The sequence below is a fragment of the Hypanus sabinus genome, unplaced genomic scaffold (assembly GCF_030144855.1).
Source record: "Hypanus sabinus isolate sHypSab1 unplaced genomic scaffold, sHypSab1.hap1 scaffold_358, whole genome shotgun sequence".
Classification (NCBI taxonomy): Eukaryota; Metazoa; Chordata; class Chondrichthyes; order Myliobatiformes; family Dasyatidae; genus Hypanus; species Hypanus sabinus.
This window is the reverse complement of record NW_026781256.1, coordinates 3,725-112,282: the sequence shown is the minus strand read 5'-3', so window position 1 is coordinate 112,282 and position 108,558 is coordinate 3,725. Positions and strand designations below refer to the sequence as shown.

The window sequence follows — 108,558 nt, the reverse complement described above, 5'->3', positions numbered from 1 at the left end:
CCCAACCCCTCTCTTACGGGACGTCCACAAATACCCCAACTGCTGAATTAGGGAACGTCCACAAATACCCCAACCCCTGGATTAGGGGACGTCCACAACTACCCCAACCCCTCTATTACGGGACGTCCACAAATACCCAAATCTCTCTCTGAGGGAACGTCCACAAATACCCCAATCCCTGAATGAGGGATCGTCCACAAATTTCCCAATCCTGGAATGAGGGAACGTCCACAAGTTCCCCAATCCCTGAATGTGGGAACGTCCACAAATACCCCAATCCCTGAATGAGGGAATGTCCACAAATTCCATCCCGCTCCCCCCTCAGTGGAGTGCCTGCATTTTCCCTTCCACTGTCTGGAAGCGTCACCGTGATGTTATCCCTGTGAGAGAGCGTCCCCGTTTTCCTCCCCTCACAGTGAGAGGACACCTCTCTCCCTGAGCCTGCGACCATCTCCCCTCGGTTAGGGATCGCCTCTGAATTCCTCTCACCTCCAGTCGTGCCTGCCATACAGGTTGGTGAAGATACGGTCCTCATCCTTCAGCGGGCCGTAAATGGTCTTGGCAGGAGCCTCTTGTGATAGGAGGGAGGGGCACCGTCGTCAGCGAGATCCCACCCTCCGACAACTGTGACCGGTGCGGGGAGTCGAGTGAAGGGGGGGGGACCTCGGGGTACGAGGGTGGGACATGCACCATGAACGGTGGGGGTGCCGAGGGACAGGGGGACCTCTGCGTACGAGGGTCGGACACGCACAGTGAACGGTGGGGAGTGTCGAGGGACGGGGGGACCTCGGCGTACGAGGGTAGGACACACACCGTGAACTGTGGGGAGTTTCGAGGGACGGGGGGACATCGGCGTACGAGGGTAGGACACACACCGTGAACGGTGGGGAGTGTCGAGGGACGGGGGGACATCGGCGTACGAGGGTAGGACTAGCACCGTGAACGGTGGGGAGTGTCGAGGGTCGGGGTGACATCGGCGTACGAGAGTAGGACACACACCGTGAACGGTGGGGAGTGTTGAGGGACGGGGTGTCATCGGCGTACGAGGGTAGGACACGCACCGTGAACGGTGGGGAGTGTCGAGGGACGGGGGACATCGGTGTACGAGGGTAGGACAGGCACCGCGAACGGTGGGGAGTGTCGAGGGACAGGGGGACCTCGGCGTACGAGGGTAGGACTAGCACCGTGAACGGTGGGGAGTGTAGAGTGACAGGGGGATCTCGGCGTACAAGGGTAGGACACGCACCGTGAACGGTTGGGAGTGTCGAGGGATGGGGGACCTCGGCGTACGAGGGTAGGACACACACCGTGAACGGTGGGGAGTGTCGAGGGACAGGGGGACCTCAGCGTACGAGGGTGGGACACACACCGTGAACGGTGGGGAGTGTCGGGGGACAGGGGGACACATGTAAAGGACTGTCTGGGGCCCTGAACGGAGGTGAGCGGGCAGGCGAGGTCCCGGAGGACTGATGGATGATTCGCCGGTAAGGAAGGGGACCGGGATCATCCTGGGAACTAGAGAATGGCGACTGCCCCATCAGCAGCCGGACAGAATTCTCAGCAATAGGATTTATGGGCACTTGGAAACCCTTGGCCTAATTGTGGACTGCCAGCTTGGCTCTGTGCGGAGCAAGTCAGGAAAATGATTCGGGGATTGTGAGGAATCGCAAAAGGTCGGTTTGCAGGGGCAGCAGGCTATCAAGAAGGAAAATAGGACGCTGGCCTTCGTTGCTGGAGGGGTCGAATTCAAGAGCAGGGAGGTCATGCTGTAACTATACAGGGTACTGGTGAGGCCGCACCGGGAGTACTGTGTGCAGTTCCGGTCTCCGTACTTGAGGAAGGATATACTGGCTTTGGAGGCAGTGCAGAGGAGGTTCACCGGGCTGATTCCAGGGATGAAGGTGTTAACCTATGAGGAGAAATTGAGTCGCCTGGGACTGTACTCTCTGGAGTTCAGAAGAATGAGAGGGGATCTTATAGAAACAGACAAAATTTTGAAAGGGACAGATAAGATAGATGTAGGAAAGTTGTTTCCATTGGTGGGTGAGACTCGAACTAGGGGTCATTGCCTCAAGGTTCAGGGGAGAAGATTTAGGACGGAGATGGGGAGAAACTGTTTTTCCCAGAGAGTTGTGAATCTGTGGAATTCTCTGCCCAGGGAAGCAGCTGAGGCTTCCTCATTAAATATACTTAAGAAACAGTTAGGTAGGTTTTTACACAGCAAAGTAATTAAGGGTTCTGGGGAAAAGGCAGGTCGATGGAGCTGAGTTTACGGACAGATCGGCCATCATCTCATTGAATGACTGAACAGGATCGATGGGCCGGATGGCCTACTCCTGCCCCTATTTCTTATGTTATGTTCTTAAATCAATTACAGTGTATTGGATAGATTAAAAATCCGTGCAAAAAGCAGAAATAATATATTTATTAAAAAGCGAGGTAGTGGCCAAGGGTTCAGTGTCCATTTCGGAATCGGATGGCAGAGGGGAGGAAGCTGTTCCTGAATCACTGAGTGTGTGTCTTCAGGCTCCTGTACCCCCTCCCTGATGGTAACAGAGAGAAAAGGGCATGCCCTGGGTGCTGGGGATCCTTAATAACAGACGCCGCCTCTCTGAGACACCGCTCCCTGAGGATGTCCTGGGTACTTTGTAGGCTTGGACCCAAGATGGAGCTCTTCACTCATTTCCGACTCTCTGCTCCATCTCTGTCCGCCTCTTCCTCTCTATCGCTTCACCCCATGTCCCTTAAATTCCACTTCCTCCCCCTTGACTCCACTCACTCATTTCCGACTGTCCCCTCCCTCTCCCTGGCCTCCTCTGCATCCCAATCCCCTTCACGCAATCTCCCGCCGTCTTCCCCAACTGCTTACTCATTTCCCACTCTCCCCTCCCTATCCCCCTCACCCCATTTCCCTCAAATCTCACCTCCTCCCTCTCTCCTCCACTTCTTACTCACTTCGCACTCTCCCCTTCCCTTCCCGACGAGGGGAGAGTGTTCATCCGCTGGAGGGGGCAAATAGCGGGAGGGGGGTTGAGGGAATGACAGAGTGTCTGGGGGCACATTGGCTGGGGCTCCCCCTCTCCCGTCTTGTTCCAGAACGAACAAACCCATTTCGAATGGCTCCCAGCCTCCTCCTTGCCCTCCCGGGGGTCCTCGGCCGTCCGGCGCCCCATCGAGAAGGAACCGGGGGGGGGGGCGGGTGTTTGTCAGGATTCCCATCCCCTCCCTGTGCTCCCCACCCAGTGACAATCACCCCCACCCTCCCCGCAATTCCTCACCACCTCCAGACCTCACCCGCTCACTCCTCCGTCTCTCCCCCCGGCCAACCTCTCTCTTTCTCCTCAGTCTCTCTCTTCCCTCCCCAAGTCTCCTTGACCCTCTCTCAATCGGTGCAGGAGTAGGCCATTCGGCCCTTCTAGCCAGCACCACCATTCTCTGTGATCATGGCTGATCATCCACAATCAGTACCCCGTTCCTGCCCTCTCCCCATATCCCTTAACCCCGCTATCTATAAGAGCTCTATCGAACTCTCTCTTGAAAGCATCCAGAGACTTGGCCTCCACTGCCTTCTGGAGCACAGCATTCCACATATCCACCACTCTCTGGGTGAAAAAGTTTTTCCTCAACTCAGTTCTAAACGGTATGGTGAAGGAACCATGTGTGACGGGTGAGGTGGAAAATCTAGAAAGATGGAAGAAAGCAGCATACATAAAGTTTAGGAAGCAAGGATCACATGGGTCTTTTGAGGAATATAGGGTAGCAAGAAAGGAGTTTAAAAATGGGCTGAGAAGAGCAAGAAGGCGGCATGAGAAGTTCTTGGCGAGAAAAAGTCCTTGGTAAAGGAAAATCCCAAGGCATTCCTCAATTATGTGAAGAATAAAAGGATGACAGGAGAGGAGGTAGGACCGATTAGAGATAAAGATGGGAAGATGTGCCTGGAGGCTGTGGAAGTCAGCGAGCTCCTCAATGAATACTTCTTTTCGGTATTTACCACTGAGAGGGAACTTGATGACGGTGAGGACAATATGAGTGACGTTAATGTTCTGGAGTATGTTGATATTAAGGGAGAGGAGGTGTTGGAGTTGTTAAAATACATTAGGATGGATAAGTCCCCGGGGCCTGACAGATTCTTAAAGTTAGGATCGATGGGAATTTAGAGAATCATGGTCTGATCAGGGACAGCCAGCATGGCTTTGTGAAGGGCAGAACGTGTCTAACAAGCCTCATAGAGTTCTTTGAAGAGGTGACCAGGCATATAGAGGAGGGTGGTGCAGTGAATGTAATCTACATGGATTTTAGTAAGGCATTTGACAAGGTTCCTCACTGTCGGCTTATTCAGACAGTCAGATGGCATGGGATCCAGGGAAGTTTGGCCAGTTGGATTCAAAATTGTCTTGCCTGCAGAAGGCAGAGGGTCGTGGTGGAGGGAGTACATTCGGATTGGAGGGTTGTGACTAGTGGTGTCCCACAAGGATCTGTTCTGGTACCTCTATTTTTCGTGATTTTTATTAACGACCTGGTTGCGGGGGTAGAAGAGTGGGTTGGCAAGTTCACAGACGACACAAAGGTTGTTGGTGTTGTAGATAGTGTAGAGGATTGTCGAAGATTGCAGAGAGTCATTGATAGGATGCAGAAGTGGGCTGAGAAGTGGCAGATGGAGTTCAACCCGGAGAAGTGTGAGGTGGTACACTTCCGAAGGCCAAACTCCAAGGCAGAGTACAAAGTAAATGGTAGGATACTTGGTAGTGTGGAGGAGCAGAGGGATCTGAGGGTACATGTCCACAGATCCCTGAAAGTTGACGCAGGTTGAAAGGGTAGTTAAGAAAGCTTATGTGCTGTGAGCTTTCATAAGCCGAGGGATAGAGTTTAAGTGACGTGATGTAATGATGCAGCTCTATAAAAGTCTGGTTAGGCTACACTTGGAGTACTGTGTCCAGTTCTGATCGCCTCAATATAGGAAGGATGTAGAAGCATTGGAAAGTGTACAGAGGACATTTATCAGGATTCTGCCTGGTTTAGAGAGTATGGACTGTGATCAGTGAATAAGGGAGCATGGGCTTTACTCTTTGGAGAGAAGGAGGATGAGAGGAGACATGATAGAGGAGTACAAGATATTAAGAGGAATAGACAGAGTGGACAGCCAGCGCCTCTTCCCCAGGGCACCACTGCTCAGTACAAGAGGACGTGGCTTTAAGTTAAGGGGAGGGAAGTTCAAGGGGGATATTAGAGGAAGGTCTTTTACTCAGATAGTGGTTGTTGCGTGGAATGCACTGCCTGAGTCAGTGGTGGAGGCAGTTACTCAAGGGAAATTTAAGAACCTGCTGGACGGTTATATGGAGGAATTTAAGGTGTTGGGTTATATGGAGCGCAGGGTTCAGGTGTCGACAGAACATTCGGATCAGTACTGTGTCTGGTTCTGTTCGCCTCAATATAATAAGAATGTGGAGGCATTTGAAAGGGTACAGAGGTGATTTATCAGGATGCTTCCTCGTTTACAGAGTATGGATTATGACCAGAGATGAAGGGAGCTAGGGCTTTACTCTTTGTAGAGAAGGAGGATGAGAGGAGACATGATAGATGTGTACAAGATATTAAGAGGAAAAGATGGAGTGCATCGCCAACGCCTCTTCCCCAGGGCACCACCTGTCGGCACAAGAGGACATGGTGTTACATACTCGTGACACATGACAGTGGTGCCCTTGTCATGTGACTGGGGTTGAAGCTGTACTGGACTTGAGGTGATGGTCTTGTGATGGTGGAATGATGTCATTTTCCCGCCAGTAGAGATCATGTGATGGGTTTTTTACAGGTTATAAAAGGTAGACCCCACCCTGTGAGGAGGGGCAGTTCGTGGCTGGATTTGCCAAGTTGACTTCATGCCACTGCGTGTTTGAAGTGATGACGCAGTTTAGTTGAAGGATGAAGTTTTTATTTAATGCCTAAAGTTTAAAAGGTTAATGCCAACAGGTTCTTTATGATTCTGTTAGTTTGAGAATTAGAGGAGAGTGAAGATTCAAGGTTGGAAGTTAAAGATCGAGGAGAATCGCTTTCTACGGTGAAACGGGGGCGACCTTTGATCCTTATTTGGAAGGATTTCGTTGACTATCTTCGTGCTAATCCCTAGGTTTACCTAGAAAGGATTGAAGGTAGTGGAGAAGGAAAGGTCAGTGCCTATAAGCCGTTCTGTTTCGTAAATTCTTCGTGGGAAGTTCGACGTCGGGGATCGAAGGAAGCGACGTGAAAGAGAATTTAAATCGTCCTGTAAAGTCTCTCCTTTTAAATGGACTGTGAGCATATTGAACTTTTGGCAATATCACTTTAAAGAACTGTTTTGGAATATCACTTTAAAGAACTGTTTTGGAATATCACTTTACGAACTGTTTGAACAGCCGCTCAGCAGCTGTTTCCGGTTACGGTAGTGTTTGTTTACTTTTGGGGGGTTTGTTTTCGGTGTTTAATAAACGTGTTGTTTGTTATAAGAAACCCTTGCCGAACTCATATATTTATTGTTGCCTGAATACGTAACAATGGCTTTAAAGTAAGGGGAGGGAAGTTCAAGGGGGATATTAGAGGAAGGTTTTTTACTCTGAGTGTGGTTCGTGCGTGGAATGCACTGCTTGAGTCAGTGGTGGAGGCAGATAGACGAGGGAAATTTAAGAAACTGCTGGATAGTTATATCGAGGAATTTAAGGTAGGGGGTTATATGGGAGTTAGTGTTTACGGGTCGATGCACCATTGTGGGCCGAAGGGCCTGTACTGTCCTGAACGATGTTCTGTTCTATGTTCTACATTTTTTTTTATTTCGTTCGGGTAGATTCGGATCTCCAGCCCACGGTTTATCAAGCATCCAGACCTTCAATATAATGAAAAACATCCTTACTTCCACTGGCCACCGAGAGGAGTTCCAAGCAATTTCAATCTACCAGAACAAAACAGAAGAAACAGATATATATCGATGTATTCAATCGAAGTAACATGTTTTGAAAATCGTGCAGGCTAATGCTGTACAGCACTCGCATGAAACGTTTATTGCTGATTCTTGGACCGTTCTGAATCTTGATATAAGGTGTGGAAAAATCCCAACATGTAAACATAACCTCAGGGAAACAAACACAAGCATGGCGAGAAGAAGTTTATCACTGAGCTATTGAGCTCTTGATCACTGATACAACCCGCTGACAATCGTCTGGTTGGAAATGAGAAGACGAAAACATATTAACAATGTTCTATTTCCTTGTGTTTTCCAACCAGGGACAGTGTGTAGTTGATCTGCTTTTCGGTAATGCGACATAGCTGGTGACGGAAGTTTATGCAGGGGAATACCTTGCATCTGGTGTTCACAATAGCAACAGTTTCAAAGATGATATGCGAAAAAATGGAGTTAAGGCCCATGGATTTCGATCCTAATTTGGGGAAAAGCCAGATTTTGTAGGATCAGAATGGACCAGGGAAGTGTGGAATGGGATTTGCATTTCCTAACAAAGGTCGGTAGGTGAATCGTCTTCAAAGGTGACAATTTGAGAGTCGGTGCAGAACAGGCATGTGCATTTTGCTTCAGTCTTCCCGATGGAAGACACCGAACGTTTGGTGCGGGTTTCGGGTGACTGGGGTCATGAAATGTCTGAGATGACCATTACTAGATGGAGGATTCTTTGGAAACGGAAGGGTCTGAGAGTAGGTAATTAACCTGGACCAGATGGTGTCTACCACAGGGCTCCGATGTGAGTCGCTGACGAGATCGTGGAGGCATTAGTCATGCTCTTTCAAGAATCAGGACGGTCTGGAATGTTTCCGGAAATCTGGAAAATTGCAAATGTCACTTCACACGTCAAGAATGGACAGAATCAGAAGAAAGTAAACTATAGGCTGGGACGAGTGAATGCCGGAAATAAATAAAAACACAAAATGCTGGAAGAATTCAGCAGGCCAGACAGTATCTATGGGAGGAGGTAGTGACGACCCTGAAGAAGGGTTTCGGCCCGAAACGTCGTCACTACCTCCTCCCATAATTGCCGTCTGGCCTGCTGAGTTCTGCCGGCATTTTGTGTTTTTATTTATAGGACATTTAATTTGTCCTCAGTGTTCGGAGAGATGTTGGAGTCGATTATTGAGGATGAGGTCTCAGAGTACTTGGAGTCACGTGATCTGATAGGCTACAGTCAACAAGGTTTCCTCAAGGGAAAATCCTGTCTGATAATCTGCTGGAGTTGTTTCAACAAATAACAAACAGGACAGACAAAGGAGAACCGTCGATGTTGTGTACATGGGTTTGCTCCTCCAAGTCTCTCTGACTATGGGGTGGTCTGTAATACAACCCCATTAATGTGGTCATACCTTTCCTGTTCCTCAGCTCCACCCTTATGGCCTCGGTAGACAAGCCCTGTAATCTGTCCTACTTGAGTACTGTTGTAATATTTTCCCTGACAATCAATGTCATACGCCCAACCCACCATCTTCATTCCTCTGCCTCTATCACTTCTGAAGCATCTAAACCCTGGAAAATTAAGCTACCAGTCCTGCCCCTCCTGTAGCCATGTTTGACTAATGGCTATAATGTTGTAATTTCATGTGTCAATCAATGCTCTCAGCTCGTCTGCCTTCTCTACAATACTCCTCTCATTGTAAAATAAATACCTCCGATGATTATTACCACCACACACAACCCTTCCAATTGAAGCTTTGCATGAACTGAAACTCTGCCCCCTGAACCAGTTCCTCAGCCACGTGTTTATCCTCCAGAGAATCCAACTCTTAGACTCACTGGCACGTGGCACAGGTAACAATCCTGAGATTGCCACCCTCGAGGTCCTGCTTTTTAACTTCCTACCAAGCTCTCTATACACACTCTTCAGGACCTCCTCACTCTTTCTTCCTTCGTCATTGGTACCAATGTGTACCACGACATCTGGCTGATCCCCCTCCCACCTCAGAATGCTGTGCAGGCGATCAGAGACATCCCTGACCATGGCACCCGGGAGGCAACAAACCATCCGGGAGTCTCTGTCGGGTCCACAGAACCTCCTGTCCGTACCTCTAATTATCGAGTCCCCGACCACTACCGCTCTCCCTTCCCCCCTCGCTTCTGCACTGCAGAACAAGACTCAGTACCAGAGATCCGGCTTCCGCAGCTTTTCCCAGTTAACTCATGGCCCCAACAGTATCCAAATTGGTATACTTGCTGTTGAGGCGAATGGACACAGGGGAGCCCTGCACCGCCTGCCCTTTCCCCTTCCCTCGCCTGACGGTAACCATTGGCGTAACTACCTCCCTCATTCTCCCGAATGATCCGGAAGTCATCCAGCTTCTGCTCCAGGTCCCTACGAGCTGAAGCTGGACTAACTTCTTGCAGGTGTCGTTGTCTCTCCCACATCCTGCAAGAGGAGCATTCCAACATCCAGCTTGGCATTCTCTCCACTCTTAGCGAACAGAGCAAAACTTACCGGAACCCACCCTGGCCTCTGTCAAAGCTTGTTGAGCTCAAGACGTCCCACTCTGCTCCCTCTCACGCCGCTGCCCGCTGTATACAGTGGTCGCCTGTTTAGACCTTTGGAGCTCTACTGTCTGACGTCACGCGCCTGCGCAGACCAGCGTTTTTCCCCCCGAGCGGTGAATAAAAATGGTTTTTGTACGAGATTCCTTACTGCTTCACTATCAGCCTGCCGGTCCGATTTAGACAAAAAAACGTTTAAGTTGAAGTTCTAGTTTAAAATCTCCCCAGCAGCTGTAGCAAACCTCCCCATCAGTATATTGGTTCCACTGGGCTCAAGTAAAACCCGTCCTTTTTGTACATGTCACACCTGCCCCAAAGTGGTCCCAATGACCCAGAAACTTGAATCCCCGCTCCCTGCTCCAATCCCTTAGCCACGCATTTATCCTCCATCTTATCCGATTCCTATACTCACTGTCGAGTGGCACAGGCTGTAATCCTGACATTACTACACATGAGGACCTGCTTCACAACTTCCTTCTTTACTCCCTGTAGTCTGCTTTCAGGACCGCTTCCCTTTTCCTACCTATGTTGTCGGTACGCAATATGTACCACGACATCTGGTTGTTGGAGCCTGGCCAGGTGACTGACCGCTCACTGGATGAACAGTCCTGGAACAGGGTCCAAGTGACAAAGGTGGCTTTGTGTCAAAGTGTACGAAGATATTTTGCGAGGGATGTAGTGCTCAGAAAGCAATGCGATTGCAGTCGAACTTAGACAAATTAGAGGAACGTGCAAAAAAATGTCCGATGGTATACAGTGTTGTGAAATGTTTGATAATACAGTCGGGTAAAAGGAAGAAAAGCGCAGACCTTGATCTAAATGGGAACAACGCTCAAACGCCAGAGGTGCAAAGGGACTTCGGTGTCCTCGTGCCAGACTCCCAGAAGGTCAGGTTACGGGTTGAGTCTGTGATAACGAAGACAAATGCAATTTTGGAATTTATTTCAAGGATATTGGAACATAAAAGCAAGGAAATAATGCTGAGCTTTTATGAGACACAAGTCAGGCCGCATTTAGAGTACTGCTATCAGTTTCGGGCCCCATATCTCAGGAGTGTGCTGTCATTGCAGAGAGAAGAGATGAGGTTTACGAGGGTAATTCGGGGAATGAATGGGGTTAAGATATGAGGAACGATTGCCAGCTTTGAGTCTGCACAGTGGAATTTAGAAGAATGTGGGAAGGGGAGACAGATTGCAACTTACTAAATGATGAAAGGAGCAGGTAAGGTGGATGTGAAGAGGCTGTTTCCTCTTGTGGGAACATCAAGAACTAGAAGTCACAGCCTCAGAACTGCTGAAGGATCTCGGCCTGGAACGTCGACTGTACTCTTTTCCGGAGTTGCTGCCTGGCCTGCTGAGTTCCTCCAGCACTCCGTGTGTGCTCCCTGGATTTCCAGCGTCGGCCAGTTTTCTCTTGTTTGAGAAAACACCACAACCTGAAACAGATGGAAGAATGAAGAGGAAATGAACAGATTACAAAACAGAGTCGGTTAGCGATGCTCTACGGGCAAGGATACAACAGCACTCGCAGACAAATATCTCCGGAATAGCAGCAGGTCCGCTGGTGTTTTATCACATTGAGCATTAATGGTATCTCGGGTGTGTGGTCGGGTGTAGTTGCACTGCTAATGTCACCGCTCCACTACGGGAGACATAACGGAGGGTTCAAACACACAGTCCATTTGTTTGCAACTCAGGAACATGAAGGGTGCAATTACGCTGAGGGGTTTGTACTACCCAACCCCTAACAACCACTGGGATATTGACCTTCAGATTCAGGAAATGTGTAAAATAATGGCGTTGAGTCGGGGTGGGGGGTGTTTCTATTTCCCCAATATAAGCTAGTGGCTTCTTAATGTAAGGAGATCAGACAGGGCTGAATTGATTAAGCGTATGCAGGAGAGTTTCTGAAATCAACATGCTGACGGTCCAACGGGATGAGAGGCCGTACTGGACCTCATGCCAGGTAAAGAGCTTGTCCAGGTGCCTCAAATGTCAATAGACAATAGGTGCAGAAGTAGACCATTCGGCCCCTCGAGTCTGCACCGCCATTCTGAGATCATGGCTGATCATTCACTATCAATACCCAGTCTCTGCCTTGTCCCCATATCCCTTGATTCCCCTATCCATCAGATATCTATCCAGCTCCTTCTTGAAAACCTCCAGAGAATTGGCCTCCACCGTCTTCCGAGGCAGTGCATTCCACACCTCCACAACCCTCTGGGAGAAGAAGCTCTTCCTCAACTCTGTTTTAAATAACTGACCTCTTATTCTCAATCCATGCGGTACTGGACTCTCCCAACATCTGGAACATATTTCCTGCCTCAATCCTATCAAATCCTTTAATTATCTTAAACGTTTCAATCAGATCCCCTCTCAATCTCCTCAATTCCAGCGTGTACAAACCCAATCTCTCCAATCTCTCTGCGTAAGACAGCCCTGCCATCCCAGGAATCAACCTAGTGAATCTACGCTGCACTTCCTCAATTGCCAGAATGTCCTTCCTTAAACCTGGAGACCAAAACTGTACACAATATTCCAGGTGTGGTCTCACCAGGGCCCTGTACAAATGCAAAAGGACATCCTTGCTCTTGTATTCAATTCCCCTTGTAACAAGGCCAACATTCCATTTGCCCTCTTCACTGCCTGCTGCACTTGCTCATTCACCTTCATTGACTGGTGAACTAGGACTCCTAGGTCTCTTTGCATTTCTCCCTTACCTAACTCGACACCGTTCAGACAATAAAGATGGCTAAGTCAACTGGACCAGGTGGACTACATCCAGAGTCCTGAGACAGATTGCTGAAGAGCTTTGGTCGTCATCTTTCAAGAATCACTTCCCCCGGGCATGGTCCAGAAGGACTGTTAAATCGCAAAGGTCACTCGAGTATTTAAAAAAGGGAGGAAGGCAAAAGAAAGGAACCTGTCGGCCACTTCATCGAAACTCAGTTGGTGGGAAAGCATTGGAGTCTATGATTCTGGTTGAGATTTCGAGGTACTTAGAGACAAATGCTGAAATAAGTCAAAGTCAGCATGGTTTCTGTGATGGAAAATATTGCCTGGCAGATCTCGCCTGACCTGATAGACCCTGGAAAATTTCCAAAGTAACACATGTTCTGCACAACATTGTGGGCCAAAAGGCCAGAATTGTGCTGTAGTTTTTTTTATGCTTCTCATTAACGCTAGGTAGGTAAATCAGCTAGATTTCAGGTTTCACGCGTTCAGATTTTCACCACTTCACTCTCAGTCGGGGTCAGGTTCCTGCAGAGACCCCAGTCAGCTCTCGGCGGTCCAAGGGAACAGATTGCATCAGATTTGCCTGAGACAGATGGGAGAACAAAGAGGAAGTGAGCTGATTACACAGCAGTGTCGGGAAAAACAGATGACGGGTAATGTTTCAACACTCTCAGACTGTGGAGTAGGAAGCGTGCAATGAGACTGACAGGAGCCCCGAACAGCCTTCGGGACATTGAGGAACAGATAGACAATCAGATTAAGGAAATCTGTAAATATAAGGGTGTTGTTGACAGGGCAGGGAGGAGCTTGCCCTGGAGGGTTAGAGGGGCACTCTGTCGGGGATGACGGTAGACAGAATAGTTCACAATTGCCGGATAGACATCTCCCACAGAAGGAAATGCTCCGAAATGACAGGGTTAGGCAACTGTGGCTGACAGAGGAAGTGAAAGACTGCACAAAAGTCAAGGAAAGGGTGTATAGTGCACAGACGTCTGTGGGAAGTTGGATGATTGGGAACTTTTCCAAAGCAAATAAAAGGCAACTGAAAAGACATAAGATAAGAAAAGACGAAACACGAAGGCTGACTAGCCAATAATATAAAGCATAATGCTAAAGGTGTTTTTGCTCAGTGACGTAAAGGGCTAAAAGGAGGTGGAAGTTGATACTGGGCCACTGAAATGGCGTTGGTGGGCTAATTATAAAATAAGTCAAAGTCAGCATGGTTTCTGTGAAGGAAAATCTTGCCTGACAGATCTGTTCGAGTTCTTCGAGGAAGTAACAAGCAGTATGGACAAACGAGAGGCAGTGGATGTCATTTACTTGGAGATTTCAGAAGGCATTTGATAAGGTGTCACACATGAGGCTGCTGAAGAAGATAAAATCCTATGGCATTGCAAGAAGGATAGTGGCGTACTAGAGGAATGCCTGTCAGGCAGGAATTAAAGTGGCCTTTTCCGGTTGGCTGCCAGTGTTCCTCAGGGGTTTGTTTTGGGCTCGCTACTTTTGACATTGTTTGTCAATGATTTCGATCGGAATTGATGGTTTTGTGTCAGGGTTTACTAGGATAGGTTGAGGGGTAACTAGTGCTCAGGAAGCAATGCGATTGCAGGAAAACTTAAACAATTTGGATGAACGGGCATAAAAGTGTCAGATGTAATGTAGTGCTTGGAAATGTCTGATAGTAACAGGAGCAATGGTGCAGACTATTATGTAAATTGGAAGAAAGCTCAAACATCAGAATTGCAAAGGAAGTTGGGAGTCCTCGTGCAAGACGCCAGAAGATTAATTTACAAGTTGTGTCTGTGATAACGAAGGCAAATGCAATGTTGGCATTTATTTCAAGGGGAATAGAATATAACAGCAAGGAGATAATGCTGAGCTTTTGTAAGGCACTAGTCAGGTCGCACGTGGAGTATTGTCAACAGTTTCGGGACCCATGTCTCAGAAGGGATGTGTTGTCATTGGAGACAGTCCACAGTAGGTTCATGCGGATTATTCCGGAAATTAAGGGGTTAACGTATGAGGAGTAGCCGGTACTAATTTCCATGCTTGCAGCTTTCCTATAATACTGTGGTCTCTTAACTTGTTAAACGGCCTCGTGTGGCTCCTTGCCAACGGCCTTCTGAAACCCAGGGGCACAGTACCCACCGACTTTCACTTGTCCAGCGTGTTTGCTATTTCTACAAATATTCCCAACAAATTTCTCAGGCAAGATTTTCCCTCGAGGAAGCCACGTTGACTGCGGCCTATTTTATCATGTGCCTCCAGGTCAACCGAACCGACATCCTGCACAATCGACTCCAACATCTTCCCAGCCACCATGCTACCATACATATTCTCGCCTCTCTTTTATTACTTTATAACTCGGAAGAAATGTGTTGCTACCTTCTTTTATGCAATTAGCTAGTTTATAATTGCATTCCATCTATTCGTTCTTTTTGACTTTTAGGAACACGAATGCGTCTAATGGCGACTCCTTTGCTTCTATCTTCGGAAACAGCTCTATTTATATCTCTGATATCTCTTTCTTTTTTCCTTGACCAGTTTCTTTAGAAGACCCCGACCTGGAGTTACACGATGACTTTGATTCCTTGCGGGGCCTCACGACCGGCCGCTTCTCGACATGCCAAGGGTGCGGCCTGGAAGACGAGTGCGCCTTCGGTGTGCCGGAATTTCCTGGCTCTGGAGACGGCCAGATTCCAGGCCGGTGACGCCGCCTGCTGGGTCGAGGAACACGAAAGATCGTCAGCAGCGAGCAGGCTGCTGGCTGTGCACCCTGGGACCCGAGCTCGGAAAAAACAAAACGACGCAACAGACTTTTAACACCACAGATTGGCGAGCTGCTTTGTTGATTCTCCCCTCTCGCTGGGAAACCGAGATATCACTTTCTCCCTTGTTCGTGAGAGAGAGAGAGCCTGTGGTATGTCGAATACCGGGTGAAAGGGTAGTCTTAGAAGAACATAGAACATAGAATAGTACAGCACATTACAGGCCCTTCGGCCCACAATGCTGTGCCGACGCACAAACCCTGCCTCCCATATAACCCCCGACCTTAAATTCCTCCATATACCTGTCTAGTAGTCTCTTAAACTTCACTAGAGTATCTGCCTCCACCACTGACTCAGGCAGTGCATTCCACACCAACCAATAAAAAACCTTCCTCTAATATCCCCCTTCAACTTCCCACAACTTACCTTAAAGCCATGTCCTCCTGTATTCAGCAGTTGTGCCCTGGAGAAGAGGCGCTGGCTGTCCACTCTGTCTATTCCTCTTAATATCTTTTACACCTGTATCATGTCTCCTCTCATCCTCCATCTCTCCAAAGAGTAAAGCCCTAGCTCCCCTAATCTCTGATCATAATCCAGACTCTCTAAACCAGGCAGCATCCTGGTAAATCTCCTCTGTACCTTTTCCAATCCCTCTGCTATCTAGTCCGGTTCCATACACATTTTTTGAGGATGTGACTAAGCACATTGACGAAGGAAGAGCAATAGATGTAGTGTATATGAATTTCAGCAAGGCATTTGATAAGGAACCCCATGCAAGGCTTATTGGGAGAGTAAGGAGGCATGGGATCCAAGGGAACATTGTTTTATAGATCCAGAACTAACTTTCCCACAGAAAGCAAAGAGTGGTTCTAGACGGATCACAATCTGCATTGAAGTCGGGCTCCAGAGGTGTACCTCAGGGATCTGTTCTAGAACCCTTACTCTCCGTATAGTACTAATGGGTAAGACTCTTGGCAGTGTGGAGGATCCGAGGGATCTTGGGTTCGAGTCCATAGGACACTCAAAGCTGCTACGCAGGATGACTCTGTGATTAAGAAGGCATACGGTGCATTGGCCTTTGTCAATCATGGGATTGTGTTTTGGAGCCGAGAGGTAATTTTGCAACTTTAAGAGGACCCTGGTCAGACCCCTCTTGGAGAACTGTGCTCAGTTCTGGTCGCCGTGCAACAGGACGGGTGTGGAGAGCATAGAGAGGGCGCAGAGAAGATTTAACAAGGATGTTGCCTGGATTGGGGATCATGCCTTATGAGAATAGATTAAATGAGCTCGGCCACTTCTCCTTGGAGCGACGGGGGATGAGAGGTGACCTGATAGAGGTGTATAAGATAATGAGAGGCATTGATCCTGTGTATAGTCAGAGGCTTTTTTCCCAGGGGTGAAATTGCCAGCACGAGAGAACATAGTTTTAAGCTTCTTGGAAGTAGGTACAGAAGATGTAGGGATATTCTCATCGCAAAGTACAAGACGTATGCTAAAGGGGGATATCTCGACCATAGCTGACAAGAGAAGTTAAAGCCAACATTTAGCCAAAGTGTAATCATAAAAGTAGTGAAAATTTAGAGGATTGTGAAGGTTTGAGAAACCAACCGAAGAAGGGAAAAGCGGAATATGAAGCTAGCCAATAATATTAAAGAGGACACCGAAAGTTTCTTCAGATATATAAAACATAAAAATGAGGCTGCAACACATATTGGACTGCTAAAATAACGTGAGGGAGATGTGATGGGGACAAGGAAATGGCGGAAAAATCTGAATAGTTATTTTGCGTCAATGTTAACTGCAGAACAGTCTGCTGTAAGTTCGAGAGTGTCAGGAGGAAGAAGAATGTGAAGTTGCCATTACCAGGGAGAGGGTACTTGGGACATTGAACGGTCACCAGGCAAGAAGATAGACATCCCAGTGTTCTGAAAGTGGAGGTGGAAGAGATGTTGGAGGCATTAATAATGCTATTTCAAGAATCAATTGATCCTGGCATGTTCGTGTTGGAATAGAAAATTACAAATGTTACTCCACTCTTCCAGAGGGGAGGGAGGTAGAAGGAAGAAAATTACAGGCCAGTTAGTCTGACCACAGTGTTTGGACTTGGTTGCGAAGTAGATGGTTTCAGTGTACCCGGAGGAACATGATGTAATAGGTCGCTGACAGCACGGTTTCCTTGGGGGAAAATTTTGCCTGACATATCTGTTGGAATTATTTGAAGAAATAACAAGCATATTAGAGACTGGGGAATCGGTGGATGTTGTTTAGTCAAATCAAGTCATGTCGCTTTTTATTGTCGTTTCGACCATAAGCTGCTGGTACAGTACACAGTGAAAACGAAACAACGTTCCTCCAGGACCCTGGTGTTACATGAAACAACACAAAACTACACTAGACTATGTGAGACAGCACAAGGCTACACCAGACTACGTAAAGCAACATAAAAGCTGCACCAGACTACAGATCTACACAGGACTACACAAAGTGCACAAAACAGTGCAGGGCAGTACAATAATTAATAAACAAGACAATAGGCACAGTAGAGGACAAATTTCAATATAATAATAAATGCTGAAGGTGTCAGGCCAGGCTCTGGGTATTGAGGAGTCTGACGGCTTGGGGGAAGAAACTATTACATAGTCTGGTTGTGAGAGCCCGAATGCTTCAGTACCTTTTCCCAGACGGCAGGAGGGAGAAGAGTTTGTATGAGGGGTGCGTGGGGTCCTTCATGATGCTGTTTGCTTTGCGGATGCAGCTTGTGGTGTAAATCTCCGTGATGGCGGGAAGAGAGACCACAATGGTCTTCTCAGCTGACCTCACTATCCGCTGCAGGGTCTTGCGATCAGAGACGGTGCAATTTCCGAACCAGGCAGTGGTGCAGCTGCTCAGGATGCTCCCTACACAACCCCTGAAGAATGTGATAAGGATGGGGGTTGGAAGATGGACTTTCCTCAGCCTTCGCAAAAAGTAGAGACGCTGCTGGACTTTCTTTGCTGTGGAGCTGGTGCTTAACAAGTTAAGACCTGATGATATTACAGGAAAGATACTGGCATGGAAAAAACATTGGCTGTTTGCGGAGTCAAGGGATATGGGGAGAAGGCAGCAACGGGGTACTGATTGTATATGATCAGCCATGATCACAGTGAATGGCGGTGCTGGCTAGAAGGGCCGAATGGCCTACACCTGCACCTATTGTCTATTGTCTATTGATTGGCAGTCAAAGAGTGGGAAGTAAGGGAACTTTTTTTGGTTGGCTCCCGGTGACTAGTGCTGTTCCACAGGGGTCTGTGCTGTGACTGATTCTTTTTACGTTATATGTTAATGATTTGGATGATGGAATCGATAGCTTTTTTGCAAACTTTACAGAGTCATAGAGATAAACGACATACAGTCATGCCCTTCGGCCCATCTAGTCCATTCACAGCTGGATCATAAACTTCCAGAAGCCTCCTGTCCACTCCTGCTCGCAGTTCATTCCACACTCTCACGACCTTCTGAGTGAAGACTTTCCCCCTCATGTTCCCCTTAAACTTCTCACCCTTCACCCTTGATCCTTGATCTCTGCTTGCAGTCTCACCCAACCACCGTGGATAAAGCCAGTAAACCTCTATCAAATCCCCTCTCAATCTTCTACCTTCTAAATAGTGCAGTCCTACCTCATTCAATGTTTCCTGAAAACCCGGGTCCAAGTCAAACCCCACTTGGAGTAATGTGCTCAGTTCTGGTCACCTCACTACTGGAAGGAGGTGGAAGCCGTAGAATGGGTGCAGAGGAGATTTACAAGGGTGTTGCCTGGATTGGGGAGCAGGCCTTATGAGAATAGATTGAGTGAACTCGGCCTTTTCTCCTCGGAGCGACGGGGGATGAGAGGTGACCTGATAGAGGTGTATAAGATGATGAGAGGCAATGATCGTGTGGATAGTCAGAGGCTTTTTCCCCAGGGTTGAAATGGTTAACACAAAAAGGCAGTTTCAAGGTGCTTGGAAGTCGGTACAGAGGAGATGTCAGGGGTAAGTTTTTTACTCAGAGAGTGGTGAGTGCGTGGAATGGGCTACCGGCATCGGTGGTGGAGACAGATACGATAGGGTCTTTTAAGAGGCTTTTAGATAGGTACATGGAGCACAGTTAAATAGAAGGCTATAGGTAAGCCTGGCCGAATTCTGGGGAGATATAGGGCACAATTTTTGGGCCGAATGGCCTGTATTGCGCTGTAGGTTTTCTATATTTCTATGTTTCGATGTTTCTATAGCTGAGCGGGGGAGGGAGCTGTCGGGGAGGGGCCGGGTCTTTAAAAGCAGCCCTGACAGGTAGCGAGACAGCGAGTGAGAGAGAGAGAGAGAGAGAGAGAGAGAGAGAGAGAGAGAGAGAGAGAGAGAGAGAGAGAGAGAGAGAGAGAGAGAGAGAGAGAGAGAGAGAGAGAGAGAGAGAGAGAGAGAGAGAGAGAGAGAGAGAGAGAGAGAGAGAGAGAATCAGCGAACGAACGGGTGCAATAGAAACAGAGATGGCTCTAGTGTGGACAGGTGAACAGACGGCCACGTCAAACGTCCAGAAGATCGCAAATGCGGTGAGTTCCAAAATCTTTCAGAACCCTTAAACTACCCTCCTCGGGTACATATGTGCGAGAGAAGGGTAGAGATGTAAAGTATGGAAAAGGCAGTGGAAGACCATTTGCAGAAGGGAGAGGAGAGGATTTAGTAAAGGACAGGGAGGATAATGGTGACAGCAACAGGACAGAGGCTGGATGAAGGAGGAGAGTGCGGGAAAGGTGTGAGGGGGCTATATATGGGAGAGGATAGGGGAGGGCGTCGGTACCGGGGAGGGGAGGGAGGTAGAGGGAGACGGAGGGGTTGTTGGGAAGGGAGGGGGACGAAAGTGGGAAGGAAGGAGGAGGAGGAGGGTTTGGATTAGGCTGCAGGAGGAAAGTTGGAGAAGGAAACGGAATGCGAGGGGCAGGAACAGTAGGAGAAAGGGAGGTGGAAGGAGGAAGAGCCAGGAGTGGAGAGAGCGAGAAATAGCAAGTATAGTGCATGGAGTAAAATTAGATATAACATATAGAGAAGCTTTGAGCAAAGAGAAGCAAAATAAAGGATGTACAATTAGTAAGGTTGAAGGGCTAAAGTGTGTGTACTTCAATGCAAGAAGCTTCAGGAACAAAGGTGATGAACTGAGAGCTTGGATACGTACATGGAATTATGATGTAGTGGCCATTACGGAGACTTGGCTGCAACCAGGGCAGGAATGGATTCTCAGCCAGGAGTAGAGAGAGGGAGAAATAGCAAAAGGGGGGAATAGCGAGATAATTGGAGACGAGAGAGAGAGAGAGAGAGAGAGAGAGAGAGAGAGAGAGAGAGAGAGAGACAGACGGACGGGGAGGGAGAGGAACGGGATAGATCAGGGGAAGTAGGGAGAGGTGGGAGGGTGGAGAAAGAATAGTGTGAGATGGGAGAGAGAGAGAGACAGGGATACGGAGAGAAAGAGCAGGGAAAATAGAGAAAAGCGAGAGATAGAGTGCGAGTCCAGAAAGGGGAGGGAGGGCAGGGGAATTTTCGAGCGCGTAGAGGGAAGGAGAAGGAAAGAGCGGGAAGTGGAGAGAGAGAGACGAATGAAAGTTGTGAGTTCCAGCAGGCGAATTGGAGAGAAGGTAGACGGATAGATATGGGGAGTGGGGAAGAGCGAGAGCGAGACGGGAAAAGTGTGAGGAAGAGCAGGGACTGTGGAATGAGGTAGCAGAGAGTGAGACGAAGGAGGTGTTGGCAAGGGCAGGGAAAGTGGAGAAAGATCAGTGACGGAGCGAACCGAAAGAGGAAAGAGGAAATGCCAGGATAGGGTAAAGAGTATTGAGGCACACAGAAAGGGGGATAAGAGCAGTGGAGGAGGAGAGGGGGTAAGAGGGAGACGGTGAGTGTGGGTGAAAGAGCCGGGGAAGCGGAGAGAGGGGGGAAGAGAGTGACGGATTGAGGATGAAATGACAGTTTGGAGAGAGTCGAGGGAGAGTGAGGATTAAGGGTTCGATGTGAAAAGCGTGCGTCGGAGCGAACAAAAGCGGGGAAATGGAGAGAGGGGTGAGAGAGAAAAAATGATACCGCCACTCGGTTCCAGACACCCTTCCTCGTCCCGCTCTGCCCTCTCCGGGAGATTCAGATGTCTGTGTTGTTCCTACCCAGGTGAAATCCGATGTGGAGAATCACATCAGCCACACAGTGGTTACATACATAGCGAAAAAGTATCGTGAACAGGACCAGTCTGCCATCCTGGGAAAATTTTACCTGATCAAGGACGAGAAGGGGGCAGGGCTGGGACGGGAATGGAGTCTGGGAGGGGTGGGAGGGGAAATGAGACTGGGAGGGTGTGGGAGAGGAATGGAGACCAGGAGGGGTGGGAGGGGAATGGAGACCGGGAGAGGGTGGGAGGGAAATGGAGACCTGGAGGGGTGGGAGGGGAATAGAGACAGGGAGGGGGGGGAGAGAAATGGAAATCGGGAGGGGTGGGAGGGAAATGGAGACCGGGAGGGATGGGAGGGGAATAGAGACAGGGAGGGGGGAGAGAAATGGAAATCGGGAGGGGTGGGAGGGAAATGGAGACCGGGAGAGGGTGGGAGGGAAATGGAGACCGGGAGGGATGTGAGGGGAATAGAGACAGGGAGGGGGGAGAGAAATGGAAATCGGGAAGGGTGGGAGGGAATTGGAGACCGGGAGAGGGTGGGAGGGAAATGGAGACCGGGAGGTGGTGTGATTGGAACAGAGACAGGGAAGGGGGAGAGAAATGGAAATCGGGAGGGGTGGGAGGGGAATGGAGTCCGGGAGAGGGTGGGAGGGAAATGGAGACCGGGAGGGGTGGGAGGGGAATGGAGACCGGGAGAGGGTGGGAGGGAAATGGAGACCGGGAGGGGTGGGAGGGAAATGGAGACCGGGAGGTGGTGTGAGTGGAACAGAGACAGGGAGGGGGTGAGAAATGGAGATCGGGAGGGGTGGGAGGGGAATGGAGTCCGGGAGGGGGTGGGAGGGAAATGGAGACCGGGAGGTGGTGTGATTGGAACAGAGACAGGGAAGGGGGAGAGAAATGGAAATCGGGAGGGGTGGGAGGGGAATGGAGACCGGGAGGAGTGGGAGGGGAATGGAGACCGGCAGGGGGTGGGAGGGGAATGGAGACCGGGAGGGGGTGGGAGGGGAATGGAGACCGGCAGGGGGTGGGAGGGGAATGGAGACCGGCAGGGGGTGGGAGGGGAATGGAGACCGGGAGGGGGTGGGAGGGGAATGGAGACCGGGAGGGGTGGGAGGGAAATGGAGACAGGGATGTGATGTGTGGGGAATAGAGACAGCGGGGGGGGGAGAGAAATGGAGACCGGGAGGGGGTGGGAGGGGAATGGAGACCGGGAGGGGTGGGAGGGGAATGGAGACCGGCAGGGGGTGGGAGGGGAATGGAGACCGGCAGGGGGTGGGAGGGGAATGGAGACCGGGAGGGGGTGGGAGTGGAATGGAGACCGGGAGGGGTGGGAGGGAAATGGAGACAGGGATGTGATGTGAGGGTAATAGAGACAGGGAGGGGGGAGAGAAATGGAGACCGGGAGGGGGTGGGAGGGGAATGGAGACCGGGAGGGGTGGGAGGGGAGAGGTGTACGGGAGGTTAGGGTTAACAAAGACGGGAAGAGTGCAAGGCTGGGAGTGTAAATGGAGACCAGGATGGCTTGGCGGGGAGAGGTGTAGTGGAGGTGATCGAATGGGGTAAGTCTGTAGGGTGGAAGGGGGCGACAGAGACGGAGAGGTGTGTAGGGAAGAGTGGAAGTGCCGCAGAGGGGTGTAGGGGAGGGAGAGGGTGATGGAGACAGGGATGGATGTATGGGGGAGGGGCGATGGAGACGGGGGTGCAGGGGAGAGAGTGGTGATAGAGTCGGGGTGTGTAGGGGAGGAGGGGCGATGGAGACGGAGGGTGTAGGGGAGGGAGGGTTGACGCAGACGGGGAGCGGTGTAGGGGAGGGAGAGGTTGATGGAGACAGGCAGGGATGTAGTCAAGGAAGGTGGTGACGGGGACAGGGAGGGGTGTAGGGGAGGGAGGGAGTGACGGAGACGGGGAGGGGTGTAGGGGAGGGATGGGGTGACTGAGACTGGGAGGGGGTAGGGGAAGGAGGGGTGATAGAGAAGGGGTGGGGTTGTAGGCGAGGGAGGGGTGATGGAGACAGGGAGTTGTGTAGCGGACCGAGGGACGATGGAGACGTGGGAGACGTGGTGCGATGGAGACGGGGAGGAGATCAGCGAGGGATGAAGTGGCGGGGATGTGGAGGGAGGGCTGGCGAGAGCGCGGATCACGGAGGTGGCAGTGGGAAGGAGGGGTTAGCGGACGGGACTCCCATGACTAACCGAGTGACCCTCCCCACAGATTGATATTGACACCAACAACTTCGTCCACGTGGAGGTGTTCGTTCCCAATAACTACCCGGGCTCTCAGCCAGTTCTGCTGTCGGTTGTGGAAAACATCAAGATGAGCGATCCGCTGGATCCCTTGGTCTGAGAAACGAGAGTTTCCTGACCGATGCCAACCCATCGCTGTGCTTGCGGCCCACCCCTCGGGAATATTCCCCTCCCTCCCCAACTCACCGACACGTCCCGCGCTCCCGGAATACCAGCAGACCCACCTCTCCAGCTCGCTGAGGCTACCTGTTCGACGCACAAGCTTTTCGCCAATAAAACGCATTGATCCGTTTGGTCGTCTGGTCGTCTTTAACAATCCCCTCTTTCTGATGCTTGGGGCGGGGGCAACGCTGCGGGGCAGTTAGTGCGGATGTGTGAGGGAGAGGGGGAGCTGGACGTATGCGGGCCGCTGAACTACAGTCTGACGGAGATCCAATCGGACGGATGCGGTCACGGAGACAAGGGGAGGGGGCGCGGTTCGAGGTGGCGTGTGGAGGGGAATCTGCGAGGTGTGGATGGTGTCAGTGGGATGACAGGGCGGGGTGTGTGAGGTGGGCGGGATGAGAGGAAATAGAGGGCGGGGTTCGTTGGAGGACGGTGTGCGTTAGGGACGAGGGGCGGGGTTTGCGGGAGGAGAGGTCGGGCTCAGTGGAGAGAGGGGGCGAGGGGAGAGAGCGGTTCGTGTTGTACAATCTGCGGCAGGGAGCGCGTAAGAGGGACACTTTTCAATCGGGGCGGCGATGGAGATTTTCAAAGGCAGAGTTTCGGGGCAATTCACGAAGAAGAGCTCCGACCAGCGACCAGCCGGCCTCTGGGATTGGTTAGCTGGAGCAAGTTAAAGGAAGGCTGTGCCAAGCGCGGCGGCGGTCGTTTGCGTGGTTTTAGGTACACGCAACCCTGGGGAGAGTACCTGTTACATGCTCGCAACCCTGTAAAACTATCAGCAGCAATAGGACGCACTTTATTTTGCGGTTAACAGTCACTATTTTATTAGTAACTACTGAATATAGTAAAATAACCAGGTAATCAAAGGTTAGCAGCATTATGCGGACATAGGAGTACAGATAAAGTTCGCCAAACAAAGACAAGCTCAGCTGGTAATAGTTACAGTCTGACGATGGGATGTTAGAAAGTTCGGTTCAGTTCCAATGCAGAGCTGATTCTGTTGTGTTGAGGGAGATATTTGTAACCCAAGGCGAAACCCACGACAGGGGGAACGCCAGTAAACAGGTGTCGTCGATCTTCCCGCTGTCCTGCGAATCCTCGCACGCAGCTTCACCAACAGTAGCTGATCAAAGGGGGACCCGAGTTCAACCCGGGGAAGTGTGAGGTGTGCACTTCGGAAGGACAAACTCCAAGGCAGAGTGCAAAGTAAATGGCGGGCTACCAGGTAGTGTGGAGAAGCGGCAGGGGACATGTCCACAGATCCCTGAAAGTTACCTCCCAGGTAGACAGGGTAGTTAAGAAAGCTTATGGAGTGTTGGCAATGGAACAACTTTGTTACTGTCGGTTCGTTGCTCTATTATCAAGAAATATAACCCAAGCATTCCAACTAAACAGAGCATTACCTCAGCAGTTACCCACAAAAAAAAACACTTTATTATAACCCTGCAGAGAAGCCATTTTATATATGCAGTTAATAATGAGGACCCTACCATCGTTTACCCCTCCCCGTGCTACACGTTCCTCACCCTCACCCGCGGAGGCATTCCCACGCCACTCCGCATTATTCTTTTTGGAGTGGCTTTTGACTGTCAATTTCTGACGGCAGTTTTGAGTCACTTATGAGTTCTTGTTCCGCTTGGCCGTTCTTGATTGGAGTTCCGACCGAGTCTTTAGTTCTGCCCGTTGCGCTGAGGTAACGGGAACCACGCTTCCTGATGTCAGTATTTCACGTCCGGGAACAACAGCCCACTCCAGCCATCGGAATTGCCTTTCCAATCATTGAGGGACCATCAGCTTTGCAGAATCAAATCTCTGGCAGAAGAAGAAACTGCCATAGGTTTGGTCCGCAACCCTGGGAGAATCTGTGATGCGGCGTCAAAGGACGGGTTGATGCTGCCCCCTAGTATTCGTTCAGGGAGAGAGCAAGTGATATTGCGTTAGACTGTAGATTTCTGCAACATACATAGACACAGGGTCTTAGACTATATTTTCCTGTGTGACTTCCATCATGTGTTTATCGTTAACATCTCGGATAAATAGTTTATTTGTAGCAGCGAAACTTAATTCAGGTGCAGACAATGACAGTTTTGATGTTTGAAACACTTTCAGTTCTTCATTTACAGCCACAGAGTCGGCTGAGCACTGAAAGTCTCTCAGGAGATTGCCAATCATCTAGCCAATTGCTGTTAGAACTGCCACCACTGGTGTTAGCTTGTTAATACATTGATTGACAATAGTTTCACCTTCAATCCTGGGCGTGTTCTCTCTCTTGGTCTGTATTCAAGCAAGCTGTGTCACGTTTGTTAGTCTTATTGTATTATCGCTGTCCTCCTCACCTGACGCGCTAGGGGTCGCTGTAGTGCCCTCGTCATGTCTGGACTGCAATTCCTCTGAGTTCGGATGGTGTCACTGTCTCGGGAGACTGCCCAAGTGTGGGCTGAAATAATTCGGAATTTCGGACGGGACCGGCGACGGTGCGGTGGAGGGGGCGGGGTCGGGTGATTCCCAGGCTGGAGCTTCAAAGTGGCGTCACTATAAGCGTCACCGGCAGGACCCCGCCCCTTTGAAGTCCCTGCTCAGTTTTCTTTTCACAATCATTCAGTTTGCTTCGGAGCTCCGCACAGTTCACTTCGATTGAATTGTAATCATAATGTTTGTCTTTTGCTCGTTCGGTGAATGCAGCGACCTGCTCTCTGGGCTCTGTACTGGCTCAATGCTGCTGGTTCTGCAGCGCGTCGCGGGCTTTTGCGCTCCTTTCCCAACCGATCAGTAAACGTCTGTACTCGCCTTTTCATCTGCCCACTGTTGATGAAACTGACCTCACGGTCTTATCTCCAAATTACATATTCCCGGTTTTCACTCACCCTCAGGAATTCTCTGGATTTCAGCCTATTCTTAATAACCTTACAATGGCGGCATTTCTGTCTGATGCTTTCATTAATTTTTATAAAACTGAGACGATGGTTAGACGGGGTTCTTTTTTTTCAATCTTTTTCCGAAAAATATGTATTCCATTTTTATGTACTACGATCAGATTTTCTTTTTCTTCAGCTTTATTGATTGTCTACATATTAATCTGTTGATGTTTTGTAACATTTTACAGCTGTAGAAGATCATGTACCAATGAAAAGATTCTAAAAATGAAAATGATTTATTCAGGTGGGAGCTCTTAGTACGTTTCACAGATTTGGTTATTGTTTTAATTCGATCTTATTTTTAACTACTTTTATTACGTTTACCGCGATCTCGTACTCAGATAGGATCTATGGGCATTTAGAGTATCATGGTCTGATCAGGGACAGTCAGCATGGCTTTGTGAAGGGCAGATCGTGTCGAACAAGCCTGATAGAGTTCTTTGAGGAGGTGACCAGGCATAAAGATGAGGATAGTGCAGTGGATGTGATCTATTTGGATTTTAATAAGGAATTTGACAAGGTTCCACTCGTGAGGCTTATTCAGAAAGTCAGAAGGCCATGGGATCCAGGGAAGTTTGGCCAGGTGGATTCAGTGGTGTCCCGCAAGGATCTGTTCTGGGACCTCTACTTTTTGTGATTTTTATTAACGACCTGGATGTGGGGGTAGAAGGGTGGGCTGGCAATTTGCAGACGGCACAAATGTTGGTGTTGTTGTAGATAGTGTAGAGGATTGTCGAAGATTGCAGAGAGACATTGATAGGATGCAGAAGTGGGCTGAGAAGTGGCAGATGGAGTTCAACCCGGGAAAGTGTGAGGTGGTACACTTTGGAAGAACAAACTCCAAGGCAGAGTAAAAAAAAAATGGCAGGATACTTGGTAGTTTGGAGGAGCAGAGGGATCTGGGTGTACATGTCCACAGATCACTGAAAGTTGCCTCACAGGTAGATAGAGTAGTTAAGAAAGCTTATGGGGTGTTAGCTTTCATAAGTCGAGGGATAGAGTTTAGATGACGCGGTGTAATGATGCAGCTGTCTTAAACTCTGGTTACGCTACACTTGGAGTACTGTTTCGAGTTCTGATTGCCTCGCTATAGGAAGGATGTGGAAGCATTGGAAAGGGGACTTAACAAGATGCTGCCTTGTTTGGTGTATGGATTAACAAGATGCTGCCTTGTTTGGTGTATGGATTATGATCAGAGATGAAGGGAGCTAGGACTTTATTCTTTGGAGAGAAGGCGGATGAGCGGAGACATGACAGAGGTGTAGAAGATATTACGAGGAAGAGACAGAGTGGACAGCCAGCACCTCTTCCCCAGGGCACCACTGCTCAGTACAAGAGAATATGGCTTTAAGGTAAGGGGAGGGAAGTTCAAGGGGGATATTAGAGGCATGTTTTTCACTCAGTGTGTGTTTGGTGCGTGGAATGCACTGCCTGAGTCACTGGTGGAGGCAGATACACTAGTGAAGTTTAAGAGAATACTAGACAGGTATATGGAGGAATTTAAAGTGGGGGGTGGTTATATGGGAGGCAGGGTTTGAGGGTCGGCACAACACTGTGGGCCGAAGGGTCTGTAATGTGCTGTACTATTCTATGTTTTATGTTCTAGTAACCTACCAACCGTTGGGAGAACGACGCGGTCGCCGGGGAACGTACATGCTCCTTGCAATCAGCGGTCGGAGTTGAACCCGTGTTGGTTGTGTAGTAAAGAAGCTGTGAAAACCACCGATTCTCACAGGTTATTTCAAATGAGGAAGGCAATTATTATCGCCCGTTTCAAGTCCTTAGATTGTCACAGTCACCCTAACCGACCATGCCAAAGTGTATTCTAACGGCAGATGATGCTTTTAATCCAAATCTCTTTCTTTTCTTTTGTAATTTATTTTTTTATTGAAGTTCATCATCAAACATGTCCATAAGATGTATTTCAGACATTGTACATTTATATCATATAATCATATATATCACAAATCTCCACATTGTATTATCTGAGGTATACACTTATGGAAAAGAGTGGAAAGAAAAAACTAGAAAAATGAAAACAAAACTTCATACAAGTATGGAATAATCTTTTTTTTATACAATATGTTCATTAATGTGTGAGAATATAATCAGTCATATGAGGCATTATGTAGTTAAACCGTTTTTCCCAGTATGAATCAAATTGTTCCAGCTTATAATTAACAGGTGCTGTTATCTTCTTCATTTTGGAAATGTCCATTGTAATTTCCATCCATGTATTTAAAGTTAGGCTCTCCTGTGCTAACCATTTCCTAGTAAAAGTCTTTTTACCAGCCACCTAAAGGATATTCATTAAGTATTTATCTCTTTTCAAACATTCTTGAGGTATATACCCAAAATATATGGTCTTACTCTCTAAGGGTATTAAAGATGTCTTGTAGGGCATTGTGTATTCCCCTCCAATAGTCTTTGATATCAGGGCTGTCCCAAAAAATATGATAATGATTTGCATTTTGATTTCCACAATTTCTCCAGCAAACAGGGAGGTTACAATCATAATGGGAGTTCTGAGAATGTGTAATAACATATCTTAATTAAATAAGATATCAAGTTTTTCCATCCGAACTCCCTCCATTTCTGTGAACTGATACACTTCCATTGATATCTCCATATTATTGTCCATTCTTCCTCAGATATAATTATCCCTCCTCCCTTCTCCCATTTTGTTTTAATGTATGAAGTCGAATGTGTGTTAACATTTGACAAATCCTTATACATGCATGAAATGATTCTACTCCCGTTATCTGAATTATACCCCGCGATGTGCGGCCCTCAGAATGCCCCTATTGCCCCTTCGCTATCTTCTTTTCAAAAATCCCTCCAGCTGAGCAGAGTTCACCATCTCCTCTCTGTCTGTGGCATGTATAAATATACACATTGTTTTCCCAGTAAGTATTTTGTGCTCGAGATAGCGTGAAGCGTATCACTGATGGTCAGTGGGGAAATTATCCGTCTTGATTCAGTCCATCTCACTGCACAGATCAAATCCAGCTGCCTTTTCCAGCATCTATCTTTATTCATTCCTGATCTCGGTGTCTAACTTTGTTCATTCCCGATTTATTAGGAGGATGAGTTGTGCCAGGTGTCGGCAGCGGTTTGCGAATGCAAGGCGGGGGTGGGGTGAGACATCGGGATGGGGTATTGCTTTAGAATTGTCTACGTGTCCGAGGATACGTGGCGCGGGGAGGTTTTGTAGTCCGTGGGGTGTTGCTGAGGGTCAGAGGGTATTTGGTTCGCTGGTTTGCTGGCCGTACTGGAGCTTGCAATTGAGAATTGTTTTGTGTGGTGGTGTTTGGGATTATAGATAGGGTTAAAGCGTCAGTACGTGGGCAGCGGCGGAATTATCCGTTTTGTCTTTGTCGACCTGTTCAGTGGAAATTCAGTGCCATCGCACCACTCCACACTGGAATGCTCCACACCTTCATTCACGTGTTTGATTAATCGTTTGTCTTTCTGGGAATGTCTGTTTCTGCATATCGTATCTGTGTGGGTGAAGTTTTCCTGAACCTCAACGCCCTGGCACAAGACCAGTCCGCTAATTGCTCACCTGGGCTAAAGTCCTCATTCCCGACAGTGTTTGCAGAACTTAAAAGACAGCCGACACCCGCCGACAGTGTGGTTAAGAACGGATCCTTCTCTTTATCAGTCGATGCGTTGAGTTCAAAGGTCAGAAAGTAATGTTGCACCTTCAGAAAAATTGAGTTTGGCCGCAACTGGAGAAAATTCGGTCCCCTTGTGCTGACGATTTTCTGAATGGAGTGAAGATATTTTAAACAAAATACTGAGGTGCAAACGGACTTTGGAGTCCTTTTGCGGGATTCCCAAAAGGTCAATTTGCAGGCGGATGAAGGCAAATGTGATGTTAGCATTCATGACAAGATGTCCAGGATATGAAAGCAAGGATGTAAAGTTGAAAACTTATAACATTTTTAAAATCTTTCTTGGTATTTGTCATTATTAATCATTGATCTTATGAAGTGTGTGAGGGCTGGCATTTGTTGTCATAGGCTTGTGGAGGGCGAGAAGTAAATTGAATTGACTTTATTACCCTGATCCTTCACATACTGTGGTGTAAAAATCTTCACGTTACGTTTCCGTCTAAATGTGCAATGTGCAATTTGTAGTAATTTATAATAAATAGTATGCACCATGAGATTGGGACGGGTTATTGTTTTAGAATTGTGTATGTCTCGAAATGCCCACATCTTTCTGCAAACTGCTTCAACGGTGCCTGATTTTCTTGGAATCGACGTTCATCATTAACCTATCTGTTCTGCGTCGGTGCAGATCCTGGCATCGGTTGTGTTCCGCATTTCCAGCCTATCTTTAAACTTCTCATTCCTTGTTGTCCCATTTCTTTCGTGCTAAATAGTTTTAATCATTCAGGCGAAGAACACTACTGAATAGAAATGGTTCATTTGGCTCAGCTAGACCGTGACGAAGAACCATGGCTCGGAATTATGCCGGGGTTAACGTTTTAATCATCCCTCTTGTGCCTGTCGATCTCATGAATGGAAGTTCAGTGTAACTGCAGCCTGGCCCACGCTCCGGTCAACCTGTTTCAAACGAATGTGTTTTTCTTGGAAATTATGTTGGTAATTAACTTTTCCTTGAGGTGTGTGACTCAGCCCAAAGACCACACTCCCTCTCTGAGGTGTGGGGCCCGAAACTGTTGACAATACTCCAAGGGCGGCCTGACTAATGTCTCATGAAGGTTCAGCGTTACCTCCGGGCTCTGACCTTCTGTTCCACTTGAAATCAATGCCAACATTTCATTTGCCTGCTTCACCACAGACTCAGCCCGTGAATTAACCCTCTGCGAGTCTGGCACGAGGACTCCGAAGACGGTTTGTACCTGTGATGCAGGCCCCCGCCGCTTTGAAGTCCCTGCTTAGTTTTCTTTTCATAATCATTCAGTTTGCTTCGGAGCTCCGCACAGTTCACTTCGATTGAATTGTAATCATAATGTTTGTCTTTTGCTCGTTCGGTGAATGCAGCGACCTGCTCTCTGGGCTCTGTACTGGCTCAATGCTGCTGGTTTTGCAGCGCGTCGTGGGCTTTTGCGTTTCTTTCCCAACCGATCAGTAAACGTCTGTACTCGCCTTTTCATCTGCCCACTGTTGATGAAACTGACCTCACGGTCTTATCTCCAAATTACATATTCCCGGTTTTCACTCACCCTCAGGAATTCTCTGGATTTCAGCCTATTCTCAATCACCTTACAATGGCGGCATTTCTGTCTGATGCTTTCATTAATTTTATAAAACTGAGACGATGGCGAGACGGGGTTCTTTTTTTCAATCTTTTTCCGAAATGTATATATTCCATTTTTATATACTACGATCAGCTTTTATTTTTCTTCAGCTTTATTAATTGTATACATATTAATCTGTTGATGTTTTGTAACATTTTACAGCTGTAGAAGATCATGTACCAATGAAAAGATTCTAAAAATGAAAATGATTTATTCAGGTGGGAGCTCTTAGTACGTTTCACAGATTTGGTTATTGTTTTAATTGGATCGTATTTTTAACTACTTTTATGACGTTTACCGCGATCTCGTAATGTTAATAGCTTGCAACCGAAGTTTAAATAACTTGTCCTGCAACCCAGAGATTCCTCGCGGGTTTCCACGTGTTCTGCCCCATCACATGTACGTGTGAGATCTATAGTGAGATCCATCGGCCAGGAAGGTGGTGTTGCAACAGTCCCTGGAGAGCGCAGGGCATGCCGGGTCCCAGACCTGATGGTCATCCACTGCAAGCAAGGATGACCGCAGTTTCGGACAACTGATCGTATCACTGGACTCGGAGCTGAGACAACCGCCAGTACTATCCAATTGTGCTCTGGACCCACAGCTTGTCGAGTTATTTATTTAAGCATAGGGCCGGCCGGCCCTTCGAGCTGCGCTGCCCAATCGCGGGACAACTTACAGCGACCAATTGACCCACCAACCGGTGGGAGGAAAGCGGCGCAGCCGCCGGGGAACGTACGTACTCCTTGCAGTTAGCGGTAGGAGTTGAAGCCGCGTTGGTTGTGTAGTAAAGAAGCTGTGAAAACCACGGATTCTCACAGGTTATTTCAAATGAGGAAGGCAATTATTACCGCCCGTATAGTTTAGGCGGGGAAATATTCCACACTATCTGTGATTCTTTCAAGTCCTTAAATTTTCACAGTCTCCCTTACTGGACCATGCCAAAGTGCATTCCAATGGCATATGATGCTTTTAATCCAAGGCTCTTACTAATTTTTTGTAATTTTTTTAAAATTGAGTTTCAACATCAAGCAAACATTTCCATAAGATGCATTTCACACATTGTACATATATATCATATAATCATATATGGCACAGATCTCCACAAAGTATTTATCTGAGGTTTACACTCATAGAAACGAGTGGAAATAAAAAACATGCAAAAGGAAAAAAAGAAAACTATGTACAAGTAAGGAGTAATCTTTTTGTACAATATATTCATTACTGTGTGAGAATAAAATGAGGCATTATGTAGTTAAACTACTTTTCTCAGTATAAATCAAATTGTTCCAGCTTATGATTAACAGATGCTGTTATCTTCCTCATTTTGGAAATGTCCATTGTAATTTCCATCCATGTATTTAAAGTTGGGCTATATTGTGTTAGACAGCAGATTTCTGCAACATCCATGGACACAGGGTCTCAGACTATATTTTTCTGTGTGACTTCCATCATGTGTTTATCGTTAACATCTCGGATAAATGGTTTATATGTAGCAGTGAATCTTAATTCAGGTGCGGACAATGACGGTTTAAATGTTTGAAACACTTTCAGTTCTTCTTCATCAATAGCCACAGATTCGGCTGAGCACTGAAAGTCTCTCAGGAGATTGCCAATCATCTAGCCAATTGCTGTTAGAACTGCCACCACTGGTGTTAGCTTGTTAATACATTGATTGACAACAGTTTCACCTTCAATCCTGGGTGTGCTCACTCTCTTGGTCTGTATTCAAGCAAGCTATGACACGTTTGTCAGTCTTACTGTATTATCGCTGTCCTCCTCACCTGACGCGCTAGGGGTCGCTGTAGTGCCCACGTCATGTCTGGCCTGCAATTCCTCTGAGTTCGGATGGTGTCACTGTCTCGGGAGACTGCCCAAGAGCGGGCTGAAATAATTCGGAATTTCGGACGGGACCGGCGACGGTGGGGTCGGGGGGGGGGGGGGGCTGCGGGGTCGGGTGTATTCTCAGGCTAGAGCTTCAAAGTGGTGTCACTATAAGCGTCACCGGCAGGACCCCGCCCCTTTGACGTCCCTGCTTAGTTTTCTTTTCATAGTCATTCAGTTTGCTTCGGAGCTCCGCACAGTTCACTTCGATTGAATTGTAATCATAATGTTTGTCTTTCGCTCGTTCGGTGAATGCAGCGACCTGCTCTCTGGGCTCTGTACTGGCTCAATGCTGCTGGTTCTGCAGCGCGTCGTGGGCTTTTGCGCTTCTTTCCCAACTGATCAGTCTCTTCACTCGCCTCTTCATCTGCCCACTGTTGATGAAACTGACCTCACGGTCTTATCTCCAAATTACATATTCCCGGTTCTCACTCACCCTCAGGAATTCTCTGGATTTCAGCCTATTCTTAATAACCTTACAATGGCGGCATTTCTGTCTTCTGCTTTCATTAATTTTTATAAAACTGAGACGATGGTTAGACGGGGTTCTTTTTTTCAATCTTTTTCCGAAAAATATATATTCCATTTGTATGTACTACGATCAGCTTTTATTTTTCTTCAGCTTTATTAATTGTCTACATATTAATCTGTTGATGTTTTGTAACATTATACAGCTGTAGAAGATCATGTACCAATGAAAAGATTCTAAAAATGAAAATGATTTATTCAGGTGGGAGCTCTTAGTACGTTTCACAGATTTGGTTATTGTTTTAATTGGATCGTATTTTTAACTACTTTTATTACGTTTACCGCGATCTCGTAATGTTAATAGCTTGCAACCGAAGTTTAAATAACTTGTCCTGCAACCCAGAGATTCCTCGCGGGTTTCCACGTGTTCTGCCCCATCACATGTACGTGTGAGATCTATAGTGAGATCCATCGGCCAGGAAGGTGGAGTTGCAGCAGTCCCTGGAGAGCGCAGGGCATGCCGGGTCCCAGACCTGATGGTCATCCACTGCAAGCAAGGATGACCGCAGTTTCGGACAACTGATCGTATCACTGGACTCGGACCTCAGACAACCACCAGTACTATCCAATTGTGCTCTGGACCCACAGCTTGTCGAGTTATTTATTTAAGCATAGGGCCGGGCGGCCCTTCGAGCTGCGCTGCCCAATCGCGGGACAACTTACAGCGACCAATTGACCCACCAACCGGTGGGAGGAAAGCGGCGCAGCCGCCGGGGAATGTACGTACTCCTTGCAGTTAGCGGTAGGAGTTGAAGCCGCGTTGGTTGTGTAGTAAAGAAGCTGTGAAAACCACGGATGCTCACAGGTTATTTCAAATGAGGAAGGCAATTATTACCGCCCGTATAGTTTAGGCGGGGAAATATTCCACACTATCTGTGATTCTTTCAAGTCCTTAAATTTTCACAGTCTCCCTTACTGGACCATGCCAAAGTGCATTCCAATGGCATATGATGCTTTTAATCCAAGGCTCTTTCTAATTTTTTGTAATTTTTTAAAATTGAGTTTCATCATCAAGCAAACATTTCCATAAGATGCATTTCACACATTGTACATATATATATCATATAATCATATATGTCACAGATCTCCACAAAGTATTTATCTGAGGTTTACACTCATAGAAACGAGTGGAAATAAAAAACATGCAAAAGGAAAAAACAGAAAACTATGTACAAGTAAGGAGTAATCTTTTTTGTACAATATATTCATTACTGTGTGAGAATAAAATGAGGCATTATGTAGTTAAACTACTTTTCCCAGTATAAATCAAATTGTTCCAGCTTATGATTAACAGATGCTGTTATCTTCTACATTTTGTAAATGTCCATTGTAATTTCCATTCATGTATTTAAAGCTGGGCTCTCCTGTGATAACCATTTCCTAGTAAGAGTCTTCTTACCAGCCACCAACAGTATATTCATTAAATATTTATCTCTTTTCAACTATTCTTGAGGTATATACCCAAAATATATGCTCTTACTCTCTAAGGGTATTTCACATTTAAAGATGTCTTGTAGGGCATTGTGTATCCCCCTCCGATAGTCTTTGATAACAGGGCTGTCCCAAAAAATATGATACTGATTTGCATTTTGATTTCCACAATTTCTATAGCAAACAGGGAGGTTACTATCATAATGGGATTACACATTATTAAGTTTTTCCATCCGAACTCCCTCCATTTCTGTGAACTGGTACACTTCCATTTATATCTCCATGTTATTGTCCATTCATCATCAGATATAATTATCCCTCCTTCCTTCTCCCATTTTGTTTTAATGTATGAAGTAGAATGTGTGTTAACATTTGACAAACCCTTATACATACTTGAAATGATTCTACTACCGTTATCTGAATTATATGCTCTTCTAAGTAGCTCTATCAAGCATGTACAAGCCTTGGTTACATTTTTAAACTTCCTATTAACATATTGTCGCATCTGTAAATACCGATAAAAACCTTGTTTTCTAATAAATCTTTCTCTTTAAGCATTTCAAAACTGAACAGTGTTCCTTCTTTCATTATGTTGCAAAGAACTGTTATTCCTTTATCTGACCAGTCCTTAAATCCAGCATCCAGTTTATTTGGCGTAAAATCCGAGTCATACGCACACCATTTAAGAATTACAATATCTCCATCTAGATTATATTCTTTTATAGTAGTTTTCCATATTTTAAGATTCAATTTCACCCATAGGTTTTCAATAGTATTTATATACTTCTGCAGGTTGTTATCAGACACAATTGATTGTATGGGGATGGCAGTACTCGCTCCTCAATCTTTTTGCATTGAGCGTCACATGACGGGTTGCACCAACATATTACAGCTCTCAACTGTGCTGCAAAATAATAATCTCTAAGAGAAGGTAGGCTCCATCCCACCTTTTCCGTTGCTAATTGCAAAGTTTTGAGACGAACCCGAGGCTTTTTGCCCTGCCAGATAGCATTCATTGAATTGATTTTAATTACTCTCTATTGGTGGGGTCTGAAAGAGATATAACAGTCTGGGCAGTATATTCATTTTAATAGACTCAGTTCTTGAACTCAGACTGCAAAAAGGAATCAGGTTCAATCAAGCCATTTCTTCCTTATTTTTTATATAAAGGCTGATAATTGCATTCTGATAATTTTGCCAAATCTTTTGGCGAAATGATGCCAAAGTATTTGAAAGACTCTGTGTGCCATGCCCAGGGATATCTACTTTCAATTTCTCTTGCTGGGCTATAGTAATATGAAAGTAATTAGGTTTTATCTATGTTGATCTTGTATCTTGATAATTGACCATATTGTACAAAGGACTGCAACAATTAGGTAAAGAGCATGTTGGTTGCCCTAGATAGATCAAAATGTCATCCGTGTAACAAGCCAATTTATGCTCTGTCCCTTTAATAGTAATTCCCCGATATCTTCATTTTGTCTGATGTATTGAGCTAATGGTTCCAGATATAACGCGAAGAGTAGCGGTGACGATGCACAACCCTGTCTCGTGCTGTTTTCTAGGGTAAGACTATTTGATAAATATCCATTGATTTTAATCCTAGCAGTAGGGTTATCATGGAGTGTCTGTATAGTTTTAACAATTGTGTCTTGGAAAACAAATCTATGTAAAACTCTGTAAAGAAAATTCTAATTAACCGAATCAAATGCTTTTCAGCGTCCACGCTTATCACTATTGCTTCGATTTTTTTTGTATGTCATCCATAAAATGAAGTGTCCTTCGTATACTGTCTTGTGTTTGACGTTGTCGGATAAAGCTTGTCTGATCGTCACGTATCAGTATGGTTAGAAACTCCTCTAATCGTTTGGCCATGATGGAGGTAAATAATCTGTAATCCGCATTAAAGTAGATATTGGACTAAATGACCTGCATTCCATTTTATTCTTGCCTTTTTTCGGTATAGCTGAGATTATCGCTTCCTTCCAACTGGGTGGCATTTGTGCCTTTTTTATAGCCCAGTTCAGTGTGGGGAGTAAAACAGGAATTAACTCATTTTTAAATCCGTTGTACCACTCTGCCGTATACCCATCTGATCCTGGCGACTGGCTTAACTTAAGCCTACTAATTGCAGTTTTTAAATTCAACTTCAGTTATGTCAGCCGTCATCGTTCTATTTTGTTCTTCGCTTAAAGTGGGTAACTCTATAGAATTCAGGAAGGTGTCCATTTGGGTTATGCTTCCCTCTGGAACTCTGGAATATAGCGGTTTGTAATACCCTTCAAAAGCTTCTTGAATTTCACTTAGCTTTTTTTAAACATTTTTGTTCTTGGATCTCTAATTCTATGAATTGTATTTTCTGCTATCTTTTTTTTTCAGTTTCCACGCCAGTAGACTTAGATCGAATTTCATGTATTGTCTGTTTCAGAAACATTATTCTTTTCTTGATTTCTTGCACAGCCAAACTATTAATTTCATTCCTATTTTTAAAGAATTTCCACTAATGTATCCTGTGCCAAATTCAATCTGTGCTTTTTCTCTAATTCCTTCAGCCTATTTTGTAATTCCTCCGATGTTTTATTCCTTATTTTTTTCTCTTATATGGGGATATCGCTGTAATTTTCCGTCTTAAGACAGCCTTTAGAATATCCCATCAATTTAGAGGTGTAACCTCTCCATTATCATTGAACTCTAAGTAGAGACCAATTTCTCTTTTAATTTGTTTCTCAAAGTACGGATCATTGAGTAGACTTGAATTTAGTTTCTAAATAGCATTCTTTGGTTGTAGGTCAAAATCAACAGATAAATATATAGGTGCATTGTCACTTACATCTATTGTTCAAATTACACAGGTGATTATTTTGTCTTTATCTTTTCCAAATGTTATGAAAATCTATTCTGGTATATACAGAATAAGGAGCAGAATAATGAATGTAATCCCTTCTGACGGGGAAAAGGTCCCTCCATATATCAAATAAACCAACATCCTCAAAAAGTGTATTAACTTTTAGACCCGGCCCTAAATTCTAAGATCTCTCCCGCATGCGCAATCACTCGCAGCATGTCGAGAAAGGCGGCTGAGAAAATGAGACCACCGCCGAGAGATTTAATCGTCTCGCAACACTCTCCAAAACAACCTTCCCGGCATTCTCCAATGCCCCCAAAGTCGGGTTCTTTATAAATTTGTCTATTTCCATCTCTTCTGGTTTCCCGTCTGGTTACCTACGCAACCAGAACAGATAATGGACATATACCCCGAATCACTGGCTCCCTATTTGTTAAATAAATCCCGGACGAGCCCCCAATTTGTTACGTGCCCCTTAACTGGGTGTCTAACCAGCAGAGAAGGAAGTATCCGTTGGAATCTGCTGGTACTATTTTCAAATAGTGTTTATTAGTAAGATACACAAATCAATATCAATAATGCAAATATATTGATAATACACGTTAGCAAAACTAAACCTAAAAGTGTGGGTATAATAATAATCAATAATAAACAAGCTCTGTCAATGTCTAGTGGATAATGAATTGTCAAATGTCAATATAAGGTTCAGTTCAGTTCACACATGCTGAGGTAGATGTTGGTCGTTGTGTTGTAATTGTTGGAGAGAGAGAGAGAGCAAGATGTAACAACTACAGGCAGGCAAACCTTCCTTTACGTTCTTGATCCGTCGATGTGTTGTGGCCATTCAGGTATCACCCCTCTGTCCTTCAGCTAGATCGTTCTCCTGTGGTGGACTCGTCACTCTGGCATGAGTGGACACACACACAAGCCCCCACCGGCCCTGCTATAAAGCTGTGGGTTAAACTGACCGATCCTTTGTTCGGTCTCCGATGCCCCACACCTTCACGTGGATTCCAACACTCAAGCAGCGCTCAATAGTTTTTCTCCTGGTGTGCCTGAGGGGTGTCTCCCCAGAACTCACTTTTATCCTTACTCACGTGGTCTCAGTTGTCCATCAATTTTGAATGACTGTGTCCATCAAACCAGCCCACTGCGGCAGTCCACTGAGGAATTTTAATGAACAGGATGGTACAAGGTGAACAACACTCTCAGAACCCATAAGTTTTTCAGAAGTCATAATATGGTAGATCAACAAGTTCACTCCCCTGCTTTATCTCTCTTATCTGTAGCAGATGTTCCAATTTTAGCATGTTTTCTCTTACATCTCTCTCTCTCTCATTAGCAGGATAGCAACAGTAACGGTTTGTGATTCTCCAAGGGGGGGGGGGTCATGGGCAACTCTGCACCCTTCTGCCCATCAGAGCTGTTCATTCTTCGTAACTCTGGCGTCCACATCTGACATAGGGAGTGTGTTTATAATCCATCTGCACCGAGTATAGGACGGGTATATTCCAGTATGACGAAATGACAAGATTGGCAGCGTCAGAGAACCTAAAATATCGTGAGAAGTGATGAATTTAGTCAATCAGGAAAAGGAAAAGTATGTAAAGCTCAGGAAGGTCAAATCAAACAGAGCCGTCGAGAATGTGTGTGAGGTCCTTAATGAGTAACTCACATCAGTATTTACCAAGGAGAAAGACAAGGAGGATAGGGAGATCAGTGCGGAGAGTACAAGTATACACAGGCATTTTGAAGTAAGGGAGGAGACAGTGTTGGGTCTCTTAGAGCGCATTAAGGCGTATACGTCTCCAGGCCCTGATGGGATATACCCCAAGTTACAAAGAGTGGCAAGTGAAGAGATTGCTGGGCCCTTGAGCAATATACTTGTGACCAGCCTAGCCACAAGCAAACTCCGGGAGAACTGGCTAGTACCTCATCTTGATCCGTCATTCAAGACGTGATACAGGGAATAATCCTGATGAACATTGAAACTGCCGAGAGACAGTCGGCTATGAACCAAGTGCTGATAAATGGGACCAGTGTAGACAGTGAGTGGATGGTCAGAACAGTTAAGGACAGCCAAAGGCTGTTCCCGTGCTGTGTGATCCTCCACTCCGAACACGCTGAATTAAAGATGGTGGCACCACAAGGCATTGATTTCAAAACTCCACATCCCATTCCAATTTGAAATAAACCAGACTGAACTGAATCCCTTTGTCACCACTGCGAATATCTGTTTCTGTCAAGGTAATATACAGTTCGGACACTTCAGCTAAACAACTGTCAATTGATGAAGTTCCTGTGTCTACTTCGATTAATGTTGCTTCCTTACAGCAAAACTAACCCTCTCGCTGGGTCAGAATCAGTGATTAAACCTGTCCCAAACACTATGATTTCACCTGCACATTACTTGCACATTGTAACTTGAACCATCTCACTGAGGGTCTGATGGAGACACAACCCCTGCCCTCAACACATGTGATCACATCTACCCTGCTTCTGTCATTTCCAATTCCATCAGATGGTTTTCCGATTCACCCTGAAGGTTATGGTACATTCAACTCGTTCTCAGAGCTGACAAACCGTGTCTTCCCACTGCCTCTTCCACCTCTTTCCTCCACCTCCAGGGAAGCTGCATTTCCGTAAGACCATAAGACCTCCTTCCAATCAGGCACTGATTCATCAATGCTGGAATCTTTCCTGTGATACCATGGGCTCCTAGCTTGCTTAGCAGCCTCAAGTGTGGCACCTTGTCACAGGCCTTTCGAAAATCCAAGTACACAACATCAACGTAGTCACCTCTCTCTGTCCTGCTTGTTCTTTCTTCAAATAAAAATAGCCGAACATCCTGCTACTAATTCAATAAGCCAGCAACAACCTCCGACAAATAAGAGACCCCGTGAATTTAATGTTTCGAGTTTTTCCATCGTTCACTGATTGATGTATGTGCAAAGTAAATGCGATGTCAGGCAAATTCAGCAGCGGGAAATGGTCTCAAATGCAAATGATGGCGCTGCGATCCTGCAATTTGCTTCCAGTAAGTGAAAAATACACTGAAGGAGAAGGGCATCCATATCTTGCTGTCGACTTTGACCCGTAGTTATCTCTGGGAGATAGCAATCTCGCCACAGTCTCTCCCCATTGCTCATTACCCGAAGTTTACAACTGCGGGCAACTGTTAAAGATGGATTTTAAATTGGCCAACTTAAAATCAGTGCAAGCCCAGGCTAAGGGGGCACAATTAAATCTGTAGAAAGGGAATGTCCGCTGATCAAAAGAGAACATTATTCCAAATGCATAATATTCCATCAAAGTGAAGAGCGCCCTTGCTTCTGCTCACTCTGTGCAATAAACCCACAGCGATCTTTGCCCTGAGCTGTCGCTGGAGTTTATAATCTGACAATAAACTGCTCCCAAGGTGAACAATAACTCAAAGCGACGGCACCAGCCGAACGGAACCAGGATGCGGGTTATGATTCCTCTCTGGAGGTGGTAAAATGTCGCGCACTGAAGTATTAATTCTAGTTCGGACCACAAGTTTGAAAGACTCATTCAAGCAAGGTGAGTCTTTGTGTGGTTTAACACAAGCGTTGTGGAACAAGGTGTAGCGTTACATGCTGAATAGACTGAAGTTCAGGTTTATGAGCGTGTTATCAACTGAACATTGCTCAGGGTGTGTTCACTTACTGTTAGTGACATAAAATTCAGATACTCGGATTCACTGAAACCAGACCCAGGAGTCCAGCAGCAGGTAGGAACATGGACTGTATTCGGGAATGTTAAGGTGTTTTATTAATCCTACTTGTAACGGCAGTACTTCTAATATTTCTACCATATCGATATTACCACTGAAATCGCGCGGCTTTACGGATCTGCGATCTCGATTATTCTGCATGTGTTTTTTCAGCGAAGACGAGGTAGATCTGACGGTAATATTTATATAAAAAATAATGTGATAATTCTTACTGGCCGTAGACCAAAATAGCAAATACTACACTCAGTGGGCGCTTTACCATGTACCTCCTGTACCTAATAATGTGGCCACTGAGTGCATGTCCTGGAGCATCTGCTGCTGTCACCCGTTCTCTTCAATGCTGACCTCTACTCTGTGTTCTCTGGAACACGATAAAGACGGGGAGTTGATTGCATTCGCTGTCATTTAGATGAATGTGAGGAGATTTCATCCGCTGGTGGTTACATAAATGATTTAAGCTTATGCTGGAGACGTCGAACATCACCTGGATTCCGAACAGGAATGTGGGGAACATGTTTGCTGCTGTAAGGGGAAACTGTTTCTTTTCCCACTGAGGTGGAACTAGTGTCACTTTTCCTCAAAGGAAAAGAGAAGAAGAGTTTTCTGTCAATGTGGTTAATTCGGCAGCTCACAGATCCTTGACAGGCAACGGAGTGAAGTGTTGCAGCCGGTCGCAGGGATGTGTCACTGAGATCATGGTCCAGCTGTGATCATAGAGAATGGCGGAACAGGACTGAGGGGACGAATGTCCTGTTACTATTTCAATAGACCCGTAGCACATTCTGACAAATAAGAGACCCGGTGTATTTAACATTTGATGTTTTTCCTTCGATCTCAGACGAGGAACGGTAGATGTATTTGTAAAATAAGTGCAATGCCTGCCAAGTTGGCCAGCGGGATATGATCATAATTTCATATGATTCTACTTTGCCATGGTAACTTGTTTCCAGTAAGCGAGCAATAAACTGAAGGGGAATGGCATTCATATCTCGCTGTTGACTTTGACCGGTTGTTATCTCTGGGAGATGGTTATCTCGGTACAGTTGCTCCACAATCGGCCCATTATTGTAATGGACCAACTGCGGACTTCTGTTAAAAATGGTTCTTTCTGAACAGGCTGACCTTCAAGTCCGCTCCAGGCAGCTGGGGCAGACTTAGGGAATGCCCAGTGTTCAAAAGGAAAAATATATATATAAATGACTCCAAGTGCATAATATTTTACAATCTCCCTTCCTTCTGCTCTCTCTGTGCAATAAAACCACAGCGATCTTTGTCCTGAGCTGTACCTGGAGTTTATAATCCGGCAATAAACTGGTCCCAAGGTGAACAATAAATCAAAGGGACGACACCAACAGACCGAACCAGGATACGGGTAGTGCTCCCTCCCTAGAGCAGATCAAATTTTCGAGAGGAAGGTAATCATTGCATCGGGCAGTGAAGTCGCACTTTTGGCTCGAACCACATGTCAGAAACGCGTTTTTGCGTTTTTCACGGCAAGCGTTGTGGAGCGAGGTGCGGTGTTACATGCTGAATAGACTGAAGCTCAGGTTTATGAGCGTGTTATCAACTGAACATTGCTCAGGGTGTGTTCACTTACTGTTCGAGCCAATAAAATTCAGATGCTCGGATTCACTGAAACCAGACTCAGGAGTCCAGCTCCAGGTAAGAACAGGGACTGTACTGGGCTGTGTTATGGTGTTTCAATAAGCCCACTTGTCACGGCAAGTATTTTTAGTTTATCTACCGTATCAATACTATCAGTTGCTGTTCCAGGGGAAGCTGAAACAGCTGAAGATAGATGAGGTTATTTTTATGAGGTGGAACTGTTTTCAAAGGAAATGAGAAGCAGGGTTTGGTGTTGTCAATGTTTTAAATTCCGCAGGGCACAGATTCTGGACAGGCAAGGGAGTGAAGTGTTACAGGCCGTCGCAGGGACGTGTCTCTGAGTTCTTAGTCCAGCTGTGATCATAGAGAATGGCGGAACAGGATGAGGGAGTGAATGTCCTGTTAATAATTCCACACCCTATGTGGTGTAACTTGTGTGTGTTTGGAATTCTCTTCCTCAAAGAAAACGAGAAGCAGGGATTATTTTCAGTGAGTTTAATTCCGCAGCGGAGAGATTCTTGACAGGCAAGGGAGAGAGATGTTGCAGACTGTCGCAGGGATGAGTCGCTGAGATCACAGTCCCCTGTGTTCACAGAGAATGACGGAACAGGACTGAGGAGGCGAATGTCCTTTTACTAATTCAACATACCAGCAGCACACTCTGACAGAGAAGAAACGCAGTGAAATTAGTGTTTTTACCCATCGTTCTCTGATGAGGAACGGTACAAGTTTTTGTAAAATAAATGCGATGCTGGTGGGTGTATTTGTGAAATAAACGGGTTGTCAGGCAAGTTCGCCAGCGGGATATGATGATAATTTCATATGATTGCTATTCTGATGTGGCAACTTGTTTCCAGTAAGTGAGCAATAAGCTGAAGGAGAAGGGCGTCCATATCTCGCTGTTGACTTTGACCGGTAGTTATCTCTGGGAGATGGTTATCTCGGGACAGCTGCTCTCCAGTTGGTCCATTACTGCAATGGTCCAACTGCGGACAACTGTTAAAGATGGCTCGTTATAAACGGGGTGACCTTGAAGTCTGCTCCAGGCAGAGGGGGCACAGTTAAATCTGGAGCAAAGTAATGCCTCCTGTTCAAAAGAGAACATTATTCCAAATACGTAATATTCCATCAGAGTTGAGAGCGCCCTTCCTTCTGCTGTCTCTGTGCAATAAACCAACAGCGATCTTTGCCCTGAGCTGTCGCTGGAGTTTATAATCTGACAATAAACTGGCCCTAACTGGTACAATAAATTAAAGTGACGACGCCACCTCAACCGGACCAGGATGCGGGTTGTGATTCCTCTCCAGAGCAGATCAAGTGTTCTGGAGAGAGAAAATTATTGCACCGCTTGCACTGTAGTATTAATTCTGGTTCCGGCCACTTGTAAGAGTGACTTGTTCATGGAAATTAAGCTTTTATGTGGTTTAGCACAAGCGTTGTGGAACAAGGTGTGACGTTACATGCTGAATAGACTGAAGTTCTGGTTTATGAGCGCGTTATCAACTGAACATTGCTCAGGGAGTGTTCACTTACCGTTAGGGACATAAAATTCAGATGTTCAGACCTGGAGTCCAACACCAGGTAAGGACAGGGTCATAGGGGAAATGCTATTGTGCTTTATTACGCCCACTGGTCGCCCTAGTAATGCTATTGTTTCTATCAGTTCAATATTGTCCTGAGGATTGCGTGGATTAACGAATATGTGTGCTTTATTCTGTTTGTATGTTTTTTTTAAACAAATACTTTATATATCTGGCAGTGATATTTAGGATAGAAATTCCTATAATAAATCTCACTGACAGTTGATAAAAGTATGGAAGTCTACACTCAATGGGCACGTTGTTATGTACTCCTGTTCCTAATGATGTGACACAGAGTGAATGCTCGGGGTTTACTGCGGCTGCACCCCGTCCACATTCTATGTTTGGTGCTCAGTGAGGCTGTCTTGCACTCCGCTGTTGGAGTTCATGGTTATTTGAGTTCTTGCCGCTTTCCTGTCGGATTTAATCAGTCTGCCCAATCTCACTGAGTTCTCCCATTAACGGGGCCTTTAGAACCGCTGTTCACTGGATTTCCTTTGGTTTGATTCCGGACCATTCTCAGTAAACCGAGAGATTTATACTTGAGAATCCAAGCTGCTGATCAGTTTCCGTAACACTCATACCACCCGGTCAGGCACCAGCGATCATTCCCCGGTCAACGTCACTTACATCACATTTATTTCCTCTTCAGATGTTTGGCCTGAATAACAACTGAACCCGTTGACCATATCTGCATGTGTTTGTGCTTTGACTTGCAAGCAGATGATGAACAGATCCATATTAATGAGCTGGTATAGAGTTGTACCTAACAAAGAAGCCATTTAGTGCATTTCCCATTTAGGCAAACCTTCACCCATCTCGAATATGAACACGGATGAGGTCTGGGCCTGATTGTTGATTATTTGCATGCTTGCAACAATAGGCTGTCTCTGGCAAAGCAGTGGACGAAACACTGTTGTAAGGTACGGATAATCTGGAGAGAGAGACCCGTCACTGTTCCCTCCAATCTGCGCTTCTGCATAACCAAAATGCTCCCACGAACGGAGCCTTTGTTGCAGCGCAGATGGAAGTAAACACTGTCGTATAAATGTTTATGAAACTTGAACGTTTTTCTTTGTTGCGCTGCATTTTTATCCTGTCCTTTAATTAGTAATTAAAATTAAAAGAATTGTTTTTCTCTTGTCTGTCTTCATCCTAAAATATTCATAGATGCATTTTACAAAAGAGGACACATCAACGATGTTGCGCTTTTTTCAGGCTGTGTGAAAATTCCCGGCTCAGAGCAATGGTTGATCCACGCAGCGGCAAAAATAGTCATTAGAGGGAACATTGGGGACGAAGCACGTTGCATTCTATGCATATTAATCACGATTGAATATGGTACATTATCGTGCTTCCTGTTATAAAGGAGATGTTATAAGTCAATAGAGTGGACAAAAAAATTTCACTGGGAACCTGTCTGGTATTCAGGAAATAGTAATGAATAACGCAAGAAAAATTAATAATAATTTCGCCTTGTCCGTGGGAGCGTACAGTGAGGCAATGATGCTCAGGTGCTTAACAATATAGAACTAATTCTGAGCAGCGAATAACTAGACGGTCCATTTACTATAAATTCAAGAGCTTTTCGTTTTCGTTTCTCTAAAGATTCACTATTAATGCCCCGGTAATCACTTTTCCTACCTTTTCATAACACTGTGTGTAGTACCTCCCCCATTATAGGTATGAGCAAGTATGAGATCTTGGCCAAATTGCGCAATTAGGTGTTCAGCATATCACGCATCATCCTGGATAAAGTTCTGATATCAGTTCTGATACTGGGTCTTCCACAGTGTCTTGTTCCACAGATGCAATCTGATGTACCGAGTTTCCAGCAGTTTATAAGAGGACGTAGGAATATGGCATTGGGGCGAAAAAGAAAATCAACCATGATTGAATGATGGAGGAGACTCGATGGACTGAATCACTTCATTCTGCTCTGATATCTTATCATGACTGAATGATGAGTCCTTAATATCCCGTATCAGGATTTGTGACGTGTGAGGGACAGTTACAAATTTGTTCCATGAGATTATTTTATTTGTCTTCAGCGTTTAAATATCAGAGAGATTCGCTTTTGAAAAAATTGAGCAGAAATATTTTTTTCTCCTTTGTATTGTTAATGTGCTTCATTCTCTGGTTAAAGTTAGACCTGCGGTGAGAGATTTAGTGGAAAAAAGCCCACAGCTGGAAAGAAGCTACGACTGAGAACGAGTGAACAGCGACAAGCGAACCAGCCCGAGGACTGAGAGTACCAACTGAAGAGAACCCTCTGACTCAGAGTTTCCATTGATTCAGTCAGGAGAAAGTTTGGTGAGTCTCATTCACTCGAACACTGGTCCTGTAAACATTACAGACCTGTACAAAGGAAGGTACGAAATAGGTGGAATGCCTCGGTTAGAACAAGTTGCAATCACTCCAGGTCTGGTAATGTGCTTTCAGAAGCCCAGCTCTTTACAGTCACTCACATTCTCTGAGTGTTTACTCATTTGAAGGGACTGCATCATCTGAAGTAGCTTTTGGTTAGTTCTGATGTTTCCTTGTAACGTTATAATCATCTTAAAATGCGTTGACAATTTCCTCCCTTTATAAGAAGCACCAAGTGTGTCATGTTGCAGTGATTGCAGAAATGTGGAATTACCATGAACTGCGGCAACATGTCCTTGATCCCATTGGCTATTGCAATCTGCAGTGATATACTTACCCTCGAATATATCCACGCGTCGGCCTCTGCTGTGAACAGACCATTTATAAAGGAAAATATCCCAACACTGCATTTTATTCAATCCTAACTAGCACATGGCAACCCATAATTTACATTGACATACCTTGGCCTCATCAAGTACTTTTCTGCTAATTACATTGTCAGAACCTGTGAAGGTGACATTAAGCAGAGGTGGAAATTCAAAGTTATGCTCCCATGGATGTTGTGCAAGGGCCTTCAGCAAAGCATTTGACAAGGTGTCACATGGCAGCTTGGTCTCGATGATCAGGTCCCATGCTGTCCGGAGAGAGCAAATTGGATGTATTCAAAATTAGCTTCAAGGTAGCAAGCAAAGAGTGCTGGTTGAAGATTTCTCCTCGCAATGGAGGCGAGTAATTAGAGGTGTGCGGTGGGGCTACAAATTGGGACCTTTGATATTCGTTATTTTGTAGCAATGATTTGGATGCGGTTGCACAAGGATTACTTGACTGGTAAGTTCGCAGAATGCACAACATTAGTAGTTGCTGTTCACAGAGAAGATTATCGTAGCATCTCGGGGATCTAAATGGACAGGGGCTGGTAAAGAGATTGCAAACCCAATCTGATCAGCGGCGGATTCATGCAGATGTTGGGGATCATGTGGATGAAACAGCCAGAGGAAGTGGATGAGGCAGGTGCAGTTCCATAATTCAAAAAGCAGTTGGGGTGTGTAGATGGAGTGAAGAGGCCAGAAGGGAGATGGCCCCATCACAGGAAATTGTGACCATCTCAGTGGGCACTGTGGTTGGCATTGTCTCGTTGGGCTGAACACTCTGAATTTGCATTTTATTGCTCTGTGACTCTGTCAGTAGATGCGCCAGGTATCAGTGGACAGATAAGGTGTGGAAGTGGTTACTAACAGGGAAGGTTTGGTCCCCATGCCAAATGCTACAGGGGATGGAAATACTGTCATATTTGCAAAGTAGTCGTACTCTCTGACTCACTGTCTGCTTGTTGTGAAATTTAGAGCCTCACCAGCAGGTGGAGCTGTCCTGCAGAGCGACCAAAGTGTAAACAAGACGACGACAATCAACAATCGTCAGTCAGAATCAGAATGGACAAAGGTATGATCACAGGGGTCTTTGAATTAAACTTTTATCGCGTTTGTACACAATAGTTCAGATGAAAGAACTGACAGAGGTGTTAACAGTGCATAGAAGAGTTTCATCCAGCAGTGTAATTTATCCCACTGATAAAGCGGCCTTGAGTACTTGATCAACCCAACAGTTCCAGCGCAGGGACCTGACACCAGTAATGGTCGAATCACTCCGCTCATCATACAAAGCTTCAGCTGAGTGAAAGGAGCAGGGGATCCTGAATCAGGTGGTCGTGAGTGAAACAGAGACAGGAATGTGACAGTGATCTTGTGGTTTATGTAAATGTTCAGGGTCAGGGTCCATTTCACCTCCAGACAGGCCCTGATATGTAAGACATCCTTAACTTTCACATAAAATTCAGAAGCAGATGATAGGAGCATTTCCGGGATTTCCGAGATTCTATGATAACACAGCATTTCAGGTTTTGGAAGGAAAGCTACCAACTCCCCCCTGGTTTTTCTTGCCTGCTACGCAAAGGACGAGGGGTGTCACCGAAATCTGTTTTCTGTAGCGGAGCGGAGATCATTGCCGGTGCTGGGAATGGCTGAGGATCAGGAGGCAGCTCATTGTAGATATATTTGTGATCTGCTTCGGAGTTTTAACACCCCAGTGAATGTCTGGGCTGTGGAGAAATGGTGAACCTGAGTTTCTAAATATTTCCCTCTTGATATGATCTTCTACCTGAATTTAAATTCCAAGGATCTTGGCTGGGAAACCCGGCATAACCAATGACCAAATGTCTGTGTCACCTGTAGACATTGTGGTTGTGCTCAAATCTGAGATTCCAGCTGGAATAAAAACGATGCTCCAGCCTGGAAACGGGTCCTTCGGACCATATAATTCATGCTGATCTAAATGTCCCATTTTCCTGCAGTTTTCCCAAACTTCCCTCATAAACTTCTTCTCCCCTTTTTCCTGCCCACATTCTCTCAATTTTGTAATTTTATTTGTGTTTGCGGCCTCTTCCGGATGCATGTAATTTATACCCATCAGCTACCACGTGAAAAAATGCCCCTTTGGTCCCTTTTAAATCTCTGCCCTCGAGCCTCAGACTTCCTTACCCGGGCAAAAAGACTGTGACCATCTACCCTATCTGCACACCTGATTACTGTATGTGTGTGTGTGTGTGTGTGTGTGTGTGTGTGTGTGTGTGTGTGTGTGTGTGTGTGTGTGTGTGTGTAAGATCACCCTTCAAGCTCCTGAGCTCCAGGGCAAGCTGTCCCAGCCCAACCATATAACACAAAAAACAACACCCTAGCCCAGTACCGTAGTGTTCATTCTTCACTTCACACTTTCCAGCTTCATCACCTCCATCCTATAGATTAGCAACTGCAACTACACACAAAGCTCTATAACCAAGACTTTACCAATGACCTGCATAGTTGTTACATGATGATCAGCAGGTAGGGCAGAAGATGGCACCCAGGGGAGAGGACAGCATAGATCGCAAGGGAATATACAGCCTGCGACCCAGGGGACCAGAGGACGTGTGTCTCAAGGGAATGGTCAGTCGGTGACCAAGGGGACTCCAGTCCCCTTGTCCAGTCTCCAGCTCCTCGTGTGACAAAGCAACTGCAGAATGTGTGATCCAGCAGACTGGACCATGTGTAATCCCGTTGCTGGTCTTTGTGTGACACAGACTACTGGACAGTTAGTGACCGAGGGAGATTTTAGCTTGTGGAAGATTATCACAGTGATATTTCCCAGTATCACCGGACACCGGTGCATTATGATCCCGTGGTCATCCGTGTGTTCAACTGCTGTGATTAGTATTACTGTGCTTGCCGTGCTATTTTACTGGGAGTAAATGTGTCCAGTCACCGGCTTATCGTGATGGTCACCTGACAGGATGTACGGGTCACATTAACCAGCAGAGTTCCACTCCAAATCTGGTCAGCCAGAGTCTCGGCTCCATTGCAAACTGAATCAGTTTTGCTCAGATCTAAATCATACTTGTATAACCTGCAATTCATCACTTATTTCAGGTGCGAAATGGAAACGAGCAGGGAAAAGACTGAAGAGGATTTTAACAGGCAGATCATCGAGGGAAGATGATCTGGACACGGGAAGCAAGGTACCAAAGCAGGGTCAGATTGAGAGCGGTGTCCCAATGGAATGCGGTACGGCCGCAGAGGAGGAGGAGCAAATTCAGCCCAGAGACAGTGACGTCAGAGACACAGATCCGGACCCTGGAACCGGCACAAGTGAGGCGACTATCTGTCAGCCCAGAGACAGTGACGTCAGAGACACCGATCAGGACCCTGGATCTGGCACAAGTGAGGTGACTGCCTGTCAGCTCGGAAGCTCATTGAACACAGAACTGTCAAGTCCCCAAGAAGGAGCAGGTGAGTGAAATATGAGGGAGATGTGCTCACAGAATGCGGCAGGGTGGAGGGTAAAGGTGAGGCCTTGTTGGAGGGTTGGTCAGAGGAGAGGGAAAATGTGTGGTTGTGGTACATGTGGTGCACTGAGCAGCCATTACCCCACCACAGGAAATGTACTACCTGCTCTGAGGATTTCCAGGATGTGAATTGGAGGAAATGCAGCTGTCCAGATGAGGAGAGTGTTTCCGGGATGTGTATCAGGGGAAATGTATTCGCCAGGATGGAGAGAGTATCTCTGGGAAGCGAATATTACCAACAGTCCCAACATTTATGCCCATCCAAATTTAAATAGGTGAATGGGTCGGATGGGGGATGGACTGGTTTATATTAAATGTGGTTCTTCTATTACGTAATGCCTAGAACATTGTTGGTTAGGCTTTAAGGCAAGTGTTAGATTCAAGTCAAGACAAGTCACTTTTTTATTGCCATTTCGACCATTACTGCTGATACAGTACATAGTAAAAATGAGTCGTTTTTTAGGACCATGGTGTTACATGACACATTACACAAACTAGACTGAACTACGTAAAAAACAACACAGAGGAAAAGAAACACACACACAACAACTACACTAAACTACACACCAATCTAGGACTACATAAAGTGCACAAAACAGTGCAGACATTATATACGTGACAATAGGGCAATAAGGTGTCAGTCCAGGCGCTGGGTATTGTGGATTCTGATAGCTTGGGGGAAGAAACTGTTACGTAGTCTGGCCGGGAGAGCCCGAATGCTTCGGTGCATGTTCCCAGCTGGCAGGAGGGAGAAGAGATTGTATGAGGGGTGCATGGATCCTTTATAATGCTGCTGGCTTTACGGATGCAGCGTGTAGCGTAAGTGTCCGTGATGGCGGGAAGAGAGACCTCGATGGTCTTCTCAGCTGGCTTCACTATATGCTACAGGGTCTTGCGGTCTGAGATGGTGCAATTTCCGAACCAGGCAGTGGTGCAGCTGCTCAGGATGCTCTCAATACAACCCCTGTAGAATGTGATGAGGATGGGGGGTGTTGGAGATGGACTTTCCTCAGCATTCGCAGAAAGTGGAGACGCTGCTGGGCTTTCTTTTCTGTGGAGCTGGTGTTGTGGGACCAGTTGAGATTCTCAGCTAGATGTACACCAAGAAATTAGTTTTGTTCACAGTCAGAGACAGGCTGCTGGCTCTGCACCAGTCCGTTAGCTGCTGCACCTCCTCTCTGTAAGCTGACTTGTCGTTCTTGCTGTGTGTTGCAGCACAGTCGTGGGTCAGCAGAGTGAACAGCAGTGGTCTGTGCACACAGCCATAGGGAGACTCCGTGCTCAGTGTGATGGTGTTGGAGATGGAGAATTAATCCAATTTTGTATCTGTAGGCAGGTTCAAGACATGGTTTTTTGTTGAGTTGGGTGAGAACGGTGGAGACGAGGGATATCTGAGTTCACGCCTACATTTACCTTTTTATATTCACAGAGCCAGAGTTTACAATCTCCGACCTCCTGGCAGAGGGGGAGGAATATCGACTGTACCAACTGACAAAGTTCTACAGGGACAGACTCAAACAAGCAATTGAAGAAAAGGTTGAGAGACTCGGTTTGATGTTGACAAAGGAGGGACATTTCAGTAGAGAAGAAAATGAGGTGAGTGCAGTTCGTGTATTGTCACTGATCTGCTGGTATCAGGGGGAATTGTGATCAACATTAATCTCCTGCACGTTTTAGGAGATCGACCTGGGAATGGAGACATTGATCTCTGACTTGTCTCTCGCAGATCTGGTTTCAGTTTTTAAGGTGGGGAGCACTGGGAACTGCAGGTTTAGCATCACCTTTTCCTGTATCACCTGTTGTATTTATCAGTGTGAAGTAAGAGCAGTGGCTGCATATCTGGACTTCCAAAAGGCATTCGGTCTGAAACTAATTTCAAATCTTGGCTGAACCGTTGGGGAGCTTCACCTCATCTCATTAATCCAGGATGAGTATTAAACTGTCAATTGGGCCAACCGGCTTCACTGCGGTACCTGAGGGAGGGAAACCAGCTAACCACAGCTTGTCTTGGTTCCGTGAGATCCCAAACAATGTGTGGCTGACTTGTCATAGTCACAGCAAATTACAGTGCAGAAACAGGCCTTTGGCCCATCTATTGCATGGCAGACTACAGAATCTACTTATTCCCATTGACCTGCACCGGGCCATGGCGCTCGATACACTCATTATGCAAGCATCTATTCAGAATTCTCTTCACAACTTGCACTACTTGCCCTGCTAGCTAGTTTTGCACTCTCACCACCCTCTGAGTAAACCGGTTTCACCTTTGTAACCTTTGAACTTTTCACTTTTCACCTTTTACTGATAAACTCTTGTTGTAGTACCTCTTTACCTCAGTACAAAATGCCTGCTTGCATTTATCCGATCTATATCCCAATGTAATTGTGTACACTTCTATCAAATCTCCGCTCAATCTTTCATGTTCCAACGAATAAAGTCCTAATCAGTTCACTCTTTTCTTATAACTTAGGTTTTCCAGTCCAGGTAACATCCTTGTAATGTTTTTTTCTGTACTCTTTCAAACTTATTTCCATCTGTCTCTCCATAGGCCTCTCCAACGTCTTATACAACATCATATCGTACACGGTATTTGCATTTACCAAGGTTAATGCGCTAAGAAACTTTCTTTCAGAGTCTAGCAACATTTGCTGCCACTTTTAATGACTTATGTTCCTGTATTCCCAGATCACTTTGTTCTACCGGTCTCTCAGTAAGATCTACCCTGATTGGTCCATCAGCCTGCATTAAGTTGCATCTTCCCCTTTTAAGCGCATTCTTCAGTTGGTCCAGACCTCACTGCAAGGTCGTGTAGTCTTCCTCTTTGTCCACTGCACCTTCCAAATGTTGGAGTCAACAGCAAATTTGCTGATGCTGTTAACCGTAATTTCAACCAGATCATTGATATAGATGACAAACAACAACAGGCACAGCACCGATCCCCGTGTCACTGCACGAGATACAGGCACCAATCAGAAATGCAACAATCTATAGTGTCTAATCCAGTTTACTACTTTATCTTGAATGCTAAGCAACTGAATCTTCTAGACCGACCTCCTATACGGGACCTTGACAAATACCGTGCTGACGTCCATGTAGACAATATCCACAAGCTTGCCTGCATCAACTTTCTTGTTAACTTCCACGAAAAACTCTGAGATTGATTGGATGTGAAAGATCACGCACAAAGCTGATATCGTACGACCACAAACATCAACAGTTTGATCTAAAAGTGCAGAAGAAAGCACAAAACATAAATCTGCTGACTGGCTGATATCTCATGATCCCAAAAAATCAACAGGTTGTCCTGAAAGGGAAGGGGCAAACAAAAAATAAATCTGCTAACTTGCTGAATATCTGACTAATGAGAGACAGGGACACACCATTTCAGCTCCTTGGAGCTCACAAACAGTGATTGTCTTGTCCTAGATCTGACCTATTCAGCCATGAGTGGTATTAGAAAATCAAGTGTGTTGCACCCGTGAGGAACTCTGTTCCCGTTGGGATTCATTGGCGCTGTTTGTAATGAATCACACAGGCATTATCCAAAGGCAAGATGGGTAATCTGTAAATATGATGCCGATCTATAAATTCGTCATCTGGAGACGTCTGCTTTACTGGTTAAATTTCTTTCACAACGGTAACTCCTCAGACCTGGTAGTAGTGAAACTGAGGGATTATTTTACAGTGCAGTGGACCATCAGGGAATTATGCAGATTTGTTACATAATTGTTGTCCATTCATCGTGTTATGGAAAACCTTTCCAATTCCCTACTGGTAACTGTTCTAGGAGATCATCCATTCAAATCCGGGACAGAGAACATAGAACATAGAACAGTACAGCACGGTACAGGCCCTTCGGCCCACAACGTTGTGCTTACCCTTAAACGCTGCCTCTCTTATTTCTCAGAGCAATGTCCTAAGCCCATCCATATTCAGTTACCTTAATTCCAGCATAGGTGTATGTTGCTTGAAGACTATTCAAAGTTTAATTCATAATTTTTCAGTTAATCAGGAAGCCCATGCCTGCGTTCAGGAAGTCATTACCATTTTACAGTATGAGTGCCAGGCAGTAACCATCTCCATTATAAGATAGCCGCACTGACATTTCTTAATCTTATTTTGTCTTTACACATCATGAGACCATAAGAGCACAATTGTCCATTAGGCCCATCGATTCTGCTCCGCCATTACATCATGGGGATTTACTATCCCCCTCAACCCCATTCTCCTGCCTTCGCCCAGTGAACTTTTCTGATCACTAGTCAAGAAGATATCAACCTCTGTTTTAAATATACTCAATGACCTATTCTCCGCAGCTGTCACTGCCAATGAATTCTACAGATTCACTACTCCTCAGCTAAATAATCTCCTCATCTCTGCTCTAAATGGACGTCCCTCTAATCGGAGGCTGTTCCGTCCGGTTCTAGACTCCCCCACTTAGAAGCATCATCTCCACGTCCTCTCAATGCCTTTTGATATTCCACAGGTTGCAACTAGATTCCCCCTCATACTCCCACACTCCAGCCACTACAGGTGCATCCAGGATCCATTCCCATCAAAATCTAGTTTAATATCACTGGTTCTGTTCGTTTAGATTCCTCTCTGGATTTTTCACAACGCCATCACATATTTTCTCTGATCAGGGGATCAAAATATGCAGGTGCGGTCTGGCCAGTGCTTGGGCTTATATTCTGATCCTCTCGAAATGAATACTGGCATTGTATTTGTCTTTCCTAACACAGACTCAACCTGCACGGAATCCTGCACCAGGTCTCCAGAGACCCTTTACAACTCCGATTTCTGAATTTTCTCCCATATTCAAAAATAGTCTACTTCTTCATTATTTCTGCTAAAGTATATGGCCACGTACCTCACAATACCACATTCCAATTGCCACTGATATGTCCATTTTTTCATCGGTCTATGTGGGACACCTGGTCAAAGGTCCTCGGGAAGTCCAAGTAAACAACTTGCACTGACTCTCTGTTGTCGACCCAGCATGCTGTTCTCTGAAAAAATTCCAACAGTTCTGTCAGGCATGATTCCCTTCCATGGATGTTGGCCTTTTTCTTATCATGTGCGTCCGAATACCCCAAAACCTTATCCTCAATTATCAGCTGCTGACTTCTTCACAAACGCTGATCAGACTAACTGGCCTATAGTTTAAAAATGATCAGTCCTCCGGAACCATTCCAAAATCTAGTGATTCTTGAGCGATCATTACTAATGTCTCCACAATCTCTTCAGCCTCCTCTTTCAGAAGCAATCGGGTGAGTTCATCTGGACTCATCTATCTTCAGAACTTTCAGCTTTCCGATCGACTTCTCCGCAATAATTGCAAATACACTCACTTCTGCCACCGGACATTCTCAAATATCTGGCACGTTCTAGTGTTTTTACAATGAGGACTGACGCAAAATGCTGACCAATATCTTCCGGCATTTCCTTGTCCCCTGACAGTACCTCTCCACTGTCATTTTCTGTGGTCCAATATCCACTCTCCTCTCTTTCAATCTTCATATATCAGACGTACATTTTGGTAAGCTATCTTACATTATTCTCTCGCCTGCCTTCCTATTTCATATTTTCTCTATTTACGGTTTTTGAATTACCTTCTGTTGATTTGTAAAAACATCCCAGTCCTCCAGCTTTCTGCTATATTTTGTAATACTCTGTGCCCTCACCTTTGCTTTTGTGCTGCTTTGACTACCTCGTCAGCCACGGTTGATCATCCTCCCTTTAGAATAATTCTTCATCATTGTGATTGTTTGTCCTCCGAGAAACTTCAGCCATTCCTGCTCTGCCATTGTCCCTGTTAGTGTCATTTTCGAATTTATTAATGCCCAGCTCCGCTCTCATGCCTAGGTAATTCATTTATTCTACTGTAGCACTGATACCTCTAACTTTACCTTCTCCCTTTCAACCTGCTGGCTGAGTTTTTCTATTTTAAGATCACTGCCTCTTAAGGGTTTATTCAGCTGAAGCTCTCTAATCAAATCTGGTTCAATACACAACACAGAATCCAGATCTGCCTTTCCTGTAGTGGGCTCAACCATAAGCTTCTCTCAGAAGCCATCTCATAGGCATTCTATACATTCCTTCACTTGGGATTCAGTACCGACCTGATTTTCCAAAGCTACCTGGATATTGAAACTCCCCGTGACAATTTTAGCATTGACCTTTTTCCATGCCACTCCTCTCCCCCGTTGTAATTTGTAGCCCACATCCTGGCTACTGTTAACATGCCTGTATATAATTTCCTTCAGGGTCACTTTACCCACGCAGTTTCTTAACATCCAAATCATCTAATCCGACCTCACCTCTTTCTCAGGACTTCTCATTTTTAATGACAGCAGTTTCGACCCAACACTTTCACCTACCTGCGTATCCTTTCGTTTCAATATTTATCCTTGGATTTAACCACCCAACTATAAACTTTTGTCAGCCATGATTCAGTGATGCCCGCCATCCATTTGATTTTGCTCTCTCTCTCTCCCCTCTCTTCCGTTCTTGTTGTCACATCTTGTTGATGTAATGCTGCACATTGACAGATCAAGGAAATTAATCACATCGCATCTACTGCAGAGTGTCAGTAAATCCTTATTCTTACACACTATTGATTTAGAATTTCCTTCAGTTACTGTTTCTCTGTTAATGACTGAACCCAGAGAGGATGAGGCAGCAGCCCAGTGACTGCATCTGTTCTGAAGCTACTGGTGCCATGAACAGATACTTTCCTGCACATTCTCCATGTCTGTCTATCTGCTCCACAGTAAGTCCATTGTTTCCTTTTGTAGAAAGTCACTGAGCTGACAGAGAAGGGAAACCGGGCAGAGAGTTCCAGACTCTTCCTCAGTCTGGTGAATGGCAAAGGCTCCCGGGCCCGGAGGGCAATGTGGGAATCCTTTCTGATGTGGAGGACTGAGTTACCGAAGTTGGACAGAATACTGAGGGAAATACAGGAACTCGGTATGTTAAAACCACGCTCTGAACACAAAGGCACAATGAGATAAACAATTTAGTTATTTTAATTATTTCAGCTCTGTTTCAATGGATTCATTTTTATATTTAAACAGGTCCTGATCCACAGGAATACATGAACATCGCCCAAGGTTTATCGGAATTACCCACTCAGCTGATAGGTGAGTGATCAAATGCACAGTTTAAACCACATCTCAAGTGTTAGTCTGTGACTTGGTAAAACCTGGGAATCAAAATTCGCCATTAATCATTCTGCGCTATCTGGATTCAAGTAACAATTCAAAGAATCTCTCTTGCAACTTGAATATTCTACATTGTATTTTTCTATTAATCCAGCTGTTGGTTCTGATGAAGCCTTCACTCCAAGTCCTAACGCTCTGGGAATCCCCGCACACCCTTGGGAGACTCCTTGACCCAGTCAAGGTGACTTTTCTATCTTCAGACCTTTCATCTTCCAAGCCCCTTTTCCTTTGTAATAGCACTACACGCAATTCTGTTCGCTGATGTTCTTTACCTTTTGGAATTCTGCCAGTGACTTGCACAGAGTTTGTCTGGCATTTCCTTTTCACCCGTTACTGCAACTACAACAGCAGTTTCTAGTGGTCCGATATCGACCCTCTCCCTTTTTTCACTATTTATATATCTGGGAAAGAAAAAAGTATATACATTGGTATCCTTTCTTATATTATTGACCATTTCCTTGCATTTCCTGCACATTCATGTATAACTAGGAGCATCTATCACACAGTTACCTCCGACATGACCCTAGTCACTACACTCTAGACACTAGAATACTACAGCACGGTACAGGCTCTTCCGCCCTGGATGTTGTGCCGACCCACGTATTCCTTTAAAAAGAGTACTAAACCCACACTACCCCGTGACCCTCTATTTTTCTTTCATTCATGTGCCTGTCCAAGAGGTTCTTAAATACCCTTAATGTTTTAGCTTCCACCACCATCCCTGGCAAGTTGTTCCAGGCACCCACAAACCTTTGTAAAAAACTTACCCCTGATGTCTCCCCTAAACTTCCCTCCATTAACTTTGTACATACGCCCTCTAGTGTTTGCTGTTGGTGACCTGGGAAACAGGTACTAGCAATCCACACAATCTATGCCTCTTATTAGTTTTTTAGACCTCTATCAAGTGCTCTCTCATCCTTCTGCGCTCCAAAGAGAAAAGTCCCAGCTCTGCTAACCTTGCTTCACATGACTTGTTCTCCGAACCAGGCAACATCCTGGTAAATCTCCTCTGCACCCTCGGCATGACTTCCACATCCTTCCTATAATGAGGTGACCGGAATTGAACACAATACTCTAAGTGCGGTCTCACCAGAGAGTTGTAGATCTGCAACTTTGTCTCTCCACACTTGAACTCAATCTCCCTATTAATGAAGCCTAGCATCCCATGGGAGTTCTTAACTATCCTATCAACCCATGCAGCGACCTTAAGGGATGTATGGATTTGAACCCCAATGTCCCTCTGTTCATTCACACTCTTAAGTAACCAACGATTAAACTTGTACACAGTATTCTGTTTTGTCCTTCCAAAATGCATCACCTCACACTTATCCGGATTGAACCCTATCTGCCACTTTTCTGCCCAAATCTGCACCGTCTATATCCTCTTGTAACCTTCGACAACCTGCAGCTCCATCCACAACTCCTCCAATCTTCATGTCATCCACAAATTTACTCACCCATTCTTCCTCCTCTACATCCAGGTCATTTATAAAAATCACAAATAGCAGGGGCCCCAGGACAGATCCCTGCGGCACTCCACTAGTCACAGACCTCCAGGCAGAATACTTTCCTTCCACTACTACCCTCTGCTTTTTTCCTGTAAGCCAATTATTTATCCAAACAGCCAAGGTTCCACCTATCCCGTGCCTCATGACTTTCTGGATGAGTCTCTCGTGAGTGTCTCCATGTCGACCACATTTACTACTGTACCTTCATCAATTGCTTTTTGTTACCTCTTCAAAAAACTCAATTAGCCTCGTGAGGCACGACCTTCCCTTCACAAAGCCATGTTGACTCAGACAGTAAATTCCAGGCACCCACAACTAGGTTAAAAAACTACCCACAATTGCTGTAAATTTACCCCATCTCACCTTAACCAAATGCCCTCTGATACCAGACACCAGTCATATGTAAAAATAAAACAACAAAATATAGGCTGTCGACCAAACTCTCATCTCTCAAACTTGTACACCTCTGTCAGATCTCTATTTTAACTCCAGAATAAACAAACCAAGTTTATCGAACTTCTACTTGTAGCACATGTCACCGACTCCAGGCAAGATCCTGATGAACCTGTTCTTCACCCTCTCCAATCCTTCCAAGAGCTGGACAATCAGAAGTGAACACAAGACTCCAGATGTTCACTAAACCATAAGACCTAGTAGCAGAACTAAGCCATTCGGCTCAGTGAATTTACTCTTCAATTCCTCTCTACCCCATTTTCCCAGTAAACGTTGACATTCTTCATAATCAGGAACATATCGAGCTGCATGTTAAATATATTCAATCAAGTGTCTCACTCAGCCGTCTATGACAATAACTTCACAGATTCACCACCCGGCTGCCAAGAAATTTCTCCCAGTTTGTGTCCCCGGCAGCCAGGACAATTCCCCACAGTTCTCAAGCATGTTAATATTCTGTATGAGCCTCCCATGTGGAACTTTGTCAAACACTCTACCAATATACAAGTAGACAATATCCATGTGTAACTGCATCCATCACCTTTGTCACCTCCTGGAGGAGCTCAATCAAGCTGGCAAGACACAAACCCGAACCAAAGCCTTGCTACTGAACCCCAAACCACCTCATACATCCTCTCTGTCATACTCCCATGGGGGAGAACATATAAAAGGCTGAAGGTATATACCACCAGCCTCAAAGACAGCTTTTTTCTGCATTTATAAGACTGCTAAATGGTCACCTACTATGTTATTATTGGCTCTTAACAAAAATAAGACAATTTTATATCTAAAATGATAGCATCGTACATCTCATAACTAATAACAACTCAGATAACAACTTCGATAATCACAATATACTCACAGGAGAGCAGACAGAATACCGTTTGGGTTTGAACAACAGATAACAGATTATGTAATTCTATTTCAAACACTGTGGAAAGCAGAAAACTTACAGTGTTATATTGTCAATAAAAAAAACACATCTGATTCTGTTCCTCGTGTGTTTAAGAGAAGTTCCAAATATATATAAAATTCATACAATGCTTGTGAAATTTCTAGAACTGATGAAGCATTCGCGTAAAATAATCGTCCTAGTAGCAACCACAGAGGAACAACGACCACTATCAAAATAAATGGAGGGATTTTCCAAAGCGACTCACTAAGCCCACTGTGGTTTTGTCTGGTTTTAAGCCCACTCATAATTTACTGAAACAGACAAAAATCAGGTATCTAATCAGAAAAAAATACAAATTTTACCTTGACACAGCTATACATTGAGGATTTGAAATTATTTGCTCTTGCATCAGTAAAGCTGAAACAAACATTTCAAATACTGGAACTAATTTCCAAATATATAAGCATGAACTTCAGACTAGGAAAGTACAGAACATGATTAAACATAAAGAAAGGTGCAATCGAGCCGGTAGAATATCAAACAGAGCATCAGGATGCAATGCAACAGAATATGAAACGGATATTTAGGATATCAATAAGCAAAGAAAATAGATCATCGTGTGATAAAGGAAAACTTTCCAACAAAATTTACTTCAAGGCTGAAGAAAATCTGCATTTACTGCAAGGCTGAACAAACTTTGAATTTACATCAAGGATCAAGAAAATCTGCCAATCAGAGCTGAACAGTAAAAATATAACGAAGGTAGTAAACACTCACTGTGCCCATATTGATGTGTAATTTTGGTAAATTATCCTGCTCTGAAACAGATCTGGAAAATATACAAAAAAGTAATAACTTAAATAACAATTTCTGGAAAACACCATGTGCACTGGAGTGCACTTGGATTGATATCAACGAGGACAGTATGAGGATGATGAATAACAGATCTAAAAAAATGAGACAGCAGCCAGATAAAAATTTTCAGGATCAGGGTTAATATCATGGACACATGTCGTGAAAGTTGTTTTTCTGCGCCATCAGCACGATTACAGTAAAGTGTGTGCAGTGAGTCTGTATTTATGTACACAATTGTGGAAATAGAATTGTATCAGCGTGAATTAATCAGTCTGATGCTCTGGTGGAAGAAGCTGTCCCGGAGCCTGTTGGTCCTGGCTATTCAGCTGTGGTACCATTTCCCGAATGGTAGCAGCTGGAACAGTTTGTGCCTGGTGAGACTTGGGTCCAGAATGATCCTTCGGGCCCTTTTTACCCCCTCCGAAATGACCTTAGTAGTAGGAGGTTCACATCTACAGATGCACTGGGCTGTCCGCACCATTCTCTGCAGAGTACTGCAATTGAGAGAAGTACAGTTCCCATACCAGGCAGTGATGCAGCCAGTCAGGATACACAAAATGGTGCCCCTATAGAAAATCGTTTGCATTTAGGGGCCCATCCCAACGTCCTCAACCATCTCACCGAACTGTTTTTCTGTTTTTTGTTTGTTCAGACGAGAGAATATGCCAGGCAGGATGTCGGAATGCTCCTCTTGCAGGATGTGGGAAGTCAGGGAGACCTCCAGTGTTCCTGACAATGATCCCTGCAAGAAGTGCATCCAGCTGCAGCTCCTAACATAGCGCTTTAGGGAACTGGAGCAGGAGCTGGATGACCTCCGGATCATTCGGGAGACTGAGCAGGTTATAGATAGTAGCTTCCAGGAGGTAGTTACACCTAAGGAACAGGGCACAGGTAATTGGATTACCGTCAGTTGAGTGAAGGGGGAAGGGCAGTTAATGCAGGGTTCTTTTGTGGCCATTCCACTCCAAAATATGTATACCAATTTGGATACCGTTGGGGGGCGTGGGGAGGATGGCTTACCTGGGACAAGCTGCGGCAGCCGGATCTCTGGCACTGAGTCTGGTTCTGCAGTGCAGAACGGAGGGAGGAGGAAGAGGAGAGCGGTAGTGATAGGGGATTCCAGAGTCAGGGGTACAGACAGGAGATACTGTGGTTGTGACAGAGACTCCCGGATGGTTTGTTGCCTCCAGGGTGCCATGGTCAGGGATATCTCTGATCGCGTGCATAGCATTCTGAGGTGGGAGGGTAATCAGCCAGATGTCGTGGTACACATCGGTACCAATGACATAGGTAGAAATAGTCAGGATGTCCTGAAGAGTGAGGACAGAGAGCTTGGTAGGAAATTGAAAAACAGGAGATAGAGGGTAGTAATCTTCGGATTGCTGCCTGGATCACGTGCCAGTGAGGGTAAGAGTGCGGTGCTCTGGCAGATGAACACGTGGCTGAGAAACTGGTGTAGGGGGCAGGGTTTCAGATTTCTAGATCATCGGGACCTCTTCAGGGGCAGGTGGGACCTGTACATGAGAGACGGGTTACACCTGAACTACAAGGGCACCAATATACTTGCAGGGAAGTTTGCTAGTTTTATTGGGGAGGGTTTAAACTAGATGGGAACTAGAGTGCCAGAGTCGATAGTGGAACGGGGGTAAAAATAAATGATGTTGGTAGTTCATGCAAAGTCACAAATAGCAAGGTTGTGTGTGTTGGTAATAATCTTCTGAGGTGTGTATATTTCAAAGCGTGGAGTGTTGTGGGAAAGGCAGATGAGCTGAGGGCCTGGATTGACACATGGAATTATGACATCATAGCCATTACTGAAACTTGGCTACAGGAGGGGCAGGACTGGCAGCTCAATGTTCCAGGGTTCCGATGTTTCAGACGTGATAGAGACAGAGGGATGAAGGGTGGGTGGTGGGAAAATATTACAGCAGTGATTCAGCAGGACAGATTAGATGGCTTGTCTACTGAGGCCATATGGGTGGAGTTGAGAAACAGGCAGGTATGACCACATTAATAGGGTTGTATTATGGACTACCCAATAGTCAGCGAGAATTGGAGGAGCAAATCTGCAAACAGATAACAGACAACTGCAGGAGACAGAAATTTTAATTTTCCACACAAGTATTGGGACTCCCAGACTGTTAAACGTCTAGATGGGTTAGAGTTTGTAAAATGTGTTCAGGAAAGTTTTCTAAAACAATATATAGATGTACCAACGAGGGAAGATGCAATATTAGATCTCCTATTAGGAAATGAGTTAGGGCAGGTGACGGAAGTGTGCGTAGGGGAGCACATTCGTTCCAGTGATCATAACGTCATTAGTTTCAACTTGATCATGGATAAAGATAGATCTGGTCCTCGGCTTGACGTTCTAAACCTGAAAAGGGCCAAATTTGAAGAAATGAGAAGGGATCTAAAAATCGTAGATTGGGACAGGTTGTGATTGTGATTGGTAAGTGGGAGACCTTCAAAGGAGAAATTTTGAGAGTGCAGAGTTTGTATGTTCCTGTCAGGGTTGAAGACAAAATGAATAAGAATAAGGAGCCTTGGCTATCGAGGGATATTGGAACTGTGATAAAGAAGAAGAGAGATGTATAACATGTATAGGCAACAAGGAGGAAATAAGATGCTTGAGGAGTATAAAAAGAGTAAGAAAATACTTAAGAAAGAAATCAGGAGGGCTAAAAGAGGACATGAGGTTTCTTTGGCAGTCAGGGTGAACGATAATTTTAAGAACTACAGGTATGTTAAGAGCAAAAGGATAATAAGACATAAAATTGATCCTCTTGAAGATCAGAGTGGTCGGCTATGTATGGAACCAAAAGAAATGGGAGAGATGTTAAATGGGTTTTTTGCATCTGTATTTACTAAGGAAAATGGAATGGAGTCTATGGAAACAAGGCAAACAAGTAGGGAGGTTATGGAACTTATACAGATTAAATAAGAGGAGGTGCTTGCGGCAAATCAGAGTAGATAAATCCGCATGACCTGATGTCGATATCCACGGATCGAGTGCCAGAGGATTGGAGGATAGCTCATGTAGTTCCGTTGTTTAAAAAAGGCTCGAAAAGTAAGCCGTGAAATTATAGGCTGCTAAGTTTGACATCGGTAGTAGGTAAATTAATGGAAGGAATACTAAGAGATAGGGTCTCCAGGTATTTGGATAGACAGGGACTTATTAGAAAAAGTCAGTATGGCCTTGTGCGTGGTAGATCATGGTTAACCAATCTATTAGAGTTTTTCGAGGAAGTTACCAGGAAAGTGGATGAAGGGAAGGCAGTGGATGTTGTATACATGGACTTCAGTAAAGCCTTTGATAAGGTCCCGCATGGGAGGTTAGTTAGGAAGATTCAGTCGCTAGATATACATGGAGAGGTAGTAAATTGGATTAAACATTGGCTCAATGGAAGAAGCCAGAGAGTGGTAGTGGTGGATTGCTACTCTGAGTGGAGGCCTGAGACTAGTGATGTGCCATGGGGATCAGTGCTTGGTCCAGTTATTTGTCATCTATCTCAATGATCTGGATGAGAATGTGGCAAATTGGATCAGCAAATTTGCTGATGATACAAAGATTGGAGGTGTAGTGGACGATGAGGAAGGTTTTCAAAGCTTGCAGAGGGATTTGGACCAGTTGGAGGAATTGACTGGAAAACCGCAGATGGAGTTTAATGCGGACAAGTGTGAGGTATTGCACTTCGGAAGCTCAAACCAAGTTAGAACATACAAGGTAAATGGTAGGACACTGAGGAGGGCAGTAGAACAGAGGGATCTGGGAGTATAGATACATAATTCCCTAAAAGTGGCGTCACAAGTAGATAGGGTCATAAAGAGAGCTTTATAAATCATAAAACATAAATCAAAGTACTGAGTATAAGAGTTGGAATGTAATGGTGAGGTTGTATAAGACATTGGTGAGACCGAATGTGGAGTAATGTATGCAGTTTTGGTCACCTAATTACAGGAAAGATATTAATAATGTTGAAAGAGTGCGGAGAAGGTTTACAAAGATGTTGCCGGGACTTGAGAAACAGAGTTACAGGGAAAGTTTGAATAGGTTAGGACTTTATTCCCTGGCATGTAGGAGAATGGGAGGTGATTTGATAGAGGTGTATAAAATTATGATGGGTACAGATAGAGAGAATACAAGCTGACTTTTTCCACTGAGGCTAGGGGAGAAAAGAAATCAGAGGTCATGGGTTAAGGGTGAAAGGGGAAACATTTAAAGGGAACATTAAGGGGGGAGCTGCTTCACACAGAGAGTGGTGGGAGTGTGGAATGAGCTGTCAGATGGAGTGGTGAATACGGGATCACTTTGACATTTAAGGAAAACCTGGACAGGTATATGGATGAGAGGGGTCTGGAGAGATATCGTCCAGGTGCAGGTCAGTGGGACTAGGCAGAAAAATGATTCGGCACAGCCAAGAAGGACCAAAATGCCTGTTTCTGTGCTGTAATGTTCTATGGTTCTATCTGAGGTGAAAGAGGTGCTGTTGTGCCCTTTTTCACCACACAGTTGATGTGTACAGACCACATGAGGTCCTCAGTGATGTGAATGCCGAGGAACTTGAAGCTGTTCACTCTCTCAACCCCAGATCCATTGATGTCAATAGGGGTTGGCCCGTCTCCATTCCTCTTGTCTTTGAAACATTGCATCCAGCTCCTTTGTTTTTGCGACATTGAGGGAGAAGTTGTTTTCTTGTCAACACTGTGTCGGGGTGATGACTTCTTCTGTGTAGGCTGCCTCGTTATTATTTGAGATTTGGCCAATAAATATAGTATCCTCAGCAAATTTAACTAGCAGATTGGAGCTGTGGGTAGCGACACAGTCATGCGCATACAGAGAGTAAAGGAGGGAGCTTAGGACACAGCCCTGAGGGGCTCCTGTGTTGAGGGTCAGAGGGGCAGAGGTGAGGGAGCCCACTCTTACCACTTGCCGGTGATCTGACAGGAAGTCCAGGACCCAGCTGCACAAGGCAGGGTGAAGGCCGAGGTCTCTGAGCTTATTGTCAAGCCTGGAGGGAATGATGGTATTGAATGCTGAACTGTAGTCTAATAACATCATTCTCACACAAGCATCCCTCTTCTCCAGATGTTTAAGGAGGTGTGCAGAGCAGTGGCTGTTGTGTCATCTGTTGATCGGTTGTGTCGGTAGGTGAATTGTAGGAGGTCCAGTGTGGGTGGTAACAAGCTGCAGATGTAGTCCATGACCAGTCTCTCAAAGCATTTGCTTATTATTGAGGTGAGTGCGACAGGACGCCAGACGTTCAGACATGTTGCCTTAGTCGTTTTAGGTACAGGAACAATGGTGGATGATTTGAAGCAGGAGGGAACTCTACACTAGGAGAGGGTGAGATTAAAAATATCCGTAAATACACCTGCCAGTTGTGCCGCGCGCATCCTGAGTACCCGCCCTGGGACGCCGTCCGGTCCCGCAGGCTTGCGACTGCCCACTCGTTGGAAACACCTGCGAACTTCAGCCTCAGAGATGACCAATGTGCAGGTCGCTTTGTCGGCTCTCCCCGGGGTCTCAGTGTTGGCGATATCGAACCGAGCGTAAAGAGACTTAGATCCTCTGGGAGACAGGCAGCGATGTTGGCAGCTCCACTGCACTTAGCTCTGAAGTCTGCATTGGGGTGCAGAGCTTGCCATAAGCTGTGTGTGTTGTTGGTGGAGAGCTGTGCCTGAATACGATCTCTGTATTGTCGTTTCGCTGCCTGGATGACTTTACACAGATCGGAGCTGAATTTCGTGAGCTCCTGCTGATCACCGGCAATGTAAGCAGTCGGTCACACGGCAAGTGCTGTTCACACGGAACTGTTGATACAAATTTTGTGGTTTGGGAAGTCCTGACCGATTTCTGAAGGAAATCATCTCCCCTCTGTGACAATAACACACAACCGGGGGATGTTGTTATTACACAGCTGTGATAATAACAGCCGGGAACTCCCTTGGCAGCCGGAAAGGTTTACACAGCAGCACCAGGTACTCCAGATCCGGGGAACAAAAGGGTTTGAGGGCATGGACATTCCGGGGTTCCACCAAGCATTAATGATCATGAAACATACCTTAAATCCTGTTCTCTTCCCAAATAGGGTGTGTGTGTGTGTGTGTGTCTGTGTGTGTGTGTGTGTGTGTGTGTGTGTGTGTGTGTGTGTGTGTGTGTGTGTGTGTGTGTGTGTCTGTGTGTGTGAGGGGGCGGGGGGTGGTGGTGGTACTGGATGACGACACGATTGTTGGTGACGGTAGGGGCCAATTCTGGATCTGTGGACTCGGGAGCAGTTGGGACAGAGGGACAGCTGGGATGCAGGCGCTTGGGTAGCTGGAATCTTCTTGTATCCCCTCTTCTTTTCAGCACTCGCTCTTCTGGGTTCCTCAAAATTCTTGGCTTTTCCGTGGATCAGCGGCTGCCACTCGTTGACCTCCATATTTACCTGAGGGAGCCTCTGCTGAATTTGGTCCTTGTACCTCCTGCGCGGGGCACGACGATCTCTCTTGCCCTGAGAGAGTTCTCCGTAGTGTACTGCTTTCGGTAACCTGGAGTTGTCCATGCGAGACTTGTGGCCTGTCAGACGGTGGATCTGGCTGAGCAGCGAAGTGGCTTTAGGACCTGGAAGTTGAACATATATAGCTGTGCATGTCTGTGTGATTATATGAAATATTAAACTAAATAAGTAGTGCAGAAATAGAAATTTAAAAAGAGATTAGTGAGGCAGTATCAATGGGTTCAATGTCCATTCGGAAACTGCATGGTAGAGGAGAAGTTGCTCCTGAATCGTTGAGTTTGCGCCTTACTCCGTTCCTCATGAACCAGACGGTGATGCAGCCAATTACAATGCTCTGCAATGATCTATTTGGATCGCATGCAGAAAAGTTTTCCAGTTTACAGTGGTGCATGTCACAATAATAAACCAATTTACCGATTCATTGTCAATAATACATCGCCCCTCGGTTGCTTAAGATTGTTATAACCGGGGGGGGGGAGGGGGGTGACAGTGCGGATGAGCTGCCACGACCTATTAAATACTCCCTGTGTCGAGTAGCCTCTGTCCAGCTCTTGGCCTTCACGTGCGGTTTAGCCACTAATCCCGGTGGAAGCGTTTCTTCTGACAGGAGAAGGGGCAGAGGTGGGTTACTGGTGCCTTACAACCAGTCGCTTTGGGCAGATGGGGCTTGGCGGCTGTGATTGGCAGCTCACCCAGGAACAAGAAAACTCTGATCTCAAAACTCCACTGCCTTGTAACTGTAACGCCTCATGGGGAAGAATTTGGGAGTAAACCCAGTGGGAAAAGCCTGGAGCTGTAGTCCCTGAGTCAGTGTTAAATGGTGTTCAACGCAGACTGGCATCTCCTGCGACACCTCTGGTGCCAAGCTGTGTCAGTCTATGTCGTTCCTTTGTGCACATCAGATGCATGGAGAGAGGGAGCTTGCTACTTCGGCAGAAGCTTCCTCTCCATATCGGAGTGTCCCGGCTTGCAGGGGCAGGACATCCATGGTCGACTCTGACAGATGGAGGCCTCATTAGACAGAGCCCCACACCCCCACAGCAAGACTGATGAGTAGCAGTTGCCAAGACTTCACCACCCTTTCCCACAGACACGACGTACATCACTGAGACAGACCCTTGTGGCTTCTTCCATTAACACAGATTCCATCTTTCCACCAATCCTCCATCACTGCGATTGAAAACTACCCATTTTCATTCCTGTCATTCCGATGGGTTATCGATCCACAACTTCACTGTGATTCTCCCCCAGTCGCTGTCCGACTTGAGTACTTCCCTCGTATTCTGCTCCTGTTTTCTTGCAAGAGCAGTGGACACCTGTGACCCCCAGTGTGCAGCCTTGCACAGTGTCCTGCTCTCCATAGTTCCACACCAGATCAACATTAACATCGTCTGTTAATGAGTCAAACAATGCTTTAAATATAGTGAAATGTTGTTGTAACGGGAGGTGCAGTCAGGAATGCAATAGGATATTCAAGATTCAAAAACTTTATTGTCGTTCCAATCGTACATGAGCTCTGCAGGGTAGAATGAGACAGCGGTTCCCAGGAGCAGTGCAATCATAACATAACAAACACAACACTAAATAATAAACACAACAATAAATAATAAAACACAACAGCCACATATCGCTTTAAATCAAGTTATAAGTGTCCGGTGCAAGTTAAAAGTGTCCAAAGCAGAGTCAGATAGAGCAGCTATTTAGCAGTCTGACTGCCTGTGGGAGGAAGCTGTTTAGTAGCCTTGTGGTTTTAGTTTTGATGCTCCTGTAACGTTTACCTGATGGCTGAAGATCAAACAGTTCATGGAGAGGGTGTGAGGGTTTTTTAATGATGTCCCGTGTCTTCTGGAGGCATCGACTCTGAAAGAGGTCTTGGAAGAAGGTGGGGAGACCCCAATAACCTTCTCTGCTCCCCTAACCACCCCCTGCAAGGCTTTTTTGTCGGCAGCACTGCAGCTGGAGTACCAGGCTGTGATGCTAAAGGTCAGCACACTCTCAACCACGCCTCTGTAGAATGTAGTTAAGATGTTAGTGGGAAGTGATGCTTGTTTAAGCTTCCTCAGAAAGTGCAATCAGGGGAATGTTCACCTTCACAAATAACTAGAACCAGAACATGAGGACTGAACATTTTCCGGGACATCCATTGCTGTCAATTCCGTGTCTGCGAACAGAATTTTACTTTCTGTCCTAATATCTATGGAAGCATTGAATTGATTCATGTAATCTCAAACACTGAATGCTGAAATACCGTTATAAAGTTCTTTGTCAGATGTGCCATTTAACATTTTGAATATGTTCTCTGTTCCCATGGAAGATGTTCAACAGAAACACAAGGAGACTCTGCGGACACGAACTGAAACACTGAGAGTGAACACGATCCTGATGACGGAGAAGGTGAAGGTTTTCCAGCTGGCTGATCGATACGCTGAGCTCACGGTCATTTCTACTGTTCGAGATCGGACACTGGTGGAACATGAGCTGCTGGCAAGAGGCAGACACCATGAGGATTATAGAGAGAAACAACTCCGCAGACAGCTGGAAAAAATCCGGACTGATCAGTTATTCCAGAGCAGCTTTTCCCGGAGTAAATCCAAGTCTGGGAGTTCAGCAGCAGTGGCCGGAGTCCCGGGGATCGGGAAAACAACGATGGTACAAAAGATTGTTTATGACTGGGCCATGGGGAAAATATACCAACAGTTCCAGTTTGTCTTCAGTTTCAAATTCCGAGATTTAAACAGTATTGACTGTCGAATAAACCTGAAGGAACTGATTCTGGATCAGTATCCTTACTTTGGGAATATCCTGAGAGAAGTCTTGAAGAACCCAGAGGGATTGCTGTTTATATTCGATGGTTTAGATGAATTCAAACACAAAATCGATTTTGCGGACAGTCGGAGAGATACAGAACCAAAGCACCAGTGCCCAGATCCCGAGTGGTGGTGTGAAGTGTCGGACATTGTGTACAGTTTAATCCAGGGCAAGCTGCTCCCAGGGTGTTCAGTGCTGGTGACCACTCGCCCCACTGCGTTACATTTATTGGAAAAGGCGAATATCAGTGTCCGGGCTGAAATCCTGGGATTTGTTGGTGAGGAACGGAAGGAATATTTCATCAGACATTTTGAAGATCAGACGGTGGCCGAAGCTGTTTTCAATTATGTGAAGGAGAACGAGATCCTGTACACCATGAGCTACAACCCCTCCTACTGCTGGATCCTCGCTCTGGCACTAGGCCCCTTCTTCACACAAAGAGTCAGGGACCCACAGCGAGTTCCCAAGACCATCACCCAACTGTACTCCTACTATATTTACAACATCCTGAAAAACCACGGCCGTGAGATTGAGAGACCCCGTGATGTGTTACTCAGGGTTGGTCAGATGGCCTTCAGAGGAGTGTCCGGGAAGAAGATTGTGTTTACAGATGGAGATTTGATCAAGTACAATCTTCAGCCTTCCCAGTTCCTGTCCGGGTTCCTGATGGAGCTTTTGGAGAGAGAGGATTCTGCCCAGAGCGTGGTGTACACATTCCCACACCTCACCATCCAAGAGTTTGTAGCTGCAGTCGCACAATTCCTGAATCCACATCCCGGGGATATCCTGAAATTCCTCACTGAAGCCCACAACACGACAGATGGGCGATTTGAGATATTTCTCCGTTTTGTTGCTGGTCTCTCCTCTCCAATGACAGCTCGGGGCCTGGTGGAGTTTCTGGGTCCATTTCCTCATGAAACAACCTGCCGGGTGATTGACTGGGTGAAGGAGGAGGTTAAACGTCAGATTGGAAACACAGGGATAACAGCTGGTAAAAGGAGCCTCCTGAACACATTGCACTACCTGTTTGAGTCTCAGAATCGTGGACTGGCTCAGGAAACACTGGGATCTGTGGAAACACTTTCATTCAGTGGAATGACACTGACCCCGATTGACTGTGCGGTCCTGTCTCATGCCATCGGACTCTGTGATACAATAAAACACCTCGACCTGGGGAACTGCCGCATTGAGTGTGAGGGAATCCAGCGGCTGGGACCCGGGCTGCACAAGTGCCAGGAGTTGAGGTAACTTGATTTATCTCTCACTCGGAACTGTGAAACTGTTCTATTGTGTCATTTCAATGTAAAGAGATTTGGGTTAAACTGTGATAAATCAGATTGTGAAGAATTGTGACAAATGCCCAGGGGATCGGTCAGCAATTCCCCAAGGACAGGAGGGTTCTGTGGTTCCTTGTGAAGGGATGTTGGAGACTTCATCAGATCAGTGAACAACGACCATTGGTTTAATGGTAGTAAATCACAGGAATGGCCGTGTTTCCTGCTGCCTGTGACACGTCCATTGACAATGTTCCTTCTCACTGTTACTGACACCCAGACCGACACTGACTGCAGCAGATGGATCAAAGATTCACACCCCCTTCCCGGTGAGGGACAAGAGGCCGTCTGCAGACTGTCCCAGTGAGAAGGAAAGAAATACCATTGTGAGATTGCCCTCCCCTGCCCTTTCCTGTTTGTGACTTTGCTCACTACCAGATACACAGAGAGCGAGGCCGCATCTCCTCTGGGTCTCTGTTCAGACCCAACACACGCGTACAAAAATTCCCCTTCCTCCTTTCGGATCTCTCTTCCAATCCCCCTTCCTCCTGTGGGATATCTCTGCCTCATCCCCCTTCCTCCTCTCAGATCTCTTTTCCCCATCCCCCATCCTCCTATGGGTTCTCTCTTCCCCATCCCCTTTCCACCTCTAGGTTCTCTCTTCCCCATCCCCTTCCCATTTCCATTTCATCCTGTGGGATCTATCTTCCACATCCCCCTTCCTCCTGTCAGATCTCTCTTCCCCATCCCCCTTCCTCCTGAAGGTTCTCTCTTCCCCATTCCCTTCCCTCCAGTGGTATCCCTTCCCATTCCGCTTTCCTCCTGTGGGATCTATCTTCCCCATCCCCTTACCTCCTGTCGGATCTCTCTACCCCATCCCCCTTCCTCCTGTGGGATCTCACTTCCACATCCGCCTTCCGCTTGTGGGATCTCACTTCTCCATCCCCCTTCCTCCTGTGGGATCCCTCTCCCCCATCCCCCTTCCTCCTGTGGGATCTCTCTTCCCATCCCCCTTCTTCCTGTGGCAACTGACCTCCCCATATTCCTTCATAGAATCGTAAAATCATAGAACACAACAGCATAGAAAACAAGCCATTCGGCCCTTCTGCTCTGTGCCAAAACTTTATTCCGCTTGTCCCATTGACCTGCACCCAGTCCATCGCCCTCCAGACCTCTCCCATCCATGCATCTATCAGATTTATTCTTAAAACCTAACAGTGTGTCCGCATTTTCCACATCAGATGGCAGCTCGTTCCGCATTCTCCCAACTCTCTGAGTGAGGACGTTCCCCCTAAACCTTTCCCCTTTCACCCTGAAGCAAAGTCCTTTTGTAATTTATCTCTCCTAATCTGTGTGGAAAGAGCCCATTCGCATCTACCCTGTCTATTCCCCTCGTAATTGTGTAGACTTCTATCAAATCTCCCCTCATTCTTCTGCGCTCGAAGGAATAAAGTCTTAACCTGTTCAATCCTTCCTTCTAACTCAACTCCTGAAGAGCCGGCAACATCCTCGCAGATCTTTTCTGCACACTTTCAGTCTTACCGATATCGGTCCTATAGTTCAGTGACCAGAATTGCACACAATACTCCAAATTTGGCTTCACCAATGTCTTGTACAAGCTCACCATAACTTTCCAACTCCTATACTCAACTTTGATTTATGAATGCCCGGATGCCAAAAGCCTTCTTTACAACCCTGTCTCCCTGTGACGCCACTTTCAGGGAATTATGTATCTGAACTCCCAGATCCCTTTCTTCCAGCGCATTCCTCAGTGCCCTACCCTTTACTGTCTATGTCCTACCTTGATTTGTCCTTACAAAATGGAACACCTCACACTTGTCTGCATTAATTTCCATCTGCCATTTTCTGGCCCATGTTGCCAGTTGGTGCAGATCCCTCTGCAAGCTTTGAAAGCCTTCCTCGCTGTCCGCAACGCCTCCAATCTTAGTGTCATCAGCAAACTTGCTGATCCAACTTATCACACTATCATCTAGTACATTGATATAGACAACAAACAACAATAGTCCCAACACAGATCCCTGAGACACACCACTAGTCACAGGCCTCCAGTCTCAGAAGCAATGATCCACTAAGACTCTCTGTCTTCTCCCACACAGCCAATTTGGAATCCAATCTACAACCTTTCCATGGATACCACTGTCTGAACCTTCTGAACTAACCTCCCATGTGGGACCTTGTCAAAAGCCTTATTAAAGTTCATGTAGACAACATCCACAGCCTTTCCTTCAAGTGCATTCTTGGTAATCTCCTTGAAAAACTCTACAGGATTCATTGATCTGCCATGAACAAAGCCATGCTGACTATCTTTAATTAGCCCTTGGTTGTCCAACTCCTTGTATATCCGATCTCTCAGAACACCTTCCAATAATTTACCTAACACCGATGTCAGGCTCACTGGCCTGTAATTACCTGGTGCACTTTTGGAGACTTTTTCAAACAACGGAACAACATGAGCTACCCTCCAATCCTCCGGCACCGCTCTTGTGGCGAAGGACATTTTAATTATTGCTGCCAGGACCCCTGCAATTTCTGCACTAGTCTGTCTCAAGGTCCGAGAAAATATCATGTCAGGCCTGGGGGATTTATTTACCTTTATTTGCTGTAAGGCAGTAAGCACCTCCTCCTCTTTAATCTCTATATGTTCCATAAAACATAGAATAGTACAGTACATTACAGGCCCTTCGGCCCACAATGTTGTGCCGACCCTCAAAACCTGCCTGCCATATAACCCCCCTCCTTAAATTCCTCCATATGCCTGTCTAGTTGTCTCTTAAACTTCACTAGTGTATCTGCCTCCACTGACTCAGGCAGTGCATTCCACGCACCAACCACTCTCTGAGTGAAAAACCATCCTCTAATATCCTCTTTGAACTTCCGTCCCCTTACCCTAAAGCCATGTCCTCTTGTACTGAGCAGTGGTGCCCTGGAGAAGAAGCGCTGGCTGTCCACTCTGTCTATTCCTCTTAATATCTTGCACACCTCAATCATGTGTCCTCTCATCCTCCTTCTCTACAAAGAGTAAACCCTGGCTCCCTTAATCTCTGATCATAATCCATACTCTCTAAACCAGGCAGCATCCTGATAAATGTCCTCTGTACCCTTTCCAATGCTTCCACATCCTTCCTATAGCGAGGTGACCAGAACTGGACACAGTACTCCAAGTGTGGCCTAACTAGAGTTTTATAGAGCTGCATCATTACATCACGTCTCTAAAACTCTATCCCTTGACTTATGAAAGCTAACACCCCATAAACTTTTTTAACTACCCGATCTACCTGTGAGGCAACTTTCAGGGATCTGTGGACATGTATCCCCTGATCTCTCTGCTCCTCCACACTACCAACTATCCTGCCATTTACTTTGTACTTTGCCTTGGAGTTTGTCCTTCGGAAGTGTACCACCTCACACTTCTCTGGGTTGAACTCCATCTGCCACTTCTCAGCCCACTTCTGCATCCTATCAATGTCTCTCTGCAATCTTCGACAATCGTCTACACTGTCTACAACACCACCAACCTTTGTGTTGTCTGCAAACTTGCCAACCCACCCTTCTACCCCCACATCCATGTCGTTAATAAAAATCACAAAAAGAAGAGGTCCCAGAACAGATCCTTGCGGGACTCCACTAGCCACAACCCTCCAATCTGATTGTTCTACCTCCACCATGACCATCTGCCTTCTGCAGGCAAGCCAATTCTGAATCAACCTGGCCAAACTTCCTTGGATCCAATGCCTTCTGACTTTCTGAATAAGCCTACCGTGTGGATCCTTGTCAAATGCTTACTAAAATCCTTATAGATCACATCCACTGCACTACCCTCATCTATAAGCCTGGTCACCTCCTCAAAAAACTCTATCAGGCTTGTTAGGCACGATCTGCCCTTCACAAAGCCATGCTGACTGTCCCTGATCAGACCATGATTCTCCGAATGCCCATAGATCCTATCTCTAAGAATCCTTTTCAACAGCTTTCCCACCACAGATGTAAGGCTCACTGATCTATAATTACCTGCACTATCCATACTACCTTTTTTGAACAAGGGGACAGCATTCGCCTCCCTCCAATCCTCCCGTACCATTCCCCTGGACAACGAGAACATAAAGATCCTAGCCAGAGGTTCAGCAATATCTTCCCTCGCCTCGTGGAGCAGCTTGGGAAATATTCTGTTAGGCCCCGGTGACTTACCGTCCTAATGCATTTTAACAACTCCAACACCTCCTCTCCCTTAATATCAACATGATCTCTCTGCCCCGTCACCCATTCTCCTGTGGGATCTCTCTGCCCCGTCTCCCTTTCTCCTGTGGAATCACTCTGCCACATCCCCCTTCCTACCGTGGGATCTCTCGTCGCCGTCTCCCAACCTCCTGTGGGATCTCTCTGCCCCGTCCCCCTTCCTCCTGTGGGATCTCTTGTCCCCGTCCCCCAACCTCCTGTGGGATCTCTCTGCCCCTTCCCCCTTCCCCCCTGTGGGATGTCCCTCCCGTGTCCCCCTTCACCCCTGTGGAATCCCTCTCCACCGTCCCCCTTCCCCCTGTGGGATCTAACCCTTGAGTCCCCCTTTCACCTGTGGGATTGCACTCCCACGTCCCCCTTCCTCCTGTGGGATCTCTCTTCCCAGTCCCCCTTCATCCTGTGGGATCTCTCTGCCCCGTCCCCCTTTCTCCTGTGGGATCTCTCGTCCTCATCCCCCAACCACCTGTGGGATCTCTCTGCCCCGTCCCCCTTCCTCCTCTCAGACTGGAATCCCAATCCCCCTTCCCCCATGTGGGATCCCCCTCCCCCGTCCACCTTCCCCCCCTGTGGGATCCCTCTCCCTCATCCCCCTTCCCCCTGTGGGATCTGACTCCCCTGTCCCCCTTCCTCCTGTGATATCTCTCTGCCTCATCCCCCTTCCTACCGTGGGATCTCTATTCCCCGTCCCCCATCCTCCTGTGGCATCTCTCTGCCCCGTCCCACTTCCCCCTGTGGGATCCCCTTCCCCCGTCCACCTTCCCCCCTGTGGGATCCCACTCCCCAGTCCCTCTTCCCCCTGTGGGATCCCTCTCCCCCGTCCCCCTTCCCTCCTGTGGGATCTCCCTACCAAAGTCACCCTTCCCCTTGTGGGATCTCCCGTGTCCCCCTTCCTCCTGTGGGACCTCCCTCCCACGTCCCCGTTCCTCCTGTGGGATCACTCTGCCCCGTCCCCCGTCCACCTGTGGGATCCCCCTCCCCCGTCCACCTTCCCCCCTGTGGGATCTCTCTCCACCATCCCCCTTCCCCCTGTGGGATCCTGCTCCCCAGTCCCCCTTCCTCCTGTGGGATCTCTCTGCCCCGTCCCCCTTCCTCCTGTGGGATACCCCTCCCCCGTCCACCTTCCCCCCCTGTGGGATCCCTCTCCCTCATCCCCCTTCCCCCTGTGGGATCTGACTCCCCTGTCCCCCTTCCTCCTGTGATATCTCTCTGCCTCATCCCCCTTCCTACCGTGGGATCTCTATTCCCCGTCCCCCATCCTCCTGTGGCATCTCTCTGCCCCGTCCCTCTTCCCCCTATGGGATCCCCCTCCCCCGTCCACCTTCCCCCCTGTGGGATCCCACTCCCCAGTCCCTCTTCCCCCAGTGGGATCCCTCTCCCCAGTCCCCCTTCCCTCCTGTGGGATCTCCCTACCAAAGTCACCCTTCCCCTTGTGGGATCTGACTCCCGTGTCCCCCATCCTCCTGTGGGACCTCCCTCCCACGTCCCCGTTCCTCCTGTGGGATCACTCTGCCCCGTCCCCCGTCCACCTGTGGGATCCCCCTCCCCCGTCCACCATCCCCCCTGTGGGATCTCTCTCCACCATCCCCCTTCCCCCTGTGGGATCCTGCTCCCCAGTCCCCCTTCCTCCTATGGGATCTCTCTGCCCCGTCCCCCTTCCTTTTGTGGCAACTTCCTCCCCCGGGCCCCTTTTTCCTTTGGGATCCTTCTCCCCGTACCCCTTCCACCCTGTGGGATCCCTCTCCCGCGTCCCCCTTCCTCCTGTGGGATCACCCTACCCCGCCCCACTTCCTCCTGTCGGATCTACCTCCCCCGTCCCCCTTCCCCCCTGTGGAACCTCCCTCCCGCGTCCCTTTTCACCCCTGTGGGATCCCTCTCCACTGTCCCCCCCCTGTGGGATATCTCTCCCCCCGCCCCCTTCCACCTGTGGGATCTCCCTCCCCCGTCCGCCTTCCTCCTGTGGGATCGCCCTCCCACGTCCCTGTTCCTCCTGTGGGATCTCTCTGCCCCGTCCCCCGTCCAACTGTGGGATCCCCCTCCCCAGATAAACCACCCCTGTGTGATCCCCCTCCCCCGTCCACCTTCCCCCCTGTGGGATCTCTCTCACTCGTCCCCCTTCCTCCTGTGGGATCTCTCTCCCCCTTCCCACCTGCGTACTCTCCATCCCCCGTCCACCTTACCCTCTGTGGGATCCCTCTCCCCCGTCCCCCTTCCTCCTCTGTGATCTCTGCCACATCCCCCTTCCTACCGTGGGATCTCTCTTCCCCGTCCCCCATTCTCCTGTGGGATCTCTCGTCCCCGTCCCCCAACATCCTGTGGGATCTCTCTGCCCCGTCACCCTTCCCCCGTGTAGGATCCCCCTCCCCCGTCCCTCTTCCCCCTGTGGGATCACTGTCCTCCGTCCCCCTTCCCTCCTGTGGGATCTCCCTACCAACGTCCCCCTTCCCCTTGTGGGATCTTGCCTCCCGCCTCCCACTTCCCCCCTGTGGGATCCCTCTCCACCGTCCCCTTTCACCGTGTGGGATCTGACTCCCGTGTCCCCCTTCCTCCTGTGGGACCTCCCTCCCACATCCCCGTTCCTCCTGTGGGATCTCTCTGCGCCATCCCCCATCCACCTGTGGGATCCCCCTCCCCCGATGAACTTCACCCCTGTTTGATCCCCCTCCCCCGTCCACCTTCTCCCCTGTGGGATCTCTCTCCCTCGTCCCCCTTCCTCCTGTGGGAACTCTCTCTCCCTTCCCACCTGCGGACTCTCCGTCCCCCGTCCACCTTACCCCCTGTGGATCACTCTCCCCCATCCCCCTTCCCCCTGTGGGATCCCTCTACCCCATCCCCTTTCCTCCTCTGGGATCTCTCTGCCACATCTCCCTTCCCCCTGTGGGATCTTGCTCCCCCGACCCACTTGTCCCCTCTGGGTTCTCCCCCCCACCTCCCCATTCCCCCCTGAGGGATCTCCCTCCTGTGTCCCCCTTCACCCCTCTGGAATCCCTCTCCACCGTCCCCCTGTGGGATCTCTCTGCCCCGTCCCCCTTCCTCTTGTGGCAACTTCCTCCCCCGTGCCCCTTTTTCATTTGGGATCCCTCTCCCCGTCCCCCTTCCACCCTGTGGGATCCCTCTCCCCCGTCCCCCTTCCTCCAGTGGGATCACACTCCGCCGTCCCCCTTCCTCCTGTCGGATCTACCTCCCCCGTCCCCCTCCCCCCTGTGGAACCTCCCTCCCGCGTCCCTCTTCACCCCTGTGGGATCCCTCTCCACTGTCCCCTTCCCCCTGTGGGTTCTGACTCCCGTGTCCCCCTTCCCCCTGTGGGATCGCCCTCCCACGTCCCTGTTCCTCCTGTGGGATCTCTCTGCCCCGTCCCCCGTCCAACTGTGGGATCCCCCTCCCCAGATAAACCACCCTTGTCTGATCCCCCTCCCCCGTCCACCTTCCCCCTGTGGGATCCCTCTCCCCTAGCCCCTTCCCCATTTTGGGATTCCCGTCCCCCATCCGCCCTGTGGGATCTCCCTCCTGTGCCCCCTTCACCCCTGTGGAATCCCACTCCACCGTCCCCCATCCTCCTGTGGGATCTTGCTCCCCCGTCCCCCTTCCCCCCTCTGGGTTCTCCCTCCCATGTCCCCCTTACCCCTGTGGAATCCCTCTCCACCGTCCCCCATCCTCCTGTGGGATCTTGCTACCCCGTCCCCCTTCCCCCCTGTGGGTTCTAACTCCCGCCTATCCCTTCCCCCCTCTGGGATCCCTTCTCCATCGTCCCCCATCCCCCTGTGGGATCTGACCCCCGTGCCCCCCCTCCTGTGGGATCTCCCTCCCACGTCCACCTTCCTCCTGTGGGATCTCTCTGCCCCGTCCCCCGGCCACCTGTATGATCTCGCACCCCCGACCCCTTTACTCCCGTGGGATCCCCCTCCCCCATCCCCCTGTGGGATCTCTCTTCCCCGTCCCGCTTCCACCCTGTGGGATCCCCCTCCCCCGTCCACATTCACCTCAGTGGGATCCCTCTCCCCCGTCCCCCTTCCCTCCTGTGGGATCTCCCGACCAAAGTCCCCCTTTTGGGCTCTTGCCTCCCCTGTCCCCCTTCCCCCCTGTGGGTACTCCCTCCCGCCTCCCACTTCCCCCCTGTGGGATCCCTCTCAACCGTCCCCCTTCACCGTGTGGGATCTGACTCCCGTGTCCCCCTTCCTCCTGTGGGACCTCCCTCCCACGTCCCCGTTCCTCCTGTGGGATCTCTCTGCGCCATCCCCCATCCACCTGTGGGATCCCCCTCCCCCGATCAACTTCACCCCTGTATGATCCCCCTCCCCCGTCCACCTTCCCCCCTGTGGGATCTCTCTCCCTCGTCCCCCTTCCTCCTGTTGGATCTCTCTCCCCCTTCCCACCTGCGTACACTCCGTCCCCCGTCCACCTTACCCCCTGTGGGATTACTCTCCCCCATACCCCTCCCCCCTGTGGGATCCGTCTCCCCCGTCCCCCTTTCCTCCTCTGGGATCTCTCTGCCACATCCCCCTTACTACCGTGGGATCTATCTTCCCCGTCCCCCATCCTCCTGTGGGATCTCTCTGCCCCGTCGCCCTTCCTCCTGTGGGATCTCTCTGCCCCGTCACCCTTCACCCCTGTGGGATTCCCCTCCCCCGTCCACCTCCCCCCCCGTGGGATATCCTTCCCCCTTTCCCCTTTCCCATTTTGTGATCCCAGTCCCCAATCACCCCTGTGGAATCCATCTGTACTGCCCCCTTCCCCCTGTGGGATCTTGCTCCCCCGTCCCACTTCCCCCCTCTGGGTTCTCCCCCCCACCTCCCCATTCCCCCCTGAGGGATCTCCCTCCTGTGTCCCCTTTCACCCCTGTGGAATCCCTCTCCACCGTCCCCCTTCCCCCTGTGGGATCCTGCACCCCAGTCCCCCTTCCTCCTGTGGGACCTCTCTCCCCCGTCCACCTTCCCCCCTGTGGGATCTCTCTCCCTCGTCCCCCTTCCTCCTGTGGGATCTCTCTCCCCCTTCCCACCTGCGGGCTCACCGTCCCCCGTCCACCTTCCCCCCTGTGGGATCCATCTCCCCCGTCCCCCTTCCTCCTGTCGGATCTACCTCCCCCGTCCCCCTTCCCCCCTGTGGAACCTCCCTCCCGCGTCCCTCTTCACCCCTGTGGGATCCCTCTCCACTGTCCCCTTCCCCCTGTGGGATCTCATTCCCCCGTCCACCTTCCCCCCTGTGGGATCTCCCTCCCATGACCCCCTTCACCCTTGTGGGATCTCCCTCCCACGTCCCCCTTCTTCCTTTGGGATCTTTCTGCCCCGTCAACCGTCCACCTGTTGGATCTCTCTGCCACGTCCAGGTTCCCCCCAGTGGGATCTCTCTTACCGGTCCCCCTTCCTCCTGTGGGATCTCCCTCCCCCGTCCCCCGTCCCCCTTCCCCCCTGTGGGATTTCTCTCCCCCGTCCCCCTTCCTCACGTGGGATCTCCCTCCCCCGTTCCCCTTCCTCCTGTGGGATCTCTCTGCCCCGTCCTCCGTCCACCTGTTGGATCTCCCTCCCCCGTTCACATTCCCCTGTGGGATCTCGCACCCCCCGTCCCCTTCCCCACTATGGGTTCTCCATCCCGCCTCCCCCTTCCCCCCTGTGGGATCCTTCTCTACCGTCCTCCTTCCCCCTGTGGGATCAGACACCCGTGTCCCCCTTCCCCCTGTGGGATTTCTCTTCACCGTCCCCCTTCCTCCTGGGGGATCTCACTCCCCCGTCCCCCTTCCTCCTGTGGGATCCCCAACCACCGTCCCCCTTCCTCCTCTGGTATCTCACTCCCCCATCCCCCTTCCTCCTGTGGGATCACTCTGCCCCGTCCCCCTTCCTCCTGTGGTATCTCCCTCCACCGTCCCCCTTCCTCCTGTGGGATCTCCCTCCCCCGTCCCCCTTCCTCCTGTGGGATCCCCCACCCCCGTCCCCCTTCCTCCTGTGGGATACCTCAACCCCGTCCCCCTTCCTCCTGTGGGATCTCCCTCCCCCTTCCCCCTTCCTCCCGTTGGATTCCCCCACCCCCGTCCCCCTTCCTCCTGCGCTATCTCCCTCCCCCGTCCCCCTTCCTCCTGTGGGATCACCCTCCCCCGTCCTCCTTCCTCCTGTGGGATCTCCCTCCCCCGTCCCTCTTCCTCCTGGGGGATCACCCTCCCCCGTCCCCCTTCCTCCTGTGGGATCTCCCTCCCATGACCCCCTTCACCCTTGTGGGATCTCCCTCCCACGTCCCCCTTCTTCCTTTGGGATCTTTCTGCCCCGTCAACCGTCCACCTGTTGGATCTCTCTGCCACGTCCAGGTTCCCCCCAGTGGGATCTCTCTTACCGGTCCCCCTTCCTCCTGTGGGATCTCCCTCCCCCGTCCCCCGTCCCCCTTCCCCCCCTGTGGGATTTCTCTCCCCCGTCCCCCTTCCTCACGTGGGATCTCCCTCCCCCGTTCCCCTTCCTCCTGTGGGATCTCTCTGCCCCGTCCTCCGTCCACCTGTTGGATCTCCCTCCCCCGTTCACATTCCCCTGTGGGATCTCGCACCCCCCGTCCCCTTCCCCACTATGGGTTCTCCATCCCGCCTCCCCCTTCCCCCCCTGTGGGATCCTTCTCTACCGTCCTCCTTCCCCTGTGGGATCAGACACCCGTGTCCCCCTTCCCCCTGTGGGATTTCTCTTCACCGTCCCCCTTCCTCCTGGGGGATCTCACTCCCCCGTCCCCCTTCCTCCTGTGGGATCCCCAACCACCGTCCCCCTTCCTCCTCTGGTATCTCACTCCCCCATCCCCCTTCCTCCTGTGGGATCACTCTGCCCCGTCCCCCTTCCTCCTGTGGTATCTCCCTCCACCGTCCCCCTTCCTCCTGTGGGATCTCCCTCCCCCGTCCCCCTTCCTCCTGTGGGATCCCCCACCCCCGTCCCCCTTCCTCCTGTGGGATACCCCAACCCCGTCCCCCTTCCTCCTGTGGGATCTCCCTCCCCCTTCCCCCTTCCTCCCGTTGGATTCCCCCACCCCCGTCCCCCTTCCTCCTGCGCTATCTCCCTCCCCCATCCCCCTTCCTCCTGTGGGATCTCTCTGCCCCGTCCCTCTTCCTCCTGTGGGATCTCCCTCCCCCCGTCCCCCTTCCTCCTGTGGGATCTCTCTGCCCCATCCCCCTTCCTCCTGTGGGATCTCCCTCCCCCATCCGCCTTCCTCCTGTGGGATCCCCCACCCCCGTCTCCCTTCCTCCTGTGGGATCCCCCACCCCGTCCCCCTTCCTCCTGTGGGATCTAACTCCCCCGTCCCCCTTCCTCCTGTGGGATCTCCCTCCCCCGTCCCCCTTCCTCCTGTGGGATCTCCCTCCCCCGTCCCCCTTCCTCCTGTGGGATCTCCCTCCCCCGTCCCTCTTCCTCCTGGGGGATCTCCCTCCCCCGTCCCCCTTCCTCCTGTGGGATCTCTCTCCCCCATCCCCCTTCCTCCTGTGGTATCTCTCTCCCCCGTCCGCCTTCCTCCTGTGGGATCTCTCTCCCCCATCCCCCTTCCTCCTGTGGGATCTCTCTGCCCCGTCCCTCTTCCTCCTGTGGGATCTCCCTCCCCCGTCCCCCTTCCTCCTGTGGGATCTCTCTGCCCCATCCCCCTTCCTCCTGTGGGATCTCACTCCCCCATCCCCCTTCCTCCTGTGGGATCTCCCTCCCCCGTCCCTCTCCCTCCTGGGGGATCTCCCTCCCCCGTCCCCCTTCCTCCTGTGGGATCTCTCTTCCCCGTCCCCCTTCCTCCTGTGGTATCTCTCTCCCCCGTCCCCCTTCCTCCTGTGGAATCTCTCTCCCCCATCCCCCTTCCTCCTGTGGTATCTCCCTCCCCCGTCCCCCTTCCTCCTGGGGGATCTCACTCACCCGCCCCCCTTCCTCCCGTTGGATTCCCCCACCCCCGTCCCCCTTCCTCCTGTGCTATCTCCCTCCCCCGTCCCCCTTCCTCCTGTGGGATCACCCTCCCCCGTCCCCCTTCCTCCTGTGGGATCTCCCTCCCCCGTCCCTCTTCCTCCTGGGGGATCTCCCTCCCCCGTCCCCCTTCCTCCTGTGGGATCTCTCTCCCCCATTCCCCTTCCTCCTGTGGTATCTCTCTCCCCCGTCCCCCTTCCTCCTGTGGGATCTCTCTCCCCCATCCCCCTTCCTCCTGTGGGATCTCTCTGCCCCGTCCCTCTTCCTCCTGTGGGATCTCCCTCCCCCGTCCCCCTTCCTCCTGTGGGATCTCTCTGCCCCATCCCCCTTCCTCCTGTGGGATCTCCCTCCCCCATCCCCCTTCCTCCTGTGGGATCCCCCACCCATGTCTCCCTTCCTCCTGTGGGATCCCCCACCCAGTCCCCCTTCCTCCTGTGGGATCTCCCTCCCCCGTCCCCCTTCCTCCTGTGGTATCTCCCTCCCCCGTCCCCCTTCCTCCTGTGGGATCTCCCTCCCCCGTCCCCCTTCCTCCTGTGGGATCTCCCCTCCCCATCCCCCTTTCTCCTGTGGTATCTCCCCTCCCCCATCCCCCTTCCTCCTCTGGGATCCCCAACCACCGTCCCCCTTCCTCCTCTGGTATCTCCCTCCCCCATCCCCCTTCCTCCTGTGGGATCACTCTGCCCCGTCCCCCTTCCTCCTGTGGTATCTCCCTCCCCCGTCCCCCCTTCCTCCTGTGGGATCTCCCTCCCCCGTCCCCCTTCCTCCTGTGGGATCTCCCTCCCCCGTCCCTCTTCCTCCTGGGGGATCTCCCTCCCCCGTCCCCCTTCCTCCTGTGGTATCTCTCTCCCCCGTCCCCCTTCCTCCTGTGGGATCTCTCTCCCCCATCCCCCTTCCTCCTGTGGTATCTCCCTCCCCCGTCCCCCTTCCTCCTGGGGGATCTCACTCCACCGCCCCCCTTCCTCCCGTTGGATTCCCCCACCCCCGTCCCCCTTCCTCCTGCGCTATCTCCCTCCCCCGTCCCCCTTCCTCCTGTGGGATCACCCTCCCCCGTCCCCCTTCCTCCTGTGGGATCTCCCTCCCCCGTCCCTCTTCCTCCTGGGGGATCTCCCTCCCCCGTCCCCCTTCCTCCTGTGGGATCTCTCTGCCCCATCCACCTTCCTCCTGTGGGATCTCCCTCCCCCCATCCCCCTTCCTCCTGTGGGATCTCCCTCCCCCGTCCCTCTTCCTCCTGGGGGATCTCCCTCCCCCGTCCCCCTTCCTCCTGTGGGATCTCTCTCCCCCCGTCCCCCTTCCTCCTGTGGTATCTCTCTCCCCCGTCCCCCTTCCTCCTGTGGGATCTCTCTCCCCCATCCCCCTTCCTCCTGTGGTATCTCCCTCCCCCGTCCCCCTTCCTCCTGGGGGATCTCACTCACCCGCCCCCCTTCCTCCCGTTGGATTCCCCCACCCCTGTCCCCCTTCCTCCTGTGCTATCTCCCTCCCCCGTCCCCCTTCCTCCTGGGGGATCTCCCTCCCCCGTCCCCCTTCCTCCTGTGGGATCTCTCTCCCCCATCCCCCTTCCTCCTGTGGTATCTCTCTCCCCCGTCCCCCTTCCTCCTGTGGGATCTCTCTCCCCGATCCCCCTTCCTCCTGTGGGATCTCTCTGCCCCGTCCCTCTTCCTCCTGTGGGATCTCCCTCCCCCGTCCCCCTTCCTCCTGTGGGATCTCTCTGCCCCATCCCCCTTCCTCCTGTGGGATCTCCCTCCCCCATCCCCCTTCCTCCTGTGGGATCCCCCACCCATGTCTCCCTTCCTCCTGTGGGATCCCCCACCCCGTCCCCCTTCCTCCTGTGGGATCTCCCTCCCCCGTCCCCATTACTCCTGTGGGATCTCCCTCCCCCGTCCCCCTTCCTCCTGTGGTATCTCCCTCCCCCGTCCCCCTTCCTCCTGTGGGATCTCCCTCCCCCGTCCCCCTTCCTCCTGTGGGATCTCCCCTCCCCATCCCCCTTTCTCCTGTGGTATCTCCCCTCCCCCATCCCCCTTCCTCCTCTGGGATCTCTCTACACCGTCCCCCTTCCTCCTGTGGGATCTCCCTCCCCCGTCCCCCTTCCTCCTGTGGGATCTCCCTCCGCCGTCTCTCTTCCTCCTGGGGGATCTCCCTCCCCCGTCCCTCTTCCTCCTGTGGGATCTCTCTCCCCCATCCCCCTTCCTCCTGTGGTATCTCTATCCCCCGTCCCCCTTCCTCCTGTGGGATCTCTCTCCCCCAACCCCCTTCCTCCTGTAGGATCCCCCTCCCCCGTCCCTCTTCCCCCTGTGGGATCACTCTCCCCCGTCCCCCTTCCCACCTGTGGGATCCCCCTCCCCCGATCAACTTCACCCCTTTATGATCCCCCTCCCCCGTCCACCTTCCCCCCTGTGGGATCTCTCTCCCTCGTCCCCCTTCCTCCTGTGGGAACTCTCTCCCCCTTCCCACCTGCGGACTCTCCGTCCCCAGTCCACCTTACCCCCTGTGGATCACTCTCCCGCATCCCCCTTCCCCCTGTGGGATCCCTCTACCCCATCCCCTTTCCTCCTCTGGGATCTCTCTGCCACATCTCCCTTCCCCCTGTGGGATCTTGCTCCCCCGACCCACTTGTCCCCTCTGGGTTCTCCCCCCCACCTCCCCATTCCCCCCTGAGGGATCTCCCTCCTGTGTCCCCCTTCACCCCTCTGGAATCCCTCTCCACCTTCCCCCTGTGGGATCTCTCTGCCCCCGTCCCCCTTCCTCTTGTGGCAACTTCCTCCCCCGTGCCCCTTTTTCATTTGTGATCCCTCTCCCCGTCCCCCTTCCACCCTGTGGGATCTCTCTCCCTCGTCCCTCTTCCTCCTGTGGGATCCCTCTCCCCCGTCCCCCTGCCTCCTCTGGGATCTCTCTGCCACATCCCCCTTCCTACCGTGGGATCTCTCTTCCCCGTCCCCCATTCTCCTGTGGGATCTCTCGTCTCCATCCCCCAACATCCTGTGCGATCTCTCAGCCCCGTCACCCTTCCCCCGTGTAGGATCCCCCTCCCCCGTCCACCTTCCCCCTGTGGGATCCCTCTCCCCTTGCCCCTTCCCCATTTTGGGATTCCCGTCCCCCATCCCCCCTGTGGGATCTCCCTCCTGTGCCCCCTTCACCCCTGTGGAATCCCTCTCCACCGTCCCCCATCCTCCAGTGGGATCTTGCTACCCCGTCCCCCTTCCCCCCTGTGGGTTCTAACTCCCGCCTATCCCTTCCCCCCTCTGGGATCCCTTCTCCACTGTCCCCCATCCCCCTGTGGGATCTGACCCCCGTGTCCCCCTTCCTCCTGTGGGATCTCCTTCCCACGTCCACCTTCCTCCTGTGGGATCTCTCTGCCCCGTCCCCCGGCCACCTGTGTGATCTCGCACCCCCGACCCCTTTACTCCCGTGGGATCTCCCTCCCCCATCCCCCTTCCTCCTGTGGGATCTCCCTCCACCGTCCCTCTTCCTCCTGGGGGATCTCCCTCCCCCGTCCCCCTTCCTCCTGTGGGATCTCTCTCCCCCGTCCCCCTTCCTCCTGTGGTATCTCCCTCCCCCGTCCCCCTTCCTCCTGTGGGATCTCTCTCCCCCATCCCCCTTCCTCCTGTGGTATCTCCCTCCCCGTCCCCCCTTCCTCCTGGGGGATCTCACTCCCCCGCCCCCCTTCCTCCCGTTGGATTCCCCCACCCCCGTCCCCCTTCCTCCTGTGCTATCTCCCTCCCCCCGTCCCCCTTCCTCCTGTGGGATCACCCACCCCCGTCCCCCTTCCTCCTGTGGGATCTCCCTCCCCCGTCCCTCTTCCTCCTGGGGATCTCCCTCCCCCGTCCCCCTTCCTCCTGTGGGATCTCTCTCCCCCATCCCCCTTCCTCGTGTGGGGTCTCTCTGCCCCATCCCCCTTCCTCCTGTGGGATCTCTCTGCAACATCTCCCTTCCCCCTGTGGGATCTTGCTCCCCCGACCCACTTGTCCCCTCTGGGTTCTCCCCCCCACCTCCCCATTCCCCCCTGAGGGATCTCCCTCCTGTGTCCCCCTTCACCCCTCTGGAATCCCTCTCCATCGTCCCCCTGTGGTATCTCCCCTCCCCCATCTCCCTTCCTCCTCTGGGATCACTCTACACCGTCCCCCTTCCTCCTGGGGGATCTCCCTCCCCCGTCCCCCTTCCTCCTGTGGGATCTCCCTCCCCCGTCCCTCTTCCTCCTGGGGGATCTCCCTCCCCCGTCCCCATTCCTCCTGTGGGATCTCTCTCCCCCATCCCCCTTCCTCCTGTGGTATCTCTATCCCCCGTCCCCCTTCCTCCTGTGGGATCTCTCTCCCCCATCCCCCTTCCTCCTGTAGGATCCCCCTCCCCCGTCCCTCTTCCCCCTGTGGGATCACTCTCCCCCGTCCCCCTTCCCACCTGTGGGATCCCCCTCCCCCGATCAACTTCACCCCTGTATGATCCCCCTCCCCCGTCCACCTTCCCCCCTGTGGGATCTCTCTCCCTCGTCCCCCTTCCTCCTGTGGGAACTCTCTCCCCCCTTCCCACCTGCGGACTCTCCGTCCCCCGTCCACCTTACCCCCTGTGGATCACTCTCCCCCATCCCCCTTCCCCCTGTGGGATCCCTCTACCCCATCCCCTTTCCTCCTCTGGGATCTCTCTGCCACATCTCCCTTCCCCCTGTGGGATCTTGCTCCCCCGACCCACTTGTCCCCTCTGGGTTCTCCCCCCCACCTCCCCATTCCCCCCTGAGGGATCTCCCTCCTGTGTCCCCCTTCACCCCTCTGGAATCCCTCTCCACCGTCCCCCTGTGGGATCTCTCTGCCCCGTCCCCCTTCCTCTTGTGGCAACTTCCTCCCCCGTGCCCCTTTTTCATTTGGGATCCCTCTCCCCGTCCCCCTTCCACCCTGTGGGATCCCTCTCCCTCGTCCCCCTTCCTCCAGTGGGATCACACTCCGCCGTCCCCCTTCCTCCTGTCGGATGTACCTCCCCCGTCCCCCTGCCCCCCCTGTGGAACCTCCCACCCGCGTCCCTCTTCACCCCTGTGGGATCCCTCTCCACTGTCCCCTTCCCCCTGTGGGTTCTGACTCCCGTGTCCCCCTTCCCCCTGTGGGATCGCCCTCCCACGTCCCTGTTCCTCTTGTGGGATCTCTCTGCCCCGTCCCCCGTCCAACTGTGGGATCCCCCTCCCCAGATAAACCACTCCTGTCTGATCCCCCTCCCCCGTCCACCTTCCCCCCTGTGGGATCTCTCTCCCTCGTCCCCCTTCCTCCTGTGGGATCTCTCTCCACCTTCCCACCTGCGTACTCTCCGTCCCCCGTCCACCTTACCCCCTGTGGGATCCCTCTCCCCCGTCCCCCTGCCTCCTCTGGGATCTCTCTGCCACATCCCCCTTCCTACCGTGGGATCTCTCTTCCCCGTCCCCCATTCTCCTGTGGGATCTCTCGTCTCCATCCCCCAACATCCTGTGCGATCTCTCAGCCCCGTCACCCTTCCCCCCGTGTAGGATCCCCCTCCCCCGTCCACCTTCCCCCTGTGGGATCCCTCTCCCCTTGCCCCTTCCCCATTTTGGGATTCCCGTCCCCCATCCCCCCTGTGGAATCCCACTCCACCGTCCCAATTCTTCTGTGGGATCTTGCTCCCCCGTCCCCCTTCCCCCCTCTGGGTTCTCCCTCCCATGTCCCCCTTACCCCTGTGGAATCCCTCTCCACCGTCCCCCATCCTCCTGTGGGATCTTGCTACCCCGTCCCCCTTCCCCCCTGTGGGTTCCAACTCCCGCCTATCCCTTCCCCCCTCTGGGATCCCTTCTCCACCGTCCCCCATCCCCCTGTGGGATCTGACCCCCGTGTCCCCCTTCCTCCTGTGGGATCTCCTTCCCACGTCCACCTTCCTCCTGTGGGATCTCTCTGCCCCGTCCCCCGGCCACCTGTATGATCTCGCACCCCCGACCCCTTTACTCCCGTGGGATCCCCCTCCCCCATCCCCCTGTGGGATCTCTCTTCCCCGTCCCCCTTACACCCTGTGCGATCCCCCTCCCCGGTCCACATTCCCCCCTGTGTGATCCACCTCCCCCGTCTCTCTTCCCCCTGTGGGATCCCTCTCCCCCGTCCCCCTTCCCTCCTGTGGGATCTCCCGACCAAAGTCCCCCTTCCCCTTTTGGGCTCTTGCCTCCCCTGTCACCCTTCCCCCCTGTGGGTACTCGCTCCCGCCTCCCACTTCCCCCCTGTGGGATCCCTCTCCACCGTCCCCCCTTCACCGTGTGGGATCTGACTCCCGTGTCCCCCTTCCTCCTGTGGGACCTCCCTCCCACGTCCCCGTTCCTCCTGTGGGATCTCTCTGCGCCATCCCCCATCCACCTGTGGGATCCCCCTCCCCGATCAACTTCACCCCTGTATGATCCCCCTCCCCCGTCCACCTTCCCCCCTGTGGGATCTCTCTCCCTCGTCCCCCTTCCTCCTGTGGGATCTCTCTCCCCCTTCCCACCTGCGTACTCTCCGTCCCCCGTCCACCTTACCCCCTGTGGGATCACTCTCCCCCATCCCCCTCCCCCCTGTGGGATCCCTCTCCACCGTCCCCCTTCACCGTGTGGGATCTGACTCCCGTGTCCCCCTTCCTCCTGTGGGACCTCCCTCCCACGTCCCCCGTTCCTCCTGTGGGATCTCTCTGCGCCATCCCCCATCCACCTGTGGGATCCCCCTCCCCCGATCAACTTCACCCCTGTATGATCCCCCTCCCCCGTCCACCTTCCCCCCTGTGGGATCTCTCTCCCTCGTCCCCCTTCCTCCTGTGGGATCTCTCTCCCCCTTCCCACCTGCGTACTCTCCGTCCCCCGTCCACCTTACCCCCTGTGGGATCACTCTCCCCCATCCCCCTCCCCCCTGTGGGATCCCTCTCCCCCCGTCCCCCTTTCCTCCTCTGGGATCTCTCTGCCACATCCCCCTTCCTACCGTGGGATCTATCTTCCCCGTCCCCCATCCTCCTGTGGGATCTCTCTGCCCCGTCGCCCTTCCTCCTGTGGGATCTCTCTGCCCCGTCACCCTTCACCCCTGTGGGATTCCCCTCCCCCGTCCACCTTCCCCCCCCCGTGGGATATCCTTCCCCCTTTCCCCTTTCCCATTTTGTGATCCCAGTCCCCAATCACCCCTGTGGAATCCATCTGTACTGCCCCCTTCCCCCGTGGGATCTTGCTCCCCCGTCCCACTTCCCCCCTCTGGGTTCTCCCCCCCACCTCCCCCATTCCCCCCTGAGGGATCTCCCTCCTGTGTCCCCTTTCACCCCTGTGGAATCCCTCTCCACCGTCCCCCTTCCCCCTGTGGGATCCTGCACCCCAGTCCCCCTTCCTCCTGTGGGACCTCTCTCCCCCCGTCCACCTTCCCCCCTGTGGGATCTCTCTCCCTCGTCCCCCTTCCTCCTGTGGGATCTCTCTCCCCCTTCCCACCTGCGGGCTCACCGTCCCCCGTCCACCTTCCCCCCTGTGGGATCCATCTCCCCCGTCCCCCTTCCTCCTGTCGGATCTACCTCCCCCGTCCCCCTTCCCCTCTGTGGAACCTCCCTCCCGCGTCCCTCTTCACCCCTGTGGGATCCCTCTCCACTGTCCCCTTCCCCCTGTGGGATCTCATTCCCCCGTCCACCTTCCCCCCCTGTGGGATCTCCCTCCCATGACCCCCTTCACCCTTGTGGGATCTCCCTCCCACGTCCCCCTTCTTCCTGTGGGATCTTTCTGCCCCATCAACCGTCCACCTGTTGGATCTCTCTGCCACGTCCAGCTTCCCCCCTGTGGGATCTCTCTTACCCGTCCCCCTTCCTCCTGTGGGATCTCCCTCCCCCTTCCCCCTTCCCCCCTGTGGGATTTCTCTCCCCCGTCCCCCCTACCTCACGTGGGATCTCCCTCCCCCGTTCCCCTTCCTCCTGTGGGATCTCTCTGCCCCGTCCTCCGTCCACCTGTTGGATCTCCCTCCCCCGTTCACATTCCCCTGTGGGATCTCGCACCCCCCGTCCCCTTCCCCACTATGGGTTCTCCATCCCGCCTCCCCCTTCCCCCCTGTGGGATCCTTCTCTACCGTCCTCCTTCCCCCTGTGGGATCTGACACCCGTGTCCCCCTTCCCCCCTGTGGGATTTCTCTTCCCCGTCCCACTTCATCCTGTGGGATCTCTCTGCCCCGTCCCCCTTCCCCCTGTGGGATCTGACTCCCGTGTCCCCCGTCCACCTGTTGGATCTCACTCCCCCGTCCCCCTTCCTCCTGTGGTATCTCCCTCCCCCATCCCCCTTCCTCCTGTGGGATCCCCCACCCCCGTCCCCCCTTCCTCCTGTGGGATCCCCCACCCCCGTCCCCCTTCCTCCTGTGGGATCTCCCTCCCCCGTCCCCCTTCCTCCTGTGGGATCTCCCTCCCCCGTCCCCTTTCCTCCAGTGGGATCTCCCCTCCCCCTCCCCCTTTCTCCTGTGGTATCTCCCCTCCCCCATCCCCCTTCCTCCTCTGGGATCTCTCTACACCGTCCCCCTTCCTCCTGTGGGATCTCCCTCCCCCGTCCCCCTTCCTCCTGTGGGATCTCCCTCCCCCGTCCCCCTTCCTCCTGTGGGATCTCCCTCCCCCATCCCCCTTCCTCCTGTGGGATTCCCCAACCCCGTCCCCCTTCCTCCTGTGGTATCTCCCTCCCCCGTCCCCCTTCCTCCTGTGGGATCTCTCTGCCCCGTCCCCCTTCCTCCTGTGGTATCTCCCTCCCCCGTCCCCCTTCCTCCTGGGGGATCTCACTCCCCCGCCCCCCTTCCTCCTGTTGGATCCCCCACCCCCCGTCCCCCTTCCCCCTGTGCTATCTCCCTCCCCCGTCCCCCTTCCTCCTGTGGGATCTCCCTCCCCCGTCCCCCTTCCTCCTGTGGGATCTCCCTCCCCCGTCCCTCTTCCTCCTGGGGGATCTCCCTCCCCCGTCCCCCTTCCTCCTGTGGGATCTCTCTCCCCCATCCCCCTTCCTCCTGTGGTATCTCTCTCCCCCGTCCCCCTTCCTCCTGTGGGATCTCTCTCCCCCATCCCCCTTCCTCCTGTGGGATCTCCCTCCCCCGTCCCTCTTCCTCCTGTGGGATCTCCCTCCGCCGTCCCCCTTCTGTGGTATCTCCCTCCGCCGTCCCCCTTCCTCCTGTGTGATCTCTCTGCCCTTCCCCCTTCCTCCTTTGGGATCCCTCTGACCCATCCTCCTTCCTCCTGTGGGATCCCCCTCCCCCGTCCCCCTTCCTCCTGTGGGATCTCCCTCCCCGTCCCCTTTCCTCCAGTGGGATCTCTCTGCCCCGTTCCTCTTCCTCCTGTGGGATCTCCCTCCCCCGTCCCCCTTCCTCCTGTGGGATCTCTCTGCCCCGTCCCCCTTCCTCCTGTGGGATCTCCCTCCCCCGTCCCCCTTCCTCCTGTGGTATCTCCCCTCCCCCGTCCCCCTTCCTCCTGTGGGATCTCCCTCCCCCGTCCCTCTTCCTCCTAAGGGATTTCTCTTCCTCATCCCCCTCCTCTACTGGGATCTTTTTTCCACATCCGCTTCCTTCTGTTTCTTTCCATCCTTTACCTTAGGTGATGTCTCTTCCTGCATCTCCCATCGACATTTCCCGATTCTCAAATCTTCCTCACTGTTTGACTTCTCCCCTTCACCCCTGCCCTTTCCGACTGTCTCACGTCAGGAACACTTTTCTAACCATTGGGGAATGAGAGAGAATATGTGGAGTTTACAGGGTCACACCGACAGACGAAATTACTGACATTCGGTGAATTCATTGGAGCTGGGCAGTGAGGGACATTGACAGTGATGGGAACTACGATCAGTGAATTACTGAAGGGTTTAACGTTCCCTGAAATATCCGGGTGAGAGAAATGCCCTCAGACGGACGATTTTAATCACAATGTTCATCAATTTGTCTGTTTGTGTTTAGACTGAACGATAATAAAGTGGGATATTCAGGAGTGAAACTGGTGTCTGCGGCTCTGAGGAACCCGGAGTGTAAAATACAGACACTGGGGTAAGCACCAGACTGTGGGAGATTGTGTTTACAGTCACTGGGTGTCTGACACTGAACATTAATGTGATCAGTAATTGTGTTACTGATAAACACTGGGGATTTGTACCGTCTCCTGTCTCTCTGTGTCCTTCACCCTCACTCTCTCTCATCTCCAGGCTGAACAATGTCGGTCTCACAGATTTTGGTGCCGAGGATCTCGTCTCCGCTCTCAGTACAAACCCATCACTGACGGATCTGGACCTGAGTAATAATAAAGTGGGAGATTCAGGAGTGAAACTGGTGTCTGCGGCTCTGAGGAACCCGGAGTGTAAAATACAGTCACTGTGGTAAGTACCAGACTGTGGGAAATTGTGTTTACAGTCACTGAGTGTCTGACACTGAACATTAATGTGATCAGTAATTGTGTTACTGATAAACACTGGGGATTTGTACCATCTCCTGTCTCTCTGTGTCCTTCACCCTCACTCTCTCTCTCATCTCCAGGCTGTACGATGTCGGTCTCACAGATTCTGGTGCCGAGGATCTCGCCTCCGCTCTCAGTACAAACCCATCACTGACGGATCTGGACCTGAGTGGTAATAAACTGGGGGATTCAGGAGTGAAACTGGTGTCTGCGGCTCTGAGGAACCCGGAGTGTAAAATACAGAGACTGCTGTAAGTACCAGACTGTGGGAGATTGTGTTTACAGTCACTGGGTGTCTGACACTGAACATTAATGTGATCAGTAATTGTGTTACTGATAAACACTGGGGATTTGTACCGTCTCCTGTCTCTCTGTGTCCTTCACCCTCACTCTCTCTCATCTCCAGGCTGGGGAATGTCGGTCTCACAGATTCTGGTGTCGAGGATCTCGTTTCCGCTGTCAGTACAAACCCATCACTGACGGATCTGGACCTGAGATTAAACTCTCTGACAGACCGATCTGTCCCCGCTCTCCGCCGCCTCATACTGACCCTCCCGAGTCTGGAGCGGATCCGGTGAGTGTTTGTGTTAATGTTCAATGGGATAAAATATCAGCGGATCCGCTGGTTTTCTGGTGATATTTGTCTGTGAGTGTTGTTGAAACATTAACCCCGGTCCCCTGTTACTGACACTGTTGTGTGATCTGTTTATTTCATCTTTATTCTCCCATCTGTTTCAGGCTGTGGGGGAATCGGTTCAGTGGGACCGGGATGAAGGAACTGAGATCTCTACAGGAACTCAGACGCGGACTGAGAGTGGATCTGAACATCTGAATCTGGTGAATCGGTTCAGTAGGACCGGGATGAAGGAACTGAGATCTCTACAGGAACCCAGACCCGGACTGAGAGTGGATCTGTGAACATCTGAATGTGGGGAATCGGTTCAGTGAGACCGGGATGAAGGAACTGAGATCTCTACAGGAACCCAGACCCGGACTGAGAGTGGATCTGTGAACATCTGAATGTGGTGAATCGGTTCAGTGAGACCGGGATGAAGGAACTGAGATCTCTACAGGAACCCAGACCCGGACTGATGGTGGATCTGTGAACATCTGAATGTGGTGAATCGGTTCAGTGAGACCGGGATGAAGGAACTGAGATCTCTACAGGAACCCAGACCCGGACTGATGGTGGATCTGTGAACATCTGAATGTGGTGAATCGGTTCAGTGAGACCGGGATGAAGGAACTGAGATCTCTACAGGAACCCAGACCCGGACTGATGGTGGATCTGTGAACATCTGAATGTGGTGAATCGGTTCAGTGAGACTGGGGAGAAGGAACTGAGATCTCTACAGGAACCCAGACCCGGACTGATGGTGGATCTGAATGTGTGAACTTCCCCGCCCGCGGGATGGGGACATTTGGCCGACTCCCCGCCCTCCCCTTTAACTCCCGCCCTTACCTTTAACGGCCGCGCGCCGAGACTGATTCCCAACGGTTTTAACGGAACCGGCTCGGGCCTCGCGCTGTGTGCGTCGCTCGCAGCGGTCCCGCTGTGACGTGTTTCCGCCTGTTGTCCGGCGGGGCAGCTTCCGCCGGAAGTGCGTGTACGAGACTCCCCACGTGGCACCCCGGGGAATTACCCGGACAGGAAGAGCCCGGGGTCCGGGGCTCAGTCTGGGACACCGGTGTCCCGGGGTGGGGGGATGATCCCGGGAGAGAATCCTTTTGCCCCCTTTGCTGAGGACGGTGCATTCGGCAGCCTGGCCGATATAATGATGTTAAATGGACAAATCCCTCGGCAGTGACCCTGGATCTGCAGCGATCCCGGACAAGGCTCTGAAGTGTGATTTTATAATCAGTTTTATAATTTTATAATCAGTTCCCCGATGCAGAGTGACGGTGAGAAACGGGACTGGTTATTATTCAACCGGTCACCCCTTGTCGCCGGTCAGTTAATTGTGTGTGACTGTCAGCAGATTATTTATTCCCGCACGTTAGCAGCTCACACATTGTTTCATTGATATATCTCATAAAAAATCAATAAACCAATGTATCTTCCTGTCTTGTGTCGGACTCGAGTTTTATTTGAGGTTTCTGTTGCCCTCCCACCCTGTGCACTGCAACAGTGGGTCGGAGCTCCTCACACTGACACAGTAGCGTCTCAGCTCCAGGCTGAGGGAGGTTGGACAAGCGGAGCCCCGGATCTCATCTCCACCAAAGCCCATTTCTGGCAAATTGACCCCCGGCTGTCCCCCGGTGTCAGACACAGAGTGAATCTCCCTCCACACCGGCCTATCACACACCCCCGGGGTCAGACACAGAGTGAATCTCCCTCCACACCGTCCCATCACACACTCCCGGGGTCAGACACAGAGTGAATCTCCCTCCACACCGTCCCATCACACACTCCCGGGGTCAGACACAGAGTGAATCTCCCTCCACACCGTCCCATCACACACTCCCGGGGTCAGACACAGAGTGAATCTCCCTCCACACTGTCCCATCACTCTCTCCCGGGGTCAGATACAGAGTGGAGCTGTTCTGATTGCGCTGGGAGAAATCGGGGAAAAACTACTTCATGAAGGTCTTGAATTGCTTGGAAATTGGTTTCCAACGTCCCTTGAACTTCTACGTGAGCGGCTGGTTTAGAGTGGAAGCTTCGTTTGGAGTTTTTCTGCCAGTTTGGACGGGGTTCATTTACGGCTTCGAACTGCGTAGCACTCTGCTGTGGCGGCTGGCAACTCGCCGTGAAGCAGGTTCGCTCCCAAAACCGGAGGCAAACGACGTTATTTGTCCCCACTGACATCGGGGCGACCTCCTTCCATCTCTATCGTCGGGATTCTCGTTCGGTGTTGGAGCCGAACCGTCGTTTGGGATGTCTCGACCTCTCACTGCCTGGAAGTTTCTACAGGACTAACGGAGCCTTTCCTGGCGTTGGAATTTCTGGCATTGGGCCAGCAAGGTACCGTCGAGTACAAACTTTTCCCGCCAGTTACTCAACTCACTCCGAGACTTTATAACCAGCACCACCGTATCATTCTCGGTTCGGACACACAAGTAACATGCTGGACCAGTCTACAGGGAGTCACAGGCCTGCGGGGAGTTATGCAAAGGCGGCTGCCTCTCCGGTCTCGGACAACGCCCTGTTTCGGACGGTGAAAGTTGAACGCGGGGTGCAATGTATTTTGCGAACTGGAACTACGCTGGAAAAGAGCGCGGAGGCTGTGGAGGACTTGTTGGGGAGAGATGGTGTTTTGGCCGCTGAGAAGGAGTTCGGGAAGGGGGTGTTTTAGCTGAGGAATGATGAGTTGGTGCATCGGGCCCTCAGTAGAGGGATCACGGTGGAGAACATCTTTTTACAGATGGAGCTAGTGACAGCTCCCACACAACGCATCGTCCTCGGTCACGTACAGCCTTTCATCCCCAACGAGGACCTGCTTCCCGCATTGGCCCGCTTGGGGCAAGTACGGTCAGAGATAACTGCCATCAGGCACACACCGTCCCATCACACACTCCCAGGGTCAGACACAGTGCGAATCTCCCTCCACACCGTCCCATCACACACTCCCGGGGTCAGACACAGAGTGAATCTCCCTCCACACCGTCCCATCACACACTCCCGAGGTCAGACACAGAGTGAATCTCCCTCCAGACCGTCCCATCACACACTCCCGGGTTCAGACACAGAGAGAATCTCCCTCCACACCGTCCCATCACACACTCCCGGGGTCAGACACAGAGCGAATCTCCCTCAACACCGACCCATCACACACTCCCGGGGTCAGACAGAGCGAATCTCCCTCCACACCGTCCCATCACACACTCCCGGGGTCAGACACAGTGCGAATCTCACTCCACACCGTCCCATCACACACTCCCGGGGTCAGACACAGAGTGAATCTCCCTCCACACCGTCCCATCACACACTCCCGAGGTCAGACACAGAGTGAATCTCCCTCCAGACCGTCCCATCACACACTCCCGGGTTCAGACACAGAGTGAATCTCCCTCCTCACCGTCCCATCACACACTCCCGTGGTCAGACACAGAGTGAATCTCCCTCCGCACGGTCACATCACACACTCCCGGGGTTAGCCACAGAGTGAAGCTCCCTCCACACCGTCCGATCACACACTCCCGGGGTCAGACACAGAGGAAATCTCCCTCCACACCGTCCCATCAAACACTCCCGGGGTCAGACACAGAGTGAATCTCCCTCCACACCATACCATCACACACTTCCGGCGTCAGACACAGAGTGAATCTCCCTCCGCACCGTCCCATCACACGCTCCCGGGGTCAGACACAGAGCCAAGCTCCCTGCACACCATCCCATAACACACTCCCGGGGTCAGACACAGAGTGAATCTCCCTCGGCACCGTCCCATCAGACTCTCGCGGGGTCGGACACAGAGTGAATCTCCCTCCACACCGTCCCAACACACACTTCCGGGGTCAGACACAGAGTGAATCTCCCTCCACACCGTACCATCACACACTCCCAGGGTCAGACCCAGTGCGAATCTCCCTCCACACCGTCCCATCACACACTCCCGGGGTCAGACACAGAGTGAATCTCCCTCCACACCGTCCCATCACACACTCCCGAGGTCAGACAAAGAGTGAATCTCCCTCCAGACCGTCCCATCACACACTCCCGGGTTCAGACACAGAGTGAATCTCCCTCCACACCGTCCCATCACACACTCCCGGGGTCAGACAGAGTGATTTCCCTCCGCACGGTCACATCACACACTCCCTGGGTCAGACACAGAGCGAATCTCCCTCCACACCGTCCCGTGACACACTCCCGGGGTCAGACACAGAGTGAATCTCCTTCCACACCGTCCCATCACACACTCCCAGGTTCAGTCACAGAGTGAATCTCTCTCCACACCGTCCCATCACACACTCCCGGAGTCAGACACAGAGTGAATCTACCTCCGCACCGTCCCATCACACACTCCCGGGGTCAGACACAGAGTGAATCTCCCTCCTCACCGTCCCATCACACACTCCCGTGGTCAGACAGAGTGAATCTCCCTCCGCACGGTCACATCACACACTCCCGGGGTCAGCCACAGAGTGAAGCTCCCTCCACACCGTCCGATCACACACTCCCGGGGTCAGACACAGAGGAAATCTCCCTCCACACCATCCCATCACGTACTCCCGGGGTCAGACACAGAGTGAATCTCCCTGCACACCGTCCCATCAAACACTCCCGGGGTCAGACACAGAGTGAATCTCCCTCCACACCGTCCCATCACACACTCCCTGGGTCAGACACAGAGTGAATCTCCCTATGTACCGTCCCATCACACACTCCCGGGGTCAGACACAGAGTGAATCTCCCTATGTACCGTCCCATCACAGACTCCCGGGGTCAGACACAGACGGAATCTCCCTCCACATCGTCCCATCACACACTCCCTGGTTCAGACATAGAGCGAAGCTCCCTCCACACCGACCCATCACACACTCACGGGGTCAGACACAGAGTGAATCTCACTCCACACCATCCCGTCACACACTCCCGGTGTCAGACACTGACTGAATCTCCCTCAACACCGTCCCATCACATACTCCCAGGGTCAGACATAGAGCGAAGCTCCCTCTGCACCGTCCTGTCACACACACCCGGGGTCAGACACAGAGCAAAGCTCCCTCCACACCATTCCATAACACTCTCGCAGGGTCAGACACAGACGGAATCTCCCTCCACACCGTCGCATCACACGCTCCCTGGATCAGACATAGAGCGAAGCTCCATCCACACCAACCCATAACACACTCCCGGGGTCAGACACAGAGTGAATCTCCCTCCACACCGTCCCATCAGACTCTCCCGGGGTCGGACTCCCTGTAGACTGGTCCGGCATGTTACTTGTGTGTCCGAACCGAGAATGATACGGTGGTGCTGGTTATAAAGTATCGGAGTGAGTTGAGTAACTGGCGGGAAAAGTTTGTACTCGACGGTACCTTGCTGGCTCCGTGCCAGAAATTCCAATGCCAGGAAAGGCTCCGTTAGTCCTGTAGAAACGTCCAGGCCCTGAGAGGTCGAGACGTCTCAAACGACGGTTCTGCTCCATCCACACCGTCCCAATACACACTCCCGGGGTCAGACACAGAGTGAATCTCCCTTCACACCGTCCCATCACACACTCCCGGGGTCAGACACAGAGTGAATCTCCCTTCACACCGTCCCATCACACACTCCCGGGGTCAGACACAGAGTGAATCTCCCTCCACACCGTCCCATCACACACTCCCGGGGTCAGACACAGAGTGAATCTCCCTTCACACCGTCCCATCACACACTCCCGGGGTCAGACACAGAGTGAATCTCCCTCCACACCGACCCATCACACACTCCCGGGGCAGACACACAGTGAACCTCCCTCCACACCGACCCATCACACACTCCTGGGGTCAGACACAGTGACCCTTCCTCCACACCGACCCATCACACACTCCCAGTGCCAGACACAGAGTTAATCTCCCACTACACCGTCCCATCACACACCCCCGGGGTCAGACACAGAGCTGCAGCCTCTTTTTGCATATTTGCGTGGGCTGCTTCTCGCCTTCTGGCTGCATTTTAGTCCCACCCTGTTTATATATGGTCATCCAGTAAGGAAGGGGGCATGGAGGGATGAGGATGTCCTAGTCAACTTGCTCCTGGGGCTGGCGAAATCCGCCATCCGTGGGACTTGGAAACGGGTGGCGGGAGGATCTCCCGGGGCAGACTGCCTGGCAATGTTTAGGGGGTATGTTCGTGCCCGGTTAACTATTGAAAAGGAACACGCGCAGTCCACAGCGGCCTTGGAGGAGTTTCGAGACCGTTGGGCTCCGCGGGGTGTAAATGCCATCGTAGATAGGGATGGCAACATTCTGGTGTAATGTCTATTGTCTATTAGTAGTGCAGTAATTGTGTTTGCCACTGTTTTGTATATATTGATATATTGCATAGCACCGAAATTTGTAATAAAGGATTTTGTAATAAAAAAAAGGGGTCAGACACAGAGTGAATCTCCCTCCACACCATCCCATCACACACTCCCGGGGTCAGACACAGAGTGAATCTCCCTCCTCACCGTCCCATCACACACTCCCGGGGTCAGACACAGAGTGAATCTCCCTCCACACCGTCCCAACACACACTCCCGGGGTCAGACACAGAGTGAGTCTCCCTCTACACCGTCCGTTCACACACTCCCGGGGTCAGACACAGAGTGAATCTCCCTCCACACACACCCGGGGTCAGACACAGAGTGAGTCTCCCTCTACACCGTCCGTTCACACACTCCCGGGGTCAGACACAGAGTGAATCTCCCTCCACACTTACCCGGGGTCAGACACAGAGTGAATCTCCCTCCACACCGTCCCAACACACACTCCCGGGGTCAGACACAGAGTGAATCTCCCTCCACACACACCCGGGGTCAGACACAGAGTGAGTCTCCCTCTACACCGTCCCATCACACACTCCCGGGGTCAGACACAGAGTGAATCTCCCTCCACACTGTCCCATCACACACTCCCGGGGTCAGACACAGAGTGAGTCTCCCTCTACACCGTCCGTTCACACACTCCCGGGGTCAGACACAGAGTGAATCTCCCTCCACACTTACCCGGGGTCAGACACAGAGTGAATCTCCCTCCACACCGTCCCAACACACACTCCCGGGGTCAGACACAGAGTGAATCTCCCTCCACACACACCCGGGGTCAGACACAGAGTGAGTCTCCCTCTACACCGTCCCATCACACACTCCCGGGGTCAGACACAGAGTGAATCTCCCTCCACACTGTCCCATCACACACTCCAGGGGTCAGACACAGAGTGAAGCTCCCTCCACACCGTCCGTTCACACTCTCCCGGGGTCAGACACAGAGTGAATCTCCCTCCTCACCGTCCCATCACACACTCCCGTGGTCAGACAGAGTGAATCTCCCTCCGCACGGTCACATCACACACTTCCGGGGTCAGCCACAGAGTGAAGCTCCCTCCACACCGTCCGATCACACACTCCCGGGGTCAGACACAGAGGAAATCTCCCTCCACACCATCCCATCACGTACTCCCGGGGTCAGACACAGAGTGAATCTCCCTGCACACCGTCCCATCAAACACTCCCGGGGTCAGACACAGAGTGAATCTCCCTCCACACCGTCCCATCACACACTCCCTGGGTCAGACACAGAGTGAATCTCCCTATGTACCGTCCCATCACACACTCCCGGGGTCAGACACAGAGTGAATCTCCCTATGTACCGTCCCATCACACACTCCCGGGGTCAGACACAGACGGAATCTCCCTCCACATCGTCCCATCACACACTCCCTGGTTCAGACATAGAGCGAAGCTCCCTCCACACCGACCCATCACACATTCACGGGGTCAGACACAGAGTGAATCTCACTCCACACCATCCCGTCACACACTCCCGGTGTCAGACACTGACTGAATCTCCCTCAACACCGTCCCATCACATACTCCCAGGGTCAGACATAGAGCGAAGCTCCCTCTGCACCGTCCTGTCACACACACCCGGGGTCAGACACAGAGCAAAGCTCCCTCCACACCATTCCATAACACTCTCGCAGGGTCAGACACAGACGGAATCTCCCTCCACACCGTCGCATCACACGCTCCCTGGGTCAGACATAGAGCGAAGCTCCATCCACACCATCCCATAACACACTCCCGGGGTCAGACACAGAGTGAATCTCCCTCCACACCGTCCCATCAGACTCTCCCGGGGTCGGACTCCCTGTAGACTGGTCCGGCATGTTACTTGTGTGTCCGAACCGAGAATGATACGGTGGTGCTGGTTATAAAGTATCGGAGTGAGTTGAGTAACTGGCGGGAAAAGTTTGTACTCGACGGTACCTTGCTGGCTCCGTGCCAGAAATTCCAATGCCAGGAAAGGCTCCGTTAGTCCTGTAGAAACGTCCAGGCCCTGAGAGGTCGAGACGTCTCAAACGACGGTTCGGCTCCATCCACACCGTCCCAATACACACTCCCGGGGTCAGACACAGAGTGAATCTCCCTTCACACCGTCCCATCACACACTCCCGGGGTCAGACACAGAGCGAATCTCCCTTCACACCGTCCCATCACACACTCCCGGGGTCAGACACAGAGTGAATCTCCCTCCACACCGTCCCATCACACACTCCCGGGGTCAGACACAGAGTGAATCTCCCTTCACACCGTCCCATCACACACTCCCGGGGTCAGACACAGAGTGAATCTCCCTCCACACCGACCCATCACACACTCCCGGGGCAGACACACAGTGAACCTCCCTCCACACCGACCCATCACACACTCCTGGGGTCAGACACAGTGACCCTTCCTCCACACCGACCCATCACACACTCCCAGTGCCAGACACAGAGTTAATCTCCCTCTACACCGTCCCATCACACACCCCAGGGTCAGACACAGAGCTGCACCCTCTTTTTGCATATTTGCGTGGGCTGCTTCTCGCCTTCTGGCTGCATTTTAGTCCCACCCTGTTTATATATGGTCATCCAGTAAGGAAGGGGGCATGGAGGGATGAGGATGTCCTAGTCAACTTGCTCCTGGGGCTGGCGAAATCCGCCATCCGTGGGACTTGGAAACGGGTGGCGGGAGGATCTCCCGGGGCAGACTGCCTGGCAATATTTAGGGGGTATGTTCGTGCCCGGGTAACTATTGAAAAGGAACACGCGCAGTCCACAGCGGCCTTGGAGGAGTTTCGAGACCGTTGGGCTCCGCGGGGTGTAAATGCCATCGTAGATAGGGATGGCAACATTCTGGTGTAATGTCTATTGTCTATTAGTAGTGCAGTAATTGTGTTTGCCACTGTTTTGTATATATTGATATATTGCATAGCACCGAAATTTGTAATAAAGGATTTTGTAATAAAAAAAAGGGGTCAGACACAGAGTGAATCTCCCTCCACACCATCCCATCACACACTCCCGGGGTCAGACACAGAGTGAATCTCCCTCCTCACCGTCCCATCACACACTCCCGGGGTCAGACACAGAGTGAATCTCCCTCCACACCGTCCCAACACACACTCCCGGGGTCAGACACAGAGTGAGTCTCCCTCTACACCGTCCGTTCACACACTCCCGGGGTCAGACACAGAGTGAATCTCCCTCCACACACACCCGGGGTCAGACACAGAGTGAGTCTCCCTCTACACCGTCCGTTCACACACTCCCGGGGTCAGACACAGAGTGAATCTCCCTCCACACTTACCCGGGGTCAGACACAGAGTGAATCTCCCTCCACACCGTCCCAACACACACTCCCGGGGTCAGACACAGAGTGAATCTCCCTCCACACACTCACGGGGTCAGACACAGAGTGAATCTCACTCCACACCATCCCGTCACACACTCCCGGTGTCAGACACTGACTGAATCTCCCTCAACACCGTCCCATCACATACTCCCAGGGTCAGACATAGAGCGAAGCTCCCTCTGCACCGTCCTGTCACACACACCCGGGGTCAGACACAGAGCAAAGCTCCCTCCACACCATTCCATAACACTCTCGCAGGGTCAGACACAGACGGAATCTCCCTCCAGACCGTCGCATCACACGCTCCCTGGGTCAGACATAGAGCGAAGCTCCATCCACACCATCCCATAACACACTCCCGGTGTCAGACACAGAGTGAATCTCCCTCCACACCGTCCCATCAGACTCTCCCGGGGTCGGACTCCCTGTAGACTGGTCCGGCATGTTACTTGTGTGTCCGAACCGAGAATGATACGGTGGTGCTGGTTATAAAGTATCGGAGTGAGTTGAGTAACTGGCGGGAAAAGTTTGTACTCGACGGTACCTTGCTGGCTCCGTGCCAGAAATTCCAATGCCAGGAAAGGCTCCGTTAGTCCTGTAGAAATGTCCAGGCCCTGAGAGGTCGAGACGTCTCAAACGACGGTTCGGCTCCATCCACACCGTCCCAATACACACTCCCGGGGTCAGACACAGAGTGAATCTCCCTTCACACCGTCCCATCACACACTCCCGGGGTCAGACACAGAGTGAATCTCCCTTCACACCGTCCCATCACACACTCCCGGGGTCAGACACAGAGTGAATCTCCCTCCACACCGTCCCATCACACACTCCCGGGGTCAGACACAGAGTGAATCTCCCTTCACACCGTCCCATCACACACTCCCGGGGTCAGACACAGAGTGAATCTCCCTCCACACCGACCCATCACACACTCCCGGGGCAGACACACAGTGAACCTCCCTCCACACCGACCCATCACACACTCCCTGGGGTCAGACACACAGTGAATCTCCCTCCACACCGTCCCATCACACACTCCAATAGTCAGACACAGAGTGATTATTCCTCTACACGGTCCCATCAAACACTCCCGGGGTCAGACACAGAGAGATTATTCCTCTACACGGTCCCATCAAACTCTGCCGGGGTCAGACACAGAGCGATTATTCCTCTACACCTTCCCATCAAACTCACCCGGGGTCAGACTCAGAGTGAATCTCCCTTAACGCCGGCCCATCACACACTCCCGGGATCAGACACATAGTGAACCACCCTCCACATCGTCCCAGCACACACTCCCGGGGTCAGACACAGAGTGATTATTCCTCTACACGGTCCCATCAAACACTGCCGGGGTCAGACACAGTGAATCTCCCTCCAAACCGTCCCTTCAGACTCTCCCGCGTTCAGACACAGAGAGATTATTGCTCTACACGGTCCCATCACACACGCCCTGGATCAGACACAGAGTGAATCTCCCTCTACACCGCCCATCACACACTCCCGGGATGAGACACTTAGTGAACCACGCTGCACACCGTCCCAGCACACACTCCCGGGGTCAGACACAAAGTGATTATTCCTCTACACCGCCCGTCACACACTCCCGGGGTCAGACAGACAGTGACTCTCCCTCCACACCGTCCATTCACACACTCCGGGTCAGACACAGAGAGATTATTCTTCTACACGGTCCCATCAAACACTCCGGGGGTCAGACACAGAGTGATTATTCCTCTACACCTTCCCATCAAACTCACCCGGGGTCAGACACAGAGTGAATCATCCTCCACGCCGGCACATCACACACTCCCGGGGTCAGACACAGAGTGTTTATTCCTCTACACCTTCCCATCAAACTCACCGGGGTCAGACACAGAGTGAATCATCCTCCACGCCGGCACATCACACACTCCCGGGGTCAGACACAGTGAATCTCCCTCCACACCGTCCCATCACACACTCCCGGGGTCAGACACAGAGTGATTATTCCTCTACACGGTCCCATCAAACACTCCCGGGGTCAGACACAGTGAATCTCCGTCCACACCGTCCCATCACACACTCCCGGGGTCAGACACAGAGTGAATTAATTCCTCTACACGGTCCCATTAAACACTCCCGGGGTCAGACACAGAGAGATTATTCCTCCACACCGTCCCATCACACACTCCCGGTGTCAGACACAGAGTGATTATTCCTCTACACGGTCCAATCAAACACTCCCGGGGTCAGACACAAAGTGAATCTCCGTCCACACCGTCCCAACACACACTCCCGGGGTCAGACACAGAGTGAATCTCCCTCCACACCGTCCCGTCACAAACTCCCTGGGTCAGACACAGAGTGATTATTCCTCTACACCGCCAATCACACTCTCCCGGGGTCAGACACAGAGTTAATCTCCGTCCACACCGTCCCAACACACACTCCCGGTGTCAGACTCAGAGTGATTATTCCTCTACACGGTCCCATCAAACACTCCCGAGGTCAGACACAGCGTGAATCTCCCTCCACACCGTCCCGTCACAAACTCCCTGGGTCAGACACAGAGTGATTATTCCTCTACACCGCCCATCACACTCTCCCGGGGTCAGCCA

At 50.2% G+C, this 108,558-nt stretch overlaps 1 protein-coding gene across 1 annotated transcript; it reads left to right on the top strand.

The window, feature by feature from the left end:
- Positions 1–44,422: 44,422 nt before the first annotated feature.
- LOC132388593 (NACHT, LRR and PYD domains-containing protein 12-like) lies at positions 44,423–95,242 on the top strand (the record flags this gene model as incomplete). The annotated part of the gene is made up of 7 exons (XM_059960968.1): positions 44,423–47,690; positions 49,088–49,184; positions 53,048–53,214; positions 58,416–58,587; positions 58,695–58,760; positions 71,370–73,107; positions 95,156–95,242. Coding segments are annotated over exons 2-7 (2,240 nt in total), but the record flags the coding sequence as incomplete, so codon positions are not given.
- Between the last annotated feature and the right edge of the window lie 13,316 nt (positions 95,243–108,558).